This window comes from Vicia villosa, linkage group LG4 (genome assembly GCF_029867415.1).
Source record: "Vicia villosa cultivar HV-30 ecotype Madison, WI linkage group LG4, Vvil1.0, whole genome shotgun sequence".
NCBI classification, from domain to species: domain Eukaryota; kingdom Viridiplantae; phylum Streptophyta; class Magnoliopsida; order Fabales; family Fabaceae; genus Vicia; species Vicia villosa.
This window is the reverse complement of record NC_081183.1, coordinates 163,325,320-163,469,498: the sequence shown is the minus strand read 5'-3', so window position 1 is coordinate 163,469,498 and position 144,179 is coordinate 163,325,320.

Genomic DNA, 144,179 nt, shown 5'->3' with positions numbered 1-144,179 from the left:
TAAAGTTCCTACGCTATTACAATAAACACCTGCGGGGATAGGGAAAATTAACAAACAGAAAAAATAAGAAGGATCAATAATTAGTTTTAAACATTGAATGCCTTGATCTCCCTCGAACCTTCGATTGACCATGAAAATTAAAATGAAAATAATAGGGGTGAGTGTAAGAGAAGTTCCTTAACATATGAAATAAACCCTAATTGAACCTATAAGGCAAAAAGTAAAAATTAAATAAGAAAAGGATCGGAACTTAGCTTTTTGATTGGCATGGCGTGTTGTCATACCCCAAAATTTTCCCTCCTCTATTCATCTTCAATGGCTCTAAGTTCAAAGGACCATTCAAGTCACTTTCTTCTAATCGAGGGTCTCAAAGCTAGGGTTTGCACTTCATTAAAAGAATTTGAATCTCCAAAGCCTCAAATGGATCTCAAGGTGTATTATATATCTCAAGGTATCTCCATGTCAATTATCAAGCTTATATTCCAAGGATGGCTCATTCAATGGCTCAGATGATCAATAATCGACTATGTTGACCTGAAAGTCAACTATAGTCAAAATACAGTCAAACTTCAATATTTTTGGTCAACATCAAGTATGTGAGATTATATCCATCATTTGATCAAAGTTTGATCATGATCCATTAATAAAAACTCAGAAATGAACAAATGAAATGGTTCAAATTAGGGTTTTTATAAAAGAAAGTCAACTCAACTTTGACCGGTCATAACTCTCGCATGGTTTGTCAGAAATTCTCCAACCAAATCCTATTCTCTAGGAAATTTCATCCTCTAAAACTTTGATGTTGGGCCCAAGATCAAGAAATGCACCTTTTAGGAGATATGGACAAAAACATTACAGGTCCCTTTTAAAGGTCAATAAAAATACCTTTTAGGTCAAGACTCATAACTTGAGCATGGAAGGTTCAATCAAGATGAAACCAAAAAGGTCACTTAAAGGACTCTTTGAGCTTTCTAAAAAGTTCTAGAATGCTTTCATATGATTAAAATTGAAGGAGATACAAGGCTTTGAAAATGGTCGATTTTGGAGAAATACACAAAAGTCAATTTGAGCAAAACCACTTATTTTGACTAATGGGCCTAGGTTTGAGTTTCTAAACATGATCATGAATGCATTAGAAGCCCATAATTCCATTCTCTCTTTTTTACTCATTTATTTTTATTATATTGAATTTTTATTCATAAAAAGTCAATATAAACTAAATAAATGATAAAAATAACCAAAGATTGGAATAAGTTCTTATTGCTATCAAATTTGGAGAAATATACTGAGATCAAATAAAGGAAATTTCGTTGAGAGAGAAAGAGATATGATGGAACCAAAAATAGAATGTTTTATGAAAATTTTCCAATCAATTTTGTGTCAATTATTCTCATGATTCTTTCCCAAGTTTTAACCCTAATTGGATCCATATATGTTATAAAAGCATGCAGTATGGGGGGAGGACGAAAATTTTGGCAAAAAGGAACTAGGGTTTTAAAGTTCAAATTACACATAAGCTTGGGATTTTCGAATCCTAATTTGCAGTCACCCTGGATCCTTTACAACCGTTTCAATCAATTGCTGGGGGGATAAAGGGTAAGAATGCATCACTGAACCAAGGCCATAACACTCAGAACGTATAGATCACGTTCTTCATGTGTATGTATGAGTAAGGTTTCGTTTTTATATGTTTACCTTGTTTCAATAAGAACTAACTGCACTAATATGCTATTGAAGTCATTTAGAACAGTTTGAACGCATCATAAGAGGGATTGGGGCCGTGGATTACGTTCAGCCATTATTAGGGCACCAAGGTCCCTCACGTTCGTTCTTGCATCTACAGGCCTTTTCACGCCAAACTAACATGTCCTTTGATTCAGTAGCATGCTGTTCAGATTATCTGGGCTGTTTCCCGTCCTTGTGGTACTCGTTTTGCAGGTTTTAAAAGATACAGAAAGATTCAAAGGTTTTATTGCGGGAAAATCCGCAGCAGAATTTGTAAATAATTTCGCAGGTAAGTGGATGCTGTAGATTGAAGAAGAAAGGGAAACAGTAACACGCTACGCGTGGCGTGCTAGGAATGGCCAATAAAAATTCTCCTTGTCTCTCTCTCCGTCTGAGCACGCGTGGAAGGATCGCAATGGACGGTAAAAGTCCTCCCTCCCTCTCTCTCTTCATGATTGGCGGATCACTAAACGAGGGGGGCCCACTTCGCCAGCTTTATTTTCTTTCTCTCATTTGATTTTGTTAAATTATATTAATAATATTGTTTTTGGTTTATAAGCAACTGACAACTGCAGCTCACATGGTTATTGACAAACATTGGTAATGGAGAGAGCACCTGTTCGAATCCTGGCAAAGGCTGCGTTTTTTGAATTAAATCTGACATTTATTCAGTGCTATGCTTTCATAAACACCTAGGTTGTGCCCTCATTATCAGCCATAGGATCTCCTATGATCCGAATCTAACGCATCCAGATTGAGGGGGTATACCATGCATCTTCAAGGCCAGCAACACTAGATTATTACCAGGTTTTTTACTTATTTTTGTTATAATTATTTAGATTAAAATGTAAATTAATTTATTTGTTTTAATTAAGATATAAATTAGGATTTATAATATAATTAGGATTATGACTATAATGATTCCCGACTATTTGTCCGATTATTTTCCTCGATCTTTCGAGTTAATTTATTTGGTTAGTTTTAATTGATTAAAATCATAAAAAAAAACCTAGGAGATTGTTATCAATTAGGGTTTGCCCAATCCCACTGGCCAAAGGGTTATGATTTTTATTTGTTATTCGTTCCGACTAAATCCATTGGTCGCGATGGATAATAATCGACCCTTTAATTCTTTAATTAAACATTAATTAAAATAACATTTCTTTTGCTAAATGGTTTTAACCATCTTATTGGTTACGATGATTAGCATATTTCCCTTTATCAAATTCATTATTATTTGTAATCGAACCTATTGATTACGAGGGATAATGATAAAATTAATAATTATTCAAGATACATCAATTTGCTAATGGTGATAATCGAATCAATTGATTAGAATAAATAGCAATGCTTTTACTAATCTTTTAACTATGATGATCGAATCTATTGATCATTGCGGTTAATAGTACAAATTAAAATCAGGATTGTACGCCCAAATCTAAAACAATTTCATCACTTCAAACCAAACCACGGATATTCATCCTTTTCGACAAGGCAACTCAAAATGTCTTTCAAATCACAAACTACGACAGGCCATTCAAAAAGCCTCAAAACAACTTCAAATACATTCTATTCAAATTCTAAGGCGTACAACCCTGTGCCCGAACTACGTTGGCTCTGATTCTCCCTAAGGAGATACGTAGGCACTTGGATAACCAAGGCGAGTCCCCCTCCCTAAAATCTCAATTTTCCCCCTATTCAATTCCTTAGCTATTAAGCTTAACTTTTAGCCATAAAACTTGAACCTTAGATTCAAAGCCAATAGGAAAGGGTTGAGGGTGCCTAACACCTTCCCTCGACCTGATTATAATAACTTACCCTGAATCTCTTAACTGCGTAGGGTTTCCTATTCGCCCTTCAGAATAGGTGGCGACTCTAAAAAGCTTATTTTTAGGGCAGGTTGCTACAGCTGGCGACTCTGTGGGGGATAAATATAATGGTGAATTATTATGCTCCTATAGGTTTAGGCAAGGTTTATGGTTTTTGGCGAAACATTTAGGTTTTTGGCAAATTTTGTAGGGTTTGGCTAATTTGCCAAAATTAGGGTTCTGGATTAGGATTTAGGGTTTTTTTCATTTTTTATTTAATTTTTTTATTTATTTAGTTACAATTTTCATTTACAATAACTATTTACAATTTAAATATATATTTGTTTACTTTGCTATACTGCATTTTGGACTTACAAATAGCAGGGCTGCGAAATCAGGTTCTTTTAAATAATTAAATTAAATTAAATTAAATTTATTTATTTATTTACGGTTTTTATTTACAGTAATTTTTATAGTAATTTTAATAAATGTTTATTTAATTGCTTACTTGTTTTACTGTATATTTTCTGGGTTATATATAAAATTGTTGTTAAACCTAAGTGTGAGAGTTATCTTTAAGACCAGGGGGGACTTGAATCGCCTACGAGTCTTATTGATAATTCCACTGAGAGTGGGTTGAATATCCGGAAATGTCCAATACGAGGCTTGACCTTGTTGAGGGAAGGACTTGGTATTTGGATGATCTCTCCGAGAACCTACCCCAAAAATTTGAACCTCATGGATAAAATGAGTTGTTCTAAAATCCAAAGAGACAAAAAGTCTCGGAGGCTACGAACGACCCCATAAGACCTTCTAGAACACTCCCATGGAAAGGGTAGGCTCCCTAAAGCCGCTACGTCGAACCTATGAACCTAGGACTTTTGGGCTTATGTGATTATTATATGTTTGCAATTTATATGCTTCGAGTATCTATGCGTTTCAATTTTGCAGGTATCCCTACGTATTCCCTAGCCTATAGGGATCCTATTCTTAAAATCTTGTCCTTCGTACGAAGGACACCTTCGTTAGCATACGTCGATTGGCCTCTCGATGGCCATGAGATCTAGTGACTGTCTTGAACGGTCACTCTATGCTTGCTCCTACGCACTCCCTAGCCCGTAGGAATTTTCCTTTTACACCTTTGTATTTTTACAACCACGTGTCCTTCCCACGAAGGACGTCTTCATCAACGCATGTCGATTGGACTCTCGATGACCATGAGATATAGTGACTGTCTCGAACGGCCGCCTCGTGCTTATTCCCGCGCACCCTCTAACTTGTAGGGTTTTGGATTTCCATTTACATATCTTTCATCCCTATCCCGTAGGAGCTTCTCTTATCCAATATCATCCTTAGATAGTTTGTGTTCCACATAGAGAGCCTTCCAACGAGGGACAACTTCGTAAGTACACATCGAACGACCTCTCGAAGGTCATGAGACTTGGTGACTATCTTGAACAGTCATTAGCTGTTACTTTCCGCGTACCCCTTAATCTAAGGGATTCCCATCAACGCGTCATAATATCAAGCCCGTACGTCATTAGGGTCTAATGTCATTCCTAAATCCTCATAAGATATCCTTAGGATTATATATGTCGCACGTTTGCATTACATGTAAGGAGTCACCATGTACAATTCCTTTGCATATGCGTGCATTCTCATTTTCATGCATTCATACATTTGTATTTGCATTTCCACCTTCGCCCGCATCCATACTTACCATGCTAGCCGGTTTCCTACAACTCGCAAAGAGATCACAAATTATGGAGAAAGGAGAATAAAAGATCTTGGTCTTGCTAATAAAAAAGAGGATGCCTTCCACTATGCCAACCATGTGTTCATACATTTTCGTAACAGGATTATAAAAACAACAAAGGTTATCGTCGAGCAAGGATTAGTTCAACAAAGAAGTTCCCTCATAGATACACTCAAGGGGTATCTAGTCATAAGGGGTTCATCTTAGAACACATCAAATTTACAAAGACGCTCTACAATAACCTGGGGGCAAGGATTAGTCCAACTGGGGCAAAATCCTAAACAAAGATGCAAAACTACGATGGAGAGAAGGCGACGTGTCTTAACTCCACACCAAGGGGCAAAAGGGCATATGTTCACTCTATTAATCTACAAATTCTGAAGGTTACGAATGGTGTGATACTATCCGTAAAAGCAAAAGAGGTTCAGTCAAAGGAAACTCATGAAGTTCCGGTACGACGAAAACCCACCGCTAACGATTCATTCCCGACAGGTTTGACGTGCCCAAGGAAAATTCGAGATTACCCTTCACTTCTACAAGTCCATGAACTAAGGAGTGAAACAAGGTCAATGAACTCACAAAGGAGTTTGCCCTTAGGATTAATAGGTTTATCTTTCAAGTTGTATTTCCTACAATCACAAAATGCTATTTAATGTAAAACGTTGTACCTTTCAAATAGTAATTCAAATAAAATAATCATGCATGTTTTGAAATCAATTCATTCGCTCACTACTACGACTTTCCACTCGCACCCTTCTATTCTATTTCAATTTCAACTTTCAATTATTAACAAACTTAAGGGAGGATGACGAATGCAAATAACTAAGTCCAGCTAAACATATGCTTTCAAAGTAAGACCGTGCCGAGGATGTACAGGCATTGTTTCAATTCCCAAACAGTGGATGTATAAGAATGTTAATCCCTCGTCACCCCCTCGAGCCAGGAGTTGGAGTTTGTTTCTACTTTTCAAATAAACCTTGATTTTAACTAGGGGCAGGGTATATTTCAATTAATTAAATGGTGTATTTTGGTTGTCAAGAGAATCAGTCAATCCAAGCAAAGGATCAAGCAAAGCAAAGGTCCAAGCATATCTTCTTCCTCACGTTCATCCAAGATTGAGGAAGCAATGGAGGTAACATTTACAACATCTTCTTCCTCAACAGATCATTCAAGATCGAGGACGCATCAAAGACAAAGCTTGCAAATCCAAGTCGACATGGCAGTCACAATATTCCAAATCCAAGGATTAAAAGGAGCATTCAAAAGAAAAAAGCGCCTGCTAAGTCAAAATGAAAAATTCAATAAAGAGAAAACAAAAATGACTTAGGCAAAATTTAGGGCATCCCGATGGATCAAATTCAAGGGAATTGGTTCATGCAAAAATAAGGGATAAAGACAAAAGCGAAATACAAAGGATAAACTTGTGACTGTTAAATCATCAAAGCTTTTCATCAATGCTTGGATCTCTACTAAGGCTTTTGCTTAACATCAAAACTGAAACAATTCTCTTACATACAAAGCACATCCATTGGATTAGGCGAATTTCTAGGATCTGGAGAACATCAAGGAGAAAGGGATGGGATAAATAATTTTTTGAGCCTTATATCCATTGTTTCTTAAAACATGAACCAGGCCAAGTTACAACATTCAAAAGTCCTAATTGAGGCAAAGGCAACTATGAAAGCATATCAAGCAGGGTTTTGTTATACCGACTTCCAGGTTTGTTAAAAATATTTCTAACCACTGCGCTTCTTTAAGCATTCATCATCCAGTCCTAATTCATAACGGACTTCGACTTCAAAACTTGCATATGCATCGCAGTGGAGTTACTTCTCGAAGGGTACAACGCCATCTACGAATACACACTTAGCATCGAGGAAATATCGAAATTAGTTTAATCAAAGGTAATCATTTCTAATAAAGACTCTGAAGTGGGGGGAACCACGTCTAGAGGGTTTTCCTAAATAGGGCCATACAATCAAACATCCTATTAACTGGGGGCATTCATCCTAAAGGTTCAATCGACTTGGGGCACCTCTCGAAGCAATAACAATCAGGGGCATGTCAAACATGGGAAGAATTCAAATTCAAAGGATAGAACACTATGGATAGTCCTCCATATCCTGGAGATCAAGGGCATACCCTTCAATTCAAACGTCGAAGCATATAACAAGGTTATTTCTCAGGGAACTTCCTTCATGGCTTGGAGATCATAGGCGTCTTTTCCACTAAAAATTGGGGCATTGGATCTCAAATCCATAAGACGCACAACATAAGGAAAAGGCGTTCTCGCGCTTTACAACATCTGACAAATCTTTCTCCTAACTACGATCATCAAAGTTCAAAAGCAGATAGTGGGAAATCGCGCTAGCATCCAACAACCTTACAACTTTAGCAAGCTATATACGCTCTTGGTTACCAACAACCTAGCATTGGAGCATCATGCAAATAGATAAATCTTGCATTACATACATGGTTTGATACATTAAACCTCTTTAGGTAGTCTTCTTTAAGACAGTCTTTTTATAGGAACCTTTTCAGGTAGTCTTCTTTAAGACATTCTCTTTCCAGAAACCTCTTCAGGTAGTCTTCTTTAAGACAGTCTTTTTCTATGAACCTTTCTAGGTAGTCTTTGCTAAGACGAGCGTCGTCATTTCCAAAAAATCTTTTCAGATAGTCTTCTTTAAGACAAACATTCACATCCATTCCAAAAACCTTTTCAGGTAGTCTTACAGAAGACATTACTTTGTTCCACTCATTACATCAACCAAACATACGCATGAGCATAAGCATTACCCGTATGCATAAACATTACCAAGCCGGCATAAGCATAGCCGTGGTGTAGGTGCAAATATGGTTTAAACAATTTCAATAAGGAGATAAAATCTTGGGGATGATATCAACATCAGCATCAACATACATACATTTGCATTAGCATACGCATATCATCTAGTGCATTTACATACTACAAAAGCCCAGTTTCCAACCCTCGTGTTGTGATAGATGTATTTTCCGACTCACGTGTCGTGAGCTTCCAACCCCCGTGTTGTGATATGTGTATTTTCCGAACCACGTGTCGTGATTTTCCAACCCTCGTGTTGTGAAAGGTGTATTTCCCGACCCACGTGTCGTGAGTTTCCAACCCCCGTGTTGTGAAAAAAGTGTTTCCGACCCTCGTGTCGTGAGTGTCCAACCCTCGTGTGTGACTGGTTTATTTTCCGACCCACGTGTCGTGAGTTTCCAACCCCCGTGTTGTGATAGGTGTGTATTCCGACCCTCGAGTCATGAGTGTCTAAACATATCGTTTCCTTGCCGACCCTCGAGTCGCGAGAATCATCTTCATACATTTACAGGACACCGTCAAGGATTTTACATAGATAAACTTGCTAGCGCTATAGCAAATGAAGCTTTTTCATACAGGTAAGTTTGCTAGAACTATAGCAAATGGCTCATCTTATGCAGGTATGCTTGTCAGAACCATGGCGGGTAATTCCTTCGATACAGGTAAGTTTGCTAGAACTATAGCAAATAATCCCTAATGGTGCAGGTAAGCTTGTCCGAACAAGGGCAAGTGATTCCTAATGGTGCAGGTGAGCTTGTCAGAACTATGACAAGTAATCCAAATGGTGTAGGTGAAATTTGTCCGAACCAGGGCAAATGATCCAAATGGTACAGGTGAAATTTGTCCGAACCAGGACAAATGATCCAAATGGTGTAGGTGAAATTTGTCAGAACCAGGACAAATGATCCAAATGGTGCAGGTGAAATTTGTCCGAACCAGGACAAATGATCCAAATGGTGCAGGTGAAATTTGTCCGAACCAGGACAAATGATCCAAATGGTGCAGGTGAAATTTGTCCGAGCCGGGGCAAATGATCCAAATCGTGCAGGTGAAATTTGTCCGAACAAGGGCAGATGATCCAAATGGTGCAGGAGAGCTTGTCAGAGCTATGACAAGTAATCCTATTGGTGGAGGTGAGCTTGCTAGAGCTATAGCAAGTGATCCTTTTGGGGTTCAAAAACTAAGGAAACTTACTAGAACTATAGTAAGTGGGGTTCACAAACTACGGAAACTTACTAGAACTATATTAAGTGGGGTTCACAAACTACGGAAACTTACTAGAACTATAGTAAGTGGGGTTCAAAAACTGCGAGTCGTCGCTATTGATAGTTACATTTACCCATCACGTTAGTCCCTCGGCAGTGATCAAAGGGTTTTATGAAAGGCTCTTCAATGGGGTTTATCACGTTAGTCCCTCGGCAGTGATATTATTCAAGACTACAAAAGGGGTTCACAAAGGGTTTTACAACATGGTTTTACAAAGGGTTTCTCAACTGGGTTTATCATGTTAGTCCCTCGGCAGTGATATTCTTCAAGACTACAAAAGGGGTTTTACAAAGGGTTTTACAACATGGATTCTCAAAGGGTTCCTCAATTGGGTTTATCACGTTAGTCCCTCGGCAGTGATCTTCTCCAAAAACGTCATTTACAACAAACAAAGGTTTTATTGTTCTTTTTTCAAAGTTACTAACATACTGCAACTAACATAACTAACAATCATGCATCATTCAATTAGCATACCTCATTCATACATAATGAATATGCATACATCGCTCTCATTTATTTTGAGAAGCTCACTGCATCATACATCGCATGCATCATAACATTGCATAAAATTCAGGTTGCCTTTTTAGGTCGTGTTACAACCAAAACACACGGGTCCCTTTCAAAAGTATATGCTTCACATCCAAGAAAAAGAGGGGTATTTACCTCGGATGGCATCTCTAAGCCTATCTCCCGCAGAAAATCCTTCTCGACAAATGTAAAGTTCGGGGCATTCTCAGTGTCCAATCATCTTCTACCTTTAGATCACGATAGGCAGACGTGCTTATCTGACTCTTCAGGTTTAAGAAGATTGAACAGGGGCAGCTGTCATACCCCAAAATTTGCCCTCCTCTATTCATCTTCAATGGCTCTAGGTTCAAAGGACCATTAAAGTCACTTTCTCCTAATCGAGGGTCTCAAAGCTAGGGTTTGCACTTCATTGAAAGAATTTGAATCTCCAAGGCCTCAAATGGATCTCAAGGTGTATTATATATCTCAAGGTATCTCCATGTCAATTATCAAGCTTATATTCCAAGGATGGCTCATTCAATGGCTCAGATGATCAATAATCGACTATGTTGACCTGAAAGTCAACTATAGTCAAAATACAGTCAAACTTCAAGATTTTTGGTCAACATCAAGTATGTGAGATTATATCCATCATTTGATCAAATTTTGATCATGATCCATTAATAAAAACTCAGAAATGAACAAATGAAAAGGTTCAAATTAGGGTTTTTATAAAAGAAAGTCAACTCAACTTTGACTGGTCATAACTCTCGCATGGTTTGTCAGAAATTCTCCAACCAAAGCCTATTCTCAAGGAAATTTCATCCTCTACAACTTTGATGTTGGGCCCAAGATTAAGAAATGCACCTTTTAGAAGATATGGACAAAAACATTACAGGTCCCTTTTAAAGGTCAATAAAAATACCTTTTAGGTCAAGACTCATAACTTGAGCATTGAAGGTTCAATCAAGATGAAACCAAAAAGGTCACTTAGAGGACTCTTTGAGCTTTCTAAAAAGTTCTAGAATGCTTTCATATGATTAAAATTGAAAGAGATACAAGGCTTTGAAGATGGTCGATTTTGGAGAAATACACAAAAGTCAATTTGAGTAAAACCACTTATTTTGACTAATGGGCCTAGGTTTGAGTTTCTAAACATGATCATGAATACATTAGAATCCCATAATTCCATTCTCTCTTTTTTACTCATTTATTTTTATTATATTGAATTTTTATTCATAAAAAGTCAATATAAACTAAATAAATGATAAAAATAACCAAAGATTGGAATAAGATCTTATTGCTATCAAATTTGGAGAAATATACTGAGATCAAATAAAGGAAATTTCGTGGAGAGATAAAGAGATATGATGGAACCAAAAATAGAATGTTTTATGCAAATTTTCCAATCTATTTTGTGTCAATTATTCTCATGATTCTTTCCCATGTTTTAACCCTAATTGGATCCATATATATTATAAAAGCATGCAGTATGGGGGGAGGACGAAAATTTTGGCAAAAAGGAACTAGGGTTTTAAAGTTCAAATTACACATAAGCTTGGGATTTTCGAATCCTAATTTGCAGTCACCCTGGATCCTTTACAACCGTTTCAATCAATTGCTGGGGGGATAAAGGGTAAGAGTGCATCACTGAACCAAGGCCATAACACTCAGAACGTATAGATCACGTTCTTCATGTGTATGTATGAGTAAGGTTTCGTTTTTATATGTTCACCTTGTTTCAATAAGAACTAACTGCACTAATATGCTATTGAAGTCATTTAGAACAGGTTGAACGCATCATAAGAGGGACTGGGGCCGTGGATCACGTTCTGCCATTATTAGGGCACCAAGGTCCCTCACGTTCGTTCTTGCATCTACAGGCCTTTTCACGCCAAACTAACATGTCCTTTGATTCAGTAGCACGCTGTTCAGATTATCTGGGTTGTTTCCCGTCCTTGTGGTACTCGTTTTGCAGGTTTTAAAAGATACGGAAAGATTAAAAGGTTTTATTGCAGGAAAATCCGCAGCAGAATTTGTAAATAATTCCGCAGGTAAGTGGATGCTGCAGATTGAAGAAGAAAGGGAAACAGTAACACGCTACGCGTGGTGTGCTAGGAATGGCCAGTCAAAATTCTCCTTGTCTCTCTCTCTCTCTCTGTCTGAGTGTAATACGGTGAACTGACTTTTATATCGATCGAAATGTACGGTAAGCTAGAGTCGCCACCGACTTTTATTTTATCCAAATATCGGAAAGGCTAAAAGAACAGGAAAATACCTTTTAAAAAGATTTTGAGTTCGGGGGGTAAATTATGCAAAGGGAATGTGTAAGGCACCCTTTGCATCCATGGTTTTCCATGGGCTCTTAATTGCTTTGCTCGTTTTGAAAAGAAAAGTAAAAGAAGAAAAATGGACTTTAGCTCGTAAATGAGCGTAGCCATTTTTGAAGAATTTTGAGAAAGAATATAGAACAATTTTAGAGCAAGGCAAAGAAATTAAGGGCAATTTACCTTATAGTTTGAGAATCATTTCTTTTAGCCTTTCAGGGTGAAAGGGTCTATCCTTGCCATAAGAGGGTAGGAAGCCTTTCATTTGGAGGTTGAAGGGTCATCGCTTTATCATTCGCCATAAGACTGACCCATGCCATAGAGAGGCAGGTAGTCTAAGGGAATGATCAGAAGAGCCTTTCGTAGGCAGCCAGAGGATACCTTAGCCTTTTTCGTAGGCAACTTCTGAGGGTCGAGATCATGCATATCGAAGGCGGCATCATTAGGGACCATGATCTTAATCGAGGCAACTGGCTAAGGTATCCTCGTATTCGAGGGACTGGCTATTCTGCAAAATAACACAAGGCAACAGGCAACAGGCAACAGGCAACAGGCAACAGGCAACAAGGCAATAGAGAGGTTACCTCAAAAGTGTGCGTGGGTGCATCAATCACGTGATTAATTCGATTAAATTATCTTATAATTAGTGAAGCTAATTCAATTCAGAGTTGCACTCCCTAATATTACTAACCACGCAGTTTAATATAAAGTAATAACAATAGCAATATGGGAAAGGGGACAATGAAACCAGCGGATCCCTTATAGGGTTTGACATAAGTAATAATAAAATACAGAAGATATCATGGTTAGGGTTTAGGGTTACCGATACTCGTGGCTTTAGCAATTTGACAAACCCTGGAAAAGGCAAACAAAATAGGGTGAGTGCATTTATCGGTTCGAAGGCGAACATAGCTAACCCTAAAAATAAGGATATAATGAATTTAAAATAATAAAATAAACAAAAGTACTTAGCTTGATTTGATCTGATATGGTTGGTGGTAGGAGGGAAGCCTCGGAGATGACCCTAAAATGGCAAAGGCAGAAGAAAGAAAGTGAATGTAGGCACAGTTCAAAAAGGCAAGCCCTAAAAGGAAACAAAATAGACTTTGAGTTAAAGAAAATACTTAGCTTTTGTATTTTGATCAGGCGCACAGTCGGAAGGCACCTGGAAAGACAGTCCTGAAAAGGCGCAGAAAACGAAATATTCTCAATGTAGGGTTATTCCTCGTAAACCCTAATTAAAATTCAAATTGAATGTAATGATAAACTGATTTAATTAATTATTGGTCTTGCGACCTAATTAATTAAATCGGGATAAGAAAATTAAATCGAGTGCAAAAATAATTTTTAGGAATTTTTGGAAATAAATATGAATTTTTTGAAGATTTTTAATAATTAAATCAAATTAAATAACTATTAGTATAAATAATATATATTAAATATTATATAAAATAAATAAATAATAAGTATAAATACATTTATATAAATTTTTTATATAATTTATATATATATATAACACTTTTTATTGGAAGAAAATAACATATATATGTATTAAAAATAAAATAAAAGGGCTATGTAATTAAAAATAAAAAAATTTCTGAAAATCTTAACTTTTGATTCAGTGTGGCACACGCGTGAAGGTACATGATGGACTCGCGTACTCTGGGCGTTGGATTTGGAGGGACCGTGATCTGATGGCTGGGGAGCGAAGGAACATGGCATGACGTGGAATCATAACGCACTAGATCCCAGGCTGGAGAGATGCAACGCGCGCGCTTTTCCCTTTCGAACAGGCCAATCATGCGATGACACGCAGTCATCTTCAACCTTGGGATGTTGCCTTAGCCCTCTTTTAGCCACGGTTTTTCAGTCCGTTGCCATAGCCTGCAAGAAAAATAGCGAATACACGCAAACATGGCCAGAAATTTTTCGCGACCACACTGTTATGGCCGTCTCATTCTCACGAATATGTTGGTACCTGTAATAGGGTCTAATTTTACCTAATATGGGAAACCTCAATTTGAAGCTTCAAGAACCCTACAATGGCGTTCGACTTAGATGTGCACAAAAACGTAATTAAACGTCCAGATAGTTTCTATATATTACCAGGATCAAGAATATGCAAACAAATTGAATAAATAATGCATGAATAATGCAAATCGAGTTCATGAAAGAATGGTGCAAACCGTGGCAAATTAGGTACGATTCTGAGTGCGTTTTTGCGTGTGAAGACTGGAATAGCTTCACTGAATACCTGGGAACGTTTTGCAGTCCACAAAAACACTTGAATCGTTCTGTAATTAGGAATTGGAACTTTGACTTTTTTGAGTTTTTTGCTTTGGATTAGGGTTCTTTGGCCGAGAATTCTTGAACCCTTGCACTCTGAATCAATCATGTACTTATAGAAGAATGTTTAGGGCAACAAAACTGAATCAAATCCTCTTTAATCTTTGATTTGTATATTATGGAGATTTGATTGAAAATTTCTCATGAAAGCTTTCTATATTTGCTTAATTTCAATCCAATTTCTTCAAATACATTACTTGCACGAATTTGTATTGATTATGTGATATATTTGATGATGAAAATAGATTCAAATCACACCTCTTGCAAAAGATTTGATTTTCTTTTGATTTATGTCATTTTAAATCTTTTTAATTAAAATAAAAAATCACAATAAATCAAATAAACCATTTATTTTCGTGGCAATAAGATCTTGGGCTCTTGGATACTTGGGAATCAAGATTGAGTAAAAATAACTTGGGCCCATTTGCAAAAATAGTTCAATTCTTTCACATTTTCCCCTCCAAAATAGTCCATCTTTGACAAGGCCTATCTCTCTCATTTTTTGAGGTATGAAAGTGTTCTAAGAATTTTTAGAAACCTTAGAGAGTCCTCTAACCAATGTCTTTGGTCTCATATCAAAATCATTTTCCATGCTCCTTGTGTGTCCTTTTGAAAAAAGTTACTTTTTGTTGACTTTTGAAAGTGACCTATAATGTTTTGGTCCATATCTCTTAAATGAAGCATTTTTAGACTTGGCATGTGAGAGACAAAGTTGTAGAGAATCAAATTTCCTTCAAGATGAGCTTTGGATGGGAAATTTCTGATGTTCCTTGTGAGAGTTATGGCTGGTCAAAGTTCAGTTGACTTTTCCTATACAAAACCCTAATCTAGAAACCTTTTGATTTGTTGATTTTTGATATTTCCTTGATGAACCATGATCAGTTCTTGATCAAATGGTGAATGATACATCAATATGAGGATCTTGACAAAAAATCAGAAGTTTTGACTTTATTTTGACCACAGTTGACTTTTAGGTTAAGATAGTCGACTGTTGTCTTTCTGAACAATTGAGTGTCCAATTCTTTGAGGTGAGCTTTGATATTTGTCCTAGAGGTAGTGTGAAATGTATTGAGCCATATGATATGCTTTGGATCCCTTGATTCACTGATCTTCTTTTGAATAAATCAAACCCTAGTTTCAAAGCCTTGTTGTAGGAGAATGTGTTTAGGAGCATTGTGTTTTGATTTGAACTTGAATAGGAGAAAATATATGGGCAAATTTTGGGGTATGACACTGAGCACGCGTGGAAGGATCGCAGTAGACGTTCAAAGTCCTCCCTCCCTCTCTCTCTTCATGATTGGCGGATCTCTAAACGAGGGGGGCCCACTTCGCCAACTTTATTTTCTTTCTCTCATTTAATTTTCTTAAATTATATTAATAATATTGTTTTTGGTTTATAAGCAACTGACAACTGCAGCTCACATGGTTATTGACAAACATTGGTAATGGAGAGAGCACCTGTTCGAATCCTGGCAAAGGCTGCGTTTTTTGAATTAAATCTGACATTGATTCAGTGCTATGCTTTCATAAACAACTAGGCTGTGCCCTCATTATCAGCCATAGGATCTCCTATGATCCGAATCTAACGCATCCAGATTGAGGGGGTATACCATGCATCTTCAAGGCCAACAACACTGGATTATTACCAGGTTTTTTTACATATTTTTGTTATAATTATTTAGATTAAAATGTAAATTAATTTACTTGTTTTAATTAAGATATAAATTAGGATTTATAATATAATTAGGATTAGGACTATAATGATTCCCGACTATTTGTCCGATTATTTTCCTCGATCTTTCGAGTTAATTTATTTGGTTAGTTTTAATTGATTAAAATCATAAAAAAAACCTAGGAGATTGTTATCAATTAGGGTTTGCCTAATCCCACTGGCCAAAAGGTTAGGATTTTTATTTGTTATTCGTTCCGACTAAATCCATTGGTTGCGATGGATAATAATCGATCCTTTAATTCTTTAATTAAACATTAATTAAAATAACATTTATTTTGCTAAATTGTTTTAACCATCTTATTGGTTACGATGATTAGCATATTTCCCTTTATCAAATTCATTATTATTTGTAATCGAACCTATTAATTACGAGGGATAATGATAAAATTAATAATTATTCAAGATACATCAATTTGCTAATGATGATAATCGAATCAATCGATTAGAATAAATAGCAATGCTTTTACTAATCTTTTAACTATGATGATCGAATCTATTGATCATTGCGGTTAATAGTACAAATTAAAATCAGAGTTGTACGCCCAAATCTAAAACAATTTCATCACTTCAAACCAAACCACGGATCTTCATCCTTTTCGATAAGGCAACTCAAAATGTCTTTCAAATCACAAACTACGACAGGCCATTCAAAAAGCCTCAAAACAACTTCAAATACATTCAATTCAAATTCTAAGGCGTACAACCCTGTGCCCAAACTACGTTGACTCTGATTCTCCCTAAGGAGATACGTAGGCACTTGGATAACCAAGGCGAGTCCCCCTCCCTAAAATCTCAATTTTCCCCTATTCAATTCCTTAGCTATTAACCTTAACTTTTAGCCATAAAACTTGAACCTTAGATTCAAAGCCAATAGGAAAGGGTTGAGGGTGCCTAACACCTTCCCTCGACCTAATTATAATAACTTACCTTGAATCTCTTAACTGCGTAGGGTTTCCTATTCGCCCTTCAGAATAGGTGGCGACTCTAAAAAGCTTATTTTTAAGGCAGGTTGCTACACGCGTAATCGGAGAATCTTGATTAATCCTGAATATTTGACACGAAGAAGAGAAGTGTTAGTGCATTAACTGATCTACAACCCTGATTTATCGGGGTAAACACAAGGCAGATAACCCAGAAGGCGAGATTAGATAATAAAATTTAAAAGGAAAAAAGGTTTTGAAAATATTCAGGGTAAACATGATTTTTCTAAGAAAAGATTTGAATAACATAAGGTAAATAAATAAAAAGAAAGGTTTTTGAAAACGTCAGGGTTTTTAGGGAATGAGGTTTTATGAGAAAAATTCGACACTAATTTACTGAATGATACCTACCTAAGACTCCTAGGATTGTTTTGTTTAAAGTCGTGGCTAGACGATCCCAAATTTAATTATTGGTTATAAACCTAATTAATTTTAATTGAGTAATCCTATTTAACTTAAACCTAAATTATTTAACCTAATTTACCTAATTAATTAAATCAAATTAACCTAACTAAAATTAATTATTTAAAATCCTTAAACTACACTAAATGAAAAATTAATCTTAGTTTAGATATTTAATTAATAATAGGATAATTAGGTTAAACAAATAATATAGAGATAATAAAAAAAGCAAATAAAAACAAAAACAACGAATTTCTGTTTGTTTTGTGTTTTTTAGGTGAACGAGTTACATTCACACTCCGCTGCTCGACCTTTGGAGACTTATGCTGGGAATGGAGCGGAAATAACAAGCTCTTAAGAAAAGAATATCAAAGAGTGTGGTTTGTGTTTTAAAGAATGCATGAGGAAGACCTAAGCTAAGGGGGAAAGCTTGCTACCTAATATTATCATACAAAGGATACAAGTCTAAGCTAAGCTAACAACCTACGAGGGAAAAGGGAAACAAACAATAATATCACACAAACGAGCATCCGCTTGTAAAGCAAACAAACCAACGGTACTGACCGAATGGTAGAAAGGCGGTCCCACCATAGCCAAGGGGAGCAACTCGACCCAAGTCAACCAAGCATTAGACCTCGCGAAAATGATCAGGCCATAGACAAGAGGAGCAGATCCCTCTCAGCAACCAAGCCGTCACGGATCTGAAAGGAAAAACGGTGCGTGCGTACACCGAGCATCAGCGTCGAGCGACGCGAGCTATAGGAAAGGCGGGGGTCCGGCTTCATGAACCCTTTTCCTGACATACTCGATGACAAGATCTTGTGCAGGTTCGGAAGCAAGCGACGCGTAGCGTGCGCATACTGATCGGACTCGATGAGACTAGGCGGGGGTTGATTGCTAACCCTTTCCGCATGCCTTCCATGAGGACTTAATAGAGTGCCATATAGGACTTATTACACCGTGACTCCCTGCCGCAAAGCACAAATGTAAACACACCAACAAAAACAGAGCCTCTTTCGAGGACTTGGCCAGATGCATGTCTAGGTCCTACTTCTCATGTTATAAGATGATGCGAGAAAGCGATAAAGTGCGATAGAAATAAAATGAAACAGAATCAATACCAAACGGATGATGATCCGTAAACTAAAGCGAAGAGAGCAAGGAAACTAGGATCCCGCGAGCGAGCTAGCAAAGCAAACGAAAATAGTCAGCACACCGATTAGCCATGAAAGCACACAAAGGTCGACACGCGCGTCGAGCATAATCACAATACACCTGCAAGAGGAACAAGCAAACCAAACAAGCAGACATAAAGCAAAAGGATCGTGTCTCCTAGATGAGAACCCGACACGAGTAAATAGGATTGTGTCCCGCAAGTGAAATGGAACACAAAAGTAATAAGCGCCAATCGGTGACTATCCAAAATCCTTTCACACTAGCACACAAGTTAGAGATAACAAAAATCGCAATCGGAATTGTGTTATTGCATTATAATCTAAGAGAAAATGAACGATTAACGCGAACATGAAATGGACAACAAATGTCAAGGGGAAAACAAACATGAATAAATTAAAATCAATCAATACAAATCATCTCATGAAATAGCACATTTCACAAGCTTTCCAACGATATAAAGAACGTGCAAATCGGAGTCACGAACAAAAAGATATGAAAGATTGAAGTTAGGAAGTGAAACAAGCAAAAAAAATAGCTATACGTCGACCTGCTGACAGCATGCGTCGGCCTGAACAGGGAATGTGTCGACCTATTGGGTCGGCATGCGCATACCCGAGATAGGCAAGAAGGTTATGTGTCGACCTACAGAAAGCATGCGTCGACCTACAAGAAACTATGCGTCGACCCGCAGAATGCATGCGTCGACCTGAACAGGGCTTGCGTCGACCTATGGGGTCAGCGTGCGCATACCCGAGGGTCATACGAAGGCAATAGGTCGACCTACTAGGGCCTTAGGTCGACCTACTCAGGCAAAAACAGAAAAAAACACAAAATCTCGCACGAGTAATCGAAATACAAACCACCGCCAACAACCGTCATGCGAGCCATGATAAAACATGCAATCCGACGAGCGGATTAGGAGATATGAATTTTCCGTCCATAATTGGCTCTCGGTACGGACATATGAAATCTTGATAATGATGGTACAGAGCTCCATTTAAATTTTCAAGTGAATCCGACGAGCGGATTAGGAGATATGAATTTTCCGAGGTCCGAAACCCTACATTCAACACTGTTTTTCACTGCGAAACCTCAAGTAATTTGCAAATTTGATGACCTTCCTCAAAGAATTGGCTTCTGAGCCGAACACAAAAGTTGTAGATATCGCCGAAACAGTCGAGGCTACGCGGGAACTTATCTCATATCACATTCCAAACAGGACTTGTAAATTATCTCGTACTTTCATTGTTTGAACTATATTTACACCGCACTTCCTTAACACCTCAAGAACTCTTTATTACTTTTCTTCAATTTTTGAATGACGAAATAAACGTCATTATTAACTTATAGCTCAAATAAAGAGGGCAAATTTTGGGGTGCAACAATTAGGCAATGTTTTTTTGCGTGGTAATAGGCCTGCCATATTCAAACTCATGAAACACGCGTGATAAATCTCCGCCAAAGCCACGGTTCGCTTGAAAATCGACTCCTAAACATTCTGAGGCCATTAATTTGATTTAATTTTGGGTAAAACGTGAAACCGCATCTTGAAGCTCCTGAACCCTAGCTATGGCAGATTTGCATACCTACACTCAAACTTCAATTAACCTATGTAGAAAGCTTCAAAACATCATCATAAACAATTATATACAATCAAATCGTATCAACTATGCAAGAATTAGTGAAATCGATTCAAACAAAAGCACAACAAACTGAGGCAATACGGGCATGATTCCGGACGTGTTTATCAAGGGTGATGATGCGATTGGCTTCAGAGAGATCCCAGGAAGGTCGTTTGATCCTCTAAACTTCTTGAATTGACCTGGAATTCCAAACCGCGTTGCTCTTTTTATCTTGAAATTTTGAAGTTGATACGTATTCTTCTCTGCTTGCAACCCTTGTCCCAAAGTCCTCCTTTGCTTCTAATTCGGCCCAGGTATTTATGGAGGATGGAATAGGTCAACATAAAAAAATTCAATCTTCATCTTTTTAGAGATTGAGATTTGATTGAGGAGGAAATAGAAACTTTCTAGTTTTAACCACCAATTAGCCAAATCACATCTTCAATCAAGCTTTCCACGAATCATTGGATTTTCTGGTTCTTTGAAAAATTCAACATATAATTTGTGATTACAATCCAATTATTCTGTATTTTTAATAATTTATTCAATATCTAAATGAATAACAACTCAAATAAATATTAATAAAATTACAAAAATAAAAATGATAGGATTAATGACTTCTTTTAGGGCCATAGGCTTGGATCAATTTAAGTTCAATGGACTACATTTCTATTTGCACCTAAAACCCAAAAAGAAAAGAGAATAATATGTAAATACAATAAAACATTTTTTACTAATTTCAAATAAAAATCAACTTAAATCTAAATTGAATTGAAATTATAATTGTAAGTCTAAAAGGGTTAGTAAACCGAAAATATTGTTAAATCGTAAAAACGACCAAAATACGCAAAGATGAACATGTAATACATATTTTCAAAAAAAAATGCAAAATTAAGTTAATTTGTAGATGACATGCAAAGCATATGCTTAAAAAAATCTGAACGGCAAATTTTTAGGTATGACAGCTGCTCCTATTCAATCTTCTTAAACCCGAAGATGAGAGTGGTTTGTGTGCCTGTTGGAATCTGAGGGTAGAAGGGGATTGAACACCAGAATACCCAGGAATTTGCTCTAGCTGAAGCAGGGACTTTTGTAGAAGATGTGTTTGAAGATGCCATCCGAGTATTTGAAAGTTGTCTGAGATGGGCTTAAAGATGCCATTCAGATGTGGACAAGATATTTGTTTGAACCAGATGCTTTTCAGACTGGGTTATATGCATTGATTGTATTTGAAGGAGAGATTTAAAATGAAGTAATGTCTCACGGAAAACTATCTGGAGAGGTTCCTGAACATGGTAGATCACTGGCCTAAAGAAGAATAAGCTCGAGAAGAATTGTCTCGTAGAAGATTAACTGAGAGACTCCTTGAAAGGGAAGTAGATGTCTTAGAACATGTTAGATAAATATGTTGAAGAAGGTTACCTAGAAAGGTTAAGATATGTCTTTAAACGAGATTAACCTAGAAAGGTATGATACGTCTTAAACAAGAGTGACCTAGAAAGGCTTTAAACAAGACTACCTAGAAAGGCTCCTAGAAAGGATATGTGTTATCTTAGAAAAGATTACCTAGAAAGGCTCCGAGAAAGGATATGAGTTATCTTAGCAAAGATTACCTAGAAAGGCTCCTAGAAAGGATATGAATCATCTTAGAAAAGATTACCTAAAAAGGTTCCTAGAAAGGATAAACGTCTTAGAGAAGACTACCTAGAAAGGCTCCTAGAAAGAATATGAATCATCTTCGAAAAGATTACCTAGAAAGGTTCCTAGAAAGGGTATGAGTCATCTTAGAAAAGATTACCTAGAAAGGTTCCTAGAAAGGATAATAAACGTCTTAGAGAGGACTACCTAGAAAGGTTCCTGGAAAAGGTGATAAATGCCTTAGAGAAGACTACCTAAAAAGGTTCCTAGAAAGAATATGAAATATCTTAGAAAAGATTACCTAGAGAGGTTCCTAGAAAGGATGAGACGTTCTTTGATTGTTTCTGAATCACTTTGAAGAAAGACCCAGAATGGGGTATCAGAATTGTATTTGTCTTAAATGTTGAGATTGAATCGTTGATACGATTGTATTTGCACCGCGCTTGGATGATAATATTCTTTGATTATGAAATGACCTAAAAAGGAAAGATTAGTTTTATGCAATGTCATGATGCATGTACTGAGATTCTCGAAATAAACGAGAGTTTTGTATGTTATGCATGTATTTATGAATTATGTCGGGACGGACTATATAGCCGAAGCATATTGATGACTCTTGTATAGCCACTGCTGGTTGAATAAATCTCTGTGTGCTGTTGGAGATAATGACAAGAGAATTCCTGTCTTTCGTTCGACGATATCCAGCTGGGGATTTTTGATCTTTGCTTGGGGATGAGATTGACTCGAGTGATCTGATCCGTGTGTATCCTGGGGACAAGAGAAATGAGTATATTATCCGACCATATTTCTGAGCAGCAACTTTGATAGCGAGTTTGAGTAAACCATGCTAGAGAAGAAGATTGTGTCGGAAAACCGGAAATGTCGGAGGTATAAATTCCGTTGGGGAACCAAGTCTCTGTTAGAAAGAGATCATTTGAAGATAACTTCTTGAGGATTGCTATGTGGGGATATATTGTGAAAACTGCTCTGTGTGGAAGATTCCTAGGGATTTCAAATTTTCACTGCCCCACGACTTTGAGTACTTGCTGTTGGAAAATACATTGCGAGCTAAGGGTCACCATTGCGAGCTGACAAAGATGGATCAGAAATCTGCTGGAGATGATCAAATCTAGATGCGAGCTCTGTTTGGGGAACAAATCCTGCTTGGGGATATGAACATCCCGATTGACTGCTTGGGGAATACCCTGGCAACTTCACTGGAGAAGCAAATTCTCGACACACTGGGGATGAGGAGATAAGAGCAAGTCGTGGAGATAACTCTGGTGAGGAATGACCAACCTGCTGGTGTAGGACGCATTCCGCTGGGGAAGTCCTAGATGATAACAGATCCTGCTGAGGATGCATATGAATCTTTGCTGAGGGAAGAAGCTCAGTGGGTAAGATGAATACTTCTGCAAAGCAAGCTGATGGGGATATGAGAGATCCGCTGGGGATAATAAACTCATCATAAGAACCCTTTGTTAAGCCAACTCCACTAGGGAATAAGATGACTCTCCTGGGGAACACAGGTCCATCTGTTGGGGAGAGAAACGCTATACTGGGGAGAACGAGGAATTCGGGTAAAAGACCCCATTAAGAGTTTGCTGGGGGATCATATATCGTCTAATCATGACTCAAATGGGAGAAGACATTCCACCGGGAACAAGACTTCTAGAGCATGGAGAATGCATCAAGATGTGCTTTACTGAGGATATGAGAATCTTGGAACAAAGAAAGTCTCATCTAAATGTACTCCGCTGGGGAATGAGAATCTCTCATTAGGAAGCACTCAGCTGGGGAGTGAGAATCTCTCATTAGGAATCACTCGGCTGGGGAGTGAGAATCTCTCATGGCCATGTCCGCCAATATGTTGATACGAAGCGCTTGCAAGGACGTACCTGCGAGACAAACAAATGAAAATGCCCCAGGATATAGCATGGAATCTTGGCCTGCCATCCTGGTTAGACAAGACTTCGAAGTAGATTCAAAGGTTTTATCATTTCTAATCATGTATTGTAACAGCAATGCAATTTTCATATGCAAAGTTTAACACAAACTCAGGACGTTTTATGCAAACAAAACAGTAAAAGAAAACATTTATTTAAGATAAAAAGGATCTTTATTAATTGCAAAAGGAATGCTCATAAAAGAGCAAACACATTTCAGACGTAGTTCCTAGTAAGAGGTAACCACACATTTATTGAGTACAAGAGAAATGGCAATGTGAAACGGATATGGATATCCATTGGTTTCGATCCCGCTATCACTTTTATAACCTCGATGTTCTCATCTCTTTGCTTTGGAAGACCGTACTCATTAGGATTGATCACTGCCCGATTTAATAACTGATTGATGTAACATCACTGAACTTGTGGACCCGCCGGGGTTTGTGAATGCTTTAGGGATTTGAGCTGCCAGGTGCAAACTCAAGAACACGGAGTCTTGCTTATCCCTCAGTCGGGAGCCCTAAACACGACGATTGGAATTAGAGAATGCTTTAGGGATTTGAGTTGCCAGGTGCAAACTCAAGAACACGGAGTCTTGCTTATCCCTCGGTCGGGAGCCCTAAGCATGTATGAAGGGTGATTGCCAAGGTAGCATGCGAGATGTAGTCGTTCGCTTTTGTCCCTTTTTTTGCCTAAGCCGTCCTTTCGGGTTTTCAACTTAGCGGGTGTATTTGTTTCTTTTTCATTCTTTTGCCTGATTTAGTTTCTTTTTTTCTTTCTTTTTTTTTTTTCTTTTTTTTCTTTTTTTTTCTTTTTTTTTTTATATCAGGTCTATGCAAAGTATTTTTTGACTACATCTGCGTTCACCGGGTGTGGAAAGTTCTCTCCATCCATTGTTGCAAGCATCATGGCACCGCTAGAGAATACTCTCTGCACAACAAAGGGGCCTTCATACGTCGGAGTCCACTTGCCTCGTGGATCGCCCTGAGGAAGAATGGTTCTTTTGAGTACCAGGTCGCCTGGTTTGTAGCTTTGGGGTCGCACCCGCTTGTCAAAAGCTTTTCTCATCTTCTTTTGGTACACCTGACCATGTCCAATAGCCGCTAAGCGCTTTTCATCAATGAGGTTCAACTGATCCATCCGATTTTGTACCCATTCTAACTCGTCAAGCTCGACGTCTTTCATAATCCTCAGGGAAGGAATCTCAACTTCAACAGGCAATACCGCTTCCATACCATAAACAAGTGAGAAAGGAGTTTCCCCAGTCGATGTACGCACAGAGGTGCAATAACCATGCAAGGCAAAAGGCAGCATTTCATGCCAGTCTCGGTAGGTCACTACCATCTTCTACACAATCTTCTTAATGTTCTTGTTAGCCGCCTTGACAGCGCCATTCATCTTTGGACGATACGGAGAAGAATTGTGATGCTTGATTTTGAAGGACTCACAAAGCTCCTTCATCAACTTGTTATTGAGATTCGATCCATTATCAGTAATTATCTTCTCAGGAATCCCATAACGACAGATTATGTTGTGCTTGATAAAACGAGTAATCACTTGCTTGGTGACATTCGCATAGGATGTGGCTTCAACCCATTTGGTGAAGTAATCGATGGCAACCAAAATGAAGCAATGTCCAGTAGAAGCAGTAGGCTTAATCTCTCCAATCATGTCAATGCCCCACATTGCGAAAGGCCATGGAGAAGTCAAGACATTCAAAGGCACAAGCGGCATGTGCACTTTATCAGCATAGATCTGACACTTGTGACAAATTCTGACATGGTTATGACAATCAGTTTCCATAATGGATTAATAGTAACCAGCCCTCAAGATCTTCTTAGCCATTGTATGCCCACTAGAATGGGTACCAAACTCGCCTTCGTGCATTTCCTCTATGATTTTCGAAGCTTCTTCCTTAACGACGCATCAGAGTAACACACCATCATGATGCCTCTTGTACAAAACCCCACCGTTGAGGTAGAACTTAGCTGCAAACCTTCTCAAAAACTTCTTATCAGTCACCGAGGCTTCGGGAGGATAATCTTGAGTTTCGAGGAACTTTTTGATATCATGGTACCAGGGATTACCATCCAATATAACATCAGCCTCAAAGAAAAATGGTGGCTCATCCAACCTATTGATGGTGATGTTAGGCGCTTCATTGGCCCATTTCACTTTGAACATGGAAGCCAAAGTAGCGAGAGCATCAGCAAGATTGTTCTCTTCTCTAGAAATATGCTCGAATGTGATCTCATCAAAGTACGGAATGAGTCTCATCACATGCTCCCTGTATGGAATCAGATTTTGATGGCGAGTTTCTCAATCTCCATTGATCTTGTTAGACGCTGGCCTAAGGATCTAGAGGGGGGGGGGGGGGTGAATAGATCTCACAAAGTTTTTCGGAATTATTTCGAACTAAAGCGAGAGCGGTTCTGAGTCGACTTGCGTCTATTCTGGACCGTTATTGCAAGGGTCGTATATGTGACAAAACCACAAGATAATTGAGATTAACGATGAAGTGATATGTTATCGAATCAATACGTTTCACAGCTGAAAATCAATTAACTTCTAAATTGACAAACTTTGGTTTGCAATGCAGTAATAATGGAATAAGCAAAAAGACAAACACTTGGTGATAATGTTCAAATTGATGACGATTCAAGATGTGGTGAATTGTGATGTTTATGCAGAATCTTAATTCACAATTTTAACACTTGAATCGTTAATCAATTTTGCAATTATGACCAAATATGAACAGAACGTAAATGAAAAGATAAAAGCGACAAGAACACGATATTTGTTCAGGCAGTTCGTCGATCGTCCTCGCTACGACTACGTCTGCCCCCAATTCCAAATTGAAATTGGGAAATCTTCCATTAATGTTGAAAGCAGATTATACAAAGAAGAAAGCAAAGCGATAAACAATAAACCAAATTTGTCGATCCTTTGAATCTTCTTCCCCCTTAATCTTGAGCCAGATCAAGGTGTCCGAAGAGCTTCACTTGATCCCTTTTCTGCAGTGTCTTGAATTGCCTTGAACCCTTGTTCTTCAATCTTCACACTCAGATGGTTCCTTGATGAAACCTCTTGATAAAACCCCCCAAGAATCACCTATCTTGGAGGACAAAACCCTCGGATTTTATTCACCAAAAACCCCACAAATCTTCACCCACTAGGAATCTTCAATTCCGTTCCATGGACGTTATCGAACTCGATCACTAACCCTCAACGCAAGAATGATTATGTGTAATTGTGTTGGAGATGATGAAGAACGAAGATGAGAAGCCTTTGTGTATCTTTCAGTTGTTGGTGTTATCTTGCAATAATGAACCTTGGACAATATATATGAGAGCTTATCAGTTGGAGCAGAGAAAACCAGAAATTTTGGTATTTTTGATCAATTAGGTCGACCTCTTGTAGTGCTTAGGTCAACCTAGCAGAGGTGCATTTGCTTTGAATGATATTTGTTCCCAGTTAGGTCGACCTGTTAGGGAAGTAGGTCGACCAAAATTCTCTTCAAATGCGTTTTGGGACATTTCTTCAGTTTAGGTCGACCTAGTTGATGTGTGGGTCGACCTAGCAGAAGTGTATGAAATTTTCTCCATTTTAGGTTGACCTGGGTTGACAGAAGGTCGACCTAGCTGTTGTTTTTCTGCATTCTTCTTGTTTTGCTTGTGTTGAGTCGACCTATATGCATAGTAGGTCGACCTGCTCTGTCATAAGTGACCAATTTTTGCTTTTCTTTGAGTTCTTCTGCTTGTGCCTTGTTGCTTGTATGCTTGTTGAGTTTGCCATGAATCAAAAACATCTTTGTGAGTGTGATCTTGTATTCACATACTCCCCCTTTTTGATGATGGCAAACCGGTAGTAGAAGCTTTGGCAATAAGTGGTAGAAGCTCCCCCGTACACTCAGCTGAGCTCCCCCGTACACTCAGCATCTATCTCCCCCTTTGACAACATCAAAAGAGATACAACGAAACAGAAGAGGAGAGTAACGAGAGAAACATAGATAAAACGCTAGCATTCATAGTAATGTATAAAAGGTAGATAGTTATAACAAAAAAAAACAAGTAGGTATAAAAGTACATTGCAACAGACATAATATTCTAAAAAAAACTGTGTACGTAGAGCATGTAGCAAATGATCATAATAATAGAGAAATGAAATTTTGTAGCAGTAGGTCGACCTAATTTAGTGCTGGGTCGACCTAACAGACAAGCCTTTAAAATAATGCAGATTAGGTCGACCTAAAAGAAGGGTAGGTCGACGTAACTGGGCATTTTAGTTTTTATGCTGAAAAATGACTTGTGTAGGTCGACTCAGATGAAGGATAGAAAAACTCTTAGAAAGGGGGGGTTTGAATAAGTGTAGTCTTAAAAAACTTGAACGATAAAAATAAATTGCACAGTTATTTTTATCCTGGTTCGTTGTTAACTAAACTACTCCAGTCCACCCCCACGGAGTGATTTACCTCACCTGAGGATTTAATCCACTAATCGCACGAATTACAATGGTTTTCCACTTAGTCCGCGACTAAGTCTTCTAGAGTATCCTGATCACAACCTGATCACTCCAGGAACAAATGCTTAGACACAAGCTAAGACTTTCTTAGAGTATCCTGACCACCACGTGATCACTCTAATTACAACTGCTTAGACACAAGCTAAGACTTCCTAGAGTATTCTGATCAACACGATCACTCTAGTTCCTTACAACTTAATGTAATCAAATAAGAGTATTACAAATGCTTCTGAAAAGCTATAATCACAACAGTGATATTTCTCTTAACATTTAAGCTTAATCTCACTAATATATTACAACAGCAATGTAGTGAGATTTGATGAAGATGAAGTTTCTGAGCTTTGAATTTGATCAGCGTTTCAGCAAGTTAATTTGTTAGCAAATCGTCAACCTTGCTTCTCATCAGAACTTCATACTTATAGGCGTTTGAGAAGATGACCGTTGGGTGAATTTAATGCTTTCCGTGTTCCGTACAGCATTGCATTTAATGTTTCACGCTTTTGTCAACTACCTCGAGCCTTGTTCACGCTGTGTCTACTGACGTTGCCTTTAATAGCTTCCAACGTTCCTTTTGTTAGTCAGCGTAGCCTGCCACTTGTACTTTCTTCTGATCTGATGTTTGTGAATATAATATTTGAATATCATCAGAGTCAAACAGCTTGGTGCATAGCATCTTCTTGTCTTCTGACCTTGAAGTGCTTCTGAGCGTGATACCATGAGAACTTCAGTGCTTCTGCTTCTGATCTCAAGTTCTTCTGATGCTTCCATAGACCCATGTTCTGATTCTGCCTTGACCATCTTCTGATGTCTTGCCAGACCATGTTCTGATGTTGCATGCTGAACCTTCTGAGACAAAGCTTCTGAGCGCTGATTTGTGCATACTCTTTATATATTTCCTGAAAGGGAAATTGCAATGTATTAGAGTACCACATTATCTCACACAAAATTCATATCCCTGTTATCATCAAAATTAAGAATATTGATCAGAACAAATCTTGTTCTAACAATCTCCCCCTTTTTGATGATGACAAAAACATATATAAATGATATGAATTTGCGATTAGAAAGAGCAGACGGCTAAAGACAAATTACACAGGTATAGCATAAGCATGTGAATATGTCTCCCCCTGAGATTAACAATCTCCCCCTGAGATGAATAATCTCCCCCTGAAATAAATACTCGAAGAACTTTAATAATAAAAGACTTCCCTGATTATTTCGGTAGAGACGTTCACATAAGCTTCTGTCTTCTGATAATTCATAGTTTCTGACTTCTGCTTCCATTGGACAGCTTCAGAACTTGAATTTCTTTAGCTCCCTAGAACACTTAAAGCTTCTGATTCCTGCTTCCATTTAGGACAGCTTCAGAACTTGAATTTCTTTGATCTTCAGAACATTCACAGCTTCTGATTCTTGCTTCCATTTAGGACAGCTTCAGAACTTGAATTTCTTTGATCTTCAGAACATTCAAAACTTCTGATTCATGCTTCCATTTAGGACAGCTTCAGAACTTGAGTTTTCTGGATCTTTAGAACATTCACAGCTTCTGATCTCTGCTTCCCTCGGATAGCTTCAGAGCTTTGAATTTCTTCTTACATCACTTCATGCTAGATTGTATCAGAACATTGTTGAATGTACCAGAGCATCATCAGAGCATCTCTACATCCTGAAATGTTACAGAACAAAACTAAATGACAAAAGTCAGCATGAATGAGTTAGAACATAAAATGTGTATCAGAACACAAAATATGTATCAGAGCCATATAAGCCATATAGAATATATCAGATCCAATAGACAGTGTATCAGAGCAAATAGACAATGATTTGGATCATATTCTATTATCAGAATTTCTGATCATTCTTCTTTCTTGCTTCTGATTCTGAAGCTTCCTAGCACTCAGCTTGCTTCAAGAATCCAAGAGCTTGATTCATTTTGTTGCTTCTTATGTTGATCTTAAATCTTTGATTCCTGCAACAACACAACTTAAAAACATAGAACTTTGCAAGTTCTGTTAGTAAATGTGGAGCCTTTTTACTCGGTAACTGATAATATTAATCAGATCATTTATCATATATTTTCTCCCCCTTTTTGTCATAACATCAAAAAGCATAAAAGATTCAGATGTAAAGCAAGAGACAAAAGGAAAGAAACATAAATAACTTTTCATTGATTTCAACAAGAAGGATTACAAAAGGTGTATGCAGAAAACAGATGCAACAATGAAAGAAAACTACAAAGATTTAAAACCTAAGACTTTATCCTACGCAAAGACTGCGCAAACAACTCACGAACCCTCTGGTCTTCAGTTTGTTCAGCCATGAAAGCTTGAAAACTCTTCATGCCTGTCCAGACTAGAACCTCCACTGTAGGAGAGATCCAAGAGACCAAAGAGGAAGTGAGGGACAGTTCATAGACAGGGAGCTAATGTTGCAAACGGGCTCCAGTGACTCAAGAAGGTCTTCTTCCTTTAAATAAATATTGATAACAGCATTGAAGAAGAGATCTGTCTTGAAAGAGACTTGGAGAGCCATCCCAAGATATGCTTCACATCCTGTAACTGATTAACCCTTCCATCCGTTCTCATTGAGTTGAAAGGATTCATGATGAACGCTAGGTTGAAGGTGAATGAACTAGGGTTTATGCCAAAGAAAAACTTTGTTGGACAAGAGAGAGAAAGAAAGAGAAAGAGAGCCAAGACTTATTAAAAAAATGCAACGAAATGAAGGAATAAATAGAGGGAAAAAGAAGAGGGAAACGTTCGAGGAATATAAAAAAGAAAAGAAGGACAATAAAAGAAATGATGAATGGCATTTAATGTAACATGACGTGAGGAGAGATAATAATGACAAAGGACGAGATTTGCACAGTTACCTAAGTAAACGTCCCATCAACTGAACGCACGCTTGTCCAGAAATAGTGAACACGTATTTACCATCTGGATAACCAGTTACAGCTGTTTTTCTTTTTAAGAGAATCTGAATCAACTTAGACAATGAAACGTTAGTAATAACTGAATCACAATTTCTAATTGATTTCAATCAGAACTTCTTAAAAAATCCAATTTCATTTCAGAAGATACTCATACATAAGATCTTCTCATCTTCTCATTCTGGGCATAAATCTATACTGATATTCTTCAGAATGAACTTAAACCTATCTTCAGCAAGGGGTTTTGTAAAGATATCAGCCCATTGATGGTCTGTATCCACAAAGTTTAAAGATATAACACCCTTCTGAACATAGTCCCTTATGAAATGATGTTTAATCTCAATATGTTTAGCTTTTGAATGTAAAATAGGATTCTTAGATAAACATATAGCAGAAGTATTATCACAGAAAATAGGAATGTTACTCTCATATATCTGATAAGCTTCCAGCTGACTTCTCATCCAGAGCATTTGTGTGCTACAACCAGCAGCAGCAACATATTCTGCTTCTGTTGTTGAGAGGGCAATAGTAGCTTGCTTCTTGCTGTACCATGAGATCAGATGACTTCCAAGAAATTGACAACTTCCAGAAGTGCTCTTTCTTTCTATTCTATCTCCAGCATAGTCAGCATCACAGAATCCTACTAAGTTGTAATCTTTAGATCTTCTGTAAACTAAACCAACATTAGTAGTACCTTTCAGATACCTTAGAATTCTCTTAACCGCTGTTAAATGAGATTCTCTTGGATCTGATTGGAATCGAGCACACAAACAAACACTAAAGAGAATGTCAGGTCTAGAAGCAGTTCGATATAGAAGAGATCCAATCATACCTCTGTACAACTTCTGATCTACCTTCTTACTTACCTCATCCTTACCCAGTACACAAGTTGGATGCATAGGAGTTTTGGCTTCTTTGCTTTCAGAAAGATTAAACTTCTTCAGAAGTTCTTTCACATACTTCGTTTGATGAACAAAGGTTCCATCGGAAGTTTGGTTGATTTGGATCCCAAGGAAATACTTGAGTTCTCCCATCATGCTCATTTCAAATTCAGCCTGCATAGACTTAGCAAACTCCTTTCCAAGTGTAGCATTAGATGTTCCAAAGATAATATCATCAACATATATTTGACAAATTAAAATATCCTTTTTAAATGTTTTACAAAAGAGAGTAGTGTCCACTTTTCCTCTAGTGAAATCATTTTCTAGAAGGAAAGAACTCAAACGTTCATACCAAGCTTTGGGAGCTTGTTTCAATCCGTATAATGATTTCTTTAATTTGAAAACATGATTTGGAGACATGGAGTCTTCAAAACCAGAAGGTTGGAGAACATAAACTTCTTCATCTATATAACCATTTAAGAAGGCACTCTTGACATCCATCTGATAAAGAGTGATGTTGTGTTGAGTGGCAAAAGAAATTAATAGACGAATAGATTCTAACCTGGCCACTGGTGCAAAGGTTTCTGTATAATCAATCCCTTCTTGCTGACTATAACCCTGAGCAACCAGTCTGGTTTTGTTTCTTACCACTTCACCTTTCTCACTTAGCTTGTTTCTGAAAACCCACTTAGTACCAATGATGTTAAATCCTTTTGGTCTAGGAACCAAGTCCCATACATCATTCCTTGTAAACTGATTTAGTTCTTCTTGCATGGCAATTATCCAGTCTGGATCTTCTAGAGCTTGATGAACAGAAGTTGGCTCGATCAAAGAAACAAGACCTAATTGACATTCTGCATTGTTCTTAAGGAATGCTCTTGTTCTGATGGGATCATCTTTCTTTCCAAGGATCACATCTTCTGAATGAGCTGAAGCAAGTCTAGGTGATCTTCTGATAGTTGGTTCTTCAGAAATCCTAAGATTCTCTAAAGATGCAGCAACTTGATCTTTTGATCCATTGCTTCTGAGACTGCCAGCTTCTGCAGCTTTGCTTCTTGATTCCTCAACTTCTGATATATCAATATCAAAATATGCAAAATTCTCAAACTGCTTTGGTTTTTCAAGACCAAGCTTATCATCAAACCTGATATTGATTGATTCTTCCACAATCAATGTTTCGGTATTGTATACTCTATAGCCTTTAGAGCGTTCAGAATATCCAAGAAGGAAACATTTTTGTGCTTTAGAATCAAACTTACCAAGATGATCTTTAGTATTCAGAATAAAACATACACATCCAAAAGGATGGAAATATGAAATGTTGGGCTTTCTGTTTTTCCACAATTCATAAGGAGTCTTATTTAGAATAGGTCTGATAGAGATTCTATTCTGAATATAGCATGCAGTGTTAATTGCTTCTGCCCAGAAATGCTTAGCCATATTGGTTTCATTGATCATGGTTCTGGCCATTTCTTGTAGAGTCCTATTCTTTCGCTCTACAACTCCATTTTGCTGTGGAGTTCTAGGACAAGAGAAATCATGGGCAATACCATTTTCTTTGAAGAACTCCTCAAAGAATCTGTTTTCAAATTCGCCACCATGATCACTTCTGACCTTTATGATTTTACACTCTTTCTCTGATTGAATCTGAGTGCAGAATTCAAAGAACACTGAATGAGACTCATCCTTGTGTTTCAAGAACTTTACCCATGTCCAGCGGCTATAATCATCAACGATGACTAATCCATATTTCTTCCCTCTGACAGATGCTGTTTTGACTGGGCCAAACAGATCAATGTGTAAGAGTTCTAACGGCCTTGAGGAAGAAACAACATTCTTAGACTTGAATGCAAGTCTGGAGAACTTGCCCTTCTGACATGCTTCACAAAGAGCATCTGATTTGAATTTCAGATTGGGGAGACCTCTGACCAGATTTAGTTTGTTAATCTGAGAAATCTTTCTCAAACTAGCATGTCCTAATCTTCTGTGCCAGACCCATTGCTCTTCAGAAACAGACATAAGACAAGTCACCTTCTGATTCTTAAGATCCTGAAGATCTGTCTTATAAATGTTGTTCTTTCTCTTGCCTGTAAATAGGATTGAGCCATCCTTCTGACTTACAGCCTTGCAAGACTTTTGATTGAAGATTATATCATAACCATTGTCACTTAATTGACTTATGGACAATAAGTTATGCTTTAATCCTTCAACAAGAAGTACATTAGTTATGGAAGGAGAGTTACCAAGACTTATGGTTCCAGAGCCAATGATTTTGCCCTTCTGATCTCTTCTAAACTTGACTTCTCCACCTGGTTTAAGCACCAGGTCTTGGAATGTAGACCTTCTTCCCGTCATGTGTCGCGAGCACCCAGAGTCCAGGTACCATGACATTTTGCTTTCTGTCCTCTTTGCCGCCAAGGATATCTGCAACAGAAATTATCTTCTCCTTAGGTACCCACAATTTCTTGGGTCCTTTTTTGTTAGTTCTCCTCAAGTTTTGATTGAACTTGGGTTTAGCAAAATATTTGACAGGAGGAACAGTATGATACTTCTTATTCTGAGTTCCATGATATTTCTTAGGTTGTGTCACATGCTTCTTGGTGTGTGTTATGTGAAAACTTTGTGCATGTGATGTGTGCTTAATATCATGGGAGTGGCCAAATTTAAATTGGTTATATAGAGGCTTGTATGATATTTTCATATCATCCACAGATTCAAGCTTGTATGGGATTTCACCCTCATAACCAATGCCAACTCTCTTGTTCCCAGACACAGCATATATCATAGAAGCTAGCTGACTTCTGTCAATACTTCTAGATAAGAACTTCCTGAAACTTAAATCATATTCTTTCAGAATATGATTCAGACTTGGAGTGGATTTTTCTGAATCAGAAGGAGATCCAACATTATTGGATAATTTTAAAACTTTTTCTTTTAATTCAGAATTTTCCAACTCAAGCTTCTTAGTTTCAAATTCAAATTGCTTTTTCAGCTTTTTGTATTTGATACTAAGATGAGCTTTTAATTCAAGAAGCTCTGTTAGACTGGAAACTAACTCTTCTCTAGATAGTTCAGAAAATACCTCTTCAGAATCTGATTCTGATGTAGATTCTGATCCATCATCTTCTGTCGCCATCAGCGGAAAGTTTGCCTGCTCATCTTCCGAGTCTGAATCATCTTCTGACTCATCCCAGGTTTCCATAAGACCTTTCTTCTTATGAAACTTCTTCTTGGGATTCTCCTTCTGAAGTTTCGGACACTCATTCTTGTAATGTCCAGGCTCATTGCACTCATAGCAGACAACCTTCTTCTTGTCAGATCTTCTGTCACCAGAAGATTCTCCTCGTTCAAATTTCTTTGAACTTCTGAAGCCTCTGAACTTCCTTTGCTTGCTCTTCCAGAGTTGGTTTACCCTTCTGGAGATCATGGACAGTTCATCTTCTTCTTCAGATTCTGATTCTTCAGGATCTTCTTCTCTAGCCTGAAAAGCGTTAGTGCATTTTTTGATATTTGATTTTAATGTAATAGACTTACCTTTCTTTTGAGGCTCGTTTGTGTCCAGCTCAATTTCATGGCTTCTCAAGGCACTGATAAGCTCTTCCAAAGAAACTTCATTCAGATTCTTCGCAATCTTGAATGCAGTCACCATTGGACCCCATCTTCTGGGTAAGCTTCTGATAATCTTCTTTACATGATTAGCCTTGGTGTAGCCTTTATCCAGAACTCTCAATCCAGCAGTAAGAGTTTGAAATCTTGAAAACATCTTTTCAATGTCTTCATCATCCTCCATCTTGAAGGCTTCATACTTCTGGATTAGTGCAAGAGCTTTGGTCTCCTTGACTTGAGCATTTCCTTCATGAGTTATTTTCAATGACTCATATATGTCATGGGCCGTTTCCCTGTTAGATATCTTCTCATACTCAGCATGAGAGATAGCATTCAGCAAAACAGTCCTACATTTATGATGATTCTTGAAAAGCTTCTTTTGATCATCATCCATTTCTTGCCTTGAAAGCTTTACGCCACTAGCATTTACTGGATGTTTGTAACCATCCATCAGAAGATCCCATAGATCAGCATCCAGACCAAGAAAGTAACTTTCCAGTTTATCTTTCCTGTATTCAAAGTTTTCACCATCAAATACTGGTGGTCTAGTATAACCATTGTTACCGTTGTATTGCTCAGCAGAGCCAGATGTAGATGCAGTTGGATTTGATAGAGATTCACCAGCCATCTTTTACTGAAGCGTTTTTCTCTTCCTGAATCTTTTCTAAACACGGTTAAGTGCTTGCACCTTAGAACCGGCGCTCTGATGCCAATTGAAGGATAGAAAAACACTTAGAAAGGGGGGGTTTGAATAAGTGTAGTCTTAAAAAACTTGAACGATAAAATAAATTGCACAGTTATTTTTATCCTGGTTCGTGTCATACCCTAATTTTTGACCCCCCCTGAGATGACATATCTTCAGGATTTTCATCAGGACAAGACAAGTGCCCAGAGCAGTCATTCCTCCATCTGGTATCTAATCGAGGATGCTCAAAGACAAGAAAACTCAGGCAAAGGATCAATCAATACAAAGATTAGTCTCTAATACAATCATGGGGCTCAAGAACTTCATTTTTCTCATCTATGATTGATTAGACATCCAGTCATCTGAGTACAGGGTTACTCAGATCACCAGACTAAGGTTTTGAGCCTATCAAGGACTGAAATCAGGAACCACATTTGGGAAACCCTAAAAAACCTCAGGGGGTCATTCAAAGACATCAATCATCTTCAAATAACTCATATGACAAGATCTACTGGACATCACACTTCAATTCAAAGTCTGCAGTCATTATTTTCACATGGTCGACAAATTAGGGTTTTGACCTAATTCACCAAGATGGTTGACTTTTAATCAGGGCATGAATCCAAAACTCAAGACATGATTCAAGAATCTCTACTACCTCAATATAATCCATTTATATCATTCATTTGAGGAGAAGATCTTGTTTCTACACAAAAACCCAAAAATTCACTTTGTTAGGAAAAAGTCAACTGTGAAGGATCATCATTGACTTTTAAGGTTTTTGGTCAAAAAATGACTTTCAAAGATCAATACCATCAATATATGGATGTCAAAGTCATTTGGCCAAAGAAATTCAAAGAAATTCATGAAGGAGCGAAAAGTCGGGAATTAGGGTTTTTGAAGGCATGGTGAGAACTCAAAATTTCACCTACACAACTCAAAAAACTTCCAACATGAAAGTTGTAGATCTTGCAAAATAAAACAACATCTTACAAGGGAACTTTTTTCAAAAGATCAACCATTTATGAAGTTTTGGAAATTTTGAAGTTTAGGTCATAAACACTTAGAAAATTTTCTAAGTGTTTTAACCTAGTTTTCATCCAACTTTGGGCTCATTTTTCACAAATTTCCCAAATGATTCTGAAGAAGACATAAACTAATGATTTGAAGTAGATGTTTAGGGCTTTCCAAATTGTGTTCAACCTTCTCAAAATTCAAATTGAGCTAAGAGTTATGCTTGTTCAAAGTTGGCCTCATGGAGTGAAATTATAGGTCATGCCAAGTTTTGAAACTTGCAATTTTATGCAATTGCCTACACCAATTGGTACCTCTAAAATTCAGAAACAATATAGAGGATAGGAGAGGATCAAATGCATCATTGCAAAGAGATTGAAGAATATTCAAAAATTCAATGCCATGTGATTAAGTAATCATTACAAAATGGAATATTGGTGAATCATCAAGGAATCTTCCCCCAAGCCAATTAGAGGCTTCTCTGCATCAGAATGGTTCCCTCAGATCACACAAAATCGATGGCTAGGGGATTGATCAAATGGAATCAAAATTTGTCATCATTGCACTTTGGATATTTTTGAATTCCTTCATAACCAAGAAACCAAATCAACCTCACTAAGCAAGCTCTCCACAGCCAATTGATCTGCATTCATTTGCCTATAAATAGGAGGGCATACTTCAGTAGAAAAACACACCAAAGCAACATAATTCTTGCTTTCTCTCTTCTTTCTCCATACTTAAGGTTTTCAAAGGTTCTTTGGCAAGAAGACTCGGATTCTTCAAACCAAAGCTCTTCCTCTGGAATTAAGTATTCAAACACATTAGGGGAGTCATTTAAAGGTGATCCAGACCTCTGAAACACTTCTGGAAGTGAGGAATCATCATCTTCACCACTCACTTAGAGCTGTTGCAGTTGGGGTCGAGCAAGAGGTTCTGGGTACTTTCAGTCCAAGCTAAGCATCTCAACACCTTCAAGGAGGATCACTGAAGCTATCTGGATCGTTGCAACAACTCTGCAACACACTTTGATCAGAGCCCGATCTTCATTTTTCAGGTAAGTTTCCAAAGCTTCAAACTCTATGATTCACGCATGATAAATTTAAAATGAAGTTACCAGTTGGTTTCTGCACCTTCATAGATCATTAGCCCTCAATCAATTGCATCAAAGCATACATATATAGTATTTCATGTTTAATTTCAGTTTTAGGGTTCTTAGTGTTCATGCTTGCGAATTTTATGTTACGCTTAGAATAAATGAAATTAAAAGACACCATCATAATCCTCGTCCAAAAACGAGCAAAATCCATGTTTACATCTTTAAGTTTGGTTGAGAAACGAAGGAGATAGCAAATTCAAAAATCTGAAGCTGAAGGTTGAAGATGAAGATGGTGGCGCCATTTTTCAAATTTCCTGGGTTTTAGTTTATTTTATTTTGAATAGAAGGCGTTTTATAAAAGAATGAATAACTTGCCCTAGTGGCCACACATGCGCTCTTAGTCTCCTCATGCCTCAAGTCTGGGGTTCGAATCCCCCTCGCCCCAGACTTTTTGTTTCTTTTATTTTTCCATGATTTTACCACTTGTTTGAAAATATAATGAACTGAATGCATATCATAAACACCATGCGCGCACTGGCCCAGTGGTATAGTTTTGAGTCAGTGACCTCAAGGGCGTGAGTTCAAGCCTTGGTAGAGACATTCCTAATTTTTTTACCATTTTTCACACTTATTTTCTTCACAACTTCACACAATTATTTAACCTATCAAATTAAATCATTTTCACTTCATTTTTCACACACTTTTTATTTAACATATCTATTTTGTGAATAATCAAAAAAATCATAAAAATATTATTTATTTCACATATTTTTATTAGGTTTAAAATAGTATGTTTTAGGTGTTTTCTTAAATACTTTAATACATATTTTCACTTTGTTTTAACCTAATCATTTTGTAAATAAAGTTTATAATAAAACCCTAATTGTTTAGGTCTTAATTAAGTAAAAAATCTTTATTTTTTACTTTAATTAAGTTGACTTTTGTCAATTCTCAAAACTGTTTTCAATCTCTGATTAAATCAAATGATTAAGGTTTTCAAACAACAAAACCTTGTATCATTCCAAATCATTTTCAAATTGCTTTTACACCAGTACTATAAAGTACTGGGCCTCTAATAGAGTGTAAGTCCCAAACACCTTCTCTTCTTAGCTTGTTTTCAAAACTGTATTTTCAAAATCTTCTTTCTGTTTTCAAAACATTCTTCTGGTCTTTGAAGGGCATTATTCCCGGTGAAACTCTTCAGATACCTATGTGACCTTTGTCCATCTTCACTTCTTCTGTTTTCAAAAACCCTTAACTGTTTATCATAAATATTCAACTGTTATCAACAAATCAACAAAATTACTGTTGAGGCTCTGTACATACTTCTTCAAAGGCCTCCACTCCATCCAGGTTAGGCTTTACAAGCTTTCCATTTACAGTCTTTATTTAAATTACTGTCAAATATAAACTGTGCATATATACATTTGTTTAGAACTACGTTTGAGTGTAAACCCTAGGACAGTTAAACTATATATATATTATAGGAATATGACCTAGGATTGAGAATGTCTTCCCGGTGAAGGCTCTTTCCTAATTAGAGATCTGTAGTTTAAACCCCCAAGATGAATTATTCCCGGTGAAACATCTTGGCAAAAACCTTATAATCCAAATAATAGGACACATCCACCCAAAGAGGAATTATTCCTGGTGAAACCTCTTACCCATTTGCTTAGAGCCAAAATAAGTTCAAAAATACATAGCTTTCTCTTGTGCTATAACAAGGACCCTCGATTAGCCTCCTCTTGGGCTTTGTACAAGGACCCACAGGCTTCTTAAAAGCATTTCCAGCTTCCTCTTGAGCTTGTATACAAGGACCCATCAGGTTTCTTATAAACATAGGAACATGTCTTTAGTCACCTTTTAGCCTACCCTGGTGAGTTTCTTCCTATTTAAACCAGACTTTAAACAAGCTAAGTTTGTCTCAATTTTACATTGAGTACACCTTTTGGAATGAGAGACATGGATAGTCTCTGTCACCCTTATCTTCATCAATCCTCCTTAATAGAGTCTAGGATCCATGTTTTGGTCATCCTCAGCATTGAGTCAGCCTTCATCTTGGGCTTTAAACAAGAAGTCTCCACTAGATAATCTTTCTGCCAATCTTTTCATCCTTTAATAATTAATGGAGTGCTACCCAAATCATTCATTTCAATAAAATCCCTGGAAAGGGTTAGCTTCAACACAGTCTTTCATGTCAATAAAAATCCCTGGAAAGGGTTAGCTTCCACACATTCTTTCATTTCAATAAAACCCCTGGAAAGGGTTAGCCTCCAAAGTCAATTAATAAAAATGTCAAAAAAACCAAAGGTTCATTCTCTTAGGAGATAATTCCCTAAAAGAGTCAAAACCCCTGGAAAGGGTCAGCCTCCAAAAAAACATGATAAAGTCAATCTTTCACAAACAATACCACCAGCTGAGTCAAAATCCCTGGGAAGGGATAGCTTCCAAAGGAAAAACAGTCTTTTTAATCTCCAGTAGAGTTAAAACCAAAAAAGAGTTAGCCTCAACCTTGGGCTTCATACAAGGCACCCAAACAATAAAACTCCCCTGTCAAGAGTCAGCCTCAACCTTGGGCATTGTACAAGGCAGATAATAGAGTCTCCCCAGTGAGTTCTTCATCATTCAATAGCCACAACCTTGGGCTTTGTACAAGGCAGAAAATAATGTTTCCCCTAACTAGAGTCATAATCTAAAAAAACCAATTTCCTCAGCAGTCAGCCACAACCTTGGGCTTTGTACAAGGCACACAAATAGAGTCTCCCTAAGTAGAGTCAGCCTCAATTCTGGGCTTTGTACAGAACACCAAATAAAATCCATCAAATAAACACTCTCAATTCTGGGCTTTGTACAGAACACAAAAAATCCTGTAATTAACCCCCAGTGGAGCCATCTCCCAGAGTCAAATAATACATTAATAAATCAATCAAAAAGCCTCAAGCTTGGGCCTCATTCAAGCCAGCTAAAGTCAAATCTTTCATACAGTAGATAGACATAGCTTATCTCTATAGAGAGATATTTTTACTACTCTACCACATTCAAACAAACAAACATTTCAATTTCAATTTCAATTTCAATCAAGTCTCCCATTTAGGATTTTGAAAGGCATGAGCTGGCAGTAAAACCCAGACATGTGCTAACTTTCCCTAATTTGGACGAGCATCTTTCTTTCATTTAAGAGGCATCTGACTGGCATACTTGCACACACAAGTAAGGTCCCCCTCTTGAATGAAATGAATCCAGTTATTCTGTCACTCCTTTAAATGTTTGTGGTAGAATAGTACAAATACCTCTCTGTAGAGATAATTTCATGTCTCTTTACTGTAAACAGAGATTTAATTCCAAGCTTCAACCTTGAGCTTCAAGCAAGGCACCAAAAACATTTAATTTCCCTAGTTAGTTCCCCGAACTACATTAAGCTCTGACTTCCACTAGGGATATGTAGGCATGAGGTTCACAAGGAATCTCAGCGAGCTAATAAAATACCAAAAATAGTCAGTCAGTCTGTCTTTTCAAATTAATTCAATTCCTTCTCCTAACACAAAGGAGAAACTTTCCCAATCATTAGCAGCAAACACAATCACATTGACACAGAGAAGGTTCCTGTAGAGTACTACAGATATGTAGGGTGTTTAAACACTTCCCTATGTATAACCGACCCCCCGGACTCCAGAATTTCTAGTCTAGGTGAAATCCCCACACTTAGCAAACTCCTAGGGTTTAGTTGAGATCTTTTTTCCCCTTTCCTACTCGTAGGACAAATAAGAAAGTTCGTGTGATATCGTAGGAAGAACTGAAACAAAATTCATCCCACCACGGGCGCATTCTCCTTCCAAATTTCGCGTGAAGGGTCTAGCGTGCCGTCCTCCCAAGTGAAACAGGGAGGTAAAGAAAACGACACCACAGAAAAATGGCAACTCTGCTGGGGATATAAGTGTTAAAAACCTTGGTTTTTCATCCAAACCAATGGTTGACCTGTTGCTGGTCCAGCCCCAATGAGGAATTAGGGATGCCAAATTCCCCCTCAAACAAGAGAGGTCCTGCCTAACCTCTGTGTCATATCATGTGTTTGTTGCATATATTTGTTTATTTTGTTTATTCTGTATCGGGAAAGGGCTTGATTCCCCCTTGTGGTGAGAAATCCTATACCCGGATTTGAGTGCAACATAAGATAGGATGGAGGATGTCTTCCCGGTGAAGGCCGTCTAATCTTGGTTTCCAAGTCTACTCTTGGGATTTGCCTGGCTGGTTGTGATTAACTGCGCCACTGCATTTCGAGACTGATTTGTACCAGGAGGACCTAGAAACACATTAACCCCACTTAAGGCCTTTTTTAGGACGTAGAGCGGTGATTACGGAAGTAATTGTCACGCAGATACTACACTCAGAGAAAACTCTCTTATAGATACCAATCAACGTATCTTTAAGGTTGAGCAAAAACTCTGAGACCCCTAGAACCCGTTCTACAGGTACAAAAATCCTTATCCTCAGTTTACCATTGGGGCGGGGTTTGCGTTTTGACTTCATGACCACTATACCCTTCAACGCCATGTTTGTTTAAAACTCTTGTGTGTGCATTCATGCATTCATGCATCATTCATTAATAACAACTAAAAGCAAAAAAAAATAGTCTTTTTCGAGTCGTTTTTCAAGGAAACTAAATAACGAACGTTTTGAACTTCATAGAAAGAGAGAAACGGAGAAAGGACTTAAGGATCTATACCATGGATTATGGAAGAAAGAGAGCTAGGAAATACACCTTCAAGATTCCCCAGGTCGAGGAACTGGGAAAGCTCGGAAAACTGGTGGTCAACCCCCAGACTTTCAAGGAGAAGTATGGAAAACTTCTGCCTTTGCTCAATACCAACATGGTGGATGGGATCCTTCCCACCTTGGTACAGTTTTATGATCCAACGTATCACTGCTTCACCTTTCCAGATTATCAGCTCATGCCTACGTTAGAGGAGTACTCTCGTCTGATTGAGATACCTGTGTACGCGCAAGATCCGTACTCCGGTTTGGAAAAGAATCCTGACGACATTATCATTGCTGCAACTACTCCTTTGAACGTAGTCGACATCAGAACTCATATGGTGAGTAGAGGAGGAATTCAAGGATTGCCCTCCAAATTCCTGTTTGATCAAGCTCGATACTTCGTCGGCATCCAAGATATGAGCGCTTTTGAGGAAATCTTGGCTTTGCTTATCTACGGATTGTTTTTGTTTCCTAACATTAACGATTTCGTCGACATCAACGCAATTAAGATCTTCTTGATTAGAAATCCAGTTCCAACCTTGCTTGTGGATGCTTATCACTCTGTGCATTCAAGGAACCTGCAGCGAGGAGGATTAATCACATGCTGCGTACCGTTGTTATACGAATGGTTCGTTTCACACCTGCCAAAGTCTATCACTTTCTAGAAAATGAGGGATGGCCTTTACTGGTCACAGAAAATCATGTCTCTCACTCATACAGACATTGAGTGGTGTAGTCCTGACAACGACGAAACCAAGATCATTTTCAGTTGCGGAAGTTTTCCCAACGTACCCCTTATTGGAACTAAGGGAGGAATCAGTTACAATCCAGCTTTAGCCCGTCGCCAATACGGCTATCCTATGAAAAATATACCAAGTAATATCCAATTGGAGGGTCTGTTCTTCAAGAACATCGACGATCATGGCAACATGCTGAAGAAGGAAATTGTCCAAGCCTGGCGTCTTGTACACAGCAAAGGGACAAGATTGTTAGGAAAACATCTTTGCATCTCCCTGGATCCTTACCTTCAATGGGTACGCGTCAGAGCATTCAAGCTCAGGATGCCATATCAGCATCAAGAACCTATTCCCCTAAGGGAACCAATTTACCTTTTCTCCACCGATGTTGAAAAACTGCAAGAGGCATTAAACAAGGTATGCCAAGAAAGGAATGCTTGGAGGAACAAGTATCGAATTGTCAACACGGAAAATGTTGAGATTCATAACATCCTAAGAAGGAAGGATGAGTTACTTGAAGTACTCGATCGACAAGTGACACAATCGTCACTTTCTCATCATATCCCTCCTGCTTCTTGGATCATCGATCAGCTTACGTCAGAGAACGCTCAGCTCAAGAAACAGAAGAAGATGTTAGAACGTGAAGTCGGCTCTTCGTCAAAGTTTTAGAGTCCTTTCTCTCAGTTTCTCTGTATTTCTCTTTTCAAAGTGTGTAAAAACGGCATTTTCGCTTAATTAATAAAAGTTTGATGTTTCGTAACGTAATTATGGTGTTTCCTTGAAAAATAATAACTTAATTGCATATCATACATCGCTTTAGTCGTACGCACTGACACGAGAATTGTCGCGGATCTAATAGTCACTTTCCTTTCTCCAGAAAGAGAGGAGGAGAAGGAGGTGAACCAAGACCTTCAAGCTGTCTCATCCATACAACACTCGTTCAAGTCGCAAGAAAAGAATGGAAGACTTTGAGCAAGAGAATGAAGAACTCAGAGAAGAGATTAATACTCTCAAAGGTACTGTTGAAAGACTCAATAGTATGGTAGAAGCCCTGGTAGTTGCGCAGAATCGACCAACGCCAGAAGAACCACAAAGGACTGTGGTTTCCGAGATTGTTTCTACTCCTATTCCTCAGTATACCATGCCGCCTGATCGACCTTGGGGCATGCCGTATAACTTTACTCCAGAAGGGTACATACCTCCAGCTTCTGAAGCTCCAAAATTCACCATGGATATGTGTCATACCCCAATTTTTGACCCTAAGATCCTATATCATTCATATCTCAATCACTAATCAAGAGCTTCACTTGGAAGTTTTGTTTATGGTGTTGCACTCACCTCATCAATGAGAGGGACCATCAAGCACCAATGATTGTGTATCTTGTATGCTTATTATACTAACCCAAATACCAAAAATATTGCTTTGTTTCTTTGTAGGCTTTTGTTTTGTAGGTACCAAGTCAAGACATGCAATAAACAAGGCATTTTTCACATTTTTGACTGATGAAATCGATTTCCCTACTGGGTAAATCGATTTCCCTGCAGCAATCTTCACCAAAATCACATTCTGGACAGCATGAAATCGATTTCCCTCCTGGGTAAATCGATTTCCCTAGTGTATTTTGCGCCATTTTCTCTTCTGGAACAGAGTGAAATCGATTTCCCTCCTGGGTAAATCGATTTCCTTCAGGCAAAATTCAAAAAAATATAAGGAGGGAAGCTTGACATCATTTTGGCACCTTTTTCTTTGATCATTTTACCAATTTTCCACCTCATCAAAATTAAACCCTTCATTAAACCCACTTAAACCTCATTTTACCTTTTCTTATCATTTAAACACCACTTTAATCATCAATTAAACACAAGCTAATTACCAAATGCCAAAAGACCAAATTGCCACTACTCTTGCTCCAATTCTATAAATAGAGGCCTTGCCTCTCTCATTTCTCAAGCTTTGAGAGCCAACAAATCCCTTGCAATTTCTCTCCTCATCCCTACCAAATTCACCAACGCTCTTATTCCTTTCATAAAGTTTGTGAGTCACATCTTGAACCTCACAAACTTTGAGCTAAACCACCATCCATTTCACTCTTTTTTCTTCAATTGTTGAGAGATCAAGATTTGTGTTGGTGATTCTTGAAGTAGATCCAAGTTTGTGCAAGATTTGGTAAATTTTCTTCATCCTTTTTGTGTATCATGATGTAGATCCTTTGTGGTTTGTGTTCAATGCATCTTTGATGCTATATTGGTGCTATTTGTTGTTGATTTGATGGAAAATTCGTGCTCCAATTGATGTGTGATCATAAGGTGTTTGTATGTTTGTTCAAGTCAAGTTTTATGCCTCTAAATGCTGTTTTTGCTGGATTTTGCACTGAGGAAATCGATTTCCTTAAGGCTGAAATCGATTTCCTGCTGAACGTAACTTGTTTTTTTTGAAAACTGCACTATGGAAATCGATTTCCCCCTGCATGAAATCGATTTCCTGCTGGCAGAATGTGGTTTTTTTGCCTCTTTTATGCTTGTTTTGGTTTCCTACTTCCTCCACTTCATTAATATCATTGGATCTAGGATGTTGATAGGTTTGAAATGACCTAATCCATAATATTAGATGAATGTTATTAATGATAGTGTGAGTGGATTATCTTTTGTGTTTTCATTTCTTATGTTCATCTTATCTTTCTTTTGATCGATGAAAGTCTTAACATCTTGAGAATTCTATGGATTCTTGATGAAGACTAGATCAATTTGTTTTCATTCTTATGATTATCTTTTGTGAATTTTATTCTTATTCCTCCATTTCATTAATATCATTGGATCTAGGATGTTGATAGGTTTGAAAGAACCAAATCCATAATATTAGATGAATGATATTAATGATAGTGTGAGTTGATTATCTTTATGCATTTTATTTTCTTCTTCTCCTTTTTTTCTTTTGATCGATGAAAGTCTTAATACTTTGAGAATTCTTATGGATTCTTAGTAAAGACTAGATCGTTACCTATTTTCTTTTCGTGCGGTATTGCTTTCGGAAGGCGATCTACATATCGTTCTTCTCGCATGCATTAGCACATAAAGTTTTGACCGGCCTCGTTGTAGGGTGATTTCTACATAAATCACTTGGCGATCTGCTTAACATAGCGCAATATTTCGTGTCCCGAATAACAAAGATCAAACATGGAAGAGAATTGTATGCGGTTGATTTAAGACTTGTGGAGGTTTTTATCGTGTAGTCGCTATGATTTTATCAAGCTTCTGATAAGCCCCATTGACTTTAAATCCGAGTACATCATTCACTCACCATAGATCTTCATACTAACTTTGATAACATACTTGACAAGTTTCAAGATGGTTATCTTTAACATTTAACAACTAACTTTAATTTCCGCACCTTTACTATACCGCTCTTTATATTACCGCTCTTTATATTTCTCGCTTTATCGCTTTATTTTATCATTTCATCATATTTACTTTCCGTCATTTTTCTTTTGTCCACTTGGACCATACTTTATTTTTCTTGCTAAAACACTAATAAATAACCAAAATCTAAAAAATACATAAGGCTCTCTTTGGACTATCGGTTACTATCCTTAGCAATTTGGAGATTCGGACTTATGGACCTAGTACCTCTGGACCTATTCTATTATTATCCTGTGATTGTTCTGTCTGTCTGGCATTGTACTGTTGTATGTTTTTGTGTGCAGATATTTCCTTTAAAGCCCTTGATGGTTAATTCCAAGGCATTGATATAAGGATTTTACCCGAAAACAGCCGTTACTCTGCCCGATTTTTGTCAGAATTTTAATGTGCTTAATGCAAAGTGGTGCTAAGACAATAAGTTCATCTGGATCCCCAAGTGTTAATGTGTTGGTATTGATAAATCCAAAGGATGGGAAAACTACCTTGGCTTTTAATGTCGAGTGTTGGCTTCTTATTTGGTTAAACCGTTTCTTTCCTTAGCTTTTATTTTATGCACTAGGTTAGCCTCTTCATCTCCTCCCCTTCTTAAATTTTCAAAATCTTCTCCCTTTTTCCAAAATATTCTTATGTTTGCAAACCTTTTTCAAAACCTTTTTTCTCAAAAATATCTTTCGCCCTTAGTGGCTTTTATTCAAAAGTTTAGACACCGTTAATTGTCGAAACGAGTGGTTATACCCCACGATTTTGAAATTGATTGATAATAACGAGATCTTTTCCGCGTGAGAGAGCTAGTGGCATATTTGTTGATTTTATCCGAGTTGGAGCCCTTCTTTCATTTGCGATGCAAAGAACTTGTTTGTTCTCATGCTCAAGATCAATGGCTGAGTATTTCTCTCTAACGACAACAAAGTGTTTATTCGTTTTTAAAACTTTTTTCCCAAAAGCGGAACTACATTAGCTCTGACTTCTCCATTGCACCGAGGAGGTATGTAGGCCCAAAGCTTAACGCTTTGCCGAGCTTATTTTGAAAATAAAATAAACTGTTTTTAGCACACACACACAGATTTTCAAAAAGGTTCCCGTGGAGTACCACGGATATGAGGGGTGCTTTAAACCTTCCCCTCATATAATCAACACCCGAACCTGAGTTCTCTTTCTTGTTTTAAAAACAAAACTTTGGGTTTTACGTTCTTTTCCCTTTTCCTTTGAAAAAATAAAGCGCGGTGGCGATTTCAAAACGGAATATTGATTCGAGTCAATCCCATGGCTTCGATGTCAGATTTTCCCCGCTACAGAAAAATGGCGACTTCACTGGGGAGTCAGTTTTAAGTGTGTTAAGCCTATTTTTGTTTATCTGTGTGTTTTTATCTGTATATATTGTTGTGTGCTTCGTATGTTTATTTTCTTTTTTCTTTTTTGGTGCTCGATGGTTCCTCTGTGATGAGACAAAGTTCTAACCCGAACTTTGGTGAGTAACTTGAGATAGGAGGTGGTAAGACCAATAGTTGCATGTCAGGAGCAATCCTTAACATGAGCATCATATGGTGGAACCCCAATCAGTGGAGGCCTCATGGAAGGTAGTAGAGGTTGTTACGAATCATCGTGATAACGCTATTATTTTCAATAGTGAGTGTCCGTAGAAGCTGAATGGCCTAGAACCTTTTTAACCAATCTAAGCCTTTTTAGGATGTAGTGCAGAAACAAGATCAAGTACCAATTTGAGCTTGTTGTCATGCGATACTACGCTCAGACGAGGTCTTTTTAGGCATATTATTGGCGCCCATGAGCAATTGTGCGTGCCGGTAATATCCGATAGAAGATTGAAAACTCTGGGAACCTTTGTAGAACCCGATTGGCAGGTACAAACTTCCCTAGATCACTCCTTGTGGGATGGGTAGACCCATGGCTCCATGCTCGTGACGTCGAACCTTTGAACCTGGACTGTGTGATTTTTGTGTGATCTTATGTGACCTTGCGTGCTCTTGATTGTGGTTGATGCACAAACCATGCATTCATGCATCCATGAAAACACTTTTTCTTTTGGTTTTCAAGGAACTTAGAGGTCTTTCCTTGTAAACATCATAAGTTTCATCAAACTCAATGGATCTTGGGTGTTGATGGGGTGAAAACTCTAATCCACCAAAATGGATGATTGATTTTGATGATAACTTAATCGAAACTTTAGTCCAATGTTTGAGTGTTTACAAGTTAATATCTTAATTTCCTTGAAACTCAAATAATAATAAAAAACAAATCATTGCATTTCATGCATCATTATGCATTTGGTCCTACTTTCTAAAGAAGTTTTCCAGAGCCTTATTTCTTTTCTCCTGGTATCATCAGTACAACGCTCGTGCTAAGAAGAAATGGAAAGTATCAAACAAGAGATTCTTGAACTCCGCAAAGAGGTGGTTACTTTGAAGGCTGGTATGGAGCATCTAACTACTCTGGTTGAGGCTCTAGTTGCTGCCCAAGTCAATCCTCCTATGATGGAAGAAAGGATGGCAAAGGTCTTTCTTGAAACTCTGAACTCGTTATTTCCCAAGGGGACAGTAGTCAGTACACCTGCTGACTTCCATAGAGAGGTGGACATGAAAGCGCTTCTAGAAAAGGATGTCCGAAAGGAATGTTTGTTTGAAGAAGGTAACTCAGCTGGTAGTGTGAAGAAGTTTTGTAATGACTTTTCAAAGAAGAGAATCAGGGGAGGAAACAATTATCACCAACATCAGCATGTTTCCTATGTCATTCCTGTATCCAATTCAGTTCATGCAATCCCAGATTATCAGCAGAGCACTCGTCAACAAGATTCTCCACTGAATGAGCAAAATCAATCTCGAAAGCCTAATTTTGATCCTATCCCTATGACCTACACAGAATTGTTCCCTGCTCTAATTCATAAGAATTTGGTTCAGACAAGGTCACCACCTCCAATTCCAGAGAAGATTCCATGGTGGTACAATGCTGATGTTACTTGCGCTTTTCATCAGGATGCTCCCGGACACAGTTTAGAAGATTGTTGGGCTCTAAAGGTTGAAGTTCAAAGATTGACTCGTGCTGGTATTTTGTCTTTCCGAGACATTGGCCCTAATGTTCAAAACAATCCCTTGCCAAAGCATGAATGAATCACTATTGATGGTAGCCTGAAGTTTGAAAGATGTTTCCTTCAGCACAAACCCAGATGGAGAAAGCCTTCTCAATTTTTAGTATTCTTATTGATTTCTATTTGTAATATTTCTTGTTTTTCAATGCATTGTTTGCATGTAGAAACTTGTTTATTTTTGAATGTTAAAGCTAACGCAATGATAATGTTTGTCTTGAAGTAATTCATTCGTTTCACTCATGTTTATATGTTTTTATGCATTATGATACCAATTGCTTTTGCCAAACTCTTGCTTATGCAAAGATTGGAGGGAGGATGATGATCTGAAAACGCAAAATTTCTGGTTGTATGCTTTTGAATAAAACCCTGCTGATGATGTATAGGCATTGTTTCAAATTCCCAAACACCGGAGATATAAGGAAGATAATCCCTTGTTAACCCCTTTGAGCCTTGAAGTAGGAGTTTCTTTTCTAAACGAAAAAACCCTAATTTTAAACCTGGGGCAGGGTAGTCTTCAGTTATTTTGACCGAGTGTTCATATTTCAAAAAGGATTGTGCATCCAAAGGTCAAGCATGTCATATCCATATCAATGGTTGGATCATGGGAAACCACAATGGTTATTCCCCGCACATCAAAAGGCTGGAAAATGTGAAACCACAATGGTTATCCTCCATACGCCAAGGAATGAGGCAGTCACAACCCTCTCAACAAGTCAAGACAAAGTCAATGTCACACGATTTGTTCAAATCAAAAGAATAAAAAGTGAAAAAAAAAAGAAGAAGAAAAAGGCTCGCTAAGTCAAAAACTTGAAAACAAGTGACTTAGGCAAAAGTTAGAGCATCCCGCTGGACGACCAATTCAAAAGAATCAGTCCAGGCAAAAGTTAGGGAAATAAATAAATAAAAAAAGAGAAAAGAGTGAAAAGTGAAAAGAAAGGACTACAAAGCAAAAGTCCTCAACAATGAACAAATCTGTGTGAATACGAAAACAAAGACAAAGAGGGTGACTGCTACTCTAAGAAAGCTTCATTGGATCCTTAATGGCACAAAAACCTTTTGAGAGATGAATACTCATGTTGAGTTAACTGAACATAGGACTGGAGAACATCACGAAGTTGGGGTGGGCTAAATAAACTTTGAGCCTAAAAATCTTTTTTCTGAAAACCGTGAACCAGGCCACGTTACAACCCTCAAAAGTCCTAATTGAGGCAGGGTTTATTTCGAAAGCATACTTAAACAAGAAAGCGTTCCTGACTCCTATCAGTTATGCTGAAAACTTGTGTTGGTATCATATGCATAAAAAAAAAATCAATGTCATCTCTTAACTAGTGATTCATTCACAAAGTTATGCGACATCTTTTCGAAACTTCAAGACTTACATAATTGTTGCATTTTCATTATCATTCTCAGAATAAACATTTTTCTGCTTGTAAACATTTGTTTGACATTCAGGAAGTTTACATCTGATCATCAGTAGAAAACTAAAACATTGCCAAGGGCATGCTGTTTTCCCAGTATAATGCTTTTGCAAGTTTGATTACCATCATGGGGCGAAGCTTGAAGACTTTGTCGAGTAAAAGAATGTGCCAAGTTTAGTCAATCTGGGGCAGTTACGTCGAGATTTGACAAATCTCTCCAAGAATCTGTTGATCTGGGGCAGATTATTCCAAGTCTTCATGACGCCAAGGATCTCTATGAACCTTTTTTGAGGTAGTTTCCTCTCATAGACTATGTAGTCTGGGGCAAGTTGTGAATCAGAAATTACCTTGATCACCTCATTAGCTTGAAGTACAAAGGTTGTTGCCATGATTAATCCAGAGTATGTCACTCTCTACCAAGAAGTTTTGAGACAACGGTTGACTGTTGGGTTTTCTTTCTCACCTTGTGTCGAGTTTTGAACTAAAATCCCCCGCATGTTAACTTGTTTGCTTTGATGTTAACTTCTTATTTCCTCTGCAAGTTCATAATGGTGATTTTCTCCAAAGAAATTTTCCCTGATTCCCCATAATAGAGCTTGGGGTGTTGCCCGATCTTTTGATAAGAAGGGGATGATCTGTAAATTCCTCGCAGAGACTGATAATCCTCAATGAGTTTGTTCCTCGTGGAAGAATTTTGCTTCGGTGTTCCTCCTCAGCTCATTTGTCAGGATGGAATTAATCCCCAGTTGAGTTTATTCCTCAAGGGGCAAAGCTTTGTTTGGCCGTTTTTGTCCAGTTTGTTCTTGGAGCTGAACTTTGGTCTCTTGCAATACTATTTTGAACCTCTCTAGGCTGGGAAACCTAGATTGAGAAGGCATTTATTTTGCACCTCTTGAGGATTCTGCTTTCCCCAATAATGGAGAATCCATTTGTGATTGATGTTCTTATCAGATATTGAAAGGCTTATTTCCCACCAGTGTTGTCATTGCACTCCGTTGGAATTTGTACTTGAAAGCAAGAGGCAGGTTCTGTCCTTAGCATGTTTTGTTGACAACAAATGCAAGCCTCTTTATTTGAGCAAGTTTGTATGTCTCCACATATCAATCTTATCTTCAAAGCAAGTGATAATCTCTCAGGCTTTATGAACTTCTTGATTCCCAAATGGAAGAAGCTCAGCAAATGGTAAGTCGCTTCAGTATAAGTGACAGTTTGCAGTCAAGCAGAAAAAGCTCACTTTCCTTGAAAATCCCCATTGAATTTGTTTCTAGGTGGATACTATGTTTCAGTTATTCTGTTCAGATGTCTACGAACAGAATACCAGTGAGTTTTTTCCCTCACTTGGTCCAGTCTTTTTGAGGCAGCTTCTTTCCATTTGTTCATGGATTGAATTTTGGTTGCTGGACAATGAATATTGAGATTATGCATTTGTGTTGGCATCCTCAAATCATTATTGATTGCTCTTCACCATCAGTGATACGAAGAGGCATCTCTTTCTACCTCCAGTGGGACGTTGGTAGTTCACCTTCAGTGGAACGTTGGTGTATTTTGTTAGCTTCATCGTCAGTGGTACGTCGATGTATATCTCCTTCTACCTCCAGTGGGACGTTGGTAGTTTACCTTCAGTGGGACGTTGGTATATGTTATCGTCAGTGGTACGTCGATGTATATCTCCTTCTACCTCCAGTGGGACGTTGGTAGTTCACCTCCAGTGGAACGTTGGTGTATTTTGTTATCTTCATCGTCAGTGGTACGTCGATGTATATCTCCTTCTACCTCCAGTGGGACGTTGGTAGTTCACCTCCAGTGGAACGTTGGTGTATTTTGTTATCTTCATCGTCAGTGGTACGTCGATGTATTTCTCCTTCTACCTCCAATGGGACGTTGGTAGTTTACCTTCAGTGGGACGTTGGTATATGTTATCGTCAGTGGTACGTCGATGTATTTCTCCTTCTACCTCCAGTGGGACGTTCGTAGTTCACCTCCAGTGGAACGTTGGTGTATTTTGTTATCTTCATCGTCAGTGGTACGTCGATGTATATCTCCTTCTACCTCCAGTGGGACGTTGGTAGTTCACCTCCAGTGGAACGTTGGTGTATTTTGTTATCTTCATCGTCAGTGGTACGTCGATGTATTTCTCCTTCTACCTCCAGTGGGACGTTGGTAGTTCACCTCCAGTGGAACGTTGGTGTATTTTGTTATCTTCATCGTCAGTGGTTCGTCGATGTATATCTCCGTCTACCTCCAGTGGGACGTTGGTATTTCACCTCGAGTGGAACGTTGGTGTATTTTGTTATCTTCATCGTCAGTGGTACGTCGATGTATATCTCCTTCTACCTCCAGTGGGACGTTGGTAGTTCACCTCCAGTGGAACGTTGGTGTATTTTGTTATCTTCATCGTCAGTGGTACGTCGATGTATATCTCCTTCTACCTCCAGTGGGACGTTGGTAGTTCACCTCCAGTGGAACGTTGGTGTATTTTGTTATCTTCATCGTCAGTGGTACGTCGATGTATTTCTCCTTCTACCTCCAGTGGGACGTTGGTAGTTTACCTTCAGTGGGACGTTGGTATATGTTATCGTCAGTGGTATGTCGATGTATTTCTCCTTCTACCTCCAGTGGGACGTTGGTAGTTCACCTCCAGTGGAACGTTGGTGTATTTTGTTATCTTCATCGTCAGTGGTACGTCGATGTATATCTCCTTCTACCTCCAGTGGGACGTTGGTAGTTCACCTCCAGTGGAACGTTGGTGTATTTTGTTATCTTCATCGTCAGTGGTACGTCGATGTATTTCTCCTTCTACCTCCAGTGGGACGTTGGTAGTTCACCTCCAGTGGAACGTTGGTGTATTTTGTTATCTTCATCGTCAGTGGTACGTCGATGTATATCTCCGTCTACCTCCAGTGGGACGTTGGTAGTTCACCTCCAGTGGAACGTTGGTGTATTTTGTTATCTTCATCGTCAGTGGTACGTCGATGTATATCTCCTTCTACCTCCAGTAGGACGTTGGTAGTTCACCTTCAGTGGAACGTTGGTGTATTTTGTTATCTTCATCTTCAGTGGAACGTTGGTGTATTTTGTTATCTTCATCGTCAGTGGTACGTCGATGTATATCTCCGTCTACCTCCAGTGGGACGTTGGTAGTTCACCTCCAGTGGAACGTTGGTGTATTTTGTTATCTTCATCGTCAGTGGTACGTCGATGTATATCTCCTTCTACCTCCAGTAGGACGTTGGTAGTTCACCTTCAGTGGAACGTTGGTGTATTTTGTTATCTTCATCTTCAGTGGAACGTTGGTGTATTTTGTTATCTTCATCGTCAGTGGTACGTCGATGTATTTCTCCTTCTACCTCCAGTGGGACGTTGGTAGTTCACCTCCAGTGGAACGTTGGTGTATTTTGTTATCTTCATCGTCAGTGGTACGTCGATGTATATCTCCTTCTACCTCCAGTGGGACGTTGGTAGTTCACCTCAAGTGGAACGTTGGTGTATTTTGTTATCTTCATCGTCAGTGGTACGTCGATGTATATCTCCTTCTACCTCCAGTAGGACGTTGGTAGTTCACCTTCAGTGGAACGTTGGTGTATTTTGTTATCTTCATCTTCAGTGGAACGTTGGTGTATTTTGTTATCTTCATCGTCAGTGGTACGTCGATGTATTTCTCCTTTTACCTCCAGTGGGACGTTGGTAGTTCACCTCCAGTGGAACGTTGGTGTATTTTGTTATCTTCATCGTCAGTGGTACGTCGATATATTTCTCTTTCTACCTCCAGTGGGACGTTGGTAGTCCACCTTCAGTGGAACGTTGGTGTATTTTGTTATCTTCATCGTCAGTGGTACGTCGATGTATATCTCCTTCTACCTCCAGTGGGACGTTGGTAGTTCACCTCCAGTGGAACGTTGGTGTATTTTGTTATCTTCATCGTCAGTGGTACGTCGATGTATTTCTCCTTCTACCTCCAATGGGACGTTGGTAGTTTACCTTCAGTGGGACGTTGGTATATGTTATCGTCAGTGGTACGTCGATGTATTTCTCCTTCTACCTCCAGTGGGACGTTCGTAGTTCACCTCCAGTGGAACGTTGGTGTATTTTGTTATCTTCATCGTCAGTGGTACGTCGATGTATATCTCCTTCTACTTCCAGTGGGACGTTGGTAGTTCACCTCCAGTGGAACGTTGGTGTATTTTGTTATCTTCATCGTCAGTGGTACGTCGATGTATTTCTCCTTCTACCTCCAGTGGGACGTTGGTAGTTCACCTCCAGTGGAACGTTGGTGTATTTTGTTATCTTCATCGTCAGTGGTACGTCGATGTATATCTCCGTCTACCTCCAGTGGGACGTTGGTAGTTCACCTCGAGTGGAACGTTGGTGTATTTTGTTATCTTCATCGTCAGTGGTACGTCGATGTATATCTCCTTCTACCTCCAGTGGGACGTTGGTAGTTCACCTCCAGTGGAACGTTGGTGTATTTTGTTATCTTCATCGTCAGTGGTACGTCGATGTATATCTCCTTCTACCTCCAGTGGGACGTTGGTAGTTCACCTCCAGTGGAACGTTGGTGTATTTTGTTATCTTCATCGTCAGTGGTACGTCGATGTATTTCTCCTTCTACCTCCAGTGGGACGTTGGTAGTTTACCTTCAGTGGGACGTTGGTATATGTTATCGTCAGTGGTACGTCGATGTATTTCTCCTTCTACCTCCAGTGGGACGTTGGTAGTTCACCTCCAGTGGAACGTTGGTGTATTTTGTTATCTTCATCGTCAGTGGTACGTCGATGTATATCTCCTTCTACCTCCAGTGGGACGTTGGTAGTTCACCTCCAGTGGAACGTTGGTGTATTTTGTTATCTTCATCGTCAGTGGTACGTCGATGTATTTCTCCTTCTACCTCCAGTGGGACGTTGGTAGTTCACCTCCAGTGGAACGTTGGTGTATTTTGTTATCTTCATCGTCAGTGGTACGTCGATGTATATCTCCGTCTACCTCCAGTGGGACGTTGGTAGTTCACCTCCAGTGGAACGTTGGTGTATTTTGTTATCTTCATCGTCAGTGGTACGTCGATGTATATCTCCTTCTACCTCCAGTAGGACGTTGGTAGTTCACCTTCAGTGGAACGTTGGTGTATTTTGTTATCTTCATCTTCAGTGGAACGTTGGTGTATTTTGTTATCTTCATCGTCAGTGGTACGTCGATGTATATCTCCGTCTACCTCCAGTGGGACGTTGGTAGTTCACCTCCAGTGGAACGTTGGTGTATTTTGTTATCTTCATCGTCAGTGGTACGTCGATGTATATCTCCTTCTACCTCCAGTAGGACGTTGGTAGTTCACCTTCAGTGGAACGTTGGTGTATTTTGTTATCTTCATCTTCAGTGGAACGTTGGTGTATTTTGTTATCTTCATCGTCAGTGGTACGTCGATGTATTTCTCCTTCTACCTCCAGTGGGACGTTGGTAGTTCACCTCCAGTGGAACGTTGGTGTATTTTGTTATCTTCATCGTCAGTGGTACGTCGATGTATATCTCCTTCTACCTCCAGTGGGACGTTGGTAGTTCACCTCAAGTGGAACGTTGGTGTATTTTGTTATCTTCATCGTCAGTGGTACGTCGATGTATATCTCCTTCTACCTCCAGTTGGACGTTGGTAGTTCACCTTCAGTGGAACGTTGGTGTATTTTGTTATCTTCATCTTCAGTGGAACGTTGGTGTATTTTGTTATCTTCATCGTCAGTGGTACGTCGATGTATTTCTCCTTTTACCTCCAGTGGGACGTTGGTAGTTCACCTCCAGTGGAACGTTGGTGTATTTTGTTATCTTCATCGTCAGTGGTACGTCGATATATTTCTCTTTCTACCTCCAGTGGGACGTTGGTAGTCCACCTTCAGTGGAACGTTGGTGTATTTTGTTATCTTCATCGTCAGTGGTACGTCGATGTATTTTTCCTTCTACCTTCAGTGGGACGTTGGTAGTTCACCTCCAGTGGAACGTTGGTGTATTTTGTTATCTTCATCGTCAGTGGTACGTCGATGTATTTCTCCTTCTACCTCCAATGGGACGTTGGTAGTTTACCTTCAGTGGGACGTTGGTATATGTTATCGTCAGTGGTACGTCGATGTATTTCTCCTTCTACCTCCAGTGGGACGTTCGTAGTTCACCTCCAGTGGAACGTTGGTGTATTTTGTTATCTTCATCGTCAGTGGTACGTCGATGTATATCTCCTTCTACTTCCAGTGGGACGTTGGTAGTTCACCTCCAGTGGAACGTTGGTGTATTTTGTTATCTTCATCGTCAGTGGTACGTCGATGTATTTCTCCTTCTACCTCCAGTGGGACGTTGGTAGTTCACCTCCAGTGGAACGTTGGTGTATTTTGTTATCTTCATCGTCAGTGGTACGTCGATGTATATCTCCGTCTACCTCCAGTGGGACGTTGGTAGTTCACCTCGAGTGGAACGTTGGTGTATTTTGTTATCTTCATCGTCAGTGGTACGTCGATGTATATCTCCTTCTACCTCCAGTGGGACGTTGGTAGTTCACCTCCAGTGGAACGTTGGTGTATTTTGTTATCTTCATCGTCAGTGGTACGTCGATGTATATCTCCTTCTACCTCCAGTGGGACGTTGGTAGTTCACCTCCAGTGGAACGTTGGTGTATTTTGTTATCTTCATCGTCAGTGGTACGTCGATGTATTTCTCCTTCTACCTCCAGTGGGACGTTGGTAGTTTACCTTCAGTGGGACGTTGGTATATGTTATCGTCAGTGGTACGTCGATGTATTTCTCCTTCTACCTCCAGTGGGACGTTGGTAGTTCACCTCCAGTGGAACGTTGGTGTATTTTGTTATCTTCATCGTCAGTGGTACGTCGATGTATATCTCCTTCTACCTCCAGTGGGACGTTGGTAGTTCACCTCCAGTGGAACGTTGGTGTATTTTGTTATCTTCATCGTCAGTGGTACGTCGATGTATTTCTCCTTCTACCTCCAGTGGGACGTTGGTAGTTCACCTCCAGTGGAACGTTGGTGTATTTTGTTATCTTCATCGTCAGTGGTACGTCGATGTATATCTCCGTCTACCTCCAGTGGGACGTTGGTAGTTCACCTCCAGTGGAACGTTGGTGTATTTTGTTATCTTCATCGTCAGTGGTACGTCGATGTATATCTCCTTCTACCTCCAGTAGGACGTTGGTAGTTCACCTTCAGTGGAACGTTGGTGTATTTTGTTATCTTCATCTTCAGTGGAACGTTGGTGTATTTTGTTATCTTCATCGTCAGTGGTACGTCGATGTATATCTCCGTCTACCTCCAGTGGGACGTTGGTAGTTCACCTCCAGTGGAACGTTGGTGTATTTTGTTATCTTCATCGTCAGTGGTACGTCGATGTATATCTCCTTCTACCTCCAGTAGGACGTTGGTAGTTCACCTTCAGTGGAACGTTGGTGTATTTTGTTATCTTCATCTTCAGTGGAACGTTGGTGTATTTTGTTATCTTCATCGTCAGTGGTACGTCGATGTATTTCTCCTTCTACCTCCAGTGGGACGTTGGTAGTTCACCTCCAGTGGAACGTTGGTGTATTTTGTTATCTTCATCGTCAGTGGTACGTCGATGTATATCTCCTTCTACCTCCAGTGGGACGTTGGTAGTTCACCTCAAGTGGAACGTTGGTGTATTTTGTTATCTTCATCGTCAGTGGTACGTCGATGTATATCTCCTTCTACCTCCAGTTGGACGTTGGTAGTTCACCTTCAGTGGAACGTTGGTGTATTTTGTTATCTTCATCTTCAGTGGAACGTTGGTGTATTTTGTTATCTTCATCGTCAGTGGTACGTCGATGTATTTCTCCTTTTACCTCCAGTGGGACGTTGGTAGTTCACCTCCAGTGGAACGTTGGTGTATTTTGTTATCTTCATCGTCAGTGGTACGTCGATATATTTCTCTTTCTACCTCCAGTGGGACGTTGGTAGTCCACCTTCAGTGGAACGTTGGTGTATTTTGTTATCTTCATCGTCAGTGGTACGTCGATGTATTTTTCCTTCTACCTTCAGTGGGACGTTGGTATGTGTCATCGTCAGTGGTACGTCGATATATTTCTCCTTCTACCTCCAGTGGGACGTTGGTATGTGTTATCGTCAGTGGTACGTCGATGAATTATTTCTCCTTCTACCTTCAGTGGAACGTGGGTATGTGTTATCATCAGTGGTACGGTGGTATATCTCTCTTCATGACATCAGTGGTACGGTGGTGTATTTCTCTTCAATACCTTCAGTGGAACGTTGGTATGTGTTATCGTTAGTGGTACGGCGGTACATCTCTTTATATCATCAGTGGTACGATAGTGTGATTTCTGTTAACAGATGATTGGCATTCTGATGCATACTTTCTCATCCCCGGTGAAAGAGGATGACCCCCTTTTTTCTCATCCCCAGTGAAAGAGGATGCTATAACCTCTCTGACGCGAAGTGTTTTCCCCAGAGAAATTTCTTTTCCCACTAAAGTTCCGTCTCCAACAAAGTCTTGCCTTCCTCAGAGGAGTTCCTACTTGCAAGACATTTGTTTCCCCAGCGGAGTTATATCAAGACATTTGTTTTCCCCAGTGGATCACCTGATACTCCCCAGTGTTATCATTATCATCACATGCATTCATTAACATTGCATTGCATCTTAGGATCAAAAATTGTGTTTTATATATTTAAGTCTCTTCGATTTTTGTCAAAACGAAGATTTCCAATCATCATATTTCCAAGTCGAAGAAACTTAAATAGGGGCATCTGTCATACCCCAATTTTTGACCCTAAGATCCTATATCATTCATATCTCAATCACTAATCAAGAGCTTCACTTGGAAGTTTTGTTTATGGTGTTGCACTCACCTCATCAATGAGAGGGACCATCAAGCACCAATGATTGTGTATCTTGTATGCTTATTATACTAACCCAAATACCAAAAATATTGCTTTGTTTCTTTGTAGGCTTTTGTTTTGTAGGTACCAAGTCAAGACATGCAATAAACAAGGCATTTTTCACATTTTTGACTGATGAAATCGATTTCCCTACTGGGTAAATCGATTTCCCTGCAGCAATCTTCACCAAAATCACATTCTGGACAGCATGAAATCGATTTCCCTCCTGGGTAAATCGATTTCCCTAGTGTATTTTGCGCCATTTTCTCTTCTGGAACAGAGTGAAATCGATTTCCCTCCTGGGTAAATCGATTTCCTTCAGGCAAAATTCAAAAAAATATAAGGAGGGAAGCTTGACATCATTTTGGCACCTTTTTCTTTGATCATTTTACCAATTTTCCACCTCATCAAAATTAACCCCTTCATTAAACCCACTTAATCCTCATTTTACCTTTTCTTATCATTTAAACACCACTTTAATCATCAATTAAACACAAGCTAATTACCAAATGCCAAAAGACCAAATTGCCACTACTCTTGCTCCAATTCTATAAATAGAGGCCTTGCCTCTCTCATTTCTCAAGCTTTGAGAGCCAACAAATCCCTTGCAATTTCTCTCCTCATCCCTACCAAATTCACCAAAGCTCTTATTCCTTTCATAAAGTTTGTGAGTCACATCTTGAACCTCACAAACTTTGAGCTAAACCACCATCCATTTCACTCTTTTTTCTTCAATTGTTGAGAGATCAAGATTTGTGTTGGTGATTCTTGAAGTAGATCCAAGTTTGTGCAAGATTTGGTAAATTTTCTTCATCCTTTTTGTGTATCATGATGTAGATCCTTTGTGGTTTGTGTTCAATGCATCTTTGATGCTATATTGGTGCTATTTGTTGTTGATTTGATGGAAATTCGTGCTCCAATTGATGTGTGATCATAAGGTGTTTGTATGTTTGTTCAAGTCAAGTTTTATGCCTCTAAATGCTGTTTTTGCTGGATTTTGCACTGAGGAAATCGATTTCCTTAAGGCTGAAATCGATTTCCTGCTGAACGTAACTTGTTTTTTTTGAAAACTGCACTATGGAAATCGATTTCCCCCTGCATGAAATCGATTTCCTGCTGGCAGAATGTGGTTTTTTTGCCTCTTTTATGCTTGTTTTGGTTTCCTACTTCCTCCACTTCATTAATATCATTGGATCTAGGATGTTGATAGGTTTGAAATGACCTAATCCATAATATTAGATGAATGTTATTAATGATAGTGTGAGTGGATTATCTTTTGTGTTTTCATTTCTTATGTTCATCTTATCTTTCTTTTGATCGATGAAAGTCTTAACATCTTGAGAATTCTATGGATTCTTGATGAAGACTAGATCAATTTGTTTTCATTCTTATGATTATCTTTTGTGAATTTTATTCTTATTCCTCCATTTCATTAATATCATTGGATCTAGGATGTTGATAGGTTTGAAAGAACCAAATCCATAATATTAGATGAATGATATTAATGATAGTGTGAGTTGATTATCTTTATGCATTTTATTTTCTTCTTCTCCTTTTTTTCTTTTGATCGATGAAAGTCTTAATACTTTGAGAATTCTTATGGATTCTTAGTAAAGACTAGATCGTTACCTATTTTCTTTTCGTGCGGTATTGCTTTCGGAAGGCGATCTACATATCGTTCTTCTCGCATGCATTAGCACATAAAGTTTTGACCGGCCTCGTTGTAGGGTGATTTCTACATAAATCACTTGGCGATCTGCTTAACATAGCGCAATATTTCGTGTCCCGAATAACAAAGATCAAACATGGAAGAGAATTGTATGCGGTTGATTTAAGACTTGTGGAGGTTTTTATCGTGTAGTCGCTATGATTTTATCAAGCTTCTGATAAGCCCCATTGACTTTAAATCCGAGTACATCATTCACTCACCATAGATCTTCATACTAACTTTGATAACATACTTGACAAGTTTCAAGATGGTTATCTTTAACATTTAACAACTAACTTTAATTTCCGCACCTTTACTATACCGCTCTTTATATTACCGCTCTTTATATTTCTCGCTTTATCGCTTTATTTTATCATTTCATCATATTTACTTTCCGTCATTTTTCTTTTGTCCACTTGGACCATACTTTATTTTTCTTGCTAAAACACTAATAAATAACCAAAATCTAAAAAATACATAAGGCTCTCTTTGGACTATCGGTTACTATCCTTAGCAATTTGGAGATTCGGACATATGGACCTAGTACCTCTGGACCTATTCTATTATTATCCTGTGATTGTTCTGTCTGTCTGGCATTGTACTGTTGTATGTTTTTGTGTGCAGGTATTTCCTTTAAAGCCCTTGATGGTTAATTCCAAGGCATTGATATAAGGATTTTACCCGAAAACAGCCGTTACTCTGCTCGATTTTTGTCAGAATTTTAATGTGCTTAATGCAAAGTGGTGCTAAGACAATAAGTTCATCTGGATCCCCAAGTGTTAATGTGTTGGTATTGATAAATCCAAAGGATGGGAAAACTACCTTGGCTCTTAATGTCGAGTGTTGGCTTCTTATTTGGTTAGACCGTTTCTTTCCTTAGCTTTTATTTTATGCACTAGGTTAGCCTCTTCATCTCCTCCCCTTCTTAAATTTTCAAAATCTTCTCCCTTTTTCCAAAATATTCTTATGTTTGCAAACCTTTTTCAAAACCTTTTTTCTCAAAAATATCTTTCGCCCTTAGTGGCTTTTCTTCAAAAGTTTAGACACCGTTAATTGTCGAAACGAGTGGTTATACCCCACGATTTTGAAATTGATTGATAATAACGAGATCTTTTCCGCGTGAGAGAGCTAGTGGCATACTCGTTGATTTTATCCGAGTTGGAGCCCTTCTTTCATTTGCGATGCAAAGAACTTGTTTGTTCTCATGCTCAAGATCAATGGCTGAGTATTTCTCTCTAACGACAACAAAGTGTTTATTCGTTTTTAAAACGTTTTTCCCAAAAGCGGAACTACATTAGCTCTGACTTCTCCATTGCACCGAGGAGGTATGTAGGCCCAAAGCTTAACGCTTTGCCGAGCTTATTTTGAAAATAAAATAAACTGTTTTTAGCACACACACACAGATTTTCAAAAAGGTTCCCGTGGAGTACCACGGATATGAGGGGTGCTTTAAACCTTCCCCTCATATAATCAACACCCGAACCTGAGTTCTCTTTCTTGTTTTAAAAACAAAACTTTGGGTTTTACGTTCTTTTCCCTTTTCCTTTGAAAAAATAAAGCGCGGTGGCGATTTCAAAACGGAATATTGATTCGAGTCAATCCCATGGCTTCGATGTCAGATTTTCTCCGCTACAATATGCGTCCACCGGAGGGTTACAAACCTCTGGAAATTGAAGTTCCAAGAGCAACGGCGATGGGTTTTGCACAACAGAACGCTGAGCTACCAAGATCTGCTATCATGGCTTCTCCACGACCGATTATGCATACTTTTCCCCCACAGGGCGGACAAGTATATCATCACGCCCCAAGTGAGGATGCTGGCGTGTATGAAAGATTGGACGAGTTCCAAGAACAGTTTCTGCAAATGCAGAAGGAACTCAAGACTCTCCGAGGACAAGATCTATTTGGAAAGAATGCTGCAGACCTCTGTCTGGTTCCAAATGTTAAGATTCCTCACAAATTCAAAGTACCAGAGTTCGAGAAGTACAAAGGGAATTCATGCCCACAAAGTCATCTTGTGATGTACGCTCGAAGAATGTCAACTCAGACTGATAATCAACAATTGCTCATTCATTATTTTCAAGACAGCCTGACTGGTGCTGCACTCAAATGGTACATGAACTTGGACAGTTCAGAGATTCGTACTTTTCGAGACCTCGGAGAGGCCTTCGTCAAACAGTATAAGTACAATCTGGATATGGCTCCCGACAGAGATCAACTCCGGGCCATGACTCAAAAAGATAGAGAAAGCTTCAAGGAATATGCTCAGAGATGGCGTGAAGTTGCTGCTCAAATTTGTCCACCACTTGAAGAAAAAGAAATGACAAAAATCTATCTCAAAACTTTGAGTCCATTTTACTACGGACGAATGGTTGCAAGTGCACCAAGTGACTTTACCGAGATGGTAAACATGGGTGTACGTTTAGAAGAAGCAGTTCGAGAAGGACGCTTGAACAAAGAACCAGAATCTTCTATTGGTCCAAGGAAGTATGGAAGTTCTTTCCAGAAGAAAAAGGATCAAGATGTCAGCAATGTCTTGCACAAAATCAAGAAGAAATTCCAACCTCAGGTTGCAGCAATAACTCCGGTTGTTAACTCAGCGCCAGTTTATCAACCTCAGGTTTCGCAACAACAAATTCAACAAAGGTCGCAGCAACCTCGGCAGCAGGTTCGACCTCCAAATTACAACAATCGGGCTCCAAGGTATCCTGCCTTTGACCCCATACCAATGCCGTATGCAGAATTGTTTCCAACATTACTGGCAAAAGGACTCATTCAGACAAGGAGTCCTCCAAATCCTACAAACAGTTCCTCACCATGGTATAAGGCTGACCAATCTTGTCCCTATCATCAGGGGGCACCAGGTCACAATATTGAGAACTGTTTCTCTTTCAAGGTTGACGTCCAACGATTAGTGAAGAGCGAAATGCTATCCTTCAAAGATACTAATCCAAACGTCCAAGCAAATCCTTTGCCGCAGCATAAAGAAGCTTCAGTAAATCTGATAGATCAACACCCCAACATCATTCAAATCTACGACATTCAACAGATAGGGGAAAATCTTGTCAAGATGCACGCTAAACAAGCTGGGTACGGTCATGTACCACCTCACAACTACTTCGCATGTGAAATTTGTCCAAAGAATAATCAAGGATGTGCCGTAGTTCAAGCTGCATTACAAGAACAAATGGACTTAGGATGGATTCAACATATCCGAGTCAGAACTGAGCATGACATCAACATGGTTCAAGGATGTCCAGGAGAATACAAAATCTACAAAGTTGAAGATCTTGAAGGATCGGTAGTCAGGTTCCATAAAACTTTAAATGGACTTGCCTACTTTGGAACTGATTTCCACGCTTACAGTAGATGCGAAATCTGTCGAAGAAATTCACGAGGATGTTTGCGTTTTCGCAACGACATTCAAAAGCTGATGGATGACAATACTATTACTGTTCTTGCCAACAGAGAAGATGATGAAGTCTTTACCGTATCTCCTCAAACTAATCAAGTTGAACCAATGCAAGTTAAGTATGATAGCAGGAAGACGGCAATTGTGCCACTAGTCATCTACTTACCAGGTCCTGTACCGTATGAGTCCAGCAAGGCTATACCATACAAGTACAACGCTACATTCATTGAAAATGGTAAGGAAATACCATTATCGTCTGTTGTCAACATTGCTGATGTTAGTCGAGTCACCAGAAGTGGACGAGTCTTCAACAAAACAACAGAAAATGTGGAGAAACCTTCGGAGGAAGTACCACATAGGCAAGACCATCATCCGACCAATGCTTTTCAAGCGAAAGAAAATGATGAGATCTTGAAGTTAATCCAGAGGAGTGAATACAACATTGTAGATCAATTACTACATACTCCGTCTAGGATTTCTGTTCTTTCCCTGCTATTGAGTTCTGAAGCTCATAGGGAAGCTCTACAGAAAGTTTTGGAACAAGCTTTCGTAGAACCAAGTGTTACTATAAGCCAATTCAACAACATCGTTGCCAACATTTCCGCTGGAACTAGCCTAAGTTTCTGTGACGAAGATCTTCCTGAAGAAGGAGTGGACCACAATCTTCCACTTCACATCTCAGTTGGCTGCATGGGTGATACACTCACAGGAGTCCTAATAGACAATGGATCCTCTCTCAACGTCATGCCTAAATCAACATTATCAAGATTATCTTTTGAAGATTACCCTCTAAGAAAAAGTCATGTCATCGTCAAAGCATTTGATGGATCAAGAAAGTCAGTTTTCGGAGAAGTAGATCTTCCCATAACTATTGGACCTCAGACGTTCAAAATCACTTTCCAAGTTATGGATATTCCAGCACAATACAGTTGTTTGCTAGGTCGCCCATGGATTCATGAGGCTGGGGCAATTACTTCAACACTTCATCAGAAACTGAAGTTCATAAGAAATGACAAATTGGTAACCGTATGTGGAGAACGAGCTCTGATCGTCAGCAACTTGTCATCGTTCTCCGACATAGAACCAAAAGAAGTTGTTGGAACTAAATTCCAAGCACTTTCCTTAGATAAAGGAAAGGAGAAAGCAGCGTCTATCTCTTCATATAAAGATGCAATCCAAGTTGTGAAGGATGGCACTACCAGTGGTTGGGGACACATTAATATTCCTACCAACAACAAGAACAGAACAGGAATTGGATTCTTTCCGACATCATCAAAAGCTATTCCAGGGATTGAGGTAGTTCTCCCTATTCAAGGAACTTTCTGCAGTGGAGGTTTTCTTCAACCTGTTCAACAAACAGTCAATACCATCGGTACGGAAAACACCGATGAAGAGGAATGGTTATCCTATCTTAACAAAGCAGGATATATCTCCCTACCAGAGTCTGATTCACCTTGCTGTTATCCGACTAAAGGATCTGAAAGTAAGACTCAACCAAGCAGTGATGAAGTTACTAACAGCTTCACCACCAGAAGTCATGGTTCATCAGAAGAAGTTCCTCCTATCCCCGAAGAGACTTGGGATACATTAGGAGAACCAAGCGGAAAATTCGACTACATGGTGAAATACTCCGCTCCTGAAAGTTCAAGAATCTCTCTTGAAGACATTGTTCCAACTGGATGGACATTGATTATGAGTACCTCTCTCAGCCAAAAGAGATGTATAACCCTTGCTATTCATCATCAACATCTGGTGAAATCATCATTGAGGATTATATCCCCAAGTCACCTTCCGAGGCTACGGATCTAGAGTTCACATATCCAGTCAATGCCATCTTGGGAGAAGAGCAAGACCAAAATACAGAAGAGGATGATCTCGAAAGTGTCTCCGACAACGAGTCTCTCCATTCAGAAGATTGGAAGTTTCCTCAAAAGAAAAACCGACATACTCCACTTGGAAATGGGTATGCTCACACCGCTCAGTCTGCTGAAGTAGAAGAAGATCGTCTGAGTGTTGCAAAGACAGTGGTTGGTAAATCAAGATCTACCACAGGCCAGCTTAAGCCTAAGGTTCCAGATTACTTAGTGCACAATGGGGTTCGCCACTACTAGACAGCTGTTGAAGTTTCAACTGTTCTTCGCGCTCCTAAGTAGGAACTTTCACCGTTATTTTGTCCTCTCACCATAGCCCAGGGTGAAGAGATGTTTCATAGGGCTTTGCATTTTACTATTTCTTAGGAAAATGTCCCTCTTTGCTTCGCCCAAAGCAATAGAGTTTTGTTTTATAGGGTCTTTGTTTCAAGAAATGACTGTCAATAAATAAAAATGTCATTCTGTTCCTTCGTTTAGTTTTCCCTTTTCTTTTTTTCGGAAATTGGTAATCCTAAAAAACACCCTTAAAAAACATCAAAAAATTATTAACTGCATACACCGAGTCTTCCCTCGTTGTCTAAATAAAACTTATCACACATATGCAGATTAATCATAAAGTACCCCGTTGAAACGTACGACCGTATGACTTCTCCAAGCTTTGAGTTTCCTGTATTCGAGGCAGAGGAAGAAGAAGACGAAGAAATATCAAAGGAAATTTCACGGTTACTTCAACAAAAGGAAGAGGCCATTCAGCCATACAATGAGCCTCTAGAGATCATTTTCCCCTTGGCCTTTCTCCATGTGGGGAATCGACATGATTGGAATGATCGAACCAAAAGCGTCCAACGGACATCGCTTCATCTTGGTAGCCATAGACTATTTCACCAAATGGGTTGAAGCAGCTTCATATGCAAACGTTACAAGACAAGTTGTCGTCAGGTTTATCAAGAATCACATCATCTGTCGCTACGACATTCCTAGCAAGATAATCACTGACAATGGGTCAAATTTGAATAACAAAATGATGAAGGAGCTCTGTGAAGAATTCAAGATTGAACATCACAACTCATCTCCTTACAGACCAAAGATGAATGGAGCGGTAGAAGCAGCTAACAAAAACATCAAGAAAATCATTCAGAAGATGGTCATCACTTACAAGGATTGGCATGAAATGCTCCCGTATGCTCTTCATGGTTACCGTACATCAGTACGTACTTCGACTGGAGCAACTCCTTTCTCCCTTGTATATGGCATGGAGGCAGTCCTACCAATAGAGGTTGAAATTCCATCAATGAGAGTTTTGATGGAGGCAAAATTAACAGAGGCCGAGTGGTGTCAAAGCAGATTCGATGAATTGAACTTAATCGAAGAAAAGCGCATGACAGCTTTATGCCACGGTCAGCTATATCAACAAAGAATGAAGAAAGCTTTCGACAAAAATGTTCGACCTCGCACAATCAAAGAAGGCGACCTTGTACTCAAAAAGATCCAATCTTTTCTCACAGATTCGAGAGGGAAATGGACTCCCAATTATGACAGCCCCTACGTGGTCAAGAGAGCTTTCTCAGGAGGAGCCTTAATACTCACGACTATGGATGGAGAAGAATTCACCCGTCCTGCGAACGTCGACGCAGTCAAGAAATACTTCGCCTAAATAGACAAAAGAACAGCTCGCTAAGTTGAAAACTCGCAAAGAGCGGCTTAGGCAAAAAAGAGCGTCTCGGTGAATCGAAAACCCGAAAGGGCGATTCAGGCAAAAATTAGAGACATGAAAAAAAATAAATAATCAATCCCGGTAGACTTAAAACCCGAAAGGGGTAGTTTACGCAAAAGTTAGGGATATATGGCAAGTAACTGTGTTCAGGACCAAACTTGATCATTCAAAATCCATAGCGGAGTGTTCATCAACAGTAGGTCATCTTCTACGAAGCACGAATACAGCGCAACTCGGAGTGGAAGGGAAAGATAACGGTCGTCACGTTTCATCGTATCCCTTTTCCCGAAAATTACCAATTTCCAACTTTGTAAATACTCCATGGAATCAAGCATTTGGCTGATTACCATTCCATATATAATAATTTGAGCCTTGTGCTTTTCCTTTGCAATCTAGTCTTTTTCAGTTTCTTGAAATGCATTTTAAGTTTAAACAGTCATTTTTCTTAAAACAAATGTTTTCATAAAATAAAATGAATTTACTTGCAAAAATAAAGGTGAAATTTCTTTCTAAGGTTTACAAGCAATAGGAAGAATACAAATAGTTGCTCCGAAAACGGTTGAGACTCCGGGAACCAAGATTTCCCCATGAGATCGCTTTGCGAACATCTCCCGATGACGGATCTTTACTTCAATTCATATTACTCACTTCGGACAGCGGACAACTGATGACCAGATATCCCCAGCAGAATTCGAACTACAAGAAGAGGACATCTCCTGATCCACAAGAATTTCAGTCGCATCATAGGATTTTACACCCGCGACAATTCTATTCACATTCACTTTACATTCTATATCTGTCATCATATTCATGCATACATTACAACTGCATAGTCAAGTTAGGCTTTTAATCATAAGAATGCCCGAGTCATTGGGGGATGAACTCAAGTTTCCCCTGCAAGTTCTGGAGAAACTTTTTCCTTCAAGACAACAATCCATGCAGAGGGATCTCCCTAAGCAAGACAATAAATGGTAGTCTCTTCCCCAAAAGAGATAGTTTGTTCACTTTTGGAATTCCCCAGCCAAGAATCTCCCAGCAGGTTGACAAATGATTCTCCAGCAGAATCAGTGAATGATGGTCTTCATCCAGAAGATAGTTCATGATCACCAGCGGAGTCGACAAATGGCAGTCTTTCCCAAAAAGAAAAGATAGTTTGTCTGTTAAATACCCAACGGAGTCAGTGAATGGCAGTCTCTTTCAGCAGAAGACAGTTCACTTACTTTTTCAAGCAAAGATAACGAATGGCAGCCTTCTTCGTGAAGACGGTTTGTTTCATTTAAAGATTCCCCAAAGTCAGCAAATGGCAGTCTCTTTCAGCAGAAGACAGTTTGCTCACTTTCTATCACAACAAAGTCAGCAAATGGCAGTCTCTTTCATCAGAAGACAGTTTGCTCACTTTCTACCACAACAAAGTCAGCAAATGGCAGTCTCTTTCGGCAGAAGACAGTTTGCTCACGACAGGGTCGACGAATGGCGGTCTCCTCATAGAAGACAGTTTGTTCCCCTAGCAATTGGCAAATGGCAGTCTTTTCCCAAGAAAAGACAGTTTGTCTGTCAAACAATCAAAGAGATCGACAAATGGCAGTTTCTTCAAACAGTTTGTCTGTTTCTGGGATGTTTAACTACCCACAGAGTCGATGAATGGCAGTTTTCCTTCAAACAAAGTCATTAGCCCCTCAAAAGATCATGAGGCCATATGATATTCTTTCAAAGACGTCAAGTCAAAAGAGAAGATGGTGAAGTTTCTTTACAACCGTCAAATGGCATCTTACCTCCAAGCGCTGGTAAGAAGTTTGACGAGGAAACAAACCTTTGAAGTTTCTTTACAGCCGTCAAATGGCATCTTACCTCCAAGCGCTGGTAAGAAGTTTGACGAGGAAACAAACCTTTGAAGTTTCTTTACCACCGTCAAATGGCATCTCATCTCCAAGTGCTGATGAGAAGTTTGATGAGGAAACAAACTTTTGGAAATTTTCTCTTTATCTGAGATATTGTCCAAACACAACTAAAACTAGTTTTGAGATATGGACATCCGAAACGAGGGGAAGTTGTTTACCTTTCTCTAAGTATCAACACTTAGTTAAAGAAGATGGATTGCGCATCCTACACTGCCATCCATTCACCAGAATCCACATCAAGTATTTCTACAGGAGTTTATCTCCTCATCCCCCGCCGAATGCGACAATGGGGTCAAGTCATGCGAAGACTACGTCAGTTACAACATCTCAGGAGCGCCCAAAATTCGGGCATTCTTTGATATTTAAGTCTCTTTTACGCAGGAGAGATCGAGATATCAATCTCTCTCCCTCCGGATAAAAGAAACTTAAATAGGGGCATCTGTCATACCCTAATTTTTGACCCCCCCTGAGATGACATATCTTCAGGATTTTCATCAGGACAAGACAAGTACCCAGAGCAGTCATTCCTCCATCTGGTATCTAATCGAGGATGCTCAAAGACAAGAAAACTCAGGCAAAGGATCAATCAATACAAAGATTAGTCTCTAATACAATCATGGGGCTCAAGAACTTCATTTTTCTCATCTATGATTGATTAGACATCCAGTCATCTGAGTACAGGGTTACTCAGATCACCAGACTAAGGTTTTGAGCCTATCAAGGACTGAAATCAGGAACCACATTTGGGAAACCCTAAAAAACCTCAGGGGGTCATTCAAAGACATCAATCATCTTCAAATAACTCATATGACAAGATCTACTGGACATCACACTTCAATTCAAAGTCTACAGTCATTATTTTCACATGGTCGACAAATTAGGGTTTTGACCTAATTCACCAAGATGGTTGACTTTTAATCAGGGCATGAATCCAAAACTCAAGACATGATTCAAGAATCTCTACTACCTCAATATAATCCATTTATATCATTCATTTGAGGAGAAGATCTTGTTTCTACACAAAAACCAAAAAATTCACTTTGTCAGGAAAAAGTCAACTGTGAAGGATCATCATTGACTTTTAAGGTTTTTGGTCAAAAAATGACTTTCAAAGATCAATACCATCAATATATGGATGTCAAAGTCATTTGGCCAAAGAAATTCAAAGAAATTCATCAAGGAGCGAAAAGTCGGGAATTAGGGTTTTTGAAGGCATGGTGAGAACTCAAAATTTCACCTACACAACTCAAAAAACTTCCAACATGAAAGTTGTAGATCTTGCAAAATAAAACAACATCTTACAAGGGAACTTTTTTCAAAAGATCAACCATTTATGAAGTTTTGGAAATTTTGATGTTTAGGTCATAAACACTTAGAAAATTTTCTAAGTGTTTTAACCTAGTTTTCATCCAACTTTGGGCTCATTTTTCACAAATTTCCCAAATGATTCTGAAGAAGACATAAACTAATGATTTGAAGTAGATGTTTAGGGCTTTCCAAATTGTGTTCAACCTTCTCAAAATTCAAATTGAGCTAAGAGTTATGCTTGTTCAAAGTTGGCCTCATGGAGTGAAATTATAGGTCATGCCAAGTTTTGAAACTTGCAATTTTATGCAATTGCCTACACCAATTGGTACCTCTAAACTTCAGAAACAATATAGAGGATAGGAGAGGATCAAATGCATCATTGCAAAGAGATTGAAGAATATTCAAAAATTCAATGCCATGTGATTAAGTAATCATTACAAAATGGAATATTGGTGAATCATCAAGGAATCTTCCCCCAAGCCAATTAGAGGCTTCTCTGCATCAGAATGGTTCCCTCAGATCACACAAAATCGATGGCTAGGGGATTGATCAAATGGAATCAAAATTTGTCATCATTGCACTTTGGATATTTTTGAATTCCTTCATAACCAAGAAACCAAATCAACCTCACTAAGCAAGCTCTCCACAACCAATTGATCTGCATTCATTTGCCTATAAATAGGAGGGCATACTTCAGTAGAAAAACACACCAAAGCAACAGAATTCTTGCTTTCTCTCTTCTTTCTCCATACTTAAGGTTTTCAAAGGTTCTTTGGCAAGAAGACTCGGATTCTTCAAACCAAAGCTCTTCCTTTGGAATTAAGTATTCAAACACATTAGGGGAGTCATTTAGAGGTGATCCAGACCTCTGAAACACTTCTGGAAGTGAGGAATCATCATCTTCACCACTCACTTAGAGCTGTTGCAGTTGGGGTCGAGCAAGAGGTTCTGGGTACTTTCAGTCCAAGCTAAGCATCTCAACACCTTCAAGGAGGATCACTGAAGCTATCTGGATCGTTGCAACAACTCTGCAACACACTTTGATCAGAGCCCGATCTTCAGTTTTCAGGTAAGTTTCCAAAGCTTCAAACTCTATGATTCACGCATGATAAATTTAAAATGAAGTTACCAGTTGGTTTCTGCACCTTCATAGATCATTAGCCCTCAATCAATTGCATCAAAGCATACATATATAGCATTTCATGTTTAATTTCAGTTTTAGGGTTCTTAGTGTTCATGCTTGCGAATTTTATGTTACGCTTAGAATAAATGAAATTAAAAGACACCATCATAATCCTCGTCCAAAAACGAGCAAAATCCATGTTTACATCTTTAAGTTTGGTTGAAGATGAAGATGGTGGCGCCATTTTTCAAATTTCCTGGGTTTTAGTTTATTTTATTTTGAATAGAAGGCGTTTTATAAAAGAATGAATAACTTGCCCTAGTGGCCACACATGCGCTCTTAGTCTCCTCATGCCTCAAGTCTGGGGTTCGAATCCCCCTCGCCCCAGACTTTTTGTTTCTTTTATTTTTCCATGATTTTACCACTTGTTTGAAAATATAATGAACTGAATGCATATCATAAACACCATGCGCGCGCTGGCCCAGTGGTATAGTTTTGAGTCAGTGACCTCAAGGGCGTGAGTTCAAGCCTTGGTAGAGACATTCCTAATTTTTTTACCATTTTTCACACTTATTTTCTTCACAACTTCACACAATTATTTAACCTATCAAATTAAATCATTTTCACTTCATTTTTCACACACTTTTTATTTAACATATCTATTTTGTGAATAATCAAAAAAATCATAAAAATATTATTTATTTCACATATTTTTATTAGGTTTAAAATAGTATGTTTTAGGTGTTTTCTTAAATACTTTAATACATATTTTCACTTTGTTTTAACCTAATCATTTTGTAAATAAAGTTTATAATAAAACCCTAATTGTTTAGGTCTTAATTAAGTAAAAAATCTTTATTTTTTACTTTAATTAAGTTGACTTTTGTCAATTCTCAAAACTGTTTTCAATCTCTGATTAAATCAAATGATTAAGGTTTTCAAACAACAAAACCTTGTATCATTCCAAATCATTTTCAAATTGCTTTTACACCAGTACTATAAAGTACTGGGCCTCTAATAGAGTGTAAGTCCCAAACACCTTCTCTTCTTAGCTTGTTTTCAAAACTGTATTTTCAAAATCTTCTTTCTGTTTTCAAAACATTCTTCTGGTATTTGAAGGGCATTATTCCCGGTGAAACTCTTCAGATACCTATGTGACCTTTGTCCATCTTCACTTCTTCTGTTTTCAAAAACCCTTAACTGTTTATCATAAATATTCAACTGTTATCAACAAATCAACAAAATTACTGTTGAGGCTCTGTACATACTTCTTCAAAGGCCTCCACTCCATCCAGGTTAGGCTTTACAAGCTTTCCATTTACAGTCTTTATTTAAATTACTGTCAAATATAAACTGTGCATATATACATTTGTTTAGAACTACGTTTGAGTGTAAACCCTAGGACAGTTAAACTATATATATATTATAGGAATATGACCTAGGATTGAGAATGTCTTCCCGGTGAAGGCTCTTTCCTAATTAGAGATCTGTAGTTTAAACCCCCAAGATGAATTATTCCAGGTGAAACATCTTGGCAAAAACCTTAGAATCCAAATAATAGGACACATCCACCCAAAGAGGAATTATTCCCGGTGAAACCTCTTACCCATTTGCTTAGAGCCAAAATAAGTTCAAAACTACATAGCTTTCTCTTGTGCTATAACAAGGATCCTCGATTAGCCTCCTCTTGGGCTTTGTACAAGGACCCACAGGCTTCTTAAAAGCATTTCCAGCTTCCTCTTGAGCTTGTATACAAGGACCCATCAGGTTTCTTATAAACATAGGAACAGGTCTTTAGTCACCTTTTAGCCTACCCTGGTGAGTTTCTTCCTATTTAAACCAGACTTTAAACAAGCTAAGTTTGTCTCAATTTTACATTGAGTACACCTTTTGGAATGAGAGACATGGATAGTCTCTGTCACCCTTATCTTCATCAATCCTCCTTAATAGAGTCTAGGATCCATGTTTTGGTCATCCTCAGCATTGAGTCAGCCTTCATCTTGGGCTTTAAACAAGAAGTCTCCACTAGATAATCTTTCTGCCAATCTTTTCATCCTTTAATAATTAATGGAGTGCTACCCAAATCATTCATTTCAATAAAATCCCTGGAAAGGGTTAGCTTCAACACAGTCTTTCATGTCAATAAAAATCCCTGGAAAGGGTTAGCTTCCACACATTCTTTCATTTCAATAAAACCCCTGGAAAGGGTTAGCCTCCAAAGTCAATTAATAAAAATGTCAAAAAAACCAAAGGTTCATTCTCTTAGGAGATAATTCCCTAAAAGAGTCAAAACCCCTGGAAAGGGTCAGCCTCCAAAAAAACATTATAAAGTCAATCTTTCACAAATAATACCACAAGCTGAGTCAAAATCCCTGGGAAGGGATAGCTTCTAAAGGAAAAACAGTCTTTTTAATCTCCAGTAGAGTTAAAACCAAAAAAGAGTTAGCCTCAACCTTGGGCTTCATACAAGGCACCCAAACAATAAAACTCCCTTGTCAAGAGTCAGCCTCAACCTTGGGCATTGTACAAGGCAGATAATAGAGTCTCCCCAGTGAGTTCTTCATCATTCAATAGCCACAACCTTGGGCTTTGTACAAGGCAGAAAATAATGTTTCCCCTAACTAGAGTCATAATCTAAAAAAACCAATTTCCTCAGCAGTCAGCCACAACCTTGGGCTTTGTACAAGGCACACAAATAGAGTCTCCCTAAGTAGAGTCAGCCTCAATTCTGGGCTTTGCACAGAACACCAAATAAAATCCATCAAATAAACACTCTCCAAATAGAGTCAGCCTCAATTCTGGGCTTTGTACAGAACACAAAAAATCCTGTAATTAACCCCCAGTGGAGCCATCTCCCAGAGTCAAATAATACATTAATAAATCAATCAAAAAACCTCAAGCTTGGGCCTCATTCAAGCCAGCTAAAGTCAAATCTTTCATACAGTAGATAGACATAGCTTATCTCTATAGAGAGATATTTTTACTACTCTACCACATTCAAACAAACAAACATTTCAATTTCAATTTCAATCAAGTCTCCCATTTAGGATTTTGAAAGGCATGAGCTGGCAGTAAAACCCAGACATGTGCTAACTTTCCCTAATTTGGACGAGCATCTTTCTTTCATTTAAGAGGCATCTGACTGGCATACTTGCACACACAAGTAAGGTCCCCCTCTTGAATGAAATGACTTCAGTTATTCTGTCACTCCTTTAAATGTTTGTGGTAGAATAGTACAAATACCTCTCTGTAGAGATAATTTCATGTCTCTTTACTGTAAACAGAGATTTAATTCCAAGCTTCAACCTTGAGCTTCAAGCAAGGCACCAAAAACATCTAATTTCCCTAGTTAGTTCCCCGAACTACATTAAGCTCTGACTTCCACTAGGGATATGTAGGCATGAGGTTCACAAGGAATCTCAGCGAGCTAATAAAATACCAAAAATAGTCAGTCAGTCTGTCTTTTCAAATTAATTCAATTCCTTCTCCTAACACAAAGGAGAAACTTTCCCAATCATTAGCAGCAAACACAATCACATTGACACAGAGAAGGTTCCTGTAGAGTACTACAGATATGTAGGGTGTTTAAACACTTCCCTATGTATAACCGACCCCCCGGACTCCAGAATTTCTAGTCTAGGTGAAATCCCCACACTTAGCAAACTCCTAGGGTTTAGTTGAGATCTTTTTTCCCCTTTCCTACTCGTAGGACAAATAAGAAAGTTCGTGTGATATCGTAGGAAGAACTGAAACAAAATTCATCCCACCACGGGCGCATTCTCCTTCCAAATTTCGCGTGAAGGGTCTAGCGTGCCGTCCTCCCAAGTGAAACGGGGAGGTAAAGAAAACGACACCACAGTTCGTTGTTAACTAAACTACTCCAGTCCACCCCCACAGAGTGATTTACCTCACCTGAGGATTTAATCCACTAATCGCACGGATTACAATGGTTTTCCACTTAGTCCGCGACTAAGTCTTCTAGAGTATCCTGATCACAACCTGATCACTCCAGGAACAAATGCTTAGACACAAGCTAAGACTTTCTTAGAGTATCCTGACCACCACGTGATCACTCTAATTACAACTGCTTAGACACAAGCTAAGACTTCCTAGAGTATTCTGATCAACACGATCACTCTAGTTCCTTACAACTTAATGTAATCAAATAAGAGTATTACAAATGCTTCTGAAAAGCTATAATCACAACAGTGATATTTCTCTTAACGTTTAAGCTTAATCTCACCAATATATTACAACAACAATGTAGTGAGCTTTGATGAAGATGAAGTTTCTGAGCTTTGAATTTGATCAGCGTTTCAGCAAGTTAATTTGTTAGCAAATCGTCAACCTTGCTTCTCATCAGAACTTCATACTTATAGGCGTTTGAGAAGATGACCGTTGGGTGCATTTAATGCTTTGCGTGTTCCGTACAACATTGCATTTAATGTTTCACGCTTTTGTCAACTACCTCGAGCCTTGTTCACGCTGTGTCTACTGACGTTGCCTTTAATAGCTTCCAACGTTCCTTTTGTCAGTCAGCGTAGCCTGCCACTTGTACTTTCTTCTGATCTGATGTTTGTGAATATAATATTTGAATATCATCAGAGTCAAACAGCTTGGTGCATAGCATCTTCTTGTCTTCTAACCTTGAAATGCTTCTGAGCGTGATACCATCAGAACTTCAGTGCTTCTGCTTCTGATCTCAAGTTCTTCTGATGCTTCCATAGACCCATGTTCTGATTCTGCCTTGACCATCTTCTGATGTCTTGCCAGACCATGTTCTGATGTTGCATGCTGAACCTTCTGAGACAAAGCTTCTGAGCACTGATTTGTGCATACTCTTTATATATTTCCTGAAAGGGAAATTGCAATGTATTAGAGTACCACATTATCTCACACAAAATTCATATCCTTGTTATCATCAAAACTAAGAATATTGATCAGAACAAATCTTGTTCTAACATCAGAGGCAGAGTAGGTCGACCTAAATTCCCAAAATTTGCGAAAATGCTCTTTATGAGATGTGCTTATGTCTAGTTACTTGCTTGTATGTTTAGAATATGATATGCTATGATTAAAGATGAAACACATACATGAGCAAGAGATATATATGTATGAAGTCACTATAAGCATGTTAATTGATAGCATATTATAGTATCAATGATATTTTTGGAAGTGAACAACAATCATGTTAGCGCCTTCTCAATATGTAGGTGTCACCGTTTATGGAAGCCTTTAGTCAATGTGGAATGATGCCTGGCTTGATGATGAACTACCTTTACACTAAGAGAAATGTTAGCTTGAGAATAACCAATATATAGATATAAAGTAAAGGAATAACTTTAAGAGAAACAAACGTAATTAGCCCAAATTAGAGATATCGAGTATCCCTAATTCCCTATGAATGTTGAAGTATTGCTTCGTTGCTAGAGGTTTGGTGAAGATGTCAGCTAGTTGCTTCTTGCTCTCTACATGTTCAAATATAACGTCTCCTTTCTCTACATGATCTCTTAGGAAGTGATGCCTTATTTCAATATGTTTGGTTCGTGAGTGTAGGACAGGATTCTTGCTCAAGTTTATGGCACTTGTGTTGTCGCACATGATAGGTATACGATCAAGCTTAATACCAAAGTCAAGAAGTTGTTGCATGAGCCATAATATCTGCGCACAACAGCTCCCTGCAGCTACATATTCTGCCTCAACAGTAGATAATGCAACCGATACTTGTTTCTTGCTATGCCAACTTATCAATGAATTTGAGAATAGATGACATGTTCCACTGGTGCTTTTTCTATCGGATTTGCAGCCAGCAAAATCTGAGTCGGAGAATCCTACCAAGTAGCAGTCATTTCCCTTTGGATACCATAGGCCATATGTAGTAGTTCCACGTAAATAACGCAGAATTCTTTTGACAACTTTTAAGTGAGATTCTTTTGGACAAGATTGATATCTTGCACACATACACACACTAAACATAATGTCTGGTCTTGAGGCAGTAAGATACAATAGTGAACCTATCATACCTCGGTAAAATTTTACATCAACCTCTTTACCTTTCTCATCTTTGTCTAGGTTAGTATTTGTTGCCATAGGTGTGTCAATCTCCTTCGCTTCACTCATTCCAAATCTTTTGAGCAGTTCTGTACAGTATTTAGTTTGACTCACAAACGTTCCATGACTGAGTTGCTTGATTTGTAGGCCAAGGAAGAAATTTAGCTCACCCATGAGACTCATCTCAAATTCACTCTACATAAGCTTAGAAAAATCTTTGACAAGTTTTGCATTAGTCGACCCAAATATAATATCATCTACATAAACTTGAACTAAGAGAACATCTTTATCTTTTCTTTTAATAAAGAGAGTAGTGTCAACTTTACCCCTAGAGTACTCTTGGCTAAGAAGAAATTTACTCAATCGTTCGTACCAAGCCCGAGGGGCTTGTTTAAGACCGTATAGAGCACGTTTCAGCTTATAAACATGAGTTGGATACATGTAATTCTCAAAGCCGGGTGGCTGAGCAACATAGACCTCTTCATTTATGTAGCCATTTAGAAAGGCACTTTTAACATCCATTTGGAATAGTTTGAAGTCTTTTGAACAAGCATAGGCAAGTAAGAGGCGAATAGCTTCGAGACGTGCTACAGGAGCGTATGTCTCTTCATAATCAATACATTCCTCTTGATTGTAACCTTGGGCAACTAATCTAGCTTTGTTTCTAGTAATAACGCCGTTTTCATCAAGTTTGTTACGAAAAACCCATCTAGTGTCGATTACTTGATGATCTCCCGGATGAGGGACTAAGTCCCAAACATCATTCCGTTTAAATTGGTTTAATTCTTCTTGCAAGGCCATTAGCCAATGCTCATCAAGTAATGCGTCCTTAGCATTTTTCGGCTTAACTTGTGAAACAAAAGCAAAATGATGACAGAAGTTACTTATCTTTGAGCGTGTTGTAACGCCCTTTGAGATGTCTCCTATTATGTTGTCAATTGGATGGTCTTTCACATTTGTCCAAGCCTTAGGAAGTTCTTCATTGTTTGAGATGCTTTCCTTTTCATTTTCACCACGAGACTCATCTTTCCCTTTCTCAGCATCTTTCTTTACAATACTTTCATTCTCGTCTTCCTTATCTTTGACAATGTCTTCAGTGGATGGACCTGCACCATTAAACGAAAGACCTTTCTCGACATATTTTGTATAAGATTCATCAAAAGACACGTGTACTGACTCGTCTACTATAAGTAATCTCTTATTATATACCCGATATGCTTTGCTAGATTGTGAGTAACCAAGGAATATGCCCTCATCAGCTTTAGCATCGAATTTACCAAGATTATCCTTACCATTGTTCAAGACAAAACACTTGCAACCGAATACATGGAGATGAGATACATTTGGTTTTCTACCTTTTATTAATTCATAGGGAGTTTTGTTCAGTATAGGACGTATTATTATCCTATTCAAAACATAACATGCGGTGCTAATCGCGTCAGCCTAGAAATACTTAGGTAGACTACCCTCATTCAGCATTGTTCTTGCCAGCTCCTCTAGAACCCGATTTTTACGTTCAACCACCCCATTTTATTGTGGTGTTCTAAGAGCTGAAAAGTTATGCTCAATTCCATGTTTATCACAGTATTTTTCAAAAAGATAGTTTTCAAACTCTCCACCGTGATCACTTCGAATTGCAACTATTTTGGTGTTCATTTTATTTTGACATAATCTTGCAAATTGTGTGAAAGCTGGAAAAGTTTGATCCTTACTAGGTAGAAAGATTGTCCAACAAAATCTAGAGTAATCATCGACAATGACAAAACCATAGGTGTTTCCACCTATGCTTTTAGTCCTTGAAGGGCCAAAGAGATCCATGTGAAGTAGTTCAAGAGGGCGTGATGTTGAAACCACGTTCTTTGATTTAAAAGAGATTTTTGTTTGCTTTCCCTTTTGACAAGCATCACATAGATGATCTTTTGAAAACTTCATTTTAGGTAAGCCGATTACTAAATCTTTTGTGACAACTTTATTAAGTAAGTCAAAATTTATGTGGGCGAGTCGTCTATGCCAAAGCCATGAGTCTTCGCCTAGAGCAATTAGAAACTTGGTACTAGACTTAGATACCTCATCCAAGTTTAGCATGTAGATATTGTTTACTCTTAAGCCATTAAACATAATGTCTCTTTTCTTAGTATGTTCTATTGTGCAGCCAGAATTTGTAAACATTACTTTAAAATCTTTGTCGCACAATTGACTTATACTTAAAAGATTATGCTTAAGGCCTTCTACTAGCAGTACATCAGTTATAGTCGTGGTAGAAGGGTTACCTACACTTTCTTTACCAAGAATGGCTCCCCGATTGTTATCTCCATAGGTGACATACCCCTTTTTCTTTGCTTGAAACTCAACGAAAAGAGATATGTCTCCCGTCATGTGTCTTGAACATCCGCTATCAAGGAACCACAACCTTTCGGCAATGTCAAGACACTTTTTAGCTTTCTTTTTCTTGTGTTGATGAGCCATAAAACATAAGTTTGCTGATTCTTCTTCATCGCTTGATGAGCTTTCACTAGATGAATCACTTTCCCATGCTATGTAGGCTCTTTTAGATTTGTTATGACCTTTGCTTTGATTCTTCTCTTTTTCCTTCTTAAGGTATGGACAATCCGGTTTGTAGTGACCGGCTTTCCCACAATTAAAGCAAGGGCCTTTGATTTTTCCTTTGTTGTTGTCATCTTGTTTGAACTTGTTTGATTGCTTTCTATAGTTGATCAAGCCTTTGTCAGAATGTTTTGCTCCATTTTTCTTTAGATATTTGTTGTATCTTCGCACAAACAGTCCCATTTCCTCATCATGAGAGTCTTCGTCATCACTTGTATCACTATCCTCTAGCTCTTGTCTTGAGGTCTTGGAGCTTGAAGCCTTTAGAGCTATTGACTTCTTCTCTACCTCTTTCTCCATGTTCTTTTCTTTCTTTGCCCTTTTCTCATGCATGTCAAGGCATTTAAGGTGTTGTTCATGTTCCTCTAGTTTACCAAAGAGAGTGGTAATGTCTAAGGTGTTTAGATCATTTGCTTCCTTTATTGCTGTAACCTTGAGTTGCCATTCCCTGTTCAAACATCTTAAGATTTTGTTAGTAGCAACTGCATTGGAAACAGGTCTATCAAGAGAATTTAATCGATTTTTCACGTGAACGAATCTCTTCTGCATGTTTTCGGTGGATTCACCATCTTCCATGTGGAACAGTTCGAACTCTTGAGTTAACGTATTGATCCTAGCTAGTTTGACATCATCCGTTCCCTCGTGGGCAACTTGCAATGTGTCCCACATAGCTTTAGCGGATCTACAATGGGAAACGCGATAGTATTCATCAACTCCTAGAGCTGAGATTAGAATGTTTCTCGCTTTCCAATCGTATGCATATCTCTTTTCATCTTCAGCATCCCAAGTATTTTCTGGTTTTGGGACAACTGCACCAGCTGCATTTGTTATGGTGATCTGAAAGGGACCATTAACAATAGCTGTCCAGATGTTCCTATCAATGGCATTGATATGGACACACATACAATCCTTCCAATAGCCATAGTTTTCACCGTTGAAAACTGGAGCTCTATTGTGAGCCCCTTTAGGTCCGGAAGCCATCTTTCCAATAAGTGTTTCACGTAGCACGGAATTAACCAAGCTCTTGATGCCACTTGTTAGACGCTGGCCTAAGGATCTAGAGGGGGGGGGGGGGGGGTGAATAGATCTCACAAAGTTTTTCGGAATTATTTCGAACTAAAGCGAGAGCGGTTCTGAGTCGACTTGCGTCTATTCCGGACCGTTATTGCAAGGGTCGTATATGTGACAAAACCACAAGATAATTGAGATTAACGATGAAGTGATATGTTATCGAATCAATACGTTTCACAGCTGAAAATCAATTAACTTCTAAATTGACAAACTTTGGTTTGCAATGCAGTAATAATGGAATAAGCAAAAAGACAAACACTTGGTGATAATGTTCAAATTGATGACGATTCAAGATGTGGTGAATTGTGATGTTTATGCAGAATCTTAATTCACAATTTTAACACTTAAATAGTTAATCAATTTTGCAATTATGACCAAATATGAACAGAACGTAAATGAAAAGATAAAAGCGACAAGAACACGATATTTGTTCAGGCAGTTCGTCGATCGTCCTCGCTACGACTACGTCTGCCCCCAATTCCAAATTGAAATTGGGAAATCTTCTATTAATGTTGAAAGCAGTTTATACAAAGAAGAAAGCAAAGCGATAAACAATAAACCAAATTTGTCGATCCTTTGAATCTTCTTCCCCCTTATTCTTGAGCCAGATCAAGGTGTCCCAAGAGCTTCACTTGACCCCTTTTCTGCAGTGTCTTGAATTGCCTTGAACCCTTGTTCTTCAATCTTCACACTCAGATGGATCCTTGATGAAACCTCTTGATAAAAACCCCCAAGAATCACCTATCTTGGAGGACAAAACCCTCGGATTTTATTCACCAAAAACCCCACTAATCTTCACCCACTAGGAATCTTCAATTCCGTTCCATGGACGTTATCGAACTCGATCACTAACCCTCAACGCAAGAATGATTATGTGTAATTGTGTTGGAGATGATGAAGAACGAAGATGAGAAGCCTTTGTGTATCTTTCAGTTGTTGGTGTTATCTTGCAATAATGAACCTTGGACAATATATATGAGAGCTTATCAGTTGGAGCAGAGAAACCCAGAAATTTTGGTATTTTTGATCAATTAGGTCGACCTCTTGTAGTGCTTAGGTCGACCTAGTAGAGGTGCATTTGCTTTTAATGATATTTGTTCCCAGTTAGGTCGACCTGTTAGGAAAGTAGGTCGACCAGAATTCTCTTCAAATGCGTTTTGGGACATTTCTTCAGTTTAGGTCGACCTAGTTGATGTGTGGGTCGACCTAGCAGAAGTGTATGAAATTTTCTCCCTTTTAGGTCGACCTGGGTTGACAGTAGGTCGACCTAGCTGCTGCTTTTCTGCATTCTTCTTGTTTTGCTTGTGTTGAGTCGACCTATATGCATAGTAGGTCGACCTGCTCTGTCATAAGTGACCAATGCTTGCTTTTCTTTGAGTTCTTCTGCTTGTGCCTTGTTGCTTGTATGCTTGTTGAGTTTGCCATGAATCAAAAACATCTTTGTGAGTGTGATCTTGTATTCACAGATCTGGCTAATGACAAGATTGGAATCCCCATAAATTTTCAAGTATTTGATTCGCAAATCGATCGCAGCTTCATTACCATAGATGCAAGCTTCATACTCTGCCATGTTATTAGTGCAATCAAAACAGATTATGGATGTAAACGGAATATGAAAACCTGAAGGAGAAGTAATTACAGCACCAACACCATTCTCGAGTGCATTAGAGGTACCATCGAACACGAGCGTCCATCGCGATCCTGGTTCGGGTCCTTCCTCTGGTCCGGGAATGTTACAATCTCTGATGTACAAGACATCCTCATCGGGGAATTCAAACTTCATCGGTTCATAATCTTCTATCGGCTGATGCGCAAGATAATCTGCCAACACACTACCTTTGATGGCTTTCTGAGTAGTATATTGGCTATCATATTCAGTCAAGATCATTTGCCACCTGGCTACTCTTCCGGAAAGAGCGGTCTTCTCAAAGACATACTTGATAGGATCCATCTTGGTGTCATACCCCAAAATTTGCCTTCCATATTCCATTCACAATGATTCAAAATTCAAGATTCAATTCCAAAGCTTTGCTCAAACAATCCCAAGATCCACAGTCAACTGATTCAAACCTAAAAGTCAACCATAATCAGAGTATAGTCAAAACCTCCCAATTTTGGTCAAACATCAAGTATGTGAAGCATAGCCATCATTTGATCAAAGATTGATCATGATTCCATTAATAGAAACTTAGAGATGAACGAATACGAAAAGGTTCAAATTAGGGTTTCTTAGGAGAAAGTCAACCCAACTTTGACTGGGCATAACTTTCACATGGAACATCAAAAATTCCCCCTCTCCCAAGCTCTAATCATGTTTAAATAATTAGCCTTTAACTCTATTTACTGTGTGTCATCCTTTTTTATGTTTTGCCATAACCTTTATCTTTGAAATGTTAGCCTTTAGGAAAGGGTTGAGGGTGCCTAACACCTTCCCTCGACCTGAATATAGTATCTTACCCCGATCTCTATAATGCGTAGGGTTTCCTATTCTCCCTTCGGAATAGGTGGCGACTCTAAAAGTTAAAATTTTAGGCAAGTTGCTACAGCTGGCGACTCTGCTGGGGAAAACTACAGTTTGGCAAGTTTTTTTTAGGGTTTGGCAAACTTGCCATTTTTAGGGTTTGGGGGAGGTTCATCTTTTAATAAATATTAAATTATTTTTTAAATCATTTGTTTATTTTTATTTGTTTTTGTTTTCCTCGAATGTTCATTTGCCTGCCTTAAAATATTTGATTATATATTATATGCATTGCTGGTATTTTCTATGTTGTGTTAAACCCTAAGTGTGGGAGTTAACTTTGAGATCAATAGGGGAGTATGAATCGCCTACGAGTCTCATTAATAACTCCACTCGGAGTGGGTTGAGTATTCGGAAATGTCCAAAACGAGGCTTGACTTTGTTGAGGGCAAGACTGGATACTTGGCTGATCTCTCCGAGAACCTACCCCAAAAATTCGAACCTCATGGATAAAATGAGTTGTTCTAAAATCCGAAGAGACAAAAAGTCTCGGAGGCTACGAACGACCCCATGAGACCTTCTAGAACCCCCTATAAAAAGGTTGGCTCCCAAGAGTCGCTACGTCGAACCTTTGAACTTATGTGATTATGTGTTATATGTATATATATGTGTTGATCATTTTTTTTATTATTTCTTTTTCCATTCATCATACATCAGGGGAATTCTTGCATCATATTTTATTCAAAAAAAAAAAGAAAGAAAAAAGGATATCATACATATCATGCAGGGCATACACATCATTTTCATGACATTATGAGAAGATTCCTCTTCTATCTCCAGAACAAGGGACCATTGGGAAGGATAACCTAACATCCCGACCATATTATCCAACAAGATTTCAGCAGAAGAGATCAATGGATCAGCAAAAGCAACAGGGTGGCCAACGCACCTGGAGGTCCAAGCCAAAACGATCATTCACTCCGTTGTACATGCCATTGTCTCAAGCTTTGCAACGTCTGCTCAGTCAGAACCTGGTAACTTTGCTACCTTCATACTTAGCTCCAGCTAACCCCGCTCCTGGGCACAAGCATCATGCTAGGTGCACTTATCATTCAGATAGTCCTAGCCATGATACAGAGGATTGTGCGCCATTGAAGCACAAGATCCAAGATTTAATTGAAGAAGGGCTCATTGAGTTCGAAGATCCTAGAAAGTCTAAAGCCATAGGTGGCTAGAAGGAGGATTTCTTAGATCATTAGTTTTGTCTTCATTCGCAAGTTCTTTCCGTTTGTTTAAACATTAGTCTTACGACATATGCTGTGTACTTTACAATAATCATTAATGCATTGCTTACGTTTGTCTTGATTTACTCCTAGTGTTCTCACTATATTTAAAACTGTGTTTTTACTCGGTTTTCTTATTTGTGATATTCAACTCTAGTTAAAAGTTTTACACCTTTAGAGGGAGAATGACGAAAACGATACCACAATTTCATACACTACGCTTTCGAACAAACCGTGTTGACGATGTACAGGCATTTGTTCAATTCCTAAATAATGGAGATATAAGGATGTTAATCCCTCGTAAACCCCTTTGAGCCTAAAGAAGTAGGAGTTTTCCTTCATATAAAATAAAACACTTCATATATAACCTGGGGTAGGGTAACTGCTCAGTTAACTTAATCATTCCAAATTGTTCCTTTGAACATAATCGCTGATGGTTCTCCGTCATCAATTAAGTCCGGCAGTCAATGTCCGCAAAGAAAAAGAAAGCAATACAAGGGCCTGCTAAGTCAAAACCTATTAAGGATACTTAGGCAAAATTGGGGCATCCCGCTGACTGTAGTTTTAAAACGAACAGTTCAGGCAAAGTTGAAAAGAGGTCACTACATACCCTCACAAAAGAAAAGAAAGGAGGATGACTGCCTTTGCAAAGTAAACTTCTGTTTTTTGAACCATCATAAATGTCAACGTCATAATTCCCAAATTCTTTTGGAGACTAAATGCATAGTTAACTGAGCATAGGACTGGAGAACATCACGAAGATGGGGATGTGTACAAATGAACTTTGAGCCTCTATCTTTTGTTTCTTTAAACCGTGAACCAGGCCACGTTACAACCCTTAAAAGTCTTAACTGAAGCATGGTTAGTTCGAAAGCATACCGTTACCAAAGGTATCCCGACTCTTTAAGGTCTACTATAACTCTTGAGTTGACATCACTTTCTTACAAAAAAAAAACTTCGTTTTACTCAAAAAATGTTTTTAAACTTTCAAGACAGACATATGCATTCGCATCTTATGAATTTCATTACAAAGTACACTTGTCTATATAGATTTAAATGTTAACATCAGGGAGAAGTTGCATGGGGCATGGCTAACGGCTAAAAATCCTACTGACTGACGAAGTAGCTTTAAAAACTCGTCAAAAGAAGAAACATCCCTTACGCATGACTGGGATGGCTAATGTGTACACAGGGCAAACCCGTCATTATCCCATTTACATGTTGCAAAGGTCACTCAGTATCAGATGTTGTCAATATCACTCTCACATCCTTTCCAGGAACCTTTACAGGATATTTCTCAATCTGTCCATATAGTCTTCTTTAAGACATGTTCAAATACTTCTCACCCTTTTTAGGAGCCTTTTTCAGACAGTCTTTTAAAGACCCACCTTCCTATCCTTTCTATTTTCAAACCCTTTCAAACAGTCTTCTCTAAGACATATTCCTTTCCAATAACCTTTTCTAGGTAGTCTTCTGTAAGACATCCCTTAATTTTTTTTAGTTAGCCTTTTAAGACATATTCAAACTTCTCTTATGCTTTCAAGAACCTTGTCAAACTTTGTTTAAAGTACAGAGTCTTTTCTAAGACAGTTCACCATCCTTTTTAGGGTGATTTTCTTCAAGATATCTTTTCCTAAGTTTTGTTTAAAACGCCACAAGAAAAAAAAAGTCTCTATCCTCTATAGGAATATTTTGACCCTCTGCACAAACACATCCCTTTGAGCTTTGTTTAAAGCGCGATCTTATTTAAGACAATCTCCCATTTCTTTCCAAGGACCTCTTCAGGTAGTCTTATAGAAGGCATCATCTCATCCTAAGTACTCAGCAAATCATTGTCCGTCAGGATGCAACCTAAACGCATGACTCATTCTGAAAAGCATCTGCTTCACATTCAAATCAACACTTAGCATCAAGGAGACCTCAAAATTGGTCTAATCAAAGACGATTATTCCTGATAAAGACTCTTGAATGGGGAAACCACATCCAGAGGGTTTTCCTAAAACAGGGGCATACAACCAAGGATCCTATTGACTAGGGGCATATCTTTCAAAAAATCAAACACTGGGGCAACGCATATCAGGCAAGACATGGTGAAACTCGAGTTCCCTCTAAAGGTCCCTCCTTCATATTAAGGGGCACATCTCTCAAAATTTCCGATAATCGGGGAGTCACACTAGTATCATACAAGGAGCATTGTGGCATAATTGATCTTCCCACGCCTGTACTATTTACATCCCGCAGTGTGGGATAAGCATACATGCATAATTCTCATTTATTCTGAGAATCTCATTACATGACACATGCATCATGACATTGCATACAACTAACGCTGCCTTTTCAGGTCACTTCATAATCAAAAGGGTGTTATCATCCAATTACAGTGCAAATACGATCGTATCAACGATTCAATCTCAACGCACACAGATACAATTCTAATGCCTCATTCCAAGTCTTTCTTCAAAGGCAATCCAGAAGCAATCTAAGAATTTCTTACCTCTCCAGGTAGTCTTGTCCAAGATAATTATCCTAATCTTTCCAAGCAGTCTTGTTTAAGACATATCTTAACCTTTCTAGGTAGTTTTGTTTAAAATATTTCATAACCTTTATAGGAACCTTTCTAGGCAGTTTTGTTTAAAACATTCCACGACCTTTATAGGAACCTTTCTAGGTAGTTTTGTTTAAAATGCTTCGTATCCTTTATAGGAACCTCTCTAGGTAGTTTTGTTTAAAACGCTTCATGTCCTTTATAGGAACCTTTCCAAGTAGTTTTGTTTAAAGCATCTTTTGTCCTTTATAGGAACCTTTCCAGGTAGTTTTGTTTAAAACATCTTTTGTCTTTTATAGGAACCTTTCTAGGTAGTTTTGTTTAAAACGTCCCATGACCTTTATAGGAACCTTTCTAGGTAGTTTTATTTAAAACGTTTTGTGTCCTTTATAGGAACCTTTCTAGGTAGTTTTGTTTAAAACGTATCGTGTCCTTTATAGGAACCTTTCTAGGTAGTTTTGTTTAAAACGTATCGTGTCCTTTATAGGAACCTTTCTTGGTAGTTTTGTTTAAAACGTATCGTTCCCTTTATAGGAACCTCTCTAGGTAAGTCTTGTTTAAGATATCCTGTATCCTATCTAAGAGCCTTTCCAGGTAAGTCCTGTTTAAGACGTTTCATATCTTTTTAGGAGCCTTTCTAGGTGAGTCTTAGTTAAGACATATCTATACCTTTCTAGGTAGCCTTCCTAAAATGCTTATCCAATCTTTTCTAAGACACACTTAATTCTTTTAAAGAACTCCTCAGTTAGTCTTTTCCAAGACATTCTTCCTAAGCATTGATCAAAGCCTAAGCTTCTTTGCATCATCCTTTGATATGCCCTATTCAGGAACCTCTTCAGGTAGTCTTATGTAAGACGTTACTTCCTCTCTCTTCAGATACAATCAAATGATCCAGGTCTAAAAAGCACATGCTTTAGACAAATACCCCGCCAGGCAAACAGGTGGCATCTATAAGCCCATCTCCTGCGGAACTTCTTCCCTACGCAAGCAAATTTCAGGGCATTTCAGTGTCCAATCATCTTCTACCTATTCAGGTTCATGAAGATTGAACAGGGGCAGCTGTCATACCCCAAAATTTGCCTTCCATATTCCATTCACAATGATTCAAAATTCAAGATTCAATTCCAAAGCTTTGCTCAAACAATCCCAAGATCCACAGTCAACTGATTCAAACCTAAAAGTCAACCATAATCAGAGTATAGTCAAAACCTCCCAATTTTGGTCAAACATCAAGTATGTGAAGCATAGCCATCATTTGATCAAAGATTGATCATGATTCCATTAATAGAAACTTAGAGATGAACGAATACGAAAAGGTTCAAATTAGGGTTTCTTAGGAGAAAGTCAACCCAACTTTGACTTGGCATAACTTTCACATGGAACATCAAAAATTCCCCCTCTCCCAAGCTCTAATCATGTTAAAATAATTAGCCTTTAACTCTATTTACTGTGTGTCATCCTTTTTTATGTTTTGCCATAACATTTATCTTTGAAATGTTAGCCTTTAGGGAAGGGTTGAGGGTGCCTAACACCTTCCCTCGACCTGAATATAGTATCTTACCCCGATCTCTATACTGCGTAGGGTTTCCTATTCGCCCTTCGGAATAGGTGGCGACTCTAAAAGTTAAAATTTTAGGCAGGTTGCTACACTTGGAAATCAATAAGGTGGTGTGAACCAACATATACTACCTCATCCGGCGAGCAGCCCACACCAAAGCACAACAAGTTTTCTCGAGTAGTGAGTATCGGGATTCACAGTCAGTAAACTTTTTGCTAAGGTAGTATATTGCATGCTCTTTTCGGCCAGACTCGTCATGTTGACCCAGCACACATTCCATTGAATTTTCAAGAATTGTGAGGTACATAATCAAAGGCCTTCCTGGAACTGGAGGCATTAGTATCGGAGGTTCCTGCAGATACTCTTTCACTTTTTCGAATGCTTTTTGGCAATCATTATTCCACCTGGTCGTCTGATCTTTTCTTAGTAATTTGAATATTGGTTCACAAGTGAATGTAAGATGAGAGATGAATCTAGAAATGTAGTTCAATCTCCCTAAGAAACCACAGACCTCTTTTTCTGTTCTCGGCTCAGGCATCTCTTGTATGGCTTTTATTTTGGCAGGATCGACCTCAATACCTTTTCCACTAACAACAAATCCCAACAACTTTCCGGATCGCACTCCGAAGGTGCATTTGTTTGGATTCAACCTCAGTCTGAATTCCCGACGCCTTTCAAACAATTTTTGTAAGTGAACCAAGTGCTCTTCTTCAGTGTGAGACTTTGCAATCATGTCGTCAACATACACATCAATCTCTCTGTGAATCATGTCGTGGAAAAGAGTCACCATGGCACGCTGATACGTTGCCCCTACGTTTTTCAACCCAAAAGGCATGACTTTATAGCAGAAAGTTCCCCATGGTGTGATAAACGTTGTTTTCTCCATGTCTGCAGGTGCCATTTTGATCTGATTGTACCCAGAGAAGCCATCCATGAAGGAAAACACCTTAAAAGGAGCAGTATTATCCACCAACACATCAATGTGGGGAAGAGGAAAATCATCTTTCGGACTCGCCCTATTCAAATCCCTGTAATCAACACACATCCTGACCTTTCCGTCCTTCTTAGGCACGGGAACAATATTCGCAACCCACGGCAGGTAATTCACAACTTGCAAAAAACCAGTATAAAATTGTTTCTCAACTTCTTTCTTAATCTTCTCAGACATATCTGGGCGAGTCCTTCGAAGCTTCTACTTGACAGGAAGACTATCTTCCTTGAGAGGTAGACGGTGTACCACAATATCTGTATCGAGACCAGGCATATCCTCATAGTACCAACCAAAGATATCCACATACTCTTTCAACATAGCAATAAGCCTCTGCTTCACACTATTCTCAAGCGCAACCCCTATCTTGACCTCTCGGACTTTCTCTTTAGTGCCAACATTTACCATCTCAATTGCCTTCTGATGCGGCTGAATCGCTTTCTTTTCTTGTTTCAACAATCTGGCCAACTCATCGGGAAGGTCACAGTCTTCATAAGCTTCCTCCTCGGCTTGGTAGATCGGATTGTCAAAATCATAACAAGCAATAGCGGAACTGTTACCAATGGAATCCGTGGTAGTGGAACATCTGCATGATTGATGTTTTTATTTTAGTTTTATTTTTGTTAAGCTATGTGCAAGTGTGTGCAAAAACATTGCCATTTGAAGGAAAAAGTTGAAAAGAAAGACAAAGAGCAAAACATTTGAATGCAAAAAGCGTCCTTTTATTTCATGATTAACTTTGAAAATGCGAACTACATGGCCCTACAAATGATTCACTACGCCTTGGGCAGAGCGTAGGAATTATGGCATGATAAGAAAAGTAAAAAACAAAGAAATTTACTCCTGAGCTTGTGTAACTTGGATGACATCTTCAATTGTCCCGTTGCGAGGTATCTCCCCAGGAATACTTGGACGAATCCAGCTATAAAAATCAAAGTCACTATCCACTTCTTCACCATTGACAATGGCATTAACCTGACCGTCTTGAATGACACCCCCACTCACAAACTTGATCGGACTAAGAATACCAGACTTGGGATGCGTTCTGCTTTCCCGGATTGAAACCGAGACCATTCTTGTCAAATTTGGGACCCACGTCAATTACTTGCCCCCATCCTTCCACCTTTCCAGTCTCAACGACAACCTGAGCATCTTTTAAAGAGGACATAACCGTTTATGGCTTCACTATCTCATAAGGAGGAGTTCTCACAGCATTCACAGCTTTGAATGCTTGGAATGGCGTCTCATGTATTTCACCTTCGATCTCTACATATCTGAAAGAGGACAAGTGACTCACGATGTAATCCTCTTCACCACAAACCGTCACCACTTTACCGTCAATGGGATACTTCAACTTCTGATGAAGAGTGGACGTCACCGCACCAGCCTTGTGAATCCACGGTCGTCCCAACAAACAACAGTAAGCGGGTTGAATATCCATCACATAAAAGGTAGTAGTAAAGATTTGAGGACCCACTTGGATCGGTAGATCTACCTCTCCAAACACAGACCTCCTTGAACCGTCAAAGGCGCGCACTACCAACTCACTTGGCCTCAACTCAACACCAGCATAGTCAATTCGCATGAGGGCCGACTAGGGAAGTACATTTAAAGAAGACCCAGTATCAACCAAAACACGGGACAAAGTCGTCCCCTTACACTCAATCGAAATATGCAAAGCCTTGTTATGGTTTCTCCCTTCTAGAGGAAGATCACGATCCGTAAATCCCAAACCGTTCCCAGTGGAGATATTATTGGCTACCGCCTCTAGCTGATTCACAGATATTTCATGCGGAACGTAAGCACCTTTTGAACACATCAGCAGTTGCAAGATGGAGATCTTTGATTGGGTCTGACCCAACTGCTTAACCACTCTATAATCAGACTTCCTGATGATTCTCAACAACTCTTCCACATCCTTGGAAGACACGGCATTGTCAGGTGCCCCATTCTAAACCAGAGAATTCTGGCGAAGTCACATGGAATTTGTCAGTGCTTTAGGGATTCGAGCAATGCAAATGATGCAATGCTCAAGATAGACAATGTCTTGCTTATCCCCTCGTGCGGGAGCCCCAAGCAACTTCACAACCAGGTGCCCCATAATAGAACTCACACCTAGTGTCATCGTCATCAAGCATAGAATCTGTAGACATCCACACAGTACGGCGCTTAACCAGTTGCAAATACCTCAAGCATGGAAGCAAATCAGCATAAGACAAGTCTTCAAAAAGAACCCCAAACTGAGCTTTCATCTTGGTCACCCCACAAAGTTGTTTCATGACTGATCTTTGAACACACAATTAAGAACAAGTCGAGTCTGTGAGTTTGGAGAAAATACCAAGTATGAATAAGAAATCCCCAACTATGAATACCTGTTATGCATGGAATGTATGAAATGCATGATATGAATGCAATGCCATGTTCATTCGATTTCCAAGGAATTCTCGTGTTTTGATTTTTAGCAAGCAAGAGATAGAAAAGCTCAACACGAGGCTTAAAGATATGATTCATTGGAAATGGAAGGAACACGTATGCTAGTTATTTTTTGTACATAATTTTTTTGGAAAGTAAATATGCAATGATGCAAAGTGGTGGGAACCACAATACTGGATATATCTGATGATGCCGAGAAATCACACGGCACAAGTTCAAAGGTTCAGCTCCAAATGATAAACCACACGGAACACGGAATGTCAATCCACGGAACCAAAACCCATAATGAACAACACACTGGAATAGAACATAGATTACAACTCGAACAAGAACCATAGTACCCTACGAACATGAACCGATAGTACACTCGAACAAGATCAGCGGTAACCCACGAACTAGAACAGCGGTAACCCACGAACGAGAACAGCGGTCACCAACAGTACCTGTACCTGTAAGATAATCATTGATTCCCGCCCCACTTACGGGTAAATCTAGGCCAAGGTAGGTCGAAAAGCCAACAGAGGATCGAATGTAGGCGTTATCATACGATATTGCCTCATTCCACCAAGCTCTACCCTTGGATACATGATCAGATCAATCAGGCATACGCCTTCTGTCCGTCACGGCCACTCTAGTCCTAGTTCCTATGGTGTCACTCATAGCCTGGGTATTGGGCCTTTTACCTCTTGAAACACCTACCCACAGACAGAAATCCCGACAGTCCAGAATATGATGCAGAAAGGTAAAAGCGCACATAGAATGCAATGCAAACAGGCAAATATGCAAAGCAGTAAAAACACCCAAAGATAAACACACAAGTGCTAGGATCGACTCACTGAGTCCGAACTAGCAACAGGACGAGACGTCCCCAGCAGAGTCGCCAGCTGTCGCTACCGCGAAAATTAATAGAGTCGCCACTAACATATTTATCCTGAAAAGGAAAGGAATGCCAGCAAACCACAAGACAAAACAACGGTCTCATGACCAGAGAAGAGGGTAAGGGAGTCGGTTACGCGAGGGGAAGGTATTAGCACCCCACGCGCCCATCGTACTCGATGGTATCCACGCTTGTGTCTAAAACTATAGGTGTGTAACAAATCTACGCTAATCTGGACTAAAATGCATGCAAAATGTAGGGAAAATAAAGAGTTATACTCGCACGGGCCCTACCTCGCTGCCTACGTATCCGTTTTGCGAAATCAGAGGTACCGTAGCTCGGCTAACTAATTTCTGTTTGTTTTGTGTTTTTTAGGTGAACGAGTTACATTCACACTCCGCTGCTCGACCTCTGGAGACTTATGCTGGGAATGGAGCGGAAATAACAAGCTCTTAAGAAAAGAAAATCAAAGAGTGTGGGTTGTGTTTTAAAGAATGTATGAGGAAGACCTAAGCTAAGGGGGAAAGCTTGCTACCTAATGTTATCATACAAAGGGTACAAGTCTAAGCTAAGCTAACAACCTACGAGGGAAAAGGGAAACAAACAATAATATCACACAAACGAGCATCCGCTCGTAATGCAAACAAACCAACGGTACTGACCGATTGGTAGAAAGGCGGTCCCGCCATAGCTAAGGGGAGCAACTCGACCCAAGTCAACCAAGCATTAGACCTCGCGAAAATGATCAGGCCATAGACAAGAGGAGCGAATCCCTCTCATCAATCAAGCCGTCACAGATCTGAAAGGAAAAACGGTGCGTGCGTACACCGAGCATTAGCGTCGAGCGACGCGAGCTATAGGAAAGGCGGGGGTCCGGCTGCATGAACCCTTTTCCTGACATACTCGATAACAAGATCTTGTGCAGGTTCGGAAGCAAGCGACGCGTAGAGTGCGCATACCGAACGTACTCGATAAGACTAGGCGGGGGTTGATTGCTAACCCTTTCCGCATGCCTTCCATGAGGACTTAACGGAGTGCCATATAGGACTTATTACACCGTGACTCCCTGCCGCAAAGCACAAATGTAAACACACCAACAAAAATAGAGCCTCTTTCGAGGACTTGGCCAGATGCATGTCTAGGTCCTACTTCTCATGCTATAAGATGATGCGAGAAAGCGAAAAAGTGCAAGAGACATAAAATGAAACGGAATCAATACCAAACGGATGATGATCCGTAAACTAAAGCGAAGAGAGCAAGGAAACTAGGATCCCGCGAGCGAGCTAGCAAAGCAAAAGCAAATAGTCAGCACACTAATTAGCCATGAAAGCACACAAAGGTCGACACGCGCGTCGAGCATAATCACAATACACCTGCAAGAGGAACAAGCAAACCAAATAAGCAGACATAAAGCAAAAGGATCGTGTCTCCGGGATGAGAACACGACACGAGTGAATAGGATTGTGTCCCGCAAGTGAAATGGAACACACAAGTAATAAGCGCCGATCGGTGACTATCCAAAAGCCTTGCACACTAGCACACAAGTTAGAGATAACAAAAATCGCAATCGGAATTGCGTTATTGCATTATAAGCTAAGAGAAAATGAACGATTAACGCGAACATGAAATGGCCAACAAATGTCAAGGGGAAAACAAACATGAATAAACTAAAATCAATCAATACCAATCATCTCGTGAAATATCATATTTCACAAGCTTTCCAACGATATAAAGAACGTGCAAATCGGAGTCACGAGCAAAAAGATATGAAAGATTGAAGTTAGGAAGTGAAACAAGCAAAAAAAAAAACAGCTATACGTCGACCTGCTGACAGCATGCGTCGGCCTGAACAGGGAATGCGTCGACCTATTGGGTCGGCATGCGCATACCCGAGATAGACAAGAAGGCTATGCGTCGACCTGCAGAAAGCATGCTTCGACCTACAAGAAACTATGCGTCGACCTGCAGAATGCATGCGTCGACCTGAACAGGGCTTGTGTCGACCTATGGGGTCAGCGTGAGCATACCCGAGGGTCATACGAAGGCAATAGGTCGACCTACTAGGGCCTTAGGTCGACCTACTCAGGAAAAAATAGCAAAAAACACAAAATCTCGCACGAGTAATCGAAATACAAACCACCACCAACAACCGTCATGCGAGCCATGATAAAACATGCAATTAAGGGCCAATATCCTCCACTTTATGCAACAAATGAGATTCAAATCAAACAAGAAAACTAATATCGAATGATACACAAACAATCGACGCGTCGGTGGCGCACCAAGAACATGAATTAGTAAGTATGAGCATCGGAAGCAAGATCAAACATTCACGATTAACCAAGACTTCACATATCAATGAGTGCACAATTTAAACACCTTGTTAACAAACATTTCATGCTTTGGAAAATTTAAACAATAGCAAAGAGTCGGCATGCGACATGCGACATGACATGAACAAGTATGGTGCAAGTGATAAAGAGAGATTTCAACCGATTCCGGATTTGATCGTTATCAACAAGTAGCAACAATTAAGGTTCAAAAACCACAAGGCTCCACGAGTTCTCACTCAAAGATCTCAATTAAGCATTTCAACAAACACTTATCATGCAAAAAAAACTCAAAAATTAAACACAAATGCTTCAAACACTCAAATGATCGAACACTTAGCACACGATTTCTTGTATCATAAGCAACACACATGTATCATCAACAACAATTCACCGGTAGATCTCGAATTCAATCAAATAGTCAAGATCCACACAAATCATTCAATCAACAAATAATTATCATCATCAATTGTCATAGATCCATCATCCACAATAAAAAATATCATGATCAATGTTGAATTAAGCAACAAAATCGATAATCTAGCAAGGTTTGCAGTGAATTTACCAAATCAAACAAAGGAAATGAGATCGGATGAACATGAACGCGAACACGACGCGAACACGAACGAAATCCGAAAGATGAGAAGAAGAGAGTGAGGCGCAAGCCTTGGAGAAAGAGAAGAGATCCGATTTTGATGATCAACAAGGAAGGAAACTCTTGATCTTCATTTGTTCTTGAGATTTGATCTTGAATTGATGTAAATTGATGAAGGTTTTGTGAGTTTTTGTAGTTTTGATTCAAGAAAATTGAGAGTGAATTGAGAGAAAGTGTTTTTGATATTTTGGGTGAAATTGAAGCTATGAGAGTTCTCCTTTATTTGTGAAGAGAAAAATGTTTATATATTGTCAACGCGAAATGTCCAAATTGCCCTCAGTGTGCCTTATTTTGGCTCGTTTTTAAGGAAACTCGGTTCGGCTCTGAATTCCGGAACGAAACCTATGCCACTGTGAAGATGACCAAATTCTTGACTCGTTGCCGCGAGAATCATCTCAACCCGATAAGCGATGAAGAAAATACGCACGTTTGAATGACAAGAAACGTCGATTCATCCGCCGTGACCTTGCAGAATTTTGTGCGTACCGCTCAAGGAACTCGATAAAACTCCATCTTCGGCTCAAAATCCGAACAGGCATGTGTGACGAAGAATCGAAGCTAATGAAATTTCTGAGAAAATGCCGCCAGAATGGACTTCATACGATAAAAATCGAAGGAGTTATGAATTTTCGAACTCGGCGCGACATACTCGAAAACACACTTTTTACCGAAACAACGTGATGATCTTTAAAATTCTGGGAGTTTTCCGTGCATAATTGGCTCTCGGTACAAACATATGATATCTTGATAATGATGGTACGGAGCTCCATTTAAATTTTCAAGCGAATCCGACGAGCGGATTAGGAGATATGAATTTTCCGAGGTCCGAAACCCTACATTCAACACTGTTTTTCACTGCGAAACCTCAAGTAATTTGCAAATTTGATGACCTTCCTCAAAGAATTGGCTTCTGAGCCGAACACGAAAGTTGTAGATATCGCCGAAACAGTCGAGGCAATGCGGGAACTTATCTCATATCACATTCCAAACAGGACTTGTGAATTTTCTCGTACTTTCATTGTTTGAACCATATTTCACACCGCACTTCCTTAACACCTCAAGAACTCTTTATTACTTTTCTTCAATTTTTGAATGACGAAATAAACGTCATTATTAACTTATAGCTCAAATAAAGAGGGCAAATTTTGGGGTGCAACAATTAGGTAACGTTTTTTTGCGTGGTAATAGGCCTGCCATATTCAAACTCATGAAACACGCGTGATAAATCTCCGCCAAAGCCACGGTTCGCTTGAAAATTGACTCCTAAACATTCTGAGGCCATTAATTTGATTTAATTTTAGGTAAAACGTGAAACCCCATATATGGTCTTTCGCTTGCGGGAATCTACCTACCCCTGGATTCAGTGACCTTGAATGCTTGATGTTTTTAGATTACTGGCATTCGAACTTCGAAGGAGAGACAGATACTGACATCGTCTGATGCTAGTAGCTAAATAGCATTTGTTGAGATTTGTGACTGATGTGACGTGCCCCCAGTGATGGACTAACTTCTCTCGTTTTTCAGTGCCTCTGAGAGGTTCTATGAATCATGACTAGTTTTCTCCCAATAGATGGGATAATAATATGGCGTACCCCTTGCGTAAACAAGCTTTTAGCTGATCGAGTCATGCATACGAGACATCTCTGCAAATTTATTTGTCGGGATGACTTTTAGTCAGTAATTATGCCCCATGCAGATTCTTCTTGATGCCAAACATTTGAAATTACGTAGACAAAATTATTTTATAATGACACTCATTAAAATGCAATGCATATGTCTATCTTGGAGTTTAAAAACAATTTTAGTAAAACAAAATATGTAAGAAAGTGATATTTGTAAAAACATGATATCAACTCAGGATTTTTGGTAAACTTCAAGGAGTCAGGATACCCTTTTCGTGACAGTACGCTTTCGAACTAACCATGCTTCAGTTAGGACTTTCAAGGGTTGTAACGTGGCTTGGTTCACGGTTTACGAAACAAAGGATAAAGGCTCAAAGTTTATTTGTACCCATCCCAATCTTCGTGATGTTCTTCAATCTTATGCTCGGTTAACTTTGCATTTAAGTTCTAGCAGGTCTTGAAGTTGTAATGTTGACATTTGATGATGGTTGAAGCACCGAGAGTTTATTTGAAAAGGCAGTCATCCATTTTGTAATTTTCTCTTTTGTCGAGGATTTGTAGTAGCCTCTTTTTTTGACTTTATTATCCCTAACTTTTGCTTGAGCTGTTTATTTTGAGATTACAGTCAACAGGATGTTTCGATTTTTGATAAGTCTCCTTCATAGGTTTTGACTTAACAGTTTCCTTTTTCTTTTATGGATATTGATTGTCTGACTTGAGAATTACGGGAATCCATCACTTATGTAGAGCACCTGGTATAATTTAGGTAACTGAGTAACTACCCTGCCCCAGGTTATGATTAAAGGTTTTAATCTGTATGAGAAAGAAAAGTTCTACTTCTTAGGCTCGAAGGGGTTAACGAGGGATTAACATCCTTATATCTCCACTATTTAGGAATTGAAACAATGCATGTACATCGTCAACATAGTCCGTTCAAAAGCATACTGTATGAGGTAGCGGTATCGTTTTCGTCATTCTCCCTCAAAAGGCTTACAGCTTTAGCGAGAGTTAAATATCATAAAGAAAACTAAGTAAAAACAAAGTTAAATATAGCAATAGGAAGAGAAATAAATCAAGACAAACGTATGCAATGCATTAATGATTATGATAAAATAAATAGAGCCTGACATAAGACGAATGTTTAAACAAACAGGAAAGAAATTGCGAATGCGAGTAAATTAATGAACTAAATAGCCATCCTTTAGACTTTGTGTGGCTCCTCTGGTTGGCCAAATTCGACGATCCCTTCTTCAATCAAGTCTTGAATTTTATGTTTCAATGGCCCACACTCTACTGTATCGTGACCAGGACTATTTGAATGGTAAGCACATCTTGCATGATGTTTATACCCAGGGACGGGATTAGCAAGAGCTGAGTATGGAGGCAGTAGAGTTATCAGACTTCCATCGAGCAAGTGTTGCAAAGCTTGAGCCAATTGCATGTGTATTGGGGTAAATGACCTTTTGGGTTTGGATTTCCAAGTACGTTGGCCACCTTGTTGCTTACGTTCATCTTTCTGTTGTTGTCGTGTTGGAGCCTGACTAGAGACTAGGACTGCCCCAATAGTGTTGGATTCATTCTTCCCATTGTATGGCTTTTTTACAGTACTTGAAGAAGTAGTCACCTGAATTTTTCCGCTTCGGATGCCACTTTTGACACGTTCTCTAGTCAGTATGAGGTCGGTGAAACCAGACGAGGAGCTACCAAGTAAATGGCTATAGAAGGGACTAGTTAGTGTATTCATGAACATGTCAACTAACTCTTGGTCAGCCATGGGAGGTTGGACTCTGCCAGCCAAGTCTCTCCATTTTGAGCATATTCTTTAAAGTTTTCATTAGGTCCAATGGACATGCTTTGTAATGGTGTACGAGTTGGCGCAAGATCAACATTGTATTGGTATTGCGTGTAGAAAGCAACAACCAAGTCTTCCCAGGTATGGATGTTGGTACCCTCCAGTTGATAGTACCATTCGAGTTGAGTTCAATATAGGCTCTCTTGGAAAAAGGGGATCCATATCTTCTTATCGGCGGTATGAGGTTCAATCTTCCTTACATAAGACCTCAAGTGCAATTTAGGACAAGGGACTCCATCGTATTTTGCAAAAGTTGGAATCTTGAATTTTGGAGGGATAACAACTCCATAGATGAGTCCCAGCTCCTCAAAATCCAGACCGGGTACCTTCTGAATTTCCATGGCTTTCATACGTTCCTCCAATAATTTGTACTTGCCATCAGGATGTTCGTCCTCATGGTAATAGTCCTCTTCTTCCTCAGAAGGCTTGGCAGAATCATGGTAATAGTCCTCTTTGTCACTGTCTTGAAAGGCCTTGGCATCCCTGAGTTGAAAGATCAGTCTAAGCCTTTTCCTTAGAATCTTCTTGCATTTCTTCTTCTTATTCTTGGTAAGGAGTGCTTTCAGTTCATCTTTCCCCTTGGACAAGTTCAGGACCAGATCTTGAAACTGGGCATTCTGAGCTTGAAGGTCTTTGACTGATTGTTCGAGATTCATGATGCTGAAATAAACAGCGAGGAGGTGAGAAACCTATGGTGGAAACCTGTGATGCAATGTTATGAATGCAGATGCAATATTTTCAAGGATCTTTAGGAAATTTAGTTAGCAACATTGAAAAATGATTTGGTCGCATCTTTGTTTGAAGAACTCTAATTCTTGAAGATTATTCTATAGGAATCAAGCTCACCATGTCCAGTGGGTCATAGCCTCAGATTCGGGAACTTCTGAATTTAAAGGTACATGGCTAGAAGAAAATAAATCCTCTTGCCCCTTGATAGGTACAGCGTCTCTGAATTGGAAGGTATGTGGTGAGAGGAAAGTAAATCCACTTGCCCCTTGATAAGAGCACCTGAAATTGTGCGCCCTAAATTCCTAAGATCCTTGACAGGGTTAGTTAAATCATGTTATGCTTATGATGTCATGATGTTATGTAATGCATCAGGAAAAGCGTAAGCTAGTAAGGACGAGTGAGTCCCACAAGAAAAAAACCTGCAAGAAAACCAAAGGGTTAGTAGCAAGCACAGACAAGTCACACAAGTGTCCTTAGGTTTAAAGGCTTGCGTGAAGTTCGTAGGTAAGTAACATCCCCACTGAAGTTTAGTTGGTTCAACCTATCCTAGAATAGTAACCGGGTTCTATGGTGCTCATATCCCTGATCTTTCTCGCGAGCATTGTCTCAACATGGGACTCGATTGGCCAGCCAAAAGCATCCCTAGAGTCCAATCTCAATGAGTGTAGCATCAAGTATCAACCGACTTCAGTCAGGAATCCAAAGCTAGCTATCTCGCTACTTCCTATAGGCCAAAGTCAAGTTCAACTAGGGATCTAAGGACGAATTAGTGCTTATGACACCACGCGGCAGCCAAATGTCTCCTCGATCATATTCAAGGGCCATCAGGACACACCAAAGCATCGCAATAACGGTGGCCACCAGTTCAACCATAATGATACATGTCGTACAGCCTCCCTGGTCTCATGCCACATACCTAAGGTACACTAGATCCGGGTGCAGGATCTTTCACACAACAGAATACCCAAAACAACCGTGAAAATTAAAGCAAACAAATCAAACAATTAAAGTGATCCTAAACTTTAAGGTAACCCCTCTTTTATTTGAAAGCGTCCCCAGCAGAGTCGCCAGTTCTGTAATACGGTGAATTGACTTTAAAGAAATGTCGCGGTAAGCAAGAGTCGCCACCGACTTTTATTTTATCCAATTGGAAAGGCTAAAAGAACAGGAAAGACCTTTGAAAGATTTTGAGTTCGGGGGGTAAGTTATACAAAGGGAAGGTGTAAGGCACCCTTTGCATCCATGGTTATCCATGGGCTCTTAATTGCTTAACTCACTTGTTTGTTTGTTTGAAAAGATTTTGAATAAGTTTGAATAAGAACTTTAGCTTGTAAACAAGTGTAGTCTTTTTGAGTTTGATTTGAATTGAGTAAGCAATTGAGAACTACCTACCCTAAGTTTGTCTTTCGTGTTCTTTAAGTCTTTCGGGCAAAAGGGTCTATCCATACCATGAGAGGGCAGGAAGTCTTTCAATTGGATGTGCGGGTCATCGAAAATAATCGTTCGCCATAAGACTGTCCCATGCCATAAAGAGAGCGGGTAGTCTAAGGGAAGGATATAATAGTCATTTAATTCTTTAGGCATCATGCGAGGATACCTTAGCAATTGGGGACAAATCATCTATTTACCGAGGCAACATCGAGGGACAAAATTGGTGATGATAATGAAGCGAGGGCAACATTTGTTTTGCTTTAGGTATCCTCGGAATCGAGGGACTTACACAGGCAACAAGAGGGGTTACCCTAAAGGTGTGTGTGTGGCACAATTAGGTGGTTCAATTCAGATATTTTATCTTGTAAATATCGGTGATTCTATGTTCAATTCAGGGTTTGCACTCCCTAGGATTACTAACTATGCAGTTTAAAATGAGCGGAAATTAAAGGCAGAAATTAAAGTTCCTACGCTATTACAATAAACACCTGCGGGGATGGGGAAAATTAACAAACAGAAAAAATAAGAAGGATCAATAATTAGTTTTAAACATTGAATGCCTTGATCTCCCTCGAACCTTCGATTGACCCTGAAAATTAAAATGAAAATAATAGGGGTGAGTGTAAGAGAAGTTCCTTAACATATGAAATAAACCCTAATTGAACCTATAAGGCAAAAAGTAAAAATTAAATCCGAAAAGGATCGAAACTTAGATTTTTGATTGGCATGGCGCGTAATCGGAGAATCTTGATTAATCCTGAAAATTTGACACGAACAAGAGAAGTGTTAGTGCATTAACTGATCTACAACCCTGATTATCGGGGTAAACACAAGGCAGATAACCCAGAAGGCAAGATTAGATAATAAAAATTAAAAGGAAAAAAGGTTTTGAAAATATTAAGGGTAAACATGATTTTTCTAAGAAAAGATTTGAATAACATAAGGTAAATAAATAAAAAGAAAGGTTTTTGAAAACGTCAGGGTTTTTCGGGAATGAGGTTTTATGAGAAAAAGTCGACACTAATTTAATGAATGATACCTACCTAAGACTCCTAGGATTGTTTTGTTTAAAGTCGAGGCTAGACGATCCCAAAATTAATTATTGGTTATAAACCTAATTAATTTTAATTGAGTAATCCTAATTAACTTAAACCTAAATTATTTAACCTAATTTACCTAATTAATTAAATCAAATTAACCTAACTAAAATTAATTATTTAAAATCCTAAAACTACACTAAATGGAAAATTAATCTTAGTTTAGATATTTAATTAAATATAGGCTAATTAGGTTAAACAAATAATAAAGAGATAATAAAAAACGCAAATAAAAACAACGAAAAAAAGGAAAGGAATAAAGAAGAAAAATTAGCTGGGCGCTAGCGTTTCTGTGTGGCCAATCCTTGATGGAACACCATGGGCAAACGCTTCCAAGGCGTCTGATCACATCTCTGTTAGATCTGGTGGTTGAGAAGTGATGTGCATCATGGTTTATCGTGAAGCGCGTGCACTAGATTAGTTGATAACTGATTTTGAAAAAAACTTTGTCTGAGCCTAGACTTGAACCCAAGCCATGGTGGTCAAGAGAGCGTGCGTGATGCCATGTATGATGCGCGTTAGTAGTTGTCACATAAAGGAAACAAAATTGATATAAGCAAAACAAAGCTTGAAATTTTTTTTAAAAAAAAAAAGCGCGCTGGTATGTTCATCTTCTTCCTCGCGAATTGACAGAGATTAGGCAACGTTTTTTCTCGTGGTAATAGGCCTGCCATATTCAAAATCATGAAACACGCGTGATAAATCTCCGCCAAAGCCACGGTTCGCTTGCAAATCGACTCCTAAACATTCTGAGGCCATTAATTTGATTTATGTTTTATTTATTTATTCATTTTTCATCATTTTCCTAAATGTTTAATTGTTTATATTAATATATTTGCATTAAATGTTTAATTGTTATATTAATATATTTGCACTGCTGGGATTATAAATTGCATTAAAACATAAGTGTGGGAATTATCCTTTAGACCAGGGGGGACTTGCATCGCATACGAGTCTTATTGATAATTCCAGTCAGAGTGGGTTGAATATTCAGAAATGTCCAAAACGAGGCTTAACTTTGTTGAGGGCAGGACTGGATAGTCAGCTGATCTCTCCGAGAACCTACCCCAAAAATTTGAACCTCATTGGATAAAATGAGTTGTTCTAAAATCCAAAGAGACAAAAAGTCTCGGAGGCTACGAACGACCCCATGAGACCCGTGTCTAGGACATACCAATGGAAAGGGTAGGCTCCCTAAAGCCGCTACGTCGAACCTATGAACCTAGGGCTTTTGTGTTGATGTGATTAAATATGAAATATTATTTGTTATTATTATATTTGTTTTTGTTTTTGTTTTTTTTTTGGTGTTTTATTTGTGTGCATGCATCATTCATCATATGCATTTTATCATGACTTATCCACAGAAAAATAGTAAAGTAAAAAAAAGGAAATATAAAAATATATTCTATTTGGTGAATGTGTAGGAAGGATGAGTACTAAGAAGCCCATTATCCACTTTGCTATTTCCACCCCCGATATCATGAAACTGAAAATAATAAAGGAAAAACTACCATCAAGTGCTTTGGATAGGTTTGTGGCCCGTTATAGAGATATTTTGGATTTGCTAAAGGAAAAAGTCCAAGAGGAATCTATCACTGCATTGGTCCAATTCTATGATCCTCCGCTTAGATGTTTTACTTTTCAAGATTTTCAGTTGGCTCCAACTTTGGAAGAAATGGATGCTATGCTAGGATTTTCGAGGATAAAAAGGGAATTTTATACTGGTGTGGGTAAGGAAGTTGATTTCTTAGATTTGGCAAACGCTTTGGGAATGTCCGCTACGGAGTTGAAATCTAATTATAAAACTGATGGAGATGTGCATGGGATCAAAAGATCTTACTTAGAAAATCAAGCCTTAATGTATGCTCAAAAGAAACAATGGGACATTTGTGGATATTTATTAGCTCTTTTGATTTTTGGTGTTGTCTTATTGCCAAAAAATATTGATCATATTGATCCTGCCGCCATTCATGCTTTCACCTCTTTTAGGATTTTTTATAAGGATCCAACTCCCACCATCCTTGCTGACATTTATTAGGCCATCCATGCTCGGTGTATGAAGAAGAAAGGGATGCTATTTTGTTGTGTGCATTTACTATATTCTTGGTTGACTTCCCATCTCTACAAGGCTAGTTGTTTTATTAAAGAGTTGACTAGAAATGATTGGTCCCAAAAATTAATGGCTCTCAAAGCATATTCTATCCTTTGGTATGCAAAGAAATTAAATTCTGATAAGATTATTTATAAATGTGGAGATTTTAACAATGTGCCTTTGATGGGAACATTAGGATGCATTAATTATAATCCTATTCTAGCATTGCGCCAACTAGGCCATTCTATGGATTGTGAGCTTGCCAAACTACAAGTTGAAGAATTACTTTTGCATGACAACAGAAAAGGGGAACCAAGAACCTTAAAGAAAATAATTCAAGCTTGGAGGAATGTGCAAGCAAAGAGTTTTGGGCCAAAGAATATCATTTCTAGAGAACCTTATACTAGTTGGGTTCAAGAAAGTGTTGGAAAGATTTTGCTTCCTTTTGTTGTGGATCCCGCATACAAGCCTGATTCTCCTAATCCTGTTCCTCTATCCATTGAAGAGGTAGAAGAGATCAGGGCTGCCCTAGAGGCGTCCCGAAAGGAAAAAGAAAAATTAGAGCTTGATTTACATAAACTTACCAACGAAAGGAGCCAACTACGCTTTGACCTTAAAGAAAAAAACCAAGAGCTTCAAGCAGTGAAGGAAGATAATGATAGGCAAAGAAGTAAAAGGAAACGTTCAACCGAAGGAGTCCTAAGTGCTAATTATAATCTAGAAGCATATAATGAGAAGTTGGAACAAGCAAATCTAGAAATCGCAAGTTGGAGAAGACGTTATGAAAAAGCTTCTCATGACAAAGCGGAATCCGAGAAAAATCTAGAAGTTGTAGTCTTTGAATTAACCGATAGAACTAAAGATCAAGAGGTGGAAATAAGGAATCTAAAGTTTGATCTTCAAGAAGCTCGCAATTCTGGACAAGAAGAGCGCGCAAGAAGATTAATCGCGGAAGAAGCACTTTTACAGCGCACCGGCGAGTACGATAGAGCACTTCAACCTATGGCATCACTTAGGCAAGTATTCATAAGGCAAAGAGAGATATACGAGGCAGCCATGGATGAAAGAGATTATTGGAAAAGACTCTACACAATTGTTTCAACGGAGAATGAACATGTGAGCATGGTTCCTAAGATGCTTGAAGACTATGAAAAATGTCGCGATAATTATGATAAGCTAGTCTTCTTGTGTAATGATTTGATCCAAGATATTCCAAAGAGTTTGGCAAAGGCGAAGTCATCTCCTATCATCCTTCCCGAAGTAGTCAAAGAGTTTATGGAGCTTTGTAGGGATATGGTGGACAAGTTTCAAGAAGACATCCAAAACCGTTCTTAATTTTATTCTATTTCCTTGTTGCTTTTATTTCAAGTATTTTAATTTCAGTTTCCATTCCTATTTATAAACCAACGATAAAGTGGTATTTCCTTCAATTAATAAAGTGTGTTTATTTTCGCATTTACTTATTGTTCCTATAATATTCACCAAATGATTACAAAAAAAAAGAACATAAAAAGAATATATATATTTACTATAATAATGTGGATAAGACATGAACATAGCATAAGCATAACATTCATATCATGCATATCATATTTAATTTCAAGGCATTAAAAAAAAACTATCTTTATCTCCAGTCACACCATTGGAGAAGACAACCAAGCAACCATACCACCATACCAAACCCGTGCTCAGAAGAAGAAAGCAATGGAACAACTAGAGCAGAATCAAGCCGCCCTCCGCGAAGAAGTAACCCAGTTGAAAGGTACTGTGGATGAGATTAAGGGAGGAATGGCTCAAATGTTGAGTTTCATGAAGGACTTTAGAGATGTACAGGAAAAGGCTAGGGAAGCTCGGAGTCAGTATGAGGAAATACCGAACGATGGCAACCCGCTGTTAGGTTTTGTTCGAGGCTTTGACCCTCACAAGTCAAATGCCCACTCATCTAAGAGAGTTACCAGAATCCATGAAGAGGGAGAAGCTTCCCATGAAGGATTCATTCCCACCACTCAGAAAGAGGGGGCACCTCGCACTGTTCGCATCCCTGCTAACAATCCGCCTAAGGATGAGGACTACGTGGATTTGCAATATGGGGAGGTGGATGAAACAAATCAGGGACCTCAGTATAAGCAAGCTTAATCTCATTCTGAAGAGAATGCTAGAAATAGCGGACAAATCAAAGCGCTAGAAGAAAGGATGAAAGCGGTAGAAGGATATGACGTCTTTGACGTGGATACCTATGAAATGAGCTTGGTGCCGAATTTGACTATTCCTCATAAGTTCAAGATACCCAACTTTGAAAAATACAAAGGACTTACATGCCCAAGAAGTCATTTACGCATGTACGTCAGGAAAATGGCTGCTTATGCCCATGACCAAAAGCTGATGATGCATTTCTTCCAAGACAGTCTAAGTGGGGCATCTGTTGACTGGTATATGCAATTGGAAAAGACACATATCCGAAGCTGGAACAATCTTGCTAATACATTCCTAAAGCAATACAAGTACAATATGGACATGGCACGCAATCGAATGCAATTACAAAATCTGTCTCAGAAGAAAGAAGAATCATTCAAGGAATACGCCTAGAGATGGCGAGAGATGGCATCCCGAGTCCAACCTCCTTTGTTGGAAAAGGAACTAGTGGACATGTTTATGAGTACTTTACAGGGACCATACTACGATAAGATGATCAGAAGCGTATCATTAGGATTCTCAGATCTAGTGGTCATCGGAGAAAGGATTGAAAACGGAATCAAGAATGGGAAGATACAAGGAGTATCATCTAACTGTTATCACTCAAAGAGGCCCACCTCAACCTTCGCTGAAAAGAAGGAAGGGGAGACCAACGCAGTAGTGCATCAAGAGTCTAGACCTCTTATGTCGTTCCCACCTCAACAAAACAGGTTCCAAGGGACTCAAAGGAGATTCGATCCTCTGCCCACTTCTAGAAGCGAAATACTAAAGTACTTGATAAACGAGTCATTAGTAGAACTCAGGCCTATGCCACCTCCAATCCCCGGAAAGGCTACACCCAAATTTAATCTGAATGAAAGATGTGAATTTCACGCTAACTCTCTCGGACACACACTAGAAAAGTGTTGGGCTTTCAAACACAAGGTTCAAGACTTGATAGAGTTAGGGGCAATCGCTTTTGACAAACCCAACGTGAAAACGAATCCCATGCCTCATCATGATGGCACAGTCAATGCAATTGAGATCTCACTGAGCAAGAGTTAGTTCAACAATGAAGTTCCCCCATAGATGCCCTTAAGAGGTATATACTTGCAAAGGGGTTCATCCTAGAACATAACGAAGCTTTTAAGAACACCCTACAAACACTCGTGGACCAAGGAATAATCTAGTTGAAAGAGCATCCTGAGGAGGAATATGTAGCCATGCTAGACAGGAATGAACCATTAATAATACCCAATCAAGGGGCAAGGAATCCACTAATTATCCCTTGTTCCCAAGCACCATTGATGATACCCACACAAGGGCATACTAGGATTATCCTAGTCAGAGCCCCATACCCTGTGGACAAAATGAAAGCGGTCCCCTGGGAATATAATGTTGGCACTAAGACTACTGTAACAAACATTGTTGGGCCTGGGGGTATGACTCGTAGTGGTCACATATTCAAGACTGCACAACCTAATGAAAATCTGGCGCAAGCCAGCAGTCAGACCGCTGCAATCCCAATTGAAGAGGGCATGTCCAAGGGAAAGGAGATCACCAATAAGGATGCGGAAGAGTTCTTGGCGTTGATCAAGAAAAGTGATTATAGAGTGGTGGACCAGTTACACCAAACTCCGTCTAAAATATCGCTCCTCTCGCTACTAGTGCACTCAGAGAAACATCGAGACGCCTTGATGAAAATCCTGAATGCCGCCCATGTAACAAAAGACATCACTGTAAACCAATTCGATGGAATGGTAGCTAATCTCACTGTTGGGGCATGTTTAAGTTTTAGTGATTATGAACTACCCTCACAAGGGAATGAGCATAATGAAGCCTTGCATATCTCCATACAATGTGGGACGTCCCTGGATTCATGCCGCTGGGGCAGTTACCTCCACTCTTCATCAGAAAGTAAAATTTGTGGATGAAAACTCTATAGTGACCGTCAATGGGGAGGAGGACATATTTTTTAGCAGTCTGGATTCGTACCGATATATCGAGTCTGGAGAAGGGGCATTAGAGACCTCATTCCAAGCACTAGAGATCGCGACTGCTGTCACACTACCGATAGAGAAGATATGAAGGGCGGTAACATCCTGGAGAGACCTGCAAGACCTGAAGAAGGAAGGTTGGGGAAAAGGTCCAGAAGTCCAAGAGAAGAAGGATCGTCTGGGGTTAGGATATCAACCAACAAGGAAACCTGCAAGGGAGGAACAACGATTTCCCCCGATCACACAAACTTTCGTTACAGGCGGATATGAGCATGTATCTATGATATCTAGTATGGATCCTAAGGAGGGTACATCCAATTTCATCCGAATGATCAGACCAGGAGAACAGCTCCAAAATTGGACAAGGCTGGAGATACCAGAGATAGTTTTTATTTCAAAGTAATTTTCTTTTTGTCATGTGTTTTATTTCCCTTTCAATAAATAAAAAAACATTGTCGCTCATGCCTCGCCCGAAGCATAGAGTTGGTTTGTAAGGGCCCCATTTACTTTCAAAGTTGAGTTTATTAATAAAATTTTCGTTTGCATTTGGTATTGAAAACATTGTCTCTTTCTTGCATTTACTTTCTTAAAATGACAAATAACTTTCTTGCATGAAACAAAAAAGCACAACCATATCTGCATACTAAAACAAAACATAAAAACATGTGCAGATCACTTTCTAACACTACCGATAATAATACTACTGAAACTCAATATAAACTCGAGGCTCTCGCTAATAAGTCCGAGGAAGGGGATGAGGAAGACGATGAACTTCCGGAAGAATTGTCAAGGTTAATGGACAGAGAATCCAAAAGCATGCTTCCTCCTCAAGAAGCCATTGAAATCATAAACTTGGGCACAGACAAAGAACCCAAGGAAATCAAAATCGGGGCAACATTGAACGAGGACATAAAAGCGACGCTGGTCAAACTCCTCCACGATTATGCAGAAATATTCGCTTGGTCATACCGTGATATGCCAGGGTTGGACACAGATATCATTGTACATAGGCTACCACTCAAAGAGGGTTGTGCACCTGTCAGGCAAAAGCGCAGAAGAGTTCGACCCGACATGGATAACAAAATTCGAGAAGAGGTACTTAAACAATTCGACGAAGGATTCCTCACCGTAGTCGAATATCCACCATGGATTGCCAATATAGTACCAGTTCCTAAAAAGGATGGGAAGGTGCGCATGTGCGTAGATTACAGGGATTTAAACAAGGCCAGCCCAAAAGACGACTTTCCACTACCTCACATAGACATACTAGTGGACAACACAGCACAAGCTTCAGTGTTATCATTCATGGATGGGTTTTTTTGGGTATAATCAGATCAAAATGGCTCCCGAAGACATGGAGAAAACCACCTTCATGATGTCTTAGGGCACCTTCTGTTACAAGGTAATGCCTTTTGGTCTACGAAATGCTGGGGCAACGTATCAACGAGCCATGGTCACATTGTTCCATGACATGATCCATAAGGAAGTCGAGGTTTATGTGGATGATATGATCGCTAAGTCCTGCACTTAAGAGGAACATATTACGCACCTACAAAAGTTGTTCGAACGCTTAAAGAAGTTCAAATTGAGGTTGAACCCAAATAAGTCTACATTTGGTGTGAGGTCAAGAAAGCTGTTGGGATTCATTGTGAGCCAACGAGGTATAGAGGTAGATCCCGACAAAGTGAAGGCCATACAAGAAATGCCTGTTCCAAGGACAGAGAAAGAGGTTCGTGGGTTCTTGGGTCGTTTGAACTACATCTCAAGGTTCATCTTGCATCTCACAGCCACGTGTGAACCCATATTCAAATTACTAAGGAAAGATCAGCCAATCAAGTGGAGCGATGATTGTTAGGTAGCGTTCGAAAACATAAAAAGTTATCTACAAGAACCACTGATACTCGTACCTCCCATATCAGGAAGACCACTAATCATGTACCTCACAGTCCTCGAAAGGTCTATGGGATGCGTACTGGGGCAACAAGACAAAACGGGCAGAAAAGAGCAAGTTATTTACTATCTTAGCAAGAAATTCACGGATTGCGAATCTCGATATTCACCGTTGGAAAAGACATGTTGCGCCCTAGCATGGGCCTCCAAACGTCTAAGGCAATATATGCTGAACCATTCCACATGGTTAATATCGAGAACGAATCCTTTGAAATATGTGTTCGAAAAACAGGCTCTCACAGGGAGAATCGCTAGATGGCAAATGTTACTGTCAGAATACGACATCCAATACGTCACTTAAAACGCAATAAAAGGGAGTGTACTGGCAGAACATCTAGCTCACCAGCCCATCAAAGAATACAAGTCTATGAAACTTGACTTCCCCGAGGAGGACATTATGCTAGTAAGAGATTACGAAATACCAGGACCTGACGAAGGACCCGAACCAGGGTTAGTATGGACGCTTATGTTCGATGGAGCCTCAAATGCACTAGGGCATGGCATAGGGGAAGTATTGACATCTCCTGACAATCGACACATACCCTTCACTGCGAGACTATGCTTCGATTGCACCAACAATATTGCAGAATACGAGGCGTGCATATTGGGATTAGAAGCTGCAATTGACCTAAGGATTAAATTACTTGATGAATATGGAGATTCGGCGCTGGTAATACACCAAGTCAATAAATAATGGGATACTCGAGATGCAAAGCTAATCCCATACCAAGACCTCATACTGGAGTTAATGGTCGAGTTCGAGACCATCACTTTTACTCATATCCTGAGGGAAGAAAATCAAATGGCTGATGCGTTGGCAACACTTTCTTCTATGTTCAAAGTAACATGGCCAAACCACGTACCTCGGATAACGGTCAGGCACTTTGATGAGCCAGCCTATTGTCTTACAATTAAGGAGCAACCTGATGACAAACCTTGGTACCATGATATTAGGAAATACCTGGAAAAGCAAGAATATCCAGAGAATGCCTCTACAATCGAAAAAAAGACGCTAAGGAGATTGGCATCCAAGTTCTTCCTGAGTGGTAATGTCCTGTACAAATGAAACTATGACTCAGTGTTGCTAAGATGCATGGATAAAAATGAGGCCAAAGAAATCATCAAAGAAGTGCACGAAGGGACCTTTAGGACTCATGTAAATGGACACTCGATGGCAAGGAAAATATTACAAGCAGGGTAATACTGGCTAACAATGGAGGCTGATTGCTTCCAATATGTGAGGACATGTCACAAATGCCAAGTATATGCTGACAAAGTACACGTACCTCCAAATCCGCTGAACGTACTGAGTTCTCCATGGCCATTTGCAATGTGGGGGATTGATATGACAGGGATGATCGAACCCAAAGCCTCTAATGGACACCGATTCATATTGGTTGCCATCGACTACTTCACTAAATGGGTTGAAGCTGCTTCCTACACCAATGTGCGAGGAGTTCAAGATTGAACACCACAATTCTTCACCATATAGGCCTAAGATGAACGGCGCTGTCGAAACAGCAAATAAGAACATCAAAAAGATAGTACAAATGATGGTGAAAACATACAAGGATTGGCACGAAATGCTTCCCTTCGCCCTACACGATTAGAGAACCTCAGTACGCACATCCACAAGGGCAACCCCTTTCTCTTTGGTTTATGGTATGGAAGCAGTCCTCCCCATCGAAGTGGAAATTCCATCTCTAAGAGTCCTAGCCGACACAAAGTTAGAAGAATCGGAATGGGTAAAAACCCGTTTTGATCAGCTTAATCTCATTGAAGAAAAACGACTGACAACTTTGTGTCACGGACAACTCTATCAAAAAAGGATGAAAAGAGCGTTCGATAAAAAGGTCCGCCCTCGAACTTACAAAGAAGGGGACCTCGTCCTCAAGAAAATCTTACTACCTCGACTCGACGCCCGAGGAAAATGGACACCCAACTACGAAGTTCCATATGTCATAAAAACGGTATTCTCGGGAGGAGCACTTGTCCTTACTACCATGGATGGGGACGAGCTACCACATCCAATCAACTCAGACGCGGTCAAGAAGTACTATGCCTAGCAAAGGGAAGATCCTAAGCCATGAATCCAAGACAATTCGTAAAGGATAAGGAGTCGTGCAATCATCAACTACCAAAGTCAAAGGATTACTGGGGCCCTCGATAGTAAAAGAGCAACAACAGTATTAATATCATTTCTATTTGTCATTTCCCTTTTTTCACACTTTTGTACATTCGCCGATTCAAGGCAATATCAATAAAAGCTTTCTTTTTCTTCCATACTGTGTCTTCTTATCATTTCAATACCATGCGCAAAGGATAATTTATTTCTCATAAACTTTAAACTTTGAACTTAAAGCAAGAAACTTACAAATTGTTAAACAAAATAAGGGGAATGAGACCACGACATCTCCGATAGGCAATATACGCCTCACGCTACGATCATTCAAAGCATCATAATTTCCGCTACCAGGGATATCCTAGTGGACCAACCTCGGATGATCCGAACTAAGATGCACAAAACTGCTCGAAGGGATTAAGCAAATCCAATGAGTGACAAAGAGATAAAACATCAAAATCATACATACGTAATTCGCTTGCATAAAAATTCATACACACAACATTCGGATATAACAGTCACAACCAAATCATAAGCATACACATTTGCAAAACAACCATCTATACAGGTAAACTTGTACAAAGGACGAGAAGGTCCCATCATCTTGCTAGAATGATAGCAAAATGGCCCTTTTCGGATCAATCAAACTATGATGACAAGGAAGTGGTCACGCCACAAACTAGTTTCCCAACTGCTATTCCAAAACAGATGACAAGGAAGTGGCCTTCACCACAAACTTGTTTCCCAACTGCTATTCCAAAATTGATGACAAGGGAGTGGTCACACCACAAACTTGTTTCCCAACTGCTATTCCAAAATTGATGACAAGGGAGTGGTCACACCACAAACTTGTTTCACAACTGCTATTCCAAAATTGATGACAAGGGAGTGGTCACACCACAAACTTATTTCCCAACTGCTATTCCAAAACTGATGACAAGGAAGTGGTCTTTACCACAGAACTTGTTTCCCAACTGCTATTCCAAAATTGATGACAAGGAGGTGGTCCACACCACAAACTTGTTTCCCAACTGCTTTTTCAAAATTGATGACAAGGAGGTGGTCCACACCACAAACTTGTTTCCCAACTGTTATTCCCATATTTTGACGACAAGGAGGTGGTCCACACCACAAACTTGTTTCCCAACTACAAACTGCAGACCTTTGCTAACACCATAGCAAGGTAATTCCCATCTAGAAAAATGCAAGTCCTTGCTATGTAAGTCTCTGGCGTTAGCAAGGCAATTCCCTTCTCCAACACAGGGTACAAGGCAAATTCAAGGGGTCTTCCATTATTTAATACTCTTCGATCCGAAAAAACGTAAGGATTGCGTATCCTCACATCTTTCAAATCTAAGATAATTAAATAAGGGCAGCTGTCATACCCAAAAACTTTACTTCCACATCTCATCCATAAAAAGTACAAGGTCCACAGTTTCCATCAGGGTATGCTCCTTGTCAAGTGTAACATCCCGATTTTATAAGCTATTTATTTAATTAGTTTTATTTGCTGTTTTACTAATTATTCATGTTATTCAATTATTTAGTATGATATTATTTATTTGAGATTTGTGCTAATTTGATTAATTGAATTATTAGTAATATTATGAGATATTAGTTGATGGGCCTAATTTAGTTAGAAAGAGTAGATTGTGGGTTAAGCCCATTTATGTGAGAAAGATAGTAAGAGAGAAATTAGGTTAGTTCTCATAACATTCATTTTGGAGAAAGAGGCTAGAGAGAAGAGAAGAGAAAAAGGAGGAGAGGAAGAGAAAAGGATTGTGAGATTCTTGAAGATTGAATAAAGGTAAGGGTTTGAATCCAAGTTCTTATAGGTTATATGATTGGTTAATGTGTTTTGTTGTGATTATCTCTTCATCTTTGCAATTTCATGGAAACATAGAAAAGTTAGGGTTTATGAACAAATACATGAATTTGATGATTTGAAATGTGCTTAGTTGATGTTTGATGATGTTATGATGTTATAAGACCCATAATATGTGTTGTATTTGTGTGTATATCATGCATTCTGAAGTTGTTCGTAATGTGTGATGTTTTCCAACTTGATTGGGTTATGTTTGGGGATTTTTGAATGAGTTTCGTATGTTGTTTTCTGTGTTTTGGGATTTTCTGAAAATCGCCAGTTCGCGCCGCGAACTATTGTTCGAGCCGCGAACCTCTTGGCAGAAACTTGGGAAAAACTGGATCTGCTCAGTTCGCGCCGCGAACTATTGTTCGAGCCGCGAACTGCTTAGCAGAAACTTGGGGATTATCTGATTCACTCAGTTCGCGCCACGAACTATTGTTCGAGCCGCGAACCCTGTTTTACAGAACTTTTCCAAACTTTGAAAGGCCATAACTTTTGATCCGTAACTCCGTTTTATGCGCCGTTCGAAGCGTTGGGAAGCTAATGAGATTGTCTATATGATAGAATAGAATGGATTGACACTTGTTTTATAAATTATGATGATAATTGAGAATAACATTTACCTATATGTGTATGTTATGGATGAATTGTGCATGATCAATGTTCATGGATGTATTATGTAATATGATAACCGCGATTTATGTGATTGAGTTCTAAATGCTAGTTGATGTGGAATAGTTTAAATTGGATGTTAATATATGGATAGCATGTGATTACTTACGTGTGTATTATGAAATAAGACTTGTGGTTAATATTCATATATGTGTTAAGTGATGTGATATCCATGATATGTTGGAATGAATATAAATATACATTTATATGTACTATTTGAATGTGTCTTGTTGATAATGATCATTTTAAGGTGTATGTATTGAGATGTAGATTGAATACATGTAAATGCTTTTATGTGCGTTATGTTTTGGTATGTAATGAATAACAACTATTGGTAAGATGTGTGGTAATACATGCATGATGATTGTGATTGGATATATGATGGTTGTTATGCCTTGTTATAATTGTTAATTGTGTTGTGAATGTTGTGTACAATTGGCGGATAATTCATAGAGTTGGATTATTGTGGTATGCGGTAAGTTAAGATTGATGAGATAATCTTAATTGCATAAGTTGTTGGTAATTGTACATACATTCATAGCATGGTCGGCTTTATGGTGGAAGCGGTGAAACTTGGGTTCACATGGTAAGAGACGTTGATCCTTGAAGGGAAATAGGCGTAGCAGACGTGATCCTTAATTGGAAATAGGCGTGTTGGCTTTGATCTTGTCCGGATCGGGAGCGTGGCTTGGATTCTAAACATTGAATCGGAAAGCGGTGAAACATTGGATTCACATTGGGTACCACATGCATAGAGTCACATGTCTTGCATTGAGTCACATTGGTGTTATGTGATGTTTGAATGTATGCAAATATGTGATTGTTATGTGTGTATGAGATGTGATAAGAGAATTTGGTGATTCATTTGATATGAATTGTTGTTGTGTTATGAATGTGATATATGTGATTTGGAACACATGTGATATAGATGTGAATTTATATGTATTAATGATATATGTATATATATGTGAATATGTGAATCATGTTTGATCACTTAGAATTGAATGAGCTATGTTGTATGACATGAACATGTGAATCTTGATTAATGGCATATGATGCATGTTTATGTGAAGAGTGATGAATTCTTGAAATGTATTCTTATTGTGTTTTACATTTCCCATTATCATGTTTTCTATAAGAAGTTGAATTATCACCCTTCTTTTTGAATGTTATCCTTTGTTGGTAACGTGCAGGTTCCATGGATAGTGATGCTTCGAAGGAGGCTTAGCGTCGAGATTTAGATCTCTAGTAGGGTGTCGTGACTAAGTAGTCACTTGTGCTCTGGTCATATGTAACACATGGGAGTTGGGTTTTATGTTTTAATGACTCGATGTTATGAGATATTTGTTTACTCATATTGTATTCGTATTTGAATATGTTATTCTGGTTAATGTGTGGCCTTGAGCCAAGATGTTGAGACATGATGGATGATGTATGGGAATCATCCTATTTTACCATTTATTCGATGAGATGATTATTCTGCTGTGGTTTGCATGTTATTTAAATTCCCGTGTTATTTGGAAATGACCATTGCATGTTTAAAGATAAAATATTTGTTCTATTTTGAATTATGTGTAACGCCCTCGTGAGATGCATGCTTCTTTACTCTGATTTATGCGAATATATGCCTTATTTGCTTAGTATAGAATTGGGGGTGTTACATAGTGGTATCAGAGCACGGTCGATCAGTTGGCCAGGTCATTTATGTTTTCCTATCCCTTTTGTATTGGATTTGTGTGTCTGACACAATCGATACTGTTTGTTTGTCGGTCGTTGGGCGTCTTAGGACAATGGCTGCAGGAAGGAATGTTGACAGTAATGTTGAGGCGGTGATGAGGTGGGCTGGTGCGACTGGACAAGTGCCGCAAGAGAATTCCGGTTATGGAGGGAAGGATGAGTTCTGTGCTTTCGGAGAATTCCTAAGGTGCAATCCGCCGACTTTTGAAGGAAAGTATGGACCGGACAAAGCACATGCATGGATGAGAGAAATGGAAAAGATTTTTCAAATCATGATTTGTACGGATGTACAGAAGGTGCAGTTGGGTACTCATATGCTGACGAAAGGAGTTGACGATTGGTGGAGTAATACTGTGCAGAGATTTGAAAGAGAAGGTATTGAAGTCACTTGGACTCTTTTTCGTGATGCATTTTTGGAAAACTATTTTCCAGAAGTTGTGCGTGGGACGAAAGAAGTGGAGTTTCTAAAGTTGAAACGAGGAGGAGGACAATCCAGTGGGAGACCTTATGATGTCAAGAGGGAACAAGCTGGTTTTCGCAAGAAGCTAAGTGGGGGAGGGACTCCTACTCCACTTAAGTGTTTCAAATATGGTGTTGAAGGTCATCATGATGGTGAGTGTAAGAAAGAGGTTGCTACTTGTTTCAAGTGTGGCAGGCCAGGCCACATGGCTGCTAACTGTGGGGAGCAAGGTCACATTAGTACCAAGTGTGACAAACCGAAGAAGGAACAAGCGAAGGGAAAAGTACTTGCGTTGTCTGGTACTAAGAACACTACTAAAGATAAGCTAATCTGAGGTATGTGCTTTATTATTGATAATGGTGCAACGTATTCATTTATTTCTTTGAATTGTGCTAAGAGGTTGAATCTTGTGTTATCTGATATGCGTGGAAGTATGGTTATTGATACGCCTGCTATGAGTTTGTTTCTACTTCTTATGTATGTTCGAATTGTCTGTTGAGTATCTTTGGTAGAGATTTTGGGAATTGATTTGGTTTGTCTTCCGTTAGAGCAACTTGATGTGATTTTGGGTATGAATTGGTTAGAATTTAATCGTGTATATATCAACTGTTTTGACAAGACGGTTATCTTTCCTGAGATTAGTGTTAAGGAAGATTTGTTTTTGTCTGCAAAGCAAGTTGGTGAATCTGTTCAAGATGGGGCTGAATTGTTTATGTTATTGGCAACCTTAGATGTGCATGAGAGGAGAACCATTGATGAATTGCCAATAGTTTGTGATTTTGTGGAGGTATTTCTGTTGACCCGTCAAAGATTGAAGCTATATCTCAATGGGAAGCTCCTAAGTCTGTTTCTGAGATTAAAAGTTTTCTTGGTTTGGCTGGTTATTATAGGAAGTTCATTGAGGGATTTTCTAAGTTATCTTTGTCGTTGACGTTGTTTACTAGAAAAGGACAAGCTTTCATTTGGACTTCGCAATGTGAATCGAATTTTCAAGAGCTTAAGAGAAGGTTGACTTCTGCTCCTATTTTGATTTTGCCGGATCCGTTTGAACCGTTTGTGGTGTATTGTGATGCTTCATTATTGGGTTTGGGAGGCGTTTTGATGCAAAAAGGGCAAGTGGTAGCTTATGCTTCAAGGCAACTTAAAGTTCATGAGAGGAATTATCCGACACATGATTTAGAGTTGGCCGCCGTTGTGTTTGTGTTGAAACTTTGGAGGCATTATTTGTTTGGTTCAAGATTTGATGTGTATAGTGATAACAAGAGTTTGAGGTATTTGTTTGATCAAAGAGAGTTGAATATGAGGTAAAGAAGATGGTTAGATTCTTGAGAGATTAGGATTTTGGTTTGAATTACCATCTTGGAAAAGCGAACATTGTAGCCGATGCATTGAGTAGGAAATCATTGCATATTTCTATGTTGAGGATTCAAGAGTTGAAAATTGTTGGAACAGTTTTCGAGATATGAGATTGGTTGTGAAGCGACGTCTTCTTGTGGTAAGCTTAGTATTATTGAAGACTACGTCTGGTGCTCTTAACGAGATTAGAGAGAATCAAAAATTGGATTGCAATTGGTTGACGAGATGACATTGATTAATCAAGGTAAAGGTAATCACGTTCGGATTGACGAGATTAGAGTCATGAAAGGTCGTGATCGAGTTTGCATTTTTGATATTTCGAAGTTGGAAAAGAGAATTTTGAATGAAGGACATCGTAATGGTTTGAGCATACATCATAATGCTACTAAAATGTAACAAGATTTGAGGAAAACTGTTTAGTGGTAAAGTATGAAGAAAGATATAGCGGAATTTGTTTATTCATGTTTGACTTGTCAAAAGTCAAAGATTGAGCATCAAAAACCGTTTAGTTGGTACAACAGTTATCTATTCCCGAGTGGAAGTGGGATCATATTTCTACGGATTTTGTTTCAGGTTTGCCAAGAACGTCGAGTAATTGTGAAGCGATTTGGATTATTATGGATAGACGGACAAATGTGTTCATTTTATTGCGATAAAGATGGATTATTTGATGGAAAGACTTGCTAAGTTGTACATCGAGAGGATTGTGTGGTTGCATGGTATTCCGTCAAGTATTGTTTTGGATAAACTCCGAGGTTTTTCTTTTTGGACTTTGAAGAGGTTTGCGGAGTGATTTGAGATTAGAAGAGAAAATACTTGAAGGTTGAATGAAGGATTTGTACTTGGGGTTAGTGCTTGAAGAGAATTTTCGAGGACGAAAATCTTTTAAGTGGGGGAGAGTTGTAACATCCCGATTTTATTAGCTATTTATTTAATTAGTTTTATTTGCTGTTTTACTAATTATTCATGTTATTCAATTATTTAGTATGATATTATTTAATTTGAGATTTGTGCTAATTGGATTAATTGAATTATTAGTAATATTATGAGATATTAGTTGATGGGCCTAATTTAGTTAGAAAGAGTAGATTGTGGGTTAAGCCCATTTATGTGAGAAAGATAGTAAGAGAGAAATTAGGTTAGTTCTCATAACATTCATTTTGGAGAAAGAGGCTAGAGAGAAGAGAAGAGAAAAAGGAGGAGAGGAAGAGAAGAGGATTGTGAGATTCTTGAAGATTGAAGGAGTTTGAATAGAGGTAAGGGTTTGAATCCAAGTTCTTATAGGTTATATGATTGGGTAATGTGTTTTGTTGTGATTATCTCTTCATCTTTGCAATTTCATGGAAACATAGAAAAGTTAGGGTTTATGAACAAATACATGAATTTGATGATTTGAAATGTGCTTAGTTGATGTTTGATGATGTTATGATGTTATAAGACCCATACTATGTGTTGTATTTGTGTGTATATCATGCATTCTGAAGTTGTTCGTAATGTGTGATGTTTTCCAACTTGATTGGGTTAAGAATGGGGATTTTTGAATGAGTTTCGTATGTTGTTTTCTGTGTTTTGGGATTTTCTGAAAATCGCCAGTTCGCGCCGCGAACTATTGTTCGAGCCGCGAACCTCTTGGCAGAAACTTGGGAAAAACTGGATCTGCTCAGTTCGCGCCGCGAACTATTGTTTGAGCCGCGAACTGCTTAGCAGAAACTTGGGGATTATCTGATTCACTCAGTTCGTGCCGCGAACTATTGTTCGAGCCGCGAACCCTGTTTTACAGAACTTTTCCAAACTTTGAAAGGCCATAACTTTTGATCCGTAACTCCGTTTTATGCGCCGTTCGAAGCGTTGGGAAGCTAATGAGATTGTCTATATGATAAAATAGAATGGATTGACACTTGTTTTATAAATTATGATGATAATTGAGAATAACATTTACCTATATGTGTATGTTATGGATGAATTGTGCATGATCAATGTTCATGGATGTATTATGTAATATGATAACCGCGATTTATGTGATTGAGTTCTAAATGCTAGTTGATGTGGAATAGTTTAAATTGGATGTTAATATATGGATAGCATGTGATTACTTACGTGTGTATTATGAAATAAGACTTGTGGTTAATATTCATATATGTGTTAAGTGATGTGATATCCATGATATGTTGGAATGAATATAAATATACATTTATATGTACTATTTGAATGTGTCTTGTTGATAATGATCATTTTAAGGTGTATGTATTGAGATGTAGATTGAATACATGTAAATGCTTTTATGTGCGTTATGTTTTGGTATGTGATGAATAACAACTATTGGTAAGATGTGTGGTAATACATGCATGATGATTGTGATTGGATATATGATGGTTGTTATGCCTTGTTATAATTGTTAATTGTGTTGTGAATGTTGTGTACAATTGGCGGATAATTCATAGAGTTGGATTATTGTGGTATGCGGTAAGTTAAGATTGATGAGATAATCTTAATTGCATAAGTTGTTGGTAATTGTACATACATTCATAGCATGGTCGGCTTTATGGTGGAAGCGGTGAAACTTGGGTTCACATGGTAAGAGACGTTGATCCTTGAAGGGAAATAGGCGTAGCAGACGTGATCCTTAATTGGAAATAGGCGTGTTGGCTTTGATCTTGTCCGGATCGGGAGCGTGGCTTGGATTCTAAACATTGAATCGGAAAGCGGTGTGTCATACGGTGAACTGACTTTTTATCGATCGAAATGTCGCGGTAAGCAAGAGTCGCCACCGACTTTTATTTTATCCAAACAATATTCGGAAAGGCAAAAAGAAACAGAAAAAAACCTTTTAAAGAAAATCTGAGTTCGGGGGGTAATTTATGCAAAGGGAAGGTGTAAGGCACCCTTTGCATCCATGGTTTTCCATGGGCTCTTAATTGCTTTGCTTGCTCGTTTGTTTAGAAAATGTAGATGAAAGAGATAGGGACTTTAGCTTGTGAATAAGCGGTGCCCTTTTGAAAAATTATGAGAAAGAATATGATAAAAGTTTGAGCATTGCAAGGCAATTAGGGGCAATTACCTTAAACTCAGATGATAGGTCTCTTTTTAGCCTTTCAGAATGAAAGGGTCTATCCTTGCCATAAAAGGGCAGGAAGCCTTTCGTTTGGAGGTAGAAGGGTCGTCGAAGCATCCTTTGCCATAAGACTGTCCCATGCCATAGAGGGGCATGTAGTCTAAGGCAAGGATCAGAATAAGCCATTTTTCGTTAGGCAACCAGAAGATACCTCAGCCTTTTTCCGTAGGCAACTTCCGAGGGTCGAGGTCATATTGTGTATCGAAGGCAGCATCATTTAGGGTCGTATGACCTTTAGTATTCGAGGCAGCATGGCTGAGGTATCTTCGAATTCGAGGGACGTGGCTTATTCTGCAAAAACACAAAGGCAACAGGCAACAAGGCAACAAGGCAACAAGGCAACAGAGAGGGTTACCCCAAAAGCGTGCGTGTGTGCATCAATCACGTGATTCAATTCAGATATTTATCTTTTAATTAATTATTCTAAGTCAATTTAAGGTTGCCACTCCCTATTTTACTAACCACGCAATAATATAAAGCAATAAAGGGGGCGGGAAAAATGAAACCAGCGGAGGAGAGGGGAATTGTAACCAGCGAATCCCTTAATAGGGTTTGACAAAAGTAATAATAATAAAAGGCATAAAATAAAATGAGGTTTAGGGTTACCAACAACGTAGCTTTGGCAATTGACAAACCCTGAAAAGGAGAAAGAAGAGGCAGAAAGCAGAGAGTGAGTGCATTATCAAGTTCGAGGGCAAACTTCATTAACCACAAAAGAAAATAGAATAATAAATTAAAAATAGAATAGAGAGAAAGTACTTAGCTTAGCCTGACAGGGTTGAGGGCAAGGGTTTGCCAGAAGCGTTGACTCTGACCATTAAGAACTGAAAGAAGAAACAACGAGGCGTGAGCGTATAGGCAGTTCATAGATATTTAAATTTAATCCTAATTTGTTAAGAAAACAAAATGAAATAGAAACGATTATTTAAACTAAATACGAAATAATACTTAGCTTTCGAATTTGATCTGATATGGTTAGAGTCGGAGGTTGCCTCGGAGGTAAACCTTGAAACAAGGGCAAAGGCAAAATAATAGAAAGTGAATGTGGGCGCATACATAGTTCAGAAAGGTTAAAAGGGTAAACCCTAATTAAAGGAAACAAAATATACTTTTAAAAATAAAAGAGTCGAATACTTAGCTTCGTATTTGAAGTGGCGCGTGGTCGGAAGGCATCTGGAAAGACAACCCTGAAAAGGCACAGAACAAGAAATATATTCAGTGTAGGGTATGATCTTCGTAAACCCTGATTAGGGTCCAAAGGAAGCAAGAAAATACCAAAGATTTAATTAATTATTGGTCTCACGACCTAATTAATTTAATCGAAATAAGAAGATAGTTTAATCAGGCAAAAAGTATTTTTTATGAAATTTTTAAAGCTATAATAGAATAAATAGGAATTTTTGAATGTATAAGTAATTAAACGTAATTTTAATAAATTAAGTAAATATGTTAGGAAATAATATAAATACTAATTATATAAATAAATTGATAAATTAGAAAAGTAAAATAAATATTATGTGTTAATAAATAAATATAAGTAAAGGAAATAAATATTACCAATATTTAAATAAATAAATAAATATATTATTTATGTGACAAAAGTTTTTTTTTTTTTTATAATAAAATGTATTTAGTTTCTTATTATTAAGAAAATAAACATAAAAATAATTAAACAAGTTATATATATTAATATATAAATAAAATAAGGCTATGTAATAAAAAAATAAAAAAAATTATGAAAATCTTAGCTTTTGATCAGGTGCTGCGCATGTATGGTGGTTCTTGGTACACCTGCATTCTTCAGCGCGTTGGATTGGATCAGATGAAGACCCAATAGCTAGATCAGAAGGGCGTATGGTAATCGTGTGAGTCGGGATGCATTGGATTACTCTGTTCAAAAAGTCAAAAACGCGCGCACCCAGGCCAACAGCAGAATGCCACGTCGTCGTCTTCTTGGCTGGGAATCTGCAGGCCACTTTTTACACCGCTTGTTTGCAGAAGGTTACGAAAAGTCCAACCTTTAACACCTGTTCAAATCCAAAACACACACACGGGTACAAAAATAAAAAGTGAAGCCACCGTTGGCTTCGTCTTGCCCATGCGAACCTACCTGTACAGGAATTGGGATCTGATTGTCCCTCAAACGTGAAGCCCTAATTACAAACCCTAAAATCCACTAATGGTGATTCACGATATAAACATATAAAACGCAAATTAATTATCCAGAATCAATCTACACATTCAAACAAACCATAATATGCAACTTAGATTCATATATGATGCATGTAATCGTGAAATCGAGGCCAAGAAAAGTAGCGCAAACCGTGAGGTATGGGAGGTAGTTCTTGATGTTCCAACGCTTGAAGACGTCTGCAAAACGTTCAGTGATCCTTCAGGAATGTATTAGAACCAACGAGACCTTTTGAATTGGCTTCAAACTCTGATTTCAACTTTGAGTTTTTTTGGAATTTTTTCACTCGAGTTTGAGTTCTCTCACTGCAAATTCGTGACCCCTTGTGCTATGGACCTGTTATGCTCTTATAGGGGAAGCATTAGGGTTGATAATATTGGAGAAAATCCCTTTGAATCTTGAGTTGCAAGTTTTGGAAATTTGTTTGAAAATATGCTTTCAAATCTTTCTAAATTGGATCAATTTCAATCTTTTCCACACCTTTAGCCTATGCACGAATTTGGAATGAATATTGGGGTATTTTGATGATTAATGATGATTGATTTAAAAAGAAAATAAATCTTTTCAATTTTTTTTCTTTAATTTTGATTAAATATATGATATTAAGTGAATAAAAATTCAAATAAAATCAAATATTCATCATATTTTCGTGGCAAATAGATTTTGGGCTCTGGATGGATTATGGATTAAGATTGAATTGAAATAACTTAGGCCCATTTGCAAAAAAGTTTAAGTTCCTTCACATTTTTCCCTCCAAAATTACCTAACTTTGACAAGGTGTATCTCCCTCAATTTTTGAGGTATGGAGGTGTTCTAGGACATTTTGGAAACCTTAGAGAGTCCTTTATCCAATGTCTTTGGTCCTATATCAAAATCATTTTTCAATCTCATTTTATGAGCTTTTGAAAAAAGTGTCTTTTTGTTGACTTTTGAAAAGGGCCTATAATGTATGAAGCCATATCTCTTAAACCATTGACCTATGAGCTTTGATTCTTGTACTATTGGATAGAGGAATGAATTCCCTTTAAAATGAGCTTTGGTGGGAATTTTTCTGATGAAGTATGAATATTTGGTGAATTTTCAAAGTTTGGTTGACTTTTTCAGTTCACGCCCAAAATAGTAACCTTTGACTTTTGACTTTTCTGATCTTTCCTTGCATCATCATGATCAATCCTTGATCAAATGATGATTTTAGGGTTATGAGGATATTGTTGACCAAGTATCTTGAACTTTGACTGTATTTTGACCTGAAATGACTGTTTTGCCCTTGAGAGTCGACTGTTGACCTAATCAAGATTTGAGGAACCAAATTTGTTCTGTTTGACTCGAAACTTTATATGGAGATAATTTGGGATATTAGGGACCTCATTGAACCACCTTGAGCCATTGATTCAATGATTTTCTCTTGAATTAGTCAAACCCTAGTTTAGAGTTTCTGTGTGGGAGACTGTGTTTTGGAGCTTTGTATGATAAATAGCATGGGCAAATTTTGGGGTATGACAGCTGCCCCTGTTCAATTATCTTAAACCTGAAGATGTAGAGTGGTATGTATGCCAGTCGGTATCTGAAGGTTGGAGATGATTGAACACAAGAATACCAAGAAATTTGCCCTATTTGAAGTAGGGACTTTTGTCGGAGATGGGCTTAAAGATGCCATATGACTTGATATGATTGAGGGTTAGAATGTGTCGTATGTTAGACTGTTTGCATCCTTAGATGTCTGGAAAACCGTGCGTTAGGTTGATGGATAGGTCGTGCGTTAGACTACCCCATTTGCATCCGTAGATGTCTGGAAGACCGTGCGTTAGGTCGAAGAATGAATCGTGCGTTAGACTATTCTCAATTGCATCCTCAGATGTCTGGAAAACCGTGCGTTAGGTTGATGGATAAGTCGTGCGTTAGACTACCCAATTTGCATCCGTAGATGTCTGGAAGACCGTGCGTTAGGTCGAAGAATGAATCGTGCGTTAGACTATTCTCAATTGCATCCGTAGATGTCTGGAGCGCCATGCGTCAGGCGTTGCTTTGAATAAGATTCGCTTCTTTGTAATGTACCTGTCAAACATTGTTAGCTTTTATGTAATGTTATGATGCATGAACTATGTGCTTCTCAAAATAAATGAGGAATGTGTATGTGATGTATGAATATGTTTATGACTTATGATGCGTGTTTATGATTTATGATGTATGATTATGATCTGTGCTTCTCGGAGCATCTCGATTGAGAAGATAAATCTCTATATCATTGTGAGTTTGATGTTTGATCTTGTCTTGAGGATGCTCAGCTGGGGATTCATGGTTTCCGCTTGGGGATGAAAGTAACTTGATGTATCCTGATTGGGGGTGAAATATACTAGTAAGCCATGTTGGAGAAGAGCAAAGTGTTGGAGAACCGGTAGTGTTGAAGATGTCAACTCTGTTGCGGAGCTATGTCTTTTATTGGACGAGAGCATTTGGAGATATCTTCTTAATGATTACTCTGTGGGGATGTGATTTTACGAACCTGACTCTGTGGGGAGACATGGGCATCTTGAAAGTTGCCCCCAGTATTATAGTAACTACCATTTGATTCAGGGCACGCCACTGAGTATTGATCAAGATGTCAAACTGGACTTGCGTAGATTTGCCCCCAGCTAGTAGGAACTTTGGAAAGATTCGCCTCGCGAGGACTTTATGAGATATGCACTATGGGCGACATGCCCCTAGTAATCATAAACTTAGGACGATGCCCCTGACTGTTTTTGCTTCTGAGAGATTCTCGGAATCTTGACTTGATTGCCCCAGATTGATTGGGCAAAGCGTGTCATGCCCCTTGTATACGTAGGAGATATTGCTTCTCAGAGTAATCTTGTCTGTCAGGATAACTTTCAGTCATTAGTTGTACCCTGTGCAGGTTCTTTCTGATGCTAACATTTGAAATTATGTAGCAGAATATGTTTAATAATGAATTCATGAGATGCAATGCATACGTTTGTCTTGAGTTTTTTTTTGAAAAACCTTTAAAACAGGAAATGTAAAAAGCGCAATACTTGTAAAACATGATATTTGTAACAACGTGATGTTTGTAAAAATGAAATATCAACTCAGCATTTTTGGTAAACCTTAAGGAGTCAGGATACCCTTTTGGTGACAGTATGCTTTCGAACTAACCATACTTCAATTAGGACTTTCAAGGGTTGTAACGTGGCTTGGTTCACGGTTTAAGAAACAAAGGATAAAGGCTCAAATTTTTATTGTACCCACCCCTCTTCATGATGATCTTCAGTCCTAAGCTCAGTAAATTTGACTTATGCATTCAGGTTCCAAGAGACTTTTGGATTTGCGCCTTTGATGATGATGGTTCACAAGCAGAGAGAATTTTTTTGATGACAGTCACTTCTTCATTTTGGTAGTCACAACTTTGAGTTGTTCAAGAGTTTATTGACTTCTCTTTTTTCATCTTTTTGATATCCCTAACTTTTGCCTGAACTGTCTGTTTTGAGTTTACAGTCAGCGGGGTGCCTTGATTTTTGCCTAAGTCATCTTTTTGATTTTTGACTTAGCAGGCTTTTCTTTATATATATGTTTTTTCATTTTTCATTTATTTTTTGAAAGATATTGACTGCCTTGTTAATGACTGATGAAACATCATTGGCTTTTGATTGACATCTCTAATGCTTCTTTGATGTACGCGGATGAACGCTTGTGACTGAAACATTTGTTGGAAGGTGTACTGAATGATCCTCTTAAAATAGAATGCACAACCAAATTAACTGAGAACTACCCTGCCCCAAGTTATGATCAAGGGTTTTAATTAGTACAAGAAAGAAACTTCTACTTCTTAGGCTCAAAGGGGTTGACGAGGGATTATCATCCTTATATCTCCACTGTTTTGGGAATTGAAACAATGCCTGTACATCGTCAGCATAGTCCGCTCAAAAGCATACTGTATGAGGCTGCGGTATCGTTTTCGTCATCCTCCCTCAAAAGGCTTACAGTTTTAGCAGGAGTTGAGTATCATAAAAACATATGTAAAGTAAAGACATAACTTTAAAATGAGTGATAACGAAATAATTTATTCAAGACAAACATATGCAATGCACTGATGATGATTATTAAAACAAATAATGTCTATCATAATTTGAGTGTTTAAACAAACAGAATAGAAATTGCAAGAGAAAGTAAATCTAATGATCTAAAGATTCATCCTTCTAGCCATCCATAACATTAGCAATCTTGTTGTGATTAGGCATGGGAGCAGTGATCACATTAGGAGTTGCAGGAGTGTCGAACTCAATTTCACCAGCATCTATCATATCTTGAATCTTATTTTTCAATGCCCAGCAGTTGTCGGCATTGTGTCCAGTAGCATTAGAATGGTAGGCGCATGTAGCCTTGGGATCATAAGCTGGACTAGCAGTGTTGGTAAACTTCGGAGGATCCTTTAGGGTGATCAGCTTAGCCTTTAGTAGATGTTGTAAGGCTTGAGACAAAGGCATGTTGATCGGGGTGAATTGTCTCCTTGGTCTATCAGTTTTGCGTTGATACTCTTGTCTGGGAGATTGTTGAGATGTTGGAGTAGAGATGAGGACGGCACCAACAGACTTATTCTGATCGTTCTTATCACGGCCCCTCTGACTATGAACAACATTAGACCCATTTTTTCCATGATATGGATTCTTTGCAGCACTAGAGGATGCGCCCACTTGAATCTTTCCACTTCGGATACCATTCTCAACACGTTCTCCAGTCAAGATAAGATCAGTAAACCCAGACGAAGAACTACCCAGTAAGTGACTATAGAATGGTCCAGTTAGCGTGCCCATGAACATGTCCACCAACTCCCTATCAGTCAAAGAAGGTTGGACTCTCCCAGCTAAATCTCTCCACTTTTGTGCGTACTCTTTGAAACTTTCTTTAGGTCCCATAGACATGCTTTGCAATTGCATGCGAGTTGGTGCGAGATCGGAATTATATTGGTATTGCTTATAGAAGGCAACAACTAAATCTTCCCAGGTATGGATGTTGGTACTTTCCAGTTGATAGTACCATTCGAGTTGAGTTCCAGATAAGCTTTCCTGAAAGAAATGGATCCAGAGCCTCTTATCAGCAGTGTGAGGTTGAATCTTCCTTACATAAGACCTCAAGTGTAGTTTAGGACAAGAGACTCCATCATACTTAGCAAAGGCGGGAGTTTTGAATTTTGGAGGAATAACGACTCCAGGAACGAGTCCTAATTCTTCAAAATCCAGCCCAGGTACCTTTTGAATTTCCACGCTTCTTAGACGTTCTTCCAACTGCCTATACCTCTCATCAGATTCATCTTCATCCTCGGGATACTCTTCTTCTTCTTCTTCTTCCCCATCAGAACCTACATGGCTTCCCTGATTGTTCTTGACACTGATATCATCTCTCTCTTCATCTTCCTCATTCTTGGGAATTTCAGCATCCTCAGCTTTCTTGGGACGACCTTTGAACCTTCTACCCAGATTGATCACTCCTTTGGGTTTCTGAGTCTTCTTTTCCTTCTTAGTCAGAAGGACTTTCAGTTCATTTTGCCCATTGGCCAGGTTCAGAATCAGGGCTTGAAATTCAGCATTCTGAGCTTGGAGATCCTTAACTGATTGTTCGAGATTCATGATGCTGAAATAAACACCGAGGAAGGATGAGAGACCTATTGTAAGAAACCTGTTATGCGATGTTATGAATGTAAATGCAATGCTTTCGAGGATCTATAGGAAATTTAGTTTGCAACGTTTAGACATTGAATCGAACACAGCTATGCCTAGAGAATTCTGGCTTTCGTCTTTGGACGTCCTTCTTTGAGAATCAAGCTCACCATATCGGGTGGGTCATCGCCTCTGATTCGGGATACTTCTGAATTTGAAGGTACATGGCTAGAGGAAAATAAATCCTCTTGCCCCTTGATAGGTACCGAGTCTCTGAATTGAAAGGCACGTGGCCAGAGGAAAATAAATCCTCTTGCCCCTAGATAGGAATTCAGTCCTTGATAAGAGCACCTGAAATTGTGCGCCCTAAATTCCTAAGATCCTTGAAAGGGTTAGTTAAATCATGTTATGCTTATGATGTCATGATGTCATGTGAATGCAGTGCATTAGGCGTAGTGTGAGATAGTAAGGACGAACAAGTCATTTTAACAAAACCTGCAAGGAAAACGAAGGTTAGTAGCAAACACATGCAAGTCGTGTAAGTCACACAAGTCACACAATTTTTGGCTTAAGGCTTGCGTGGGGTCTGATCAGGTGTCCTTCCCAAGGGTATTTCTATGGATAAGGAGATTTCAGCGACGGGTTCTAAAAGTTATCCAGAATTGTCAGCCCTTCTAAAGCACCCTCGGACATGATGCATTCGCACCATGCAATGATACTTTGAGAAAGAACCTATCTGAATTGTAGCATCGGGTAGCGACTAGTCCTTAACATTTGTCAAGGGTAGTCCCCCCACTACGTTCCTAAAGGCCAGGATGGGTTAAGGGTAACTAAAGGTCCTTGAGCTCCGGCGCACCCACAGACACATACATAGACCTCCCTCATTTGAGAAAGGTGTGCATATGCTATGGAGTCCTAACTCAAGTGTGAACTTCATATTGACTCATCTCCCACATATGTGAAAGAGGTCGCCATGACTATGCCACTCCTAATCTTAAGTGAACTTGAATCCGGGTGTAGGATTCGTCCTTCAGTTTATTCCCAAGCAACCTTTAAAATAAAGCAAGCAAAGCAAACATTTAAGTGATCCTAAACTTTAAGGTAACCCCTCTTTTAATCGAAAGCATCCCCAGCAGAGTCGCCAGTTCTGTCATACGGTGAACTGACTTTTTATCGATCGAAATGTCGCGGTAAGCAAGAGTCGCCACCGACTTTTATTTTATCCAAACAATATTCGGAAAGGCAAAAAGAAACAGAAAAAAACCTTTTAAAGAAAATCTGAGTTCGGGGGGTAATTTATGCAAAGGGAAGGTGTAAGGCACCCTTTGCATCCATGGTTTTCCATGGGCTCTTAATTGCTTTGCTTGCTCGTTTGTTTAGAAAATGTAGATGAAAGAGATAGGGACTTTAGCTTGTGAATAAGCGTTGCCCTTTTGAAAAATTATGAGAAAGAATATGATAAAAGTTTGAGCATTGCAAGGCAATTAGGGGCAATTACCTTAAACTCAGATGATAGGTCTCTTTTTAGCCTTTCAGAATGAAAGGGTCTATCCTTGCCATAAAAGGGCAGGAAGCCTTTCGTTTGGAGGTAGAAGGGTCGTCGAAGCATCCTTTGCCATAAGACTGTCCCATGCCATAGAGGGGCATGTAGTCTAAGGCAAGGATCAGAATAAGCCATTTTTCGTTAGGCAACCAGAAGATACCTCAGCCTTTTTCCGTAGGCAACTTCCGAGGGTCGAGGTCATATTGTGTATCGAAGGCAGCATCATTTAGGGTCGTATGACCTTTAGTATTCGAGGCAGCATGGCTGAGGTATCTTCGAATTCGAGGGACGTGGCTTATTCTGCAAAAACACAAAGGCAACAGGCAACAAGGCAACAAGGCAACAAGGCAACAGAGAGGGTTACCCCAAAAGCGTGCGTGTGTGCATCAATCACGTGATTCAATTCGGATATTTATCTTTTAATTAATTATTCTAAGTCAATTTAAGGTTGCCACTCCCTATTTTACTAACCACGCAATAATATAAAGCAATAAAGGGGGCGGGAAAAATGAAACCAGCGGAGGAGAGGGGAATTGTAACCAGCGGATCCCTTAATAGGGTTTGACAAAAGTAATAATAATAAAAGGCATAAAATAAAATGAGGTTTAGGGTTACCAACAACGTAGCTTTGGCAATTGACAAACCCTGAAAAGGAGAAAGAAGAGGCAGAAAGCAGAGAGTGAGTGCATTATCAAGTTCGAGGGCAAACTTCATTAACCACAAAAGAAAATAGAATAATAAATTAAAAATAGAATAGAGAGAAAGTACTTAGCTTAGCCTGACAGGGTTGAGGGCAAGGGTTTGCCAGAAGCGTTGACTCTGACCATTAAGAACTGAAAGAAGAAACAACGAGGCGTGAGCGTATAGGCAGTTCATAGATATTTAAATTTAATCCTAATTTGTTAAGAAAACAAAATGAAATAGAAACGATTATTTAAACTAAATACGAAATAATACTTAGCTTTCGAATTTGATCTGATATGGTTAGAGTCGGAGGTTGCCTCGGAGGTAAACCTTGAAACAAGGGCAAAGGCAAAATAATAGAAAGTGAATGTGGGCGCATACATAGTTCAGAAAGGTTAAAAGGGTAAACCCTAATTAAAGGAAACAAAATATACTTTTAAAAATAAAAGAGTCGAATACTTAGCTTCGTATTTGAAGTGGCGCGTGGTCGGAAGGCATCTGGAAAGACAACCCTGAAAAGGCACAGAACAAGAAATATATTCAGTGTAGGGTATGATCTTCGTAAACCCTGATTAGGGTCCAAAGGAAGCAAGAAAATACCAAAGATTTAATTAATTATTGGTCTCACGACCTAATTAATTTAATCGAAATAAGAAGATAGTTTAATCAGGCAAAAAGTATTTTTTATGAAATTTTTAAAGCTATAATAGAATAAATAGGAATTTTTGAATGTATAAGTAATTAAACGTAATTTTAATAAATTAAGTAAATATGTTAGGAAATAATATAAATACTAATTATATAAATAAATTGATAAATTAGAAAAGTAAAATAAATATTATGTGTTAATAAATAAATATAAGTAAAGGAAATAAATATTACCAATATTTAAATAAATAAATAAATATATTATTTATGTGACAAAAGTTTTTTTTTTTTTTTATAATAAAATGTATTTAGTTTCTTATTATTAAGAAAATAAACATAAAAATAATTAAACAAGTTATATATATTAATATATAAATAAAATAAGGCTATGTAATAAAAAATAAAAAAAATTATGAAAATCTTAGCTTTTGATCAGGTGCTGCGCATGTATGGTGGTTCTTGGTACACCTGCATTCTTCAGCGCGTTGGATTGGATCAGATGAAGACCCAATAGCTAGATCAGAAGGGCGTATGGTAATCGTGTGAGTCGGGATGCATTGGATTACTCTGTTCAAAAAGTCAAAAACGCGCGCACCCAGGCCAACAGCAGAATGCCACGTCGTCATCTTCTTGGCTGGGAATCTGCAGGCCACTTTTTACACCGCTTGTTTGCAGAAGGCTACGAAAAGTCCAACCTTTAACACCTGTTCAAATCCAAAACACACACACGGGTACAAAAATAAAAAGTGAAGCCACCGTTGGCTTCGTCTTGCCCATGCGAACCTACCTGTACAGGAATTGGGATCTGATTGTCCCTAAAACGTGAAGCCCTAATTACAAACCCTAAAATCCACTAATGGTGATTCACGATATAAACATATAAAACGCAAATTAATTATCCAGAATCAATCTACACATTCAAACAAACCATAATATGCAACTTAGATTCATATATGATGCATGTAATCGTGAAATCGAGGCCAAGAAAAGTAGCGCAAACCGTGAGGTATGGGAGGTAGTTCTTGATGTTCCAACGCTTGAAGACGTCTGCAAAACGTTCAGTGATCCTTCAGGAATGTATTAGAACCAACGAGACCTTTTGAATTGGCTTCAAACTCTGATTTCAACTTTGAGTTTTTTTGGAATTTTTTCACTCGAGTTTGAGTTCTCTCACTGCAACTTCGTGACCCCTTGTGCTATGGACCTGTTATGCTCTTATAGGGGAAGCATTAGGGTTGATAATATTGGAGAAAATCCCTTTGAATCTTGAGTTGCAAGTTTTGGAAATTTGTTTGAAAATATGCTTTCAAATCTTTCTAAATTGGATCAATTTCAATCTTTTCCACACCTTTAGCCTATGCACGAATTTGGAATGAATATTGGGGTATTTTGATGATTAATGATGATTGATTTAAAAAGAAAATAAATCTTTTCAATTTTTTTCTTTAATTTTGATTAAATATATGATATTAAGTGAATAAAAATTCAAATAAAATCAAATATTCATCATATTTTCGTGGCAAATAGATTTTGGGCTCTGGATGGATTATGGATTAAGATTGAATTGAAATAACTTAGGCCCATTTGCAAAAAAGTTTAAGTTCCTTCACATTTTTCCCTCCAAAATTACCTAACTTTGACAAGGTGTATCTCCCTCAATTTTTGAGGTATGGAGGTGTTCTAGGACATTTTGGAAACCTTAGAGAGTCCTTTATCCAATGTCTTTGGTCCTATATCAAAATCATTTTTCATTCTCATTTTATGAGCTTTTGAAAAAAGTGTCTTTTTGTTGACTTTTGAAAAGGGCCTATAATGTATGAAGCCATATCTCTTAAACCATTGACCTATGAGCTTTGATTCTTGTACTATTGGATAGAGGAATGAATTCCCTTTAAAATGAGCTTTGGTGGGAATTTTTCTGATGAAGTATGAATATTTGGTGAATTTTCAAAGTTTGGTTGACTTTTTCAGTTCACGCCCAAAATAGTAACCTTTGACTTTTGACTTTTCTGATCTTTCCTTGCATCATCATGATCAATCCTTGATCAAATGATGATTTTAGGGTTATGAGGATATTGTTGACCAAGTATCTTGAACTTTGACTGTATTTTGACCTGAAATGACTGTTTTGCCCTTGAGAGTCGACTGTTGACCTAATCAAGATTTGAGGAACCAAATTTGTTCTGTTTGACTCGAAACTTTATATGGAGATAATTTGGGATATTAGGGACCTCATTGAACCACCTTGAGCCATTGATTCAATGATTTTCTCTTGAATTAGTCAAACCCTAGTTTAGAGTTTCTGTGTGGGAGACTGTGTTTTGGAGCTTTGTATGATAAATAGCATGGGCAAATTTTGGGGTATGACACGGTGAAACATTGGATTCACATTGGGTACCACATGCATAGAGTCACATGTCTTGCATTGAGTCACATTGGTGTTATGTGATGTTTGAATGTATGCAATTATGTGATTGTTATGTGTGTATGAGATGTGATAAGTGAATTTGGTGATTCATTTGATATGAATTGTTGTTGTGTTATGAATGTGATATATGTGATTTGGAACACATGTGATATAGATGTGAATTTATATGTATTAATGATATATGTATATATATGTGAATATGTGAATCATGTTTGATCACTTAGAATTGAATGAGCTATGTTGTATGACATGAACATGTGAATCTTGATTAATGGCATATGATGCATGTTTATGTGAAGAGTGATGAATTCTTGAAATGTATTCTTATTGTGTTTTACATTTCCCATTATCATGTTTTCTATAAGAAGTTGAATTCTCGCCCTTCTGTTTGAATGTTATCCTTTGTTGGTAACGTGCAGGTTCCATGGATAGTGATGCTTCGAAGGAGGCTTAGCGTCGAGATTTAGATCTCTAGTAGGGTGTCGTGACTAAGTAGTCACTTGTGCTCTGGTCATATGTAACACATGGGAGTTGGGTTTTATGTTTTAATGAATCGATGTTATGAGATATTTGTTTACTCATATTGTATTCGTATTTGAATATGTTATTCTGGTTAATGTGTGGCCTTGAGCCAAGATGTTGAGACATGATGGATGATGTATGGGAATCATCCTATTTTACCATTTATTCGATGAGATGATTATCCCGCTGTGGTTTGCATGTTATTTAAATTCCCGTGTTATTTGGAAATGACCATTGCATGTTTAAAGATAAAATATTTGTTCTATTTTGAATTATGTGTAACGCCCTCGTGAGATGCATGCTTCTTTACTCTGATTTATGCGAATATATGCCTTATTTGCTTAGTATAGAATTGGGGGTGTTACATCAAGAGCCTCCTAAAGCTAGGGTTTGAGGTTCTCTTAAGGAAATCAACAAGACAAAATCCCTAATCAAGTTCTCCATGGCCCATGATGATCTAAGATAACTCTATGACAAAAGTCAAGACCCAACTCCAAAGGTTACTGGTTCAAACAGCTCAAAAGATTCACAGTCAACTAGTTTGACATAAAAGTCAACCATAATCAAAGTATAGTCAAAACCTCTGATTTTTGGTCAACATCAAGTATGGGAGGTTATATCCATCATTTGATCAAAGGTTGATCATGATCCATCAATATAAACTCAGAAATGAACAAATGCATAAAGGTTCAAATTAGGGTTTCTTTAGGAGAAAGTCAACTCAACTTTGACTGGCCATAACTTTCACATGGAATATCAAAAATTACCCACTCAAAGCCTAGTTTGAAGGAAATTGGATTCTCTACAACTTTTTCTCTCACAAGCCAAGGCTAGAATTGCTTCATTTGGAAGATATGATACAAAAGATTACAGGTCCTTTTCAAACATCATTCAAAAGCAGTTTTTTGTCAAAGAGGAAATGATCAAGATAAAAGCTCCAAATGAAAAATATGTTCCAAAGTGGCTCATAGAGGACATCTTGAGGTTTCCAAAAAGTCCTATAACTCCTTCATAGCTTAAAAATTGAGTGAGATATGCTTGGTCAAAGTTGGGTAATTTTAGAGGACAAAATGTGAAATAAAGGAGGTTCAAATTGGTTTTCTTGCAAATGGGCCTATACTTTTATGACTTAAACTTGGTCCATAAGTCATTTAGGTTATCCAAAGCGATTTGCCACGAATTTTATATTTCATTTTATTTTTATTTGATTTTTATTCATTTAAATAATGATTTAAAATTGTATAAATCAAAGGAAATCAAATATTTGGAAAAAGGTCACATAATAACCAATTCCAATCAGCATTTATATCAGATTATCATATAATTCTCATGGATAATTGATTGGAAAGAGTTGATGCAAAATTGGATGAAAATAGAAAGTAAATAAAATCAATTTTCTCAAAATCTCAAGATTGGATTCAAAGGGCTTTTTGAAGATTGTTTTTAACCTAAATGAGTCCTCTATAAGTAGAGAGGATAGGCCACACGAATAAGGGTTGAAGGAGCTGATCAGAGGCAAGAACTCAAGAGTCAAAATTTGCAAGAAAAACTCAAATTCGGTTTGGGAGAATTAGGCCATTGCAAGAAAATTTAAAGGTTGCAGAAGCTTCCTCAAGACATTCTGAAGGTGTTTGGATCCCCACGCTTCGTCGACAACCCCAGAACGACCTCCAATAAGCTAAAGTAAGTCGCTCTAAATTCTTAATTGATTAGCATGATATGTGCATATCCATGACGTTTTGATTGTGTGTTTGGCTTTGTCTTATTGCTGTGGATGTTTCTGGATTGATTAGTTGAGTTTTTGTGCATTCTAACGTGATCGGCCATTGGAGGCCGAGTGAAGCTCTTAGGGTTTAAATAGGGGGTTTCTCGTAGGGGTAAAATTAGGGCAAGATAATAGTATGGTTGGATTCGCATGGTGAAAACGAAGGGAGTGAATAGGTCGCGAAATATTTATACGTGTGCATGTGCTAATCGTTGTTTTCCATGTATGTTTGCTACGAAGAAAATTGTAGCGGATTTGTAGCTAAATATTTGCAGGTTTTTTATGTTTTCTTGGGGAAGCCGATAAGGTGTCCCCTCACCACTGGACCATTTAAAATTTGGCGCGCGTTGTATCATATTTTCTTCAGTTTTTTTTATATTAATTCATGCACGTGTTTGAATTAGACTGTGTGTTTGGTTGAGTTGGTTGAACGCATGTGTGTGAGGGAGAGGTCGCAGTTGTGGTGGTCGTTTTCTTTACCTCCCCGTTTCACTTGGGAGGACGGCACGCTATACCCTTCACGCGAAATTTGGAAGGAGAATGCGCCCGTGGTGGGATGAATTTTGTTTCAGTTCTTCCTACGATATCACACGAACTTTCTTATTGGTCCTACGAGTAGGAAAGGGAAAAAAAGATCTCAACTAAACCCTAAGAGTTTGCTAAGTGTGGGGATTTCACCTAGACTAGAAATTCTGGAGTCCGGGGGGTCGGTTATACATAAGGAAGTGTTTAAACACCCTACATATCTGTAGTACTCTACAGGAACCTTCTCTGTGTCATTTGTGTTTGTGTTTATTGCTAATGATTGGGAAAGTTTCTCCTTTGTATTAGGAGAAGGAATTGAATTGATTAAAGAAAGACAGACAGACAGACAGACAAACTGACTATTTTTGGTATTTTATTAGCTCGCTGAGATTCCTTGTGAACCTCATGCCTACATATCCCTAGTGGAAGTCAGAGCTTAATGTAGTTCGGGGAACTAACTAGGGAAATTAATTATTTTTGGTGCCTTGCTTGAAGCTCAAGGTTGAAGCTTGAATTAAATCTCAGTTTACAGTAAAGAGACATGAAATCATCTTTACAGAGAGGTATTTGTACTATTCTACCACAAACATTTAAAGGAGTGACAGAATAACTGAATTCATTTCATTCAAGAGGGGGACCTTACTTGTGTATGTGCAATTATACCAGTCAAATGCCTCTTAAATGAAAGAAAGATGCTCATCCAAATTAGGGAAAGTTACCACATGTCTGGGTTTTACTGCCAGCTCATGCCTTTCAAAATCCTAAATGGGAGACTTATTTAAAATTGAAATTGAAATGTTTGTTTGTTTGAATGTGGTAGAGTAGTAAAAATATCTCTCTATAGAGATAATCTATGTATATTTACTGTATAAAAGATTTGACTTTAGCTGGCTTGTATGAGGCCCAAGCTTGAGGTTTTTTGATTGATTTATTAATATATTGGCTTTGGGAGATGACTCCATTGGGGATTAATTACAGGGTATTTTTGTGTTCTGTACAAAGCCCAGAATTGAGGCTAACTCTACTTAGGGAGACTCTATTTGTGTGCCTTGTACAAAGCCCAAGGTTGTGGCTAACTGCTGAGGATAACTGAATTTTTAAGACTATGAATGACTCTATTTTGTGTGCCTTGTACAAAGCCCAAGGTTGTGGCTGACTCTAGCTAAGGAAAACATTATTTTCTGCCTTGTACAAAGCCCAAGGTTGTGGCAGACTCTTTTTTAAATGAATTGAGTATGGATGACTCTATGGGGAAAAGATCCTAGGTGTTAGGAATCTTTGACACATGAAAGTATGGTTTAAACTGCCTTGTACAAAGCCCAAGGTTGTGGCTACTGAATGATGAAGAACTCACTGGGGAGACTTTATTATCTGCCTTGTACAATGCCCAAGGTTGAGGCTGACTCTTGACAGGGGAGTTTTATTGTTTGGTGCCTTATATGAAGCCCAAGGTTGAGGCTAACTGTTTTTGTTGATTTTGACTCTACTGAGGAGGTTTTTATTTATTAAAAGACTGTTTTTCTTTGGAAGCTAACCCTTTCCAGGGATTTTGACTCAGCTGGAGAAATTATTTGGTAAAAGACTGACTTTATCATGTTTTTGGAGGCTGACCCTTTCCAGGGGTTTTGACTCTTTTGGGGAAACTATCTCCTAAGAGAAATGAATCTTTGGTTTTTGACATTTTTATTAATTGACTTTGGAGGCTAACCCTTTCCAGGGGTTTTTATTGAAATGACAGATTGATTTTAATTGACTTTGGAGGCTAACCCTTTCCAGGGATTTTTATTGAAATGACAGATTGATTTTAATTGACTTTGGAGGCTAACCCTTTCCAGGGATTTTTATTGAAATGACAGATTGATTTTAATTGACTTTGGAGGCTAACCCTTTCCAGGGATTTTTATTAACATGAAGGAATGATTTTGGAAGCTAACCCTTTCCAGGGATTTGCAGAAAGATTATCTAGTGGAGACTTCTTGTTTAAAGCCCAAGATGAAGGCTGACACATGCTGAGGAGAAGTAAACATAGATCCTAGACTCTGCTAAGGAAGATTGATGAAGATAAGGGTGACAGAGACTGTCCATGTCTCTCATTCCAAAAATGTACTCAATGTAAAATTGAGACAAACTTAGCTTGTTTAAAGTCTGGTTTAAATTGGAAGAAACTCACCAGGGTAGGCTAAAAGGTGACTAAAGACCTGTTCCTATGTTTATAAGAAACCTGATGGGTCCTTGTATACAAGCTCAAGAGGAAGCTGGAAATGCTTTTAAGAAGCCTGTGGGTCCTTGTACAAAGCCCAAGAGGAGGCTAATCGAGGGTCCTTGTTATAGCACAAGAGAAAGCTATGTGGTTTTGAACTTATTTTGGCTCTAAGCAAATGGGTAAGAGGTTTCACCGGGAATAATTCCTCTTTGGGTGGATGTGCCCTATTATTTTTGGATTCTAAAGTTTTTGCCAAGATGTTTCACCGGGAATAATTCATCTTGGGGGTTTGAACTACAGATCTCTAATTCGGAAAGAGCCTTCACCGGGAAGACATTCTCAATCCTAGGCCATATTCCTATAATATATATATAGTTTAACTGTCCTAGGGTTTACAATCAAACGTAGTTCTAAACTAATATATATGCACAGTTTATATTTGACAGTAATTTAAATAAAGACTGTAAATTGAAAGCTTGTAAAGCCTAACCTGGATGGAGTGGAGGCCTTTGAAGAAGTATGTACAGAGTCTCAACAGTAATTGGTGGATAACAATTGAATATATATGATAAACAGTTAATGGTTTTTGAAAACAGAAGAAGTGAAGATGGACAAAGGTCACATAGGTATCTGAAGAGTTTCACCGGGAATAATGCCCTTCAAATACCAGAAGAATGTTTTGAAAACAGAAAGAAGATTTTGAAAATACAGTTTTGAAAACAAGCTAAGAAGAGAAGGTGTTTGGG